The sequence below is a fragment of the Neovison vison genome, chromosome 9 (genome assembly GCF_020171115.1).
Source record: "Neovison vison isolate M4711 chromosome 9, ASM_NN_V1, whole genome shotgun sequence".
Taxonomy (NCBI): Eukaryota; Metazoa; Chordata; class Mammalia; order Carnivora; family Mustelidae; genus Neogale; species Neogale vison.
This window is the reverse complement of record NC_058099.1, coordinates 75,207,693-75,342,160: the sequence shown is the minus strand read 5'-3', so window position 1 is coordinate 75,342,160 and position 134,468 is coordinate 75,207,693. Positions and strand designations below refer to the sequence as shown.

Below are 134,468 nucleotides of genomic sequence, written 5' to 3'. Positions count from 1 at the left end.
ACTTGAACGATCGCAAGGGGTGGTCCTTGCTTTTGAGGATTTGGCTTGTAGTTTTCCTTTCTGCACCCTGTTCAGAGTGCCAGCCATTGGTGGACCAAAAAAGACCAGAGTCTTCTAGTAGGGGAGAGGCAGAAGGAACCCGTGAGAGGTGTCCGTGACCTGGCCATGGAGCTCCGTGGGGAGGCTACTTTATCCTCACAGAATCCTTTCTTCTACACCAGCAATTCTCGAAATATGGTCCCTGGAAGGCGCCCGCAGCAGGAATGGCCCCAGAGCCTGGTTAGAAGTGCAGAGCCTCAGGCCCTCCCCCCAGAACTACTGGATCAGGAACTCTGGGAGTGGGCCAGCAAATTGTGTTTTAACAAGCCCTCCAGGTGATGCTGATGCTGAAGTTTGAAAACAGATGCTTTCCATTTACCACTGGTTTGAATAAAAATAGCATTTCCTTGCATGTGGGGGGGGGAGGCAGTGGTCCTCTCTCCTCTGCCCTTATTTTATGTGGGCTCTTCTTCCCCCACAAATATAGGGTTTTTTTTCTTCCTCTAGTAGCAAAGCACTTGCTACCTAGATACAAGGCTAAATTCAAAACCTCAATGAACACAAATTTTTCCTTTTAGTTATTATTCAGTCAGAATTGACCTGCTGCTAATAAACTCATGAGTTTTGCTTTTTCACACATTTCCTGACTCCTTGTATGATTTAGTCATTCCAGGCACTTGTGAATTATGGGTTAGAGAAGTTACAAAATAACAGTGTGAAATTAATGATCATCACCAGATTGTATCAGTTATGGTAACAGATTCAGCAGTGAGTTTTGGAAGATTTTCCTTAAAGGTGTATTGGATTCTGTAGGGAAGGGGGAAAAAAAAACCTCTTTTCTTCTACACTCTTAGTTCAATGACTGGGCCCTGCAGATTAAACTGACAAAGCTAGATCAACAGGAGAAAAGATTTATTTCGGACGCACATGGGGAAGCCTGAGTGAAAACAAGTGAAAACCCTCAAAGGTGTGAGGCCTGGGGGATTTTATACCATTTTAACAAAGGTCAATAAATCATGCTGACCTGCCAAGATGAAGAAGATTTTGGCTTCTCAGAGAGGTCAATAGTGCCAGGCTAAATATATGGGGAAACTAATGGAAGAGAAAACTCTTTAGTAAGATTTGTTACTCAGGCTCAAGTCAGTGCTGTTTCCAGTGACAAGAGTCATCTCCTCTTGCTGGTACAGAAGAACAGAACAAGGGATACTGTTGCAAAGGGAAATTATATGTCCTGTTCTTGGGCAGAAAGGGAGAGGGCCAAGAGTTCAGAAGAGGATGCTTCCATGTAGTGCAAAATTCAAGGAGCATTTTTGGATTCATTTTAGTTCAAGGAAAGTTTAGTCTTCCTGAGATTCTCTCTCCCTCTTCCTGCCTCTCTCCCCACTCACGTGGGTGCTGTCTGTCTCTCTCAAATAAAACAGTAAAAATCTTTAAAAACTATCTACAACCAGGGGCACCTGGGTGGCTCAGTGGGTTAAGTCTCTGCCTTCAGTTCCGGTTATGATCTGAGGGTCCTGGGATCGAGCCCCACATCGGACTCTCTGCTCAGCAGGGAGTCTACTTCCCCTCTCTCTCTGTGCCTGCCTCTCTGCCTACTTGTGATCTCTGTCAGTCTAATAAATAAAACTGTAAAAACAACAACAACAACAAAAAAACTACACCCTGTGACTAAGTGTGTCTGCTTGTCTGTGTGGGAGTTGAGAAAGTGGTTCAGAGGAGGGAGTGTTAATGTGTGTGGATGGGCAGGAGGCCTAGAAGGGTTCACAGAGGCAACAATGTTGCATAACAACCCACCCCCAAACTCTAGGACTTATAACAACAAATATTTATTTATTTATTTATTTTGATGGCCAGCATGGGGCTTGAACTCATGACCCTGAGATGGAGAGTTACATACTCTACCGACTGAGCCAGCCAGGCGTCCGGGAATATAGTATTGTTAACCTTAGTCACCGTGGGGAACATTACATCCCCAGACTTACTTAGTTTGTCACTGGAAGTTGGGACCTTCTGACTCCCTGCATGTCGGGGACCGCCTCCAGCCGGGAAAGTCCCCACCATTACAAGATGGCGCTTGGCTCACTGCCAGCAAAATACACTGCAAGTAAACAAGGAACGTTCTGGTGAAGCCCGCCTAAAGGAGGACATAGTCATTGGCTGTTTCAAATTTAATCAGCATAGTAACAGGACTCTCATTGGCTCTCCCCATTGCTTGGCCCGTTATTGGTCACCCTGCCGCATATAAGCTAAGGAAGTTGACGAAATAAACGGATGAAGCATTGACACCATACCAGGTTGATTGTCCTTCTTGCCCGCGGAGGGCGACACTTGCACCCATTTCCCCTCCCCCCTCCCCACCACCTCTGGCAACCACCAAGCTGTCCTTTGAATCTGAGCTTGGTTTTTGTTGTTGTTTGTTCATTTCTCAGTTCCAGACATAAGTGAGATGGTAGTGTACTTGTCTTTCTGCTTCCTGACTGACTTCCCCTTCACCGTACTCCCCCCTCGGCCACCTCATGCCTGCCCTGGGCATTTCGAACCGGCCATTTGCTATACCCAAAATGCCCTCCCCTTGAGTTTTTGCAGAACTGGGTCCTTGTCATTAAGAGCTCAGTTTGAATGTGTCTTCCCAGGGCGAGCCTCCTTGGTCACCCAATGACAAGCACTGCCCAGTTCCCATCTCTTGTCTTCATGCCCTTAACTAACGCCCCTCACCATCCACAATCTTTGCGCATGTTTATACGTTCATTGCTATGTCCACACATCAGAATATAGAGACGTTGTCTATGTCCCTGCTTATGGGGCAGTGCCCATCCCATAGGAGCTGCTCAGTAAATAGCTTTTTAATAACCAACTATTTGAATGGGCTCCCATTTCAATAAAACTATATTTTCTTTTTTTTTTAAGATGTTATTTATTTTGAGGGAGAGAGAGAAAGTGAGAGCAGGGGGAGGGGCAAAGGGAAAGAGAGAGAGAGAGAGAGACTCTCAGACAGACTCTGTGCTGAGCATGGAGCCCAAAGTGGGACTCAATCTCACCACCCTGAGATCATGACCTGAGCTAAAACCAAGAGTCTGATGCTCAACCAACTGAGCCACCCAGGTACTCTCTTTTCTTATCTTTTTGAATTATGCTTCTAATTTGCTATTTCTTTTTTGGCTTCTTGCACAAAATTATTACGCACATAGAATCATTTGTGCCAGACTGTGAAGAATCATGTTCCATCCCCTCATCATTCATTCTTTACATACTATATATATATATAAATTTTTTTTTTCAGTTCTGAGCAAAATTCCAAGAGCATTTTTTAGGGAGCTTCAAAAACTGATTCAACATTTTATATGGAAGATACAGGAAGAGGAAGAATATTGTAGGAAGAGTTAAAAATAATTTTGAAAGAGAATAGTAACCAGAGATATACATAAAACAGTGTGTACCTGTATAGTCTTGGACACATTTTTTAAAAAGTATATTTTATTTATTTATTTGACACAGAGAGATCACAAGTAGACAGAGTGGCAGGCAGAGAGAGAGAGAGAGGGAAGCAGGCTCCCCACTGAGCAGAGAGCCCAATGCGGGACTCGATCCCAGAACCCTGAGATCATGACCTGAGCCAAAGGCAAAGGCTTAACTCACTGAGCCACCCAGGTGCCCCTTGGACACATCTTAAGAGGGATTGGGACTGCTTAAATAAATTATGAAACATGAATGCAATGAATTATCATGTGGTCATTAAGAAAAAATAAATAGCTGTATGCCAGTATGGAAAGATCTTGATGCCAATTGAATGAATGATACGTGAAGAATGAATCTGGGGCAGACTAAGCATTTGAGGCATCAGATGACATCATTGCCCTTCCCCACCTTTCTGCTGAGAACAGAGACACAGGGTCCTAAAGGCTTGACTCATGGTCTCTGCTCCCACTGGGGACGCAACGAGACAGACCACATCTTTATACCAAGAACAGCTGGAAGGCATTGAGTGATTTCTAGCAAATGTGAGAGCTGAACACGATTAGGTTTCCATTTTGCAAAGATTACTCTGGCTGCCATGTGGACAATAGATTAGAGAGGATTACAGAGGGATGAGCAACGATGCAAGGAGACCAGTTGGCTCATCCGCAGGACAGCTAGTGGAGGCTTACAACATGGAGGTGCTGATAAAGTTGGAGAGAAATGGATGGATTTGAAAAGCACGGATGGGGTAAAATGGATAGATATGGGGGATGTGTGAGGAGGAGAGTCGAGTGACTTCCAGGGACTGTCAGACCTCATTCCTGCCTTCAAGGAATTGGCAGTAGTTAAACCAATACAGTAATGGCTGAAATTAGTCTCCTTAGAGGCTTTCCTAGTGGCTGAGTGATGATATCTCCCTCATTCCCAGACCCCTTGTATCCCCCGTGCTCTCGTCTCTGGTTCTGCAGCAGCACCTAGCTGGGGGCCCAGCACGTGCTGATCGATGCCGCTTTGTGGAGTGAGGGGGAGTGCGGGTTACCATGGCGTGCACTAAGTATTTAAAACCCTGTAGCAGGGGATTCAACATAGGAGGAGCCAAATCAATGACTCTTTTTTGAAAGAGCCACAATAAAAAGCATGAGAAGTTACTAGAATGTGACATGTGGTACTGAAACTGATGAACTGATTAAGATTAAGAGTTTTTTTTTTTTTTTTTAAGTCTAAAGAGCATAGAGAACATCAACACAAGGACTAAAGTTTACCGTCTCTGTTCTGTCATACCTGCTGGGCCTCTGCTGGAGACAGCTTCCTTCCTGGGGCCCCAAATAACTTGAAAAGCTCCCATTTACTTTTTTGAGATGAGGCTTAACCTCTGCCTCTGGAAAGCTTCTCACAATCTATCCAAACGAAAAGAATTTCATTGATGGCATTTACACTGGGCTGTACCTGTCCGTGTCCAGCTATCCCGCACTAAGGGCAGGGATCCTGTCACATGTGCACTTTTTTTTTTTTTTTTTAAGTAGGCTCCACACCCAGCGTGGAGCCTGATGTGAGGCTTAAACTCACGACCCTGAGATCAAGACCTGAGCTGAGATCGAGTCAGATGCTTAACTGATAGAACCACGCAGGTGCCCTAATGCACTTTGCATCCCAGCTTCCATTAGCATACCTCTTTTTTTTTTTTAAGATTTTATTTATTTGAGAGAGAGACAATGTGAGAGAGGGAGAGAGCATGAGAGGGGGCAGGGTCAGAGGGAGAAATTGACTCCCTGCTGAACAGGGAGCCCAATGTGGGACTTGATTCCAGAACTCCAGGGTCATGACCTGAGCCAAAGGCAGACACTTAACCCACTGAGCCACTCAAGCACCCCTAGAATGCCTCTCTTATAGTAGTAGAATTTCAGTCAAAAATCCTTTTGGGTCAAAGTGACCATGAGGATGAAAGAAAAAAAGGAAGGAGGGGAAGTAAAAAAGAAGAACAAAAATGTTCCATCAGTTACTGATGAATAAAAGATTGAAAAATGTAATAAGCTGGGGCACCTGGGTGGCTCAGTCATTAAGCATCTGCTTTCAGCTTGGGTCATGGTCCTGGGGTCCTGGAATCAAGACCACATCGGGCTCTCTGCTCAGCGGGAAACCTGCTTCACCCTCTCCCTCTCCCTCTGCTTGTGTTCCCTCTCTCGCTGTGTCTCTTTCTGTCAAATAAATAAATAAATAAAATCTTTTAAAAAAGAAAAAAGCTATAACAAGTTAAAATGTATCAAGCTCCATGAAGCACATTTGGTTCAATTCAAGCTAGAGGCAACATGCTTTCAGGAAAAAAAACTCACGTCCAGACCTCGAAGGCAGCCGTGCCTGTGTTGCCCCTCCACGTCGCCACGTCACTCACCCTGCTGGGCTTTGGTTTCTCACCTGTTAAGTGAGGAGGGCTGGGCCACCTCCATACGGTCCTTTCCAGTCCTGAAGAGTCAGGACCACAGGCTGGATTTGGCAGGTGTAAGTTCAAATTCTAGTCGCCCATCAAACATCACAGTCAGAGGCTGTGCTCCGCGGGAGGTCAGATAAGGACTCAGAGCGGTTCGTCCTTTGTGCTCACATGGTTACTTACCTAATGTTTCCCAAAGTCAGAGTTGTATGCCCTTTTATACAGTAAGGTCACTCTCTTCCCTACCCCTCCCATCCTGCACCTCCTCCCTCTCGAAGGCAATCAATCTGCTTCACAGTTTCCGGGTTAATTCCTTACGAGCCCATCCGCATTGTTGCCTTATTTTCCTCCTTAAACAGAAGGTAGTGCACATACCACACGTGATCTTTTGCACTTTGCTCCTTTCGATTGACAGTATCTCCGAGAAATCACAGAGTATCAGTTCATGGAGATCTTCCATATTCTTCTTATTTTTTAAAGAGTTTACTCATTTATTTGAGAGAGAGAGAGAGAAAGAGAGCACGTGACCTCAGCCGAAGGCAGATGTTCAATGACTGAGCCACCCAGGCACCTCAGGATATATATATATATTTTTTTTTTTTTAAAGATTTTATTTATCTATTTGACAGAGAGAGATCACAAGTAGGCAGAGAGGCAGGCAGAGAGAGAGAGAGAGGAGGAAGCAGGCTCCCTGCTGAGCAGAGAGCCCAATGCGGGACTCGATCCCAGGACCCTGAGATCATGACCCGAGCCGAAGGCAGCAGCTTAACCCACTGAGCCACCCAGACGCCCCTATATATATTTTTTTTTAATGAAAAGGGACTTTTTTTACTTTCATGGAATATTTGATATTGTAAACTTATACATTCCTTTGTAATGTGAAACCATCAGATGCTTCTCTGCCTGTCGAAGTCAAAAATTGAACCTATGTAGATTTTTTCCCCCTCTGGGGAGAGTAATTTAGTGATGATGTTCTCTTAGTTACAGCGAGAGGAAAATATAAGTGAATAAAATATGTGTTCATCTCTTGAAGTACTTGTTTGAATAAATAACAAAGCTGTCTGAATACATCTTAAGTGAGATAAGAAATTGAGATTGTGCTTTATAAATGGTAAAACTCTGAACAAATAATCATCATCTCTACAGCTCAGAGACCACAAGAACACATCAAAAAGGGAATGATGGGGCACCTGGATGCCTCAGTTGGTTAAGCATCCAACTCTAGATTTTTGCTCAGGTCAAGATTTCAGGGTCGTAAGTTCAAGCCCTATGTTGGGTTGGGAGCACCTGTCTGGCTCAGTCAGTGGAGCCTGTGACTCTTTTTTTTTTTTTAAGATTTTATTTATTTATCTGACAGAGAGATCACAAATAGGCAGAGAAGCAGGCAGAGAGAGGAAGGGAAGCAGGCTCCCTGCTGAGCAGAGAGCCAGACTCAGGGCTCGGGGCTCGATCCCAGGACCCTGAGATCATGACCTGAGCCGAAGGCAGAGGCTTAACCCACTGAGCCATCCAGGCACCACAGAGCCTTTGACTCTTGGACTTGGGGTTGTGAGTTCGAGCCCCAAGTTGGGTGGAGAGATTACTTAAAAATAAAATCCATAAAACAATCAATCAGTAAGTGCATGCTTAGGTATTATTTGCAGTGGGAAGGGGACATCTAAATAAATATTATGTCCTAAATCTAAACCTCAAAGTACAAGGTAAGTTTTGTGTTTCAAAAGTCCAAGGCTTAGTTCAGTGCACTAGGTTTTGTTTGTTTTCCTTTCTTCCTTCTATTCATGTATATCCCAATGTCATCAAAAGATCTGGTTTATATCTCTCTATGCCTCTAATGATGTGAAAAATAATTCCCTTTCTCAAGATCACCATGTCTATTTCTATTTTCAGACTTGACAGTAATTGGATTATTGGTTTTGTTTCTGGACCTGGTAAGAGACCACAGCAGCTCCTTTTTAAGTGGCCCATTTCCCCCTTAATAATCATTTCTTAATAGAGAGCTATATTAATTCAGAATTATTGTGCTTATTTTCCTCATATGATTGTATCATTTAAACATTAATTTTCCCACAGAAATTTCGCAGATGATTATATTTTGTTGATTTCAGAATCCTGATTATGTTACCTACTCTTTTAATGAAACACTGTGTGTTTCTCTGCAGGCCCTAATCTTATTTTTTAATATATGATTTACGTTGATTTTATTACCATTCTAGAAACAGATACAAATTACAGGGAAATTAGAAACCAAATTGGCACAACAGGCTCTCGATTTTATGATGCATTAAATTTGGAGGCAATTTATTACAAATGGGAAAAGTTCAAGTGGCAGCAAGGACAATATAACTGAGAGCCTGGGGAGAGAGATGATTGTATCTTTAAGATCTAGAGCCAAGAAAACTCATCTATTCCCTGCCTGAATGGGATCGAGTTCATGGGCTTTATTTTCAATAGTGCAACCTACAGATTATTCAGAAATTGATTCTAAAATTTTTACTTTGGAAAATAATGTGGCATATGCGTCATGGTATCTGCCACTATGGGGTTGGCAGCCATATTTGGAACTGCCCGGAGCACTCCAAAAGCTGCAGAAATGCTATCTTCTCTGACGAATTTCTGGGGAAATGATTATGAGGTGAGACAATGAGTTGCATAGTGAAGAGAAGAGGTAGAGTTCCATAGAGATGTTCTCATTCAGTCAGTAGATAACTGGGATTATTTTATTCATTTATTCATTCACTCTACAAATAACCATGAATACTTATTAAATGTCAAGAAATGTTCTAGGCACTGGAAATACAACAAACAGAAGGACAGGGTTCCTAGTGGGAAAGATGGACCAATATTAGTGAATAAGGGAAAAAAATCCTATTTAATTTAAATAATGAGATAGTAAAAAGTCATATATAATTTAAATAATGATATAGTTGTAGGATTATACAATCATATAAATACTAAGCAGGGAATTAAAATGCCTGCATGGCTCAGTCAGTTGAGCGTCTACTTTTGGCTCAGGTCATGATCCCAGAGCTGTGGGATCGAGCCCCGCATCAGAATTCCTGCTAAGCTGAGAGTGTGCGTCTCCCTCTGCCCTTCATCCTGCTTGTGCTCTCTCTCTCTCTCTCTCAAATAAAAAAAAAATCATCTTAAAAAAAAAAAAAAGACTTAAACTAAGGTCGTGTGTGAGAGACGGATGGGATGGCCTGTTTGGACTCGCTGGCCAGGGAGTGCTCTCTGAGCCGAAGAGTTAGAATCTGTGCTATGACAGATGAGGAGGAAGCAGCCATGTGAGATCCAAGGGGACACAACCCTTGGAGAGAGCTCAACGCCAATGTCCCAAGGCAAGAACAAACTTAGTAGTTGAAAGAACGCAAAGAAGGCAGTGTGGCTGAACGATGGGGTTGAAGGGGCACTACACATAAGACGGGGTCACCGAGTGGGAAGGGGCCAGAAGACGAGGATTCTGTGGATGTTCACTTATACCCCCATTGTTGGCACTGCCCAGTCTCTACCCTGTTACCATCCATCCCCATTTCTTCCCTAACTACAATTTTGTTTGGGGTTGCTTTTTATCCAGTGAAAAGTCTTTCATTCCCCAGAGTCCCTTGCATCGAGGGGTGGTCATGTTACATGGTTCTCTTAATAGTGTGTATCTAGAATTCTGATGGAAAGAGCTTCCCCTCCAGAATAAAAACAGAGGCTTGTCAAAGATGGCTTTTCATTCTTCCCCATTCTTCCTGCTTGAAACATTAATGCAATGCCCCTGGGTGTAGTAGCTGTTTTGAAACTGTTTGGATGAAAACCACACATAAGAATTGAGATAAGAGAAAGGCAGGAGTCTGAGAGACTGAAGATGGTGTCATGGACCTACAGCACCTCCCAGTTCTGCAGATCTCTGCACAGCTTGTTGGATGCAATGAACAGAACTTGGTGAATTTCAGGGCCTGGCATCTGGGCATTCTCTTACTTGTAACCAAACACAATTCTAAATCATATGACACAGAATAGAAAAAACCCAATAGCCTAGGGAACTAGGAAAAGTATCGATGAAAAAAAAAATCCAGCAATAATGGTAACTCCAAAAGAAGGAAAACTAATCTGGCACAATGCCTATATGTCATCCTGAAATTTGGTCTCAAATATTACAGAAGCCAAAACCAAGAGGAAATCTCTCAGTATAACTACTACTAGTACTATTGTTAATACTAGTAATGGTAATGGAGTGAAGGTATACACTAAAGCAAAGCTCACATTTCTTGTGTTTACCATGAGTCAGATTCTAAGCATTTGATATACATTTATTATTTTTTAAAGATTTTATTTATTTGACAAGGAGAGAGAGATCACAAGTAGGCAGAGAGGCAGGCAGAGAGAGAGAGGGGGAAGCAGGCTCCCCGCTGAGCAGAGAGCCCGATGCAGGGCTCGATCCCAGAACCCTGAGATCATGACCTGAGCCGAAGGCAGAGGCTTAATCCACTGAGCCACCCAGGCGCCCCTCTAAGCATTTGATATACATTTAACCATTTAAGCCTCAGAAGAGCCTTGAATTACTTCACAGATGAAATATTGAGATACAGAGAACTTAAGTGGCTTGCTTTGGGTCAAAGAGTGAGGATTTCAGTCCAGGTTGTCTGACCACAAAGCCTGCAGTAGTAACCAAATTTTAGCAAATTCTCATAATGTCCGATGTATTTTCTTTTTTTATCTTTGGCAAAGAGTCTGCTCGACTCTTCGGCCTGTCTTACAAAATTGGGTGGGATGAGCCGAAGAATGACTGGAGCAAAAACCAGTGGCTGGTTCTCGCGGGTCATAATTTTCCAGCGCGGAAGGACTCTAAGTAGCCCTTGATAGCTTGATTTATAGCTTGATTTATAACCTACTCAGATATACTGTTATGAACCTCCATTTGTACTCCTTCTCTGAATAATAAAAATGTTAGGAAGTGGGTCTTTCTATACAGAATTTAAATACATGAAGACGATAGTACAAACATTGGAATGGGGATAAGTGTGATTGAAATGCAGTGAAACAACTAACACACATTGGTTTTTAAGAAGTTGAGGATTTTGCTATAATATTTAGGGTATCCATTACAAGTATAAGAAGATAATGTATAATTAAAAAGCAAATGGGGGGAATAATAAAAGTACTCTATCACCCAAAAGTAGACAAAAAAGTCAAGAAAGAGTAATGCAGTCCAGGTAGGAAAAATAGAGAGCAAATAGTAAAATGTTAGATATTGGTACACTAAATGTGAATGGAATAAATACTTCAGTGGAAAGCCAAAGATCGTCAGTCTGGATAAAATCATTCCAGTGATATGTCGCTTACAGGAGACCTAGGTATGAGAATAAAAAAGGTTAAGTAGGAAAAGATCTATCATCTAGACATTATTAGAAAGCTGGTCTATTGGGGCAGCTGGGTGGCTCAGTTAAGCATCTGCCTTTGATTCAGGTCATGATCACAGAGTCCTGGCATCAGGCTCCCTGATCAGTGGGGAGCCTGCTTCTCCCTCCCCCTCTGCTCCTCCCTGCTCCTTATGTTCACTCTCTCTCTCTCACTCTCTTTCAAATAAATAAATAAAATCTTAAAAAAAAATAAGCATCATTAGAAGGAAAGATGTCTCCCTCTTAATCATAAAAGTTTTGGTCAGCCAGAAGATACATTTTTTAATTACATGCCTTGAATACAGTCTTATAGAGGAAGCAAAAAATTAGTCAAACTGAAAATAAAGGCAAAGCCCCTTTGAATCACAGTGGCAGGTGTTAATACACGCTTTCTCTCAGTGCTGACAAACAAAAATCAGTAGATCTACTGAACATTTGAATGACATGACTAACAAATTTGACATAACTGATGTAAATAAAAATCTATGCCCAATTATTGGGGCATATAAATATAAATTAATATATAAATTGAATAAAAATTCTTTTCAAGTAAGCACAAAACATTTACCAAAATTAACTATGTGCTGGCCCCTAAGGCACATTTCATAGCACAGAAGTCACACAAAATATTTTCTCTGACTACAGTGGAATTAAGCTAGAAGTCAATAGTAAAAGGATAATGGAAAATATTAATATACTTAGCAACTAAGAAATGTACTTCTAGTTATTTAAACACAATGTACTTTCAAATAATCTCAAAGAATTCAAAGATGATATCACATTGGAAATTGGAAATCATTTTCTTTTTCTAAATTCTGAAGATGAATGCTAAATAATTGAGTTTTGGCTTTTCTTTTTTTCTAACATATGCATTGAGGTCTATAATTTCCCCTATAAGCACATCTTTGAGCTACATCCCACAAATGTTTTGAATACCCAAATGGGAAAACAATGAATCTTGCCTTCTTTCCTTACCTTGTAAGAAAATCAGTCCAGGTGGATTGTAGATCTACATATGAAATATAAACAATAAAGATCTGACAGCATAAGTAGAGAGCTTCACAATCTTGGGATAAGTAAAGAATTCCTAAACAGAACCCTCAAAGCTTTAGCCACAAAGAAAGAGATTGATAAACTAGATTTCATTAGAATTAGGAATTTGTCAGAAGACACTACTAAGGGGCGCCTGGGTGGCTCAGTGGGTTAAAGCCTCTGCCTTTGGCTCAGGTCATGATCCCAGGGTCCTGGGATCGAGCCCCGCATTGAGCTCTCTGCTTGGCAGGGAGCCTGCTTCCTCCTCTCTCCCTGCCTGCCTCTCTGCCTACTTGTGATCTCTATCAAATAAATAAATAAAATATATATTTTTTTAAAGACACTATTAAGAAAATTAAAAGGCAATGCAGGGAATTGGAGAAGGTATCTGAAATGCATCTACAAAAGAATTCATATCAGAATGAAGATTTCTGACACATCAGTTAGGAAAAAAAAAAGGGCAACATAGTCACAAAATCTGGTCAGTAAGCAAATGAAAAAGGTCTCACCTCACAAGTAAGCAGGAATAGTGTAATAAAAATATAATAAAATATCACTACACCTACACCTAGAACGACTCAAACTTAAAAGGTCAACAGTACAGTCTTAGAAAGCAGTGAGACTCCATATACTCCGCTGATAGTGTTGGAACTTGGTAGCACCAATTCTGGAAAAATGTTTTACATTGTTTGCTAACGCTGAATATCTTCAGACTCTAGAATCTAGCAATTCCACCGTAGAGGTGTGCGCACGTGTATCAGAAGACAGGAACATGACTTCATAGCAACAGGGCTGTGCGGTTTAACTCCAGTAGACCTACAATTAGCCCAAGCTCTATTGCTAAAGGTCCCACATCACAGTGACCTCCGGCCAAGGCATGAAACCTACTGATTTGTAGTGTGGCTTTGTAATCACAGGTCTAAGTCGTTTGGGGGTGGTTTGTACCACCTTTTCAACATGGCTTGTTGATAAGAGTGATATTAACGATTCTCACCTGTTTCCATGAGACTATCAGTTGCTGTTTACGGAGCAAGAATACGCCTACTTGACCAACAAAACATAAAAAACAAAGACTCCAATTCATACTCCCTAATTCTAAAGACTTCCATGCACACATTGGTTCCTGAATGGAGAAAATGAGTGTGTTCAGTATGGTCCTTACAAGGGAAGGACAATTCGGGCCTGGGTCTGGTCTCTCTGGACCCCTTGCTGTCATCTGTGATGCATATCCTTACTTTAATGTTTTGCCATAATAGATCCTTTTCCTGCAATAAATTGGAGACTTGTACATCCAGACCTTAAGTCCTGGGGGTCTTCTCTAGCAAACAAACCTTGCTTAATGGCCAGTGGCATTGCAAGGCCTCAGTTGTGATAACCCTAAACTGCAAATGACCCAAATGTTCATGCACAGCAGGCTGGATAAATAAATTGGGCTGTATTCATGCAATTGAATACTGAGCAGCAATGAAAATGACTGCAAACTGCACATAGATCAGACATGCCTCTTATAAACATGATGTTGAAAGCAGCTAGATACAAGAGAATCTGCACATTCTATACATGTGCACACACAATCTATACATGTTCAAATGTGTGCTTACATTTGTATAAAACAGTGCAAAAATAGATAAAATGAACCCAGGATACATGCTGGCCACCTCTGGAGGGCAGGGATGGAGTCATGATTAGGAGAGAGGCTGTAGGCGTGTTCTGTTTCATAACCTGGGCTGCTTCCAGGGGTATGTTCAGTGTGCTGTAATTATCAAACTTGCATTTTCTGTGTGATCTCATTTTTTAAAAAGCTTATTAAAGGGGCAGCTGGGTGGCTCAGTCAGTTAATCGGCCGCCTGCCGATTGGCCGTCATGATCTCCGACTCCTGGGATCAAAGCCCCATGTTGGGCTCCCTGATCCATGGAGAGTCTCCTTCTCCCTCTCCCTCTCCGTGCTTCTCCTCCTGCTTATTCTCTCTCTCCCTGTCAGATAAATAAGTAAGTAAATAAATAAAATCTTTTAAATTAAAAATAAATAAATAAAAAGCTCATTAAAGACAAAACAAACATCAGTAAGTCCACAGTGTTATTTAAAAAGAGAGAAAGAGAGAAACACTTTTTTGGTGACCCTTGAAAGTAACTAGAACATCGACACCTTAATCTGAAAATTGGAAACTATAGAAGGAAACCTCCTTGTTTGTACAGACAAATGTTTGTATATATACAAATAATACATAATATACAAAAATTTTTATATATTTCAGTGTTGTTCAACAGCCCTACTTGATGAAGAAAATCATTTACAAATGATTCCTGATTAATAAATGTGAAATTAACAACGGAATTAGAAAATCATCAATGAATACAATGAAAATAATTAATCCAAGCAAAGATCTCTGTGTTCGTTAGTTATGGCTGAATAACAGAGCAGCCCAACATGTAGCAGCCTAAAACAAACATTATTTCACAATTTCTGGGGGTCAGGGATCCCTGTCTGGCTTAATTGGGTGCCCCTGGCTCTGAGTCCCCCACTAGGTTGCAGGTGGTCAGCTGGGCCACAGGCATCTCTAGTCATGACAGGCGAAGGGTCTGTTCCCAGGCTCACTCATATGGCTATGGGCGGCGGGTCCCCTACGCTCAGCTGGCTGTTGGCCAGAGATACACGGGTGACTTGCCCATGGACCTCTCCACAGGGCAGATCAGAAGATGGTAGCTGGCTTCCCTAAGAGCTAGCAAGGGAGGGCAAGTGAGGGAATCCAAGATACAACCCACATTTTTGTGACTTACAAGACAGAATCCAGTTGTTTTGTAACTTAATCTAGAAGTGACATCCCAGCATCTCTGCTACATTCTATTCATAGAAGCAAGTCATGAGTCCTGCCTAGACTCAAGGGAAGGCAGTACACAGGGTGTGACTACCAGGAGGTGGAGATCACTGGGAACCTTGAGGAGAATACCGACCATCATCCTCAGTGCTGGAAGCCATTAAATGAGATGTTGATGGGTCACCACCTGAATCCACGACTCAATCCCATAATCACTAAAAAAGCAACAACCAGATTACTACTCACTTCTGTTGTGATGCCATCTGAAGGACACAGCATCACCTAACAAAGTGTTCTATGAAAGATAATCAAGCTTTTAGAAAGCATCCAATTTGCAAGAAATATGGATAATGGAAGAAGTTAAATGACACCATGAGGATACAATCTAGTTTGTGTGAACATCTACAGGCCAGTAGACCTAGGTCCTTGGTGAGTCAACTGCATGGAAAAAAAAACAGAAAAACCAAAAACCAAAATGAAACAAAGGAAGAATTGCTCTAGCTTAAAAGAACTTTATGAGACCGAATAACTAAATGCAGTCTTTAGACTTTGCTTGGATCCTGATAGACAAAGGTAGGTTTTGAGACAATAAGGGGATTTAGAATATGGAAAAAAAAATGGTACTGAGGAATAGCTGTTGACTTTTCCTGATATAATGATGACTTCATGGTTATGAAAGAAAATGTCCATATTTTTTCTGAGAAGCACACGAAAGCATGTAAGGATGGTATCTTAGATAGGAAGCCTAAGAAATTGCTTTAGAATACTTCAGCAAGGGGGCGCCTGGGTGGTTCAGTCAGTAAAGTAGCCGACTCTTGATTTTGGCTCAGGTCAGGATCCCATGGTCACGATCTAGCCCTGCATCAGGCTCGGCACTCAGCAGGGAGTCTGCTTCAGGATTCTCTCTCCCTCTGCCCCTCTTTACCCGCCCCGCCCCCCATAAGTAAATAAATCTCTTTAAGAAATAAAATACTTCAGCAGGGGTGTCTGGCTGGCTCAGTTGGTAGAGGCTGAGACTCTTGATCTCAGGGCTGTAAGTCCAAGCCCCACATTGGGTATAGAGATGACTTAAAAAAAAAACCAAAACTTTAAAATACTGCAGCCAGGGTGCCTGGGTGGCTCAGTGGGTTAAAGCCTCTGCCTTCAGCTCAGGTCATGATCCCAGGGTCCTGGGATCCAGCCCCGCATTGGTCTCTCTGCTCAGCAGGGAGCCTGCTTCTCTGTCTCTCTCTGCCTGCTTGTGATCTCTGTCTGTCAAATAAATAAATAAAATCTTAAAAAAAAAAAAAAAAGTAAAATACTGCAGCTGACACAGCAGACCCAATAACAAAAGGAATAGATGAACTAAGCGTGGGAAAATCTTAGTAAGTATTGAATTAAGTGATGAGTATATGTAGGTTCATTACACAATTTTATTTATTTTTATGATGGTTTAAATATTTTCATAGTAAAAATGGGAAGAAAGAGGTCAGGACTAAATGGTTTTATAGCTGAGTTCTAGCTAGATTTTAAATAATAAATATTTCCAATATGTAAGTAGCTATAGTTTCCCACATAAGATGAAACCCCCCATTCATTTTATGAATGTCACACAACTTTAAAACTTAAAAAAAAAACCTATAAGATGCATGAAGAAAACTTTATAGTTGTGAGAACATAGCTGGGGGAATTTCTGCATGCTTAGCACACTTGGGCACACACATAAAAAAACAGAATACAAGGGAAAAGAAAGGAAAAAAAAAAGAAAAAACAGAATACTATGAGCACCCTAGAAACTCCCCTCGTGCTCATTTCTAGAGAGTTTCACCTGCTGAAGATATCCACTATGCTGAAGGCAAAACTTGATTTTTTTTTTGAAAATTTTAGTTATTTGAGAGAGAGAATGAGAGAGACAGAAAGAGAGAGAGCATGAGTGGGGGAGGGTAAAAGGGAAAACAGCCTCCCTGCTGAGCAGGGAGCCCGATGTGGGACTTAGTCCCAGGATTCCAGGATCATGACCTGAGTTGAAGGCAGTCGCTTAATCAACTGAGCCACCCAGGCACACAGGCAAAATCTGATTTTAAAAAATAGTGCCAAAGAAAGAAACTATAGATTAATGACTTAAATGTAGGCCAATTTTCTTTATTTAGAAATTTTTTATTGTTTTATTTTATTTTAGGATTTTATTTATTTCTTTGAGAGACACAGAGAGCATGAACAAGAGGAGAAGGGAAGCAGGCTCCCCGCTGAGCAGGGAGCCCAACACCGGGCTCCATCCCAGGACCCTGAGATCATGACCTGAGCCAAAGGCAGATGCTTAACTGACTGAGCCACCTAAGCACCCCTCTTTTTAAAAAATTTTTTAAAAGATTTAATTTTTAGGTAATCTCTATATCCACTGTGGGGCTCAAACATACAACCCCAAAGTCAAGGGTTGCTTACTTCTCTGAATAAACCAGCCAGGTGCCCCAAATGGAAGCAAGTTTTCTAAATAAAATATTGGGGACACGATTCCAGAAATATATTTTAGTATCTACACAATCATACACATATATTATTATTTTTTATACACATATATTATTGATCATTCACTTGCTCAGCATTATATCTTGGACTCCCCCTGGGTTCTTGTTAGAGTACATACTTTCCTAGTGGTTTTTCCAGTAAGAGATTGTGGGTGGTAAACAAGTTGGCTTTTACATTTAAAAAAAAAAAAAGTATTTAATTTAACCCTGCTCTTTGAAGAGCATCTGGCTGACTGGTGAATTTCCGGCTGCCCAGTGCTTTCCTTCAGCATTTTGAGTGTATTGTTAACGGAATCTGTCACTTCTGTCCACGCAATCCCTCAACCTCTCTTTCGTAAGCTGTTTTTTCCTTCCTTCCTTACTGTGGTGCAGTTACGCGATGGGGTTTCTGGATAGAAAGTTATTTTTATTTTCTTGCCAATCATTCAGTGAGGTTTTTCCATTCCAGTTTTCATTCATTTCATTTCTGGAAAATTATCGGTCCTTTCATTTTCAAACATCGCCGTTCACACCCTGGTTTCTTTTGCAACTTCCACTGAATATACTTCTAAACTTCTCATTCTACTCGCCATGATCCTTCCTTCAGAATTAATCCTCTCTCTTAAGATACATCCAGTACCCATTCAGATAATTTATTGATGGTTATTATGATTAGTTTTTACTTCCAATAATTATGTTTCACTTCCAAGATTTCCATTTTTTTTTTCAAATCTTCCTGTTCTTGTTCTGTAAATGTTACTTCCTTCCTCATGTCTTTCAGCAGTTAGCATATTATTTTTGAGTTCTCAGACTGATCTCTACATCCTCAGGGATTCATTCTTTGATTTGTCAAATTTATCAACCTTTTAAAAAGATAATACACTTCTTCACGTGTGTAGAACATTTTAAAGAGCTGTTCTTGCCTGGTTCTCCTTCAGAGGTGTCCTTAACTTTTCACATGATCTAGATTTGCCTCAGCTCTGGTCCCAACAGGCTTCACGGGTCCAAACCTGGTTGGTCTTATAGAAGCAGATCAATCTGAATCTTATTCCCCATAATAATGGTTTAATTTTGGATTTTACATCAATATTGTATAGACTTGGTTCCTATGTCCCATCTGCTTCTTTACTTTTCACATATAAGTTCAAAAACAAAACCCATGTCCAAAGTATTTTAATAAACAACATATTTCATTTAAGAAGAAGCCGCATTTTGGGGGGGTAATCAACCTGAGGGTAAATGAATAAAGACCTACAAACTACAGGGGGGCAAATGACACCAGGCATCTGCTGGCTGTCCACAAATCTCTTCTCACTGTCGTATTTTATGTCTATGAATGGATCTTTAGTACCGTGCTTCCATGACGTGAGCCCCTTGTAGTATCTCCATTCCAGATCCCTTAGATCCATGAATTGTTTCTCTGCAAAGAATCACATTTTCAAAGAATTACATGAAGGTGTTATTTAACCTTCAGTTATTCAGAGATGCTTCTTGGACAGAATGAAACTTTGATGAACTTGAATCTCTCCCTTTTGGTAGAAAGCTGTTTCTAGAGCTTTACAAATGAAGCAGGCACCTATGGTGTTCATCTGTCTAAAACCCTCCTCCAAATGGGGAGCTGGGTGGGCCTGGCTAACTGGGCTGGAGCAGACACTAGCAGGTGGAGGAGTTTCATTCAGTGCCTGGATAATAATGGACAAATGGAGAGATCTACAGAGCACTGAGATCAAGAGATCGAGAGAGAGGAGAAAAGGATCCTGATGAGTGTTTAAAACAAGGACAAAGATTCATCAGAAGTCCATAGGTTGTTAGTGTCATTTCTTCCAAGATGCTGGTTTAAGCCCTGGGTATAAAGGGCCGTGGCTAGCTACTCTTTCAGGACCCACCAACTTGGGGCATCGCTAGTAATTATAATCCCTTCAAGAAGCCAATGAACCATGGAAAGTCAGGCCAAGATACACTGCATATTCTCTTACTCAGCTGTCATTTCTCTTTCCCTTCCTTTCAGTTTCTTTAATGACTAAACAAAATGTAAACCATCTCCCTCCCCAAAAAAGAACAGCAACAAAAAAAGAGCAAGGCGTGAGGTAGAGACTTGAGTGTAAAACCAGAGGCCCAAGAGTCAAGGAGTTTGAGGAACAGAAGGTGAATAATGGATACAGCAAACAAGCAGGAGGGCTGGTTTAATTCTCTCTTATCATTCTCCCTGTATGGTGATACTTGAGCAGATCCGCTATGGTCCAGAGATGTTCCCTGCACCAATCAGACTTCCAACCCTGTCCTGGAAGGGCCCAAGTTTCAGTATACATTCTGTAAGTGCTTCAAGTAGGAGACTGGGGCCAGGGACTGTCCCCTGAGTTCCTACCTTCCCTAGGGGAACAGATACTGCAGCAAGCTTTTGGTGTCGAACACTGGTGGTCAACAATGTCTCCCTAAGGGCAATTACCAAGTGTCAGGAATTTGACAAGATTTTAGCAGACTTGGCATTGAGAGATCTAGTTACAGAAGGAACAGAAGGATGAATTTAACAAGAGATGCCCACAAAACTGATGACTTTGATTACTACAGAGCTTTATGCTGTGATCTGTGGTAAACACTATAGATAGTTGGCTCACTGCATACCCACTGCAGTCCTCTTCTGTCTTCCTCTACCATAGAGGATGAAAAGCTAAGATCTCTATTCGCCACCCAGCAGTAAGGGGCGGCTCTTGGACACAGTTCTGACCAATGAGGTGTAGGGAGAAGTCACTGGAGGAGTGTTCTGAGGAAGTTTGGCTTCCCTATTAAAAGAGGACACAAAGAGCCAATGTGGCCCTTCTTCTTAGCCCCCTTTTGCTGCCTGGAATGTGGCCATAGTAACTGGAGGTGAAGGAAGTATCTTTTGACCATGAAGACAAAAGCCGTACACAAAAAGCCGGTGGAGCCTGGGTCCTTGACAAGAGCAAAAGCATTTCTCCAACATTTGTCTGTCTGCCTCCAGACTTCTAAGTACATAAGAAAAATTATCTTTATTTGGTTTCTCTGTCATTTTTGGTCAAACACATTCCTAACCTACATAGTCCCACAGTATTCAGCCTGAGCAAGAGGAGCTGATATGATAGAAGGACAAAATGGTAGCACCCATTCTCTTTTCCTTCCCCAGTGCTTGATGCTCGTAAGGATATGTTCTATAATATTCTTTGGTATACCAATATCCCTAAAGTCCATGTGGCTGAGAATACTTTAGGGACTGGCTGGCTGATAAAATGATAGTAAAGCGGATAATATAGGAGAGTAAAAGATGAATTGTTGCAATACCAATTAAACCTAAGAGATTACTGGATGGTCTCCATATGGATGCCTACACCTGGCTTCCTGCATATTCCTTGAATAGACAGGATGTGTACTTGAAATTCTGCCTATAGGATCTGAGGAAATGAGGTCATGAAGACAGAGAAGAAACCCCAACAGAGTCTGGAAGGCCACAAGAGAGACCTCTAGAAGTTATGTAGCAAGAAGACAAGCCATACATTGGTAATAAAGGGCAATTTGGCTCCGTCGATGGCAAAACCATAAACATCCCTATCAGATATCCAAAGCCCTCAGCACTTTTTCAATAGGCTCTTTGGCAGGACTAATTAATTCCTAATATTTTCCATACTTTTTCCTTTCTGGTTCCAGACTTTACCTCATGCACTTCTGTGGATTAGCGAGGCCATTCCTACAATTGCCCTGATTTCTACTCCTGCTTGAGCTCCAGAACACACAAAGTATGACTCTATCAAAGGATCTGAAACCTGCATTAGACTCTGTCAAGACATCAGTGTGGGGAGTTATAGCAAAGACTGTTCTGACATCTTGGACCAAATAGGAGCAGAGTAATCAATCTATGCCTTTGAATTTGTTCCTCTGACTCTCCCACTACTTTTAGTATAAAAATGGTGCTGTCAAAATATTTGCTGTGCAAATGGTTTTATCTTGAGTCAAGAACCTACTTCAGGAAGGTTCAAATATTTCATATAATTGACTTAATCTATTTTTTACAGCTACCTAGAATGACAAATTATTACCTCCCTCAAGTTAAGGAAAATGAAGACCTTATAAGACACCCCCTTCTCATTGAAACTCACCATCATATATTTTATATATTTTCAACTTTTTCTAAATAGTTTTTTTTTTTTTTAAAGAACATCTTCCTATTAAAGTGTCAGAAATGAAGGGAGGAGTTTCCTCTCGTTGTTTGTAGAGATGTCTCAATAATGAAAGGGTAGGAGTTCCCGAAAAAATATCTAAAAATACCCCCTCTCAATTGCACTAAAGCCAAGATACTTTAGAAAAATAAGCCATTATTCAGTAAACAATTGGCTAAGTTCATAATAGTTATGGGTGACTTAGAGTCCAGGTTTAACTAGCTAATATTAGAAAAGTGACTTTAAGTATCACACCCAAAATACACCTTTGTGAGACTGGAATGTTCCAGTCTCTTTTCTCTACTTCCCATTGGCACTGTAGGCAGCAGGCACATCAGCCACGAGTCCCAGAACTGCAAGATTCCCATAGGTCACCATTTGACTATTCCAGCTCTCATAACCTAAGTAAATGTTGCAATAAGATTTCCACGAATTTCCCCCCACATAGCCTCATCTGTTTAGATTACCTGGATTAACTAAGAAGTACTTAGCAATTCTGTCTGCAAAGACAAAATTTTCTGGCCTGATCCTGGAAATGCCCAGCATGCCTAATGTGTTGGCACCCTGAGTCTTCTCCTTTACGGGGACAGGGACTGGTGATGAGGATTTGGAGTGTTCGATGAGAATCTCATAGGGAAAAGTGTGTGCGGGAGGAGGAATCCCATGCCGGAAGAGCCTCTGCTGGGATTTGGTGAGTCTCTCTACCGGAGACAGCGAGGGTGTCAACAAGCTTCGGTACAGGATTTCGGTCATAGAGTCTGGTTTCTCCTCCTCTCTTCTCACCACCTTGCACACGAAAAGAGGCTGGGCGTCTCCTTCCCTCACGTCGTCGGTTCCACTAACTGACATGGCATTCAGGTTTTGACTAAGCATTTTCTGTGCTTTGTTCGGTGAAATACTGTGAGTTTTGGGGAGATTTGATTTCTTGCTCTCCTTAATAAAGTCCTCGACAGAAGCATACAATTCTGGCAGCTGCGGGAGGGAAAAAGGCGGGAAGTCAGGAGACTGGATGAAAATGTAACCGGTAGACTCACAAACACTGGAACAAAAGGATACCAAGGAACCATGAAAACAGAAGCATTTGTCTTTGGAAGGTATCTCTGCCTAATGAACCTGAGTTAAGAGTGGCAATGTCAAATCTCATAGTCATTCCCAGAAAGGGGTATTATTAGACGCATCACTTAAACCATGAAACGGCCCGTTAGACTTGGATGGGAAAGTCTGTAAGATCTTCCCAACGTAAAGTATGATGGGCTGCCATGGAGAGAGAGAGCAAGAGAGCGAGCTGTGGAGGCTTACGGCCTTTGTTTGGAGTAAGGCTTTGTTTCTTTCTTTTTCTTTTTCTTTCTTCCTTTCTTTTTCTTTTTTTATTAAGGCTACATTTCTTCTGAGGAAAAAAGAGAGCCAGATAATACAGATATCAAAGCTTCATCCCAGTGTCCAAAGGGCTCAGAATGTTCCGGAATGCAATGCAAAGGAAGCTCTAACAGTCCCTATTCATTGGGATAGTTTACCAAAGCAAAGAGTTAACTTGGCGGAGTGTTTAGGAATAGTTGTTGGCAGAGAAAACAATAAAGAATTCCTTAGAATACCTTCCTTATCCAAAATCCTATACTGAAGGAATAAAATCTCATTTTCTCCGGCACCTTGCCTACCAACTCCGATATTCCTAAGGAAGTTCTTGGGCCATTCAACTGGAAGACCAGAAAGGCCAAAGTGAGAGCCCAAATTTGGGTCATCAGCCCAGGGCACTTTCCCTTCACTCCTAGGCCGTTCTGTGCCAGAGCAACAAATACCAAGTGGGCCCAGGTGGGAGAATGGCCTTTCAAAGGACGGCCCTTATCGTGGAGCTTAGCTCTCACACGCACCTGCCCTGGAAACGCTGCATTTCACTGTAACCAAAGAGCATCAGTCTGTCGATGAAGGGGAATGTCTGTATTCCCTGCCCCCCCCCCACCGGAACATCACCAGGGATTGCGGTAGCTCAAACTGTTACAATTTTTTTTTTCCCAAACTGTCACAATTTTTGAATATCGTTTGCCCTGTGGAGTCCTGCAGAATTATAAGCACCTACCGAACACCCGGGAGACTCCGCCGCCGCCCCGCCTTCCTCCGGACTGGTGTCATTACTAAGAAACATCGTGAGGGGACTTTGTCCTCTGATTCCTGAGAAAGCAGTAGAAGAGGGGACAGAGTGAAAGATGAACGATCCAGCCAAGTACAGGGCAGGAGGGTGGGGCATGGATAACGCTTTTTACGTGCCCAGAACTTTGTAAGTGGGACACTTGTTAAAATTTTATACCATTTTAAGTTTTCTTTTGATCTCTTCTTACCATAGGTCTATCAAATGACTACATGCCAACCAAATATTTTCTCTGAAACAAATTCGTATATGACCTATATGCTCTGGCATTTAATACTAATTAAAAGAATCCGGGGCTCCTGGGTGGCTCAGTGGGTTAAGCCTCTGCCTTTGGCTCAGGTCATGATCTCAGGGTCCTGGGATCGAGTCCCGCATCGGGCTCTCCGCTCAGCTCTCTGCTCTCTCTCTCTCTGCCTGCCTCTCTGCCTGCTTGTGATCTGTCTGTCAAATAAATAAATAAAATCTTTAAAAATAAATAAATAAAACAAAATGAATGCTATTCATGGATGACAAGTAATGAAGTTCTGATATATGCTATAGCATGATAAACCTTGAAAAATTAGGCTAAGTGAAATAAGCAATTCACCAAAGGCCACATGTTGTATGATTGCATTGACATAAAATTTATAAAATAGGCAAATCCATAGAGACAGGAAGTACATTAACAGGAACTAGCTTAAGGCTGGGGGGCATGCAGGAATGGGGAACTGCTAATCAATCTGGGTTTTTTTGGGGGGTTGATAAAAATTCTAAAATTGATTGGGTGATGGTTGCACAACTCTCTGAATATACTTAAAATTATTGAACTGTGCTCTTTGAAAGAATTTAATGGTGTGTGAATTGTTTGTTAATAAGACTGTTAAAAATGATTTGGAGAGAAAATGATAGTTATGAAAGATAGACTAAGGAGATGCAAAATATTGAACTGGTTACCCCATAAGAAAAAACCCTAAATCATAGAATAGAAAAATATTTAAAATTAAAATTCAGGAAGATTTTCCTGGAATTAAGGATTTGAATCTGTCTATTAAAATATCAGAATGGATGGGGCGCCTGGGTGGCTAAGTGGGTTAAGCCTCTGCCTTCAGCTCAGGTCATGATCTCAGGGTCCTGGGATCGATCCCCACATCCAGGTCTCAGTACAGCAGGGAGCCTGCTTCCCCCTCTCTCTCTGCCTGCCTCTGCCTACTTGTGACCTCTCTCTGTCAAATAAATAAATGAAATCTTTAAAAAAAATAAAAACAAAAAAATATATTAGAATGGCTAGCACTAAAACATATTCTAGTAAAGTAATTGAGTTTCAGGAAAAAAAGAAAAGAAGCCTTAGTTTTATCTATAGCAACAGTCAGACAAAAACACACACACACAAAAACAACGTTTGAGCCAAGGATTTTTTTCTATTTATCCAAGCTATGTTTGAAAGAATAAAAGCCTGGGGCTCCTGGGTGGCTCAGCGGGTTAAAGCCTCTGCCTTCAGCTCAGGTCATGATCTCAGGGTCCTGGGATCGAGCCTCACACTGGGCTCTCTGCTCAGGGGGGAGCCTGTTCCCCCCTCCTCTGCCTGCCTCTGCCTACTTGTGATCTCTCTCTCTGTCACATAAATAAATAAAATCTTTAAAGAAAAAGAAAAAGAAAAAGAAAAGAAAGAATAAAAGCTCAAGAAAAAATGTTGATCTTGCAAGAACTCAGGAAATATTGTTCCCATGAGTCCTTCTTGAGAGAACTATCAGTTGACTGATGGACTTCAAGCAGCCAAGAGAAGAATGGACTTCAGAAGTAAAGAATCTTCTAGCAGTAGGGCAAGGTTGCTTGTGAGGGAAAACTACAAATGCATATAGTCTCTGAACCTAGGATTCCTACTCCTAAATATCTATTCTTACATTTGAAAAACCTTTCCATAGATGCCAATGAAACATAACTGAGGTTATTCACGGCAACAACTTTGTTTGTAACAGCAACAGACTGAAAACAACTTCAGCATCCTAAATGAATGAGAGGTCAAACAAACCCAATGCCCAACCACAGTATTAAGGATAAGTTGTGCTTTTTCATTTTACAGTGGACTACTCTTCAGCATAGGATTCTGTACTTTATGTTACAATGTATGTAACACTCAAATATAAGCAAACAATCTATAAGGTTAGGAGTCAGGATAGCGTTTACCTTGGGAGGGGTCCGTACTGGAACATGAGAGTTCCACAGCTCTGGTAATATTTTGTTTACTTGATCTGAATGCTACTTGTGTGTAACTGATAGAAATCCACTGAGCTTTGCCTTTATAATCCGTGAACATTTTCATATGTGTCTCAGACATCCGGGCACCTGGCTGGCTCAGTCAGAATACCGTGTGACTCTTGATCTCAGGATCATGTGTTCAAGCCCCAGTTTGCACACACAGATTATTTAAATAAATAAAAAATTTAAAAAAATATATTAACAGAAAATTTACCTAAGATGGAGAAAAACAATTTCCAGGGAAATACTGAATGATACTGAACGATTAATGATAGTGGAAAGTGTAAGGGCCTATTTAGCCAGAGCGACTCCACCTTGGTTAAAAGCCATTTTGTTGTTTGTGCAGTAAAACTTAAACTGACCCTGCCCCCTTCCCCCCAGAGGAACTTACTGAGAAGCAAGTCTGGGAAACCAGTAAAATATGGTCAGCTAGTTCCTAATAACAGAGCCCAGAATACAAGGCCAGGTCAGCCAGTTCCTGATAACAGAGCCCAGAATACAAGGACGAGTCGGGCCAGGTGGAGACATCCAATCAGTAAGAAACACACATACTTTTCCCTAACCACCAAAGAATGTAGCGCCAACCTTGAGCACTAATTGTGACCAGAGAAATAGGTTGGGTCAAACAGCTACTATAGGGTAAATTGTAATTCAATTGGCCACCTGCGTGTGACCTAACATGACTACAATCTCATTGGCCACCTATGTGTGGCCAGACTTTTGCTCTATAAAAGGTAGTCTGTAAGATGGGGAGGGGTCGCCCTCTTCGGAGGCGGCCCTGACCGGTCAGTTCTTGAGCCTGTAAGCTGGGGGTGGTCGCTCTCTTCAGAGATGGCCCTGACTGGTCAGTCTGACTTCTAATGCTTAGCGTAGAATAGAGCTTTGTATAACTTTGACCTCGTTTCAGTCTTGTTCCCCTGATCAATCAGTCTAACTTCTTTTTTTTTTTTTTAAGATTTTATTTATTTATTTGACAGACAGAGATCACAAGTAGGCAGAGAGGCAGGCAGAGAGAGAGGAGGAAGCAGACTCCCCGCGGAGCAGAGAGCCCGATGCGGGACTCCATCCCAGGACCCTGGGATCATGACCTGAGCCAAAGGCAGAGGCCCTAACCCACTGAGCCACCCAGGTGCCCCAATCAGTCTAACGTCTAATGCTTAGCATAGAATAGAGCTTTGCATAACTGACTTTGTTTCAGTCTCATTCCCCTGCCAGATCAGTCTAACTTCTAATACTTATCATAAAATAAAGCTTTAAATAACTTTCACTTTGTCTCAGTCTCGTTTCGTTTAATAACGGACCTAACAGAAAGGATCCAGTATGCTAAATAGATGTCACAACATAGGACAAAAACACACTGGAGGAGAAGTATAAAACAAGTAAAATCTAGGTTAAGGATATTCTAAGACAAAGCATGGAACCACGGTTGACAATCGTGTAACTGTTTCATTGGAATTTATGATATTTTTCTACTTTTCCTTCAATTTTTAAATTAAGTTCTTATCTCCACATTTTTTGCAATTCTACTTTTGTTTGCAATTTGTCATAATAATTTTGAAATGCTTAGTTTATGGATAAATTACTCAAAAAAACAAGACAATTTTATAATCAAAATTCTCCATGCTCTCAGTAATTGTTGAATCACTATATTGTACACTCTACATTAACAATATGGGAATTAAAATAAAAAGCTTAATAAAAAAAATCTTTAAAAAAATTCTCCATGCGCTGAGAGAAAATAAAATATGGGTTCTATGAAAAAGAAGGGATAAGACAATAGAATATATTGGGGGGAAAAAAAGAACAAAGGCTTTAGGGCTGCATAGAAGATGATAATTATAAAAAAAATAGTAAAGAACCAACATACATATACTTGCTCCTACTAAAGAAGAAAACAGAACAAAATATTAAAAGGTATAATTTTTTAACTTTGCTAAATGAAAGGCCCATGATAATTATCGTAACTGAAAAAGTAGTAAGAATGACAGACATGGAACCACATAATGTCAAGGAAAATAATAACTGCAAATAGATACAGTGTTTACAATGTGTCAGATACCGCTCTGAGTTCTTTAATGTATTAACTAACTTGATATTCATGAAAATGACTAGATGCTATTATCAGCCCCACCTTACAAACTGGGGATGGAGGTATAGGTAAGTTAAGAATACAGTTAAGACTCCAAAATGGCAAAGATAAAAACATTAAAATTATTTCATGTTGATGAGCTGTTTGGAAAAGAGGCAAGCTTATAGAACACCTGGAAGAATACAGCCTTCTTGGCAATATGGCAATATCTATTAACATTCAAAAAAAAATGTTTTTTTATGACTCTACAGTTGAGTTTCTTGAAATTTTTCCTGCAAAAATTGTTGGCCAAGTTTATAAATTATGAACCAAGCTCTTCATGCTACATTGTTTATAATAACAAGAAATAAAAAGAATTAAGATAATGGGCAGAAGAAAATCAGAGGTAAGGCAGACAAATGCAGAGAAAGTGGGGCCCATCTCTCCTTTAAACTATCACAATGATGTACCTCCTGCATTATAGTTATGTTTGCCCAAAATTTCCCCTTTGCTTATGATCATTTATATTTGGGTTTCTGTCCTCCCCAGCCCAATTCTGGTAAATATATTTGATGTATAAAGAGATTTTTAAACCATTAAGAAAAAGATAAACAACTCATTAGGAAAAAAAAATAGAAAAATAGTCGAAGGGCTTGGAAGAGGAAATTCTCATTCCGCTCTGGATCCACAAAAAATTCCTGAAGCCATGCATAACCCCCTGATCTCTCCCTTTGTTAGTTGCTTTTGGCCTAGAAAAGCTCTTTGAGAGACCCATGATAAAGTGGAACAGAAGGCTATAGCCATAAACGGATCACCAGCAAAAGGAGTAATGCATAGCTCTGATAAAAAGAAAGACAAGGGATGGTTCCAAAGAATTTCAGTGTTTTTAAAATGGACCTGAATAGAGGCACCTGGGCGGCTCAGTCCTTAAGTCTGCCTTCCTGTCAGGTCTGGATCCCAGGGTCCTGGGATGAAGACCCTTAGCAGGCTCCCTGCTCAGCAGGAGTCTGCTTGTCCCTCTGCCCTTCAACCAGCTTGTGCTCTCTCTCTTTCTCTCTCCCTCTCAAATAAAAAAATAAAAATAAAAATAAACAAGCAAACAAACAAACAAATAAATAAAATCTTTCTAAATAAATAAATAAATAAGTAAATCCAACGAGAAGCCCTAAAATCAGACTCCAGGGATGGTTGAACCACTCTGTAAATGTATTAAAAGTCAGTTGACTTGTGTGCTAAAAGGAGTAAATCTTATTGTAAGTAAATTATACCCCAATAAAACTGTCTTAAAAAAGGAAACAAATGAAAAGACAGAGCTCCCCAAATGGGTCAATTATACTGTGATCTGCTTGGAGAGAAACTGTTTAACAGAGGGGCAGTGGTCCGTGGGCTGCATATTAAAGGCAACCTGGGTGGTTAGAAATTTACGGCAGTATTTGGGCTCAGCATCTGTGATGATGGAGCAGTTCAGTGCCCTGAGCTGTGTGCTAGAGGGAGCAGAGGTTCCGGGGCATGCAGACTGGGGGTACTGACTGTTGGTAATGACTGTGAACGCTAGCCAGAGTGTTTGGTGAACACTCACTATGCGTGCCAGACATGGTTCTAAGAGCATAAATGAATTTTTCCATATAATCCTCTCAACAGCTGTCGGACATAAGCACAATTATGATCTCCATTTTACAGATCTGGAAATCGAGGTATAGAGGGGAGGAGCACTTTGCCCGACATAACAGGGCTAAGTAGTAGTAAATCTGGGTTAAACCGCAGCCCTACTTCAGAACTTAGGAATATTTAAAAGAAATTTTTTTTTTTTTTTTTTTTTTAAGTATATTCTATCTCCCAATGTGGGGCTCAAACTCATGACTCGGAGATCAAGAGTTGCCTGCTCTACCCACTAAGCCAGCCAGGAGCCCCCAAGAACTCAGATTTTTTTTTTTTTTATGCTACTTATATTATGCTATCGTGCATACATATGATCTTGTCACACATGCAGTTTTCAGTGTGTTTTTTTAAAGGATTTTTATTTATTTATTTGACAGAGGGAGAGAGAGGGGGAAGCAGGCTCCCTGCTGAGCAGAGCCCGATGCGGGGCTAGACACAGGACCCTGAGATCATGACCTGAGCTGAAGGCAGAGGCTTAACCTACTGAGCCACCCAGGCTTCCCTTTCAGTGTGTTTTTATTTGCATTTCCTTTTGCTCCTTCCCCCTTCCCTACCTTCTTTCATTAACTCCTTCATCAGGGAAACTTATAATTAAATTTATTTTCTCTGTATTTCTATATCATATATTGCCATATATGCATAGTCATAAGTATCAAAGATCCACAGAACTGAGATCACATTTTGCATCTTGTTCTTTCACTAATGATTTCTCATGAAAAGTCCACCAACTCATCTAGTAAGCTTTTGGCCATTATGGTTGTTCCCTTACATACTGCTACAAGAACATGTTCTCATTTCTGCTTCAACCCTAGAATTCAATGTGCGGCCCCCCAGCCTGCCCCCGGCCCTGACAAGCATACCCCCAGGGCCTCCTGCTAGGGAATGGGAAAGATGCCATGAGAAAATTGAGACTCCTTGCTCCAGGTCTGGCGTGGAGCTGACCTGCCTGGGGGGCATCTATCCCTTTTTCTCCAAGTGGGGGAGCCGCATTGAATTCAGGGCAGCTGGTACAGCTTTGTAGGAGGAAGACAACAAGGGACAGAATCTAAGGAGTCAGGACTCCTCTCTTCCTTGTGCCATCCCTGCGGGCTGATTCATAAATACAGTTGACCCTTGAACAACATAAGGATTAGGGGTGCTGACACACCCCAAGATAGAAATCCGTGTGTAATTTGTGAGTCTTGAAAAATTTAACTATTAAGAGCCTACTGTTGATCAAAAGCTTTGTTGAAAACAGTCGATTAACACAGACTTTATATATGTATTATAGACAATATTCTTACAATAAAATAAGCTAGAGAAAAGAAAATCATAAGGAAGAGGAAATATATTTACAGCACTGTATTGTATTTATCAAAAAAACCCTCATTTGCAATGATAAGGATGGAACTGGAGGATATTATGCTAAGCGAAAAAAGTCAGTCAGAGAAAGACAAACACCATAGGATTTTGCTCACAGGTGGAATTTAAGAAGCAAAACAGATGAATACAGGAGAAGGAAAGAAAAATAAAACAAGATGAAAATTGAGAGGAAGGCAAACCATAAGAGACGCTGAACTGTAGGAGACAAACAGGGTTGCTGGAGGGGAGGTGGGCGGGGGGATGGGGTAACTGGGTGATGGACACGAAGGAAGGCCCTCGATGTCATGAGCACTGGGTGTTACCTGCCACTGAGGAATCACTAAATTCTATCCCTGAAACTACTAATATACTCTATGTTATCTAAATTGAATTTAAATAAGAAAATTTGAAAAAAATCCGCATGTAAGGGATCCCACACAATTCAAACCCATGGTGTTGAAGGGTCAACTGCGTAGTGTATTACTAGAAAAGCTGAGGCTAAGGCCAACAGACCAGGGGACAACTGCCACTGAAAAGACAGTTACTCACAGTTCCCAAGAGGGAGCTTGCCTGGGGGACCAGATGGAAAAGCACCAGGGCCCGTCAGGAGGCAGGTCGGGCTAGGAAATGTGAGCCAGAACCCCCGCTGGTTTCTGCAGGAAGGAACTGGTGGGACAGGACCGGGAGGTTTAGAAACCAGTTTGGATTATTTCAGCAGACTCTGGGCCATGGGGGCTGTCCTCTGGTGTCTGACTCCTGGCCCTGGGGAATAGGGCAAGTGGGTAGTGGCTCAGAGGGTGAGAGCCTGATGGAGGAGGTGGTTGGCGTTGGGATTGGTTGGTTTGCATCGGAAAGGCACACTTACAGACAGGCGGTTTACTGTCTCAAGGAATCAGCTCACCCTGGGAGGGTCAGTCCCTGCAGGGCCAGCAAGGCCTGGGATGAGAAAGTGTCAGAAGCCAAGGTTGATACAGGGCTTCACTACAGTAGCATCTTTTGTCCTCTGCAACCTCTCCAACCCAGGGGAGCTGTCTTGTCCTGGAGACATGATTTGTTTCCCTCCTTAGTGTGAACAGAGGGACAAAATCAGGAACAACAATACCCACTTAATAACTTGTAAGGATTATTCTATTATTTGTTTTCATTATCGGCTTCAGTAGTGAGGGTTGAGGAACTTGGATTTCCTTGAAAAACAGTTTTTTAAAAAAATTGTCTAAATAGGCATTTCAATGCTTGTCACTATCAAATACTTGGAGCCAGTCTCCAAGGATGTACTTTCTTTCCATCCCTGTCCTCAAGGACACACTCTCCAGAGCCTACCCAAAGAGTACATGTGTGCACCCTCTCTCTAATTAAAAAGTAAACAAATAAAATCTTAAAAAATAAAAAATAGAAGTCTTAAAGTAAGAAATACTACTTTATCTTAGTCCCACAAGTCTGTTTTTTTTTGCCCAGAGAAGCTGATGACGCCATCCCGCCACTAGGTGGCGCTCACTGGAAGTTTGCGTCCATTCCTTCTTCCTTTCTCTGTCTCAATCCTCTCTCCATCCCTCCTTCCTTCTTGACTGGGTGTTTGGCTGTAAGATAGCACCAGTCCAACACTTAGAGTTCCTATGGTCTGCTGGACTAGGCTTTAGGAATACAAAGGTAAAAGGAATGCAAATAATGAGGAAAAATTTCTAAAACATTTACAAATAACTCATTGAACACCTACCTGGTTCTCAAGCAGGCACAGCTTTGGCCCTGGGGACAGAGACACGGACAAGCAAAAGAAACAATTCTGCTCTTGCGGAGCTCACATTGCCAGCAAGGGGTGGCACACAGAAAATCATCTAGCTAATAAATGAGTTAGTAAGTTTGAAAGTCAGAGGGCTCTTAGAGGAAGTAAAATATAAAAGGGCCAAAAGGGGAATGGGAGTGCTGGGGGCCGGATGTAACTTTAAATAGGGTGGTCAGGATAGACCTCAATGGAAAGGTGACATCTGAGAGAGACTTGTAGGAGGTGTGAGCCCTGAGCATATCTGGAGGGGAGAAGCTTCCAGGAGGAGACCAGCCAGGGCTAGGGCCATGTGCTTGGCTCACTGGAGGAAGAGCAGGCTTCAAGGGGAGTGGAACACAGGGAGTGGGGGGACAAGGGCACCTGTCACCTGGGGGGCCTTGCAGGCAGACATGGACTTTGGCTTTGCTCAGAGGGCACTGGGGAGCCACTGCAGGCTCTGTGACAGGCTCTGACTTATATTTGTAAAGGAACGCTCTGGCTGCCGTGTGGGGAACCACATTGTTAAAATACGTTCCCTGTATATAAAGCGGATATGTGAGCACAGTTGTCAATTCGTAGCAAATCATCTGGAAGGACATGTACCAATTTCAACAGAAGAGAGGTAATAGGAAGGGGACAGACGGGGAGATTTGCCCTCTACTCTTTATCAATAGTGTGCATTTTGCTTAAAGTTTTTTTTTTTTTAAGTTTTTATTTATTTATTTGACAGACAGAGATCAGACAGAGTAGGCAGAGAGGTAGGCAACGAGAGAGGAGGAAGCAGGCTCCCCGCTGAGCAGAGGGGCCAGGACCCTGGGATTATGACCTGAGCCAAAGGCAGAGGCTTTAACCCACTGAGTCACCCAGGCGCCCCTTGCTTAAAGTTTTTATATGGTAAGCATATATTCCTTTCATAATGTCAAAACAATTCTGTTAGGACATGGCTGACTTCCTGTTTTGAAGAGAAAGAGGCACATATGTGGAAGAGAGATAACCTTATGTCTTCTTGTATCTATATGTGCTCAGTCATGGGATAGGCCCTTCTGAGGATACTGAAACAATATTTGAAAGTTCTTAATTCTCAATTTTTTTTCTTTAATAGAGTGAGAGAGAAAGAGAGAGAAAGGGTGAATGAATCGGGGGAGGGGTAGAAGGGAGAGGGGCAGGGAGAATCTGAAGCAGGCTCCACACCCAGCACGGAGCCTGATGTAGGACTCCATCTCATAACCCTGAGATCATGACCTGAACCAAAACCAAGAGTTGGACGCCTGACTGACTGAGCCACCCAGGCACCCCAAGAATATTTTTTAATATAAAACTGGACATGGAGCGTTTTCTCTCTCCCTCTTGAACCCAATATGACAATAAAGGAGTTAGCTGTTAGAACTGTAAGCTTACTACTACAACAAAACAGCAAAGAAGTGGGCACCTGGGTGGCTCAGTGGGTTAAGCCTCTGCCTTCAGCTCAGGTCATGATCTCAGGGTCCTGGGATCGAGCCCCACATCGGGCTCTCTGCTCAGTGGGAAGCCTGCTTCCCTACCCCACCCCACCCCCCGCTCTCTGCCTGCCTCTCTGCTTACCTGTGATCTCCCTCTGTTAAATAAATAAATAAAATTAAAAAAAAAAAAACAGCAAAGAAAGCACTTAAGAGGGGAGCCACGAAGTGGTCTTATAGAAGGAAGATTTGGTTTTGCGAACACCAGCTGCCCATCACAGGCACCTCAAGGGGAAACGTGCACAGGGCACATCAGGGTGGCAGCAGAAGTTAGGTGTTTGGAGTTCCCTGAGTGCACAGGTCTCCTCGTGGGGAGTGCTGTCCAGGCTCCCCAAGCCTCTATGGCCTTTCACTATACTCCAGCAGAATGACAAGGTCACAGAAACCACCTTCAGCAAGGCTCTTTCCCTGAATTGAACACCTAAGTTCCAGGTTCACTTTCTGGAATGCATCCAGCCCTCAACTCCCTACAACATCCTTAGGTCTTCATACTAATAACCAGTCCTTACACCACATGCCTTGCTTGATAACTACTGTATAGTATCAACTTTACACCTTAACAGCTCTGAAAAGCAGGATGTAAGCTGCAGTCAGTGGTGGTCTCAGAGTTGATGGTGGCCCAGTGGCTGTTGAGACCAAGCCTGGTCAGATGCAGGCTCCAGTGGAAAACAGCCCCATGCACGCCCAGGGCCTCATCTGACCTCTGCTTCTCTGAGTTTCAAGGGTCTCTTTCGGGGGAGTCAGAGACACCGCTGTGACTGCGTCCTGGGTCGCACAGGGTCCACCCCTGCTGGGGCATCAGCTGGGATACGGGGTGGGCCGGAGCAGAGCAGAAGGCCGGAAAAGGTAAGGCACTGCTTCCTATGTGTACGGGCAGTCCTCACGTGTCTGCTGAGCTGTGCTTGTTGCTCACAAGTATGAATGGGGCACTGAAAAGCTAGCAGGAAACTCTACACACACTGATGGGGCTTTAGGCTTTGGGTGGACCATTTTTGGGCAGGATTCTGGAAAGTGAGCATCTTCAGGCCTTTCCTGGGCTGGTAAGCTTCCCCATCCCCTGGTCTGGAGGGTGCTAAGTATCCCATGGTGACAGGGTAAAAGCAGAGCAGGCATAGGGCTAGGGGCCCCTGTATCAGGCATCTACTATACACACATTCGCAGAATCCCTTGTTTTGTTTGGGTCACTGCTGGTTGTATTCCGGTAGGATATGAACACCCGCTACTGGGCCTGGCTCTCCCAGTCTGCAGACCTTGTGTTAACCTCTCCCTGGAGAAATTCTCTGGGTTACAGGCAGAGGCCTGAAGTGGCGGACGGCTTCTGGGGGTCCACCTTCTCATATCGTGCTCAATAACCACCCTCTCCCCCACCGTTCCCATTGCTCTTAGTTCCGGCATGGGTAGTTCAGTGGTAGAATTCTCGCCTGCCCATTGCTCTTAGTTCCAGAAAGAGCTGGTATCTTCTGCAGTGGAGACTTTTGAGCATTCGAGGGCATAAGGGGGCCATCTGGTTCTCAGTTTCCTCCCGTTTGCCAAGCCTTTAGTAACCCCGTGTACCTTCCAACTTCCAAAATGTTACTGATGTTAACACCTCTCCAGATCTTTTGTGCTGTCTTTTTAACAGACATCCTTGTGTTGCAATTTTATTCTAAAGTTGAGGTTTGAACTTACGTGTTTTCTTTTCTTTTCCCTTTTTTGTTTTTTAGATTTTATTTATTTGAGAGAGAGCATGAGCGTGAGAGGGAACACATGAGTGGGGCAGAGGGAGAGGGAGAAGCAGGCTCCCCGCTGAGCAGGGAGCCTGTCGTGGGGCTCAATCCCAGGACCCTAAGATCATGAGTTGAAGGCAGACAATTTACCGACTGAACTACCCAGGTACCCCTGGTGATTTCAGTCCATCATCTTAACATACATCAACGGTCTCCCGCTATCCCCATTTCTTTACAGGGCAGGATGGACATGTGGTGACCACAACTTGTGTGCTGTGTCCACAGTATCTGTCCAAACAGCATCATATCCAAGAATAGCTCCTTGGGAGTGAGACAGTATGTGGGCGGGCAGAGACAGGTTCTTCATTTCTGGAGCAATAGCCCTCTTCCACGGCTCCCTCCACGGCTGCTGCGGTAGGACACCTGGGCATCTATTTCTGTCTATAGCCCACTCATCCCATGGCTTTTCACTGCAAGTTCAGTGAAACAGAACAAAGCACCACTGTGCCTTCCTGTCTTGCGTCTACATACAGCACGTACAAGAGCTGTAGACCAGCTCCCGTCTGCAACCGGAAATGCTTTTGTGGGAGAGTAGATTATTAATCGTTGTGCAGTAAAATCTCCAACGGGGCATCTAGCTGGTTCAGTCAGCAGTCAGCTCTTGAGGTTGTGAGTTCGAACCCCATGCTGGGTATGGAGATTACCTAAATAAATAAACTGACAAAATGAAATTTTTAAAAATCTCTAAAGTGGTGCCTGAGTAGCTTAGTTGGTTAAGCATCTGATTTTTGGTATTGGCCCAGGTCGATTTCAGGGTCTTGAGATCCAGCCCTGCGTCGGGCTCTGTGCTCAGCTGAGTCTGCTTGAGATTTTTTTCTGCCTTTCCTTTGGCCCCTGCCCTCACTCTCATACACATACATTCTCTCTCTCAAATAAATTAATTTTAAAAATCTCTATAAAAGGGGCACCTGGGTGGCTCAGTGGGTTAAGCCTCTGCCTTTGGCTCAGGTCATGATCCCAGGTCCTGGGATCGAGCCCCGCATTGGGCTCTCTGCTTCTCAGGGAGCCTGCTTCCTCCTCTCTCTCTGCCTGCCTCTCTGCCTACTTGTGATCTCTGTCTGTCAAATAAATAAATAAAAATCTTAAAAAAAACTCTATAAAATAAGATCTTTAATGAAACTGTTTGACCACCAGCTCATTTTGTTTCTCATGGAACATAATGTATGTGAGTAACTTTGTGGATTGGTTTATAACGGAATGGTAACATGTACCTATCTGCTTAAGTAAGTAAAGCTTTTGAATAACAGGTTGGCCATTTTTGTCTTTACTCTGTGTTCCGCAATGAATCATTTTGTCCTGGAAAGCAATTTTTTTGTACTTCTTCTGAAAAAGTGCCTTATCGTCACTATCTTTTACTGTTGAAGAACTCAAAAGCTTTGCTGGTACCCTCTGACCAGGTTTTGTGACTTTACTGGGGAAGACCGGGCAAGCAGAAGCTCCAATCTCATTAAATTCAGTTTCCAGATTTTCACTGTGGCATCTCCTATTAAGTTTCTAAGTAAGCTCTACACCCACTGTGGGGCTCAAACCCATGACCAGATGTATGTTTTATTAAGTTTTAATGTTCAACGGCTTTGTGTAAAATCACACCTGCAGACTCACTTGACCCAATAAATCCCGACATTCTAAATCAATCTGGATTCACAGTTTCCTGGGATATTTGAAAGATTTTTCTGATCTCAAGGATATAAAATACTGTTTCCATCACTATTTTATGCTTCAGAGAACACTTCTGAGCCACTAATCCCTTTTTTTAAAAAAGTGAAATGGAATAAAATATAACCCAATAGCAATAATAAAGATTGCAAATTTGAGGGGCACCTGGGTGGCTTAGTCGGTTAATCACCTGCCTTCAGCTCAGGTCACGATCTCTGGTCTTGGGATCAAGCCCTGTATGGGGCTCCCTGCTCTGTGGGCAGCCTGCTTCTCCCTCTCCCACTCCCCCTGCTTGTGTTCTCTCTCTCTCTAATAAATAAATAAAATCTTAAAAAAATAAGATTGCAAATTTGATGCCAGCCAATGGTGTGAAAAATACATTAACCAGGATGAATCTTGTCAAATGAATGTTACTTAAGGCAATCTGATTAACACTGTCCTTACGGAAAATGTTCAACATTTAAATATGGAATTGTCATGGAGCACAAAATAGGGTCTTTGTGAAGTCACTACAAGCTCACATCTCCAATTCAAGATACACATGTGACTACTACTGTGTCATTGCATTTTCCTCTGAAAACTCCAGATGCCTGTGGCCCACCGGAGAGATTATGGGGTTCCACACTTTGGAAATGCTGGTGTAAGTGAGAAGAGGCCCACTTGGGAAGCAGGTGAAAGGCCACAGGGACCCAAGGATCCATCTGGACTTTACTAACTCTCGCATGATTTTCTCACCAAAATGTCCACTGGGCTTTCCTGGTGGATTTCCCTGGATTCCTCAGCCTGGGGATCTGACTGCCCCTGCGAGTCTTGCACAGCATGGTGGCTGGCACAGAGCAGGGACTCAGTTATCACAGGCCTTCTGCTGGGCCTGTCAGAGGAAATGCATAAAACACAAGTGATTACAGAATACAGTGTGCTATTACTGACCATAACTACACAGAACTGGAACTCTGGCTCCATCAGGTTCAGCACCTCAGAGACAGAAAAAGTCTGTGGCCCTGGCCAAGAGCAGAGCAGTAGAGTGGCCTTGTTTACCAACATGTGGCAGGGGAGTAAGGTGAGGACGATGGCTCAGGGAGTACACTGGGGAAGGTGCCAGGCACCATCCCACTGCGGCCCCTGTGCCAAGAGAGCCTATCAGTCTTGGGCAGATACCAGACGCAAAGACCAGAGTGCTTTCTGACATGTGGATTTTATGGCTGTACACAGCCAACTATTAAAAATGACCTTTGGGGCACCTGGGTGGCTCAGTGGGTTAAAGCCTCTGCCTTCGGCTCAGGTCATGATCCCAGGGTCCTGGGATCAAGCCCTGCATCGGGCTTTCTGCTCAGCGGGGAGCCTGCTTCCTCCTCTCTCTCTGCCTGCCTCTTGGCCTACTTGTGATCTCTGTCTGTCAAATAAATAAATAAAATCTTAAAAAAAAAAAAATGACCTTTACTGGGGCTGGCTCAGTTGGAAGAGCGTGTGACTCTTGATCTCAGGGTTGTGAGTTCAAGCCCCACATTGGGTGTAAAGACTACTTAAGTCAACTTAAAAAAATGACTTTATTATTTAAATTTTGGCAAGGAAGGGCGCCTGGGTGGCTCAGTGGGTTAAGCCTCTGCCTTCGACTCAGGTCATGATCCCAGGGGCCTGGGATCAAGTCCCGCACCGGGCTCTCTGCTCAGCAGGGAGCCTGCTTCTCCTCATCTCTCTCTGTCTCTCTGCCTACTTGTGATCTCTCTCTCTGTCAAATAAATAAATAAAATCTTTTAAAAAAATAAATAAATTTTGGCAGGGAAAAATGAATGAAACTCTCAATCCTTGCTTTGAAATGATTGCTTTCAAAATGCAATTTTCAAAAAACTGAGTTTCTTAGTAATGCAATCTGATTATTTTGCTAAAAAAGATATCTTTTCTATTGCATCATTGTGTTGTCATCTGAAACTACTATAACACTTCTGAGGGGCATCTGGGCGGCTCAGTGGGTTTCGGCTCAGGTCATGATCTCAGCATCATGAGATCAAGTCCCACGTCAGGCTTGGCCTTCAGCACAGAGTCTGCTTGTCCCTCTCCCTGTGCTTCTCCTACCACCCCCCCCTTCGTAAATAAATAAAATCTTAAAAAAATAAAAGGCTTCTGAATAATTCTTTGTTTTTTTAAAGAGCAGTTTCGGGTTTACAGAAAATTGTTTGAAAAGTATTCACTTTCTCCCCATCATAAACACAGCTTCCCCTACTAACATCTTGTATTAGTGTGATGCATTTATGAGAACTGATGGACCAGTATTATTATTATTTTTCAAATATTTACTTATTTGAGAGAGTGAGCACAAGCAGGGGGAGAGAGGAGAGAGAGAGAATCTCTAGCAGATTCCTTGCTGAGTGTGGAGCGCGATGTGGGGTCTCATCTCATAACCCTGAGGTCATGACCTGAGCTGAAATCAAGTCCGAAGCCTGCCTGACCAAGCCAGACCAATATTATTAAGTCCTTAGTTTACCTTGGGGTTGACTTCGTGTTGTACATCTGTGGGTGTGGACAAACGTATCCACCGTTACACCTCACGGAACAGTTTCAGTGCCCGAGAAATCCTGTGCTCCAATGTCTTATCTTTTATAAGCCACTCTGGGTCAACCCTTCCTAAAAGAATTCTGATCCAGACTTGCTCTCGCTCAAAAGCCTCAGTGGCCCACGGTGTGCAAGTGCATTCGCCTAGTGCTCAGGGCTTCTCAGCCCAGCCAGAAGCCGTGAGTGTCCCCAACGCTTCCCTATCGGGGGGCTCTACTTCTGAGTGTCCGTGCCTGGTTATCTGCTCCGCCTGGACAGAAGCCCCGATGCCCTTCCCCTCACAGTGGCAGCCCACCTCTCTTCCCTCACGGAGTCCTCCCCTGCTTCTCTGAGCCTCCTCGACACGGTCCCTGAGTCTCCTCAACGGCATCTATTGTTCTCCGTCTTGTTTATGGTTGTACTGGCTTTATCTTCCTCAGCTGAGCACAGTGGCTGAGAGAATCAAGGTCCGTTTCGCTAGCCTTGAGCGCAGGACCCAGGACGCCCACGTGTGAAACGGGCCTGGAGAGTACGGTGTCAGCTCCCAGGAGCTGCGTGAGCTTTCAGCGCGCTGAGTCCTGCAGACGGCCTGGAAGGCGGCCTGGCTCCCAGGACCTGTTCTCCCAAGTGCTAGTGGCTTTATCACCGCTGCTGCCGCCACCAGCTGCTGCCACTATGCTCTTCCTCCTCCTCCTCCCTCTCCTCCTCCTGTGGGGTCGCCTCTGGGTGGGGGTGGGGGGACATGGCTGTGGACAGCCCAACACAAGGGCTCCCATGAATACGTGCTGATGAAGCAGGGGGGCCACGTGGTCCCACGGAGAAAGCCAGCCTAAACGCACAAAAAGCAAGCCCAAACCAGACAACAGATCTGCGTGGGGACAGTGGCATTCCTCGGAGCCCTCTTCGAATGAGCCAGCCCCCAGCCTCCCCAAGCCGGGGACAAAGAAAGTGGTAATGAACATCTTGTGGCGATGTCAGCCGTTTGCTGTGTCACAGACTCTCAGTACAGGGGATGTGGGGGCAGCTCGGGAGCCTCAGGAGAGGACAATTTTTTAAAAAATGGAAATCAGTACCTGGTGTAGGCTCCAGGGAAGATCTCTGCTTGATTCTGGTTTGCTTGGTGGAGGCAGCAGCACTTGACCTATAGGATAGAACCCCAAAGAGGAGGAGCTGGACTTCCAAAGAGAAACCAGAGAAGAGGGTGCACTGTTCTGCTCAGCATCCTACAGAAGGAACAGATGTCCTTGGGGTTTCCTGTGGGCAATGCCAACCGTGCCCAACCATCTCCACACCTACAACCATTTCCACTTCACTTCCTTTGATACCAAAGACAGCTGCGCAGCCGAAGTGGGGCTTACTTCCCACCTCTTCTCCAGGGAACTGGCTAAGATACTGAGCAGGTTCCTAGGCCAGTCTGGAGGCACTGCCTGGGTGATCGGCCTTAGCTTTGTCTGCCGTCCACACCACCGTGGTGTGTTTACGGGCGCCCCTAGCGCCTGAAACACAAGGTAGCATGTATGGAAGGGGAGAAGGAAGACAAGACCCTAGGTGGATCGCAGTTGGAGTAGGAAGTGGTGAGATGTATTGGAACCGTGTGATTCCATCCAAGGGATTGCCACGGACCGATGCTGACTGTCCTCTGAGCTCGGTGAGTGGTCCCCAGGGAATGATACCTGCTCAGTGACACTGGCTGGGCTGACAGGCCTGCTTGGGCAGGGGGAGGAGGTAACACCTGGCAGCTTTGGATGGAAGCCAGTTTGATGAGCTCGTTTATTTCCACCATGCAGTTTGGCCCAAGGGAAGCCGGGAGAGGGAGCTCTCTACTCTCTTCTGATCTCCTCCTCTTTCAAACTGTTGCCTCTACCGTACACTCCCAGGGCTGGGTGTGAGGAAAGGCAGAGTGAGAGGAGAGCCAAGTCAGGGCTCAGAGTCAGTGGGAACATGGTGGCTGGGGAAGAAGGGCAGGAAGAGGGCATGGCCCCAAGGGAAGAGGGGGGCTGGGGAGTTCAGTCATGGCCAGCTGGGCCCAGCTTCCTGCTGACCTGCTGGAAGGAGGTCCGTTTCCCAGCCCTGACTGGTAGGTGAAGCCAGCCACCACCTCATCCCTCAGCACCAGCCTCTCGGGTCTCTCTCCACGTCCCACCTCCCCTCCTCTCCTAGCCACGCCCAAGCTGGCTGAAATTCCCGTTTTCTCTTCTCTCATTATGCCCTTAGGGGTGGCACTTACCACTTGCTTTTTAATTGTTTATGTGGCCATCTTGTTCAGGAACCGGCATGTCTGGGAGCAGGGCTGGGTCTCATTCATCTGATACCCCTTGGGCTGGCCTGGATCTGGCAATCCTGATGCTTAGTGTTGGTAAATACGCATTGTGACATATGGACCTCCTCAAGGTCACATAAACAGCTGCATGATGCGAAGGGTCATGGGACTATCTTCCTGTAGGAGGGTAATGGGTGGCATGTGGAGGCTGGACATTTTAAAAAGTAGCTGATTAAGTAGTAAGTTAACTGAAAAAAGTAGTAAATTAAGTAGCTGAATTGTCAAGTTTTCCCTTCTACACATACGGACAAGATGCAGAAGAGAAATCGAGGCAGTTACTGGGAGACAGGCGGCTTTCTGCCTCTGCCCACAAGGTCTGCTAGAAGCGGACTGGGGCTTCCCTGGGAGGAAAAGGAGGGGAAAGATCTGTTGTAGCACCAAATTATGTCGCTGCACTTTGTTCCCTGACAAAAGTGAGGGTTACGCTATATATTTAACTTCGTTTTACCTGTTTCTCCCAAGTCCTCAGAAGGAATTTTCTCTGGGTCTGTTGAGTGCAGTCTTTTGATGCTTTTTCTCCTGTCTGATGCTTTTCTTAAACTGCCCTCCATTGTTCATTAACAACCATCAGCAGACACATCGTCGGTGGCCAGACTCCACCAGCATGGGTTAAAGCGCAACAGTAGTAACTATGTAGGCCATGCCTCCTGCGGAGGATTAAAACTGAATGCCTTGACCAGACACACGAGGACACATGCTGTGTGACTGCGGGGCTGAGGTGCCTAGACTGGACAAGCCCAGAGACAGGAGACGGGCGGTGGGTTGGAACAAACGGTTAGTGTTTAATGGGTACGGACTTTCAGTTTGGGAAGATGAGAAAGTTCTATAGACGGATGGTGACGGCTGTGAAGGTACTTGGGGCCACTGAACTGCACCGTCTAAACTGGCTTAAATGGTAAATTCTGTTCTGTGCAGTTTACCACAAAACATTTCCTGAGGAAAGGCAAGGCCCTGTGCCACCTTCTGTGACTGCTCAGAGAAGGGCCGTGCAAGAATTCCCCTCCCTGAGATGTCAAATCGGGTCTGAGAAGATTCTGGCTCCAGAGTATTAGGGTCAAAACGACTTATGGGTTGTGCTGGGTAATACAGTGGGGACTGAGCTGGGCACCCAGCCACCAAGGAAGCTAAGCAGAAATGGGGCTGGACATCCTTGAGACATTAAGTATTTCACAATACTGAAAGGTATCAGTGCTTAGAGTTAAAACTGGCAGGTAAGCAGCCTGAGCGGTCCCGTCATCTCAAGGGTGGCAACACAGCCACATCTCGGGCCGATGAGAAGCCCTGAACACCGTGGTGGGTAGTCGGTAAAAACAAACACAAGTGCGAATTATCACTTACTACAAGCAGGTACTCTCTGGAGATAGTTTAAAACCTTCCTACTCACACGTGGTCTGCAAAGCACGAGCATGGGCTTTACTTAGACCTTGGCTCAACGTGCAGAACGCCAGGGTCCCCTAGACCTTTGGGTTCAGGTCTGCACTATTAACAAGATCCTCAGATTCATTTATACTTTGAAGTCCGAGGATTGCTTGAAGGTGTGGACTCTATGGAGAACAATAAACACGTCAAGTTATTATTTTAGTAATCCCTACACCCAGCGTGGGGCTTGAACTCACGACCCTGAGATCGAGCGCTGCATGCTCTTCTGAGCCAGTAAGGCACCCCTAAATGTGTACTTGACAGTAAACAGGTGGGAATTACCCGTTCGTGGAAGTAAACCTATGATGCAATCCACTGGGGCTATCAAAGACCTAGGGGAATTTTATGTTGCGGTGCTATCACTGGTACAGAGCCCTTGCCGTGGGGAAGATTATGTTCTGTCATTCATGAGAACCCCAGCCTTTACTGAAGGTTTTGGTGGAGAGCAAGGGAGGCAGTGCTAGCGCATATCCTACTGTGGCTCACCCCAACTACAGCTCCGCATCACAAAGGGACAGGGTAGGTGGATCTCTAATCCTCTAACCCGAGGAGGAGGTTCAGCTACTTGGTTAAGACACATCTCTCCAAATGGGCTTTTCTTTCATTTCTAAGATTTTATTTAAGGGGGTGGGAGAGCATGCACAAGCAGAGGGAGCTGCAGAGGCAGAGTGAGAAGCCGGCTTCCTGCCGAGCAGGGAGCCTGACATGGGGCTCAGTCCCAGGATCCCATGATCACGACCTGAGCTGAAGGCAGACGCTTAACTGACTGAGCCTCTCAGGCCCCCTGACATGGGAATTCTCTTAATGGCTAATTAGCTACAAAGAGAAAAAAATTTCTCTGTATGATTATATTTGTGGTCACATAGGGAAATAAGGAAATCTCCCCCCAATTTTAATATGGCGCAGTAACTCCCTAATTGAATGGAAATACTCCTTTCCCTAAACTCTGGCTTTGACTAAAACCCACAGGTATAAAGGACTAAAACTACAAATTCTTTAACTCTAACGTGCATGCTGTTTATGTGTAATTAGCTCATCAAATTCCCCCCAATCCTGAGACTGTTCCACAGAAAGGGTAACAGGCTCAGAGAAATCACCTAACCCATGCCAGGTTAAAAGGCTACAAAACGACAGAGTCCATGTGTAACAGGGCTCTGTCGTTTTGTAGCCTTTTAACCTGGCATGGGTTAGGTGATTTAAATCCAGGTGTTTCTCTCCCCAGACCTATAGGTTTGCAAGCCGGCATCTCATGAACCGCTGAACTGAGCCCCCGCATCAGGCTGGTTACATGTGTTCACCCTTGTGATGTGATCTCGTGGCCCGCGGCACGTCTGCACTGAGGCACGAACCGGACGCCTGTAACTCTGCAGGCTCCACGGGCCTCACCGCTGCCGGCATGAAAATGACCAGGCGGCTTAACATCACAGACTTTTCGCATTTCCTGGTCTCAGACATCAAAACACGACAAGAAAGGCTGTTTTTTAGAGGTATTTCCTGATGAATGAAACCTAGGAAGTACTGGAAATCTTAGGACGTCTGATCTAGTAGGGATTTTTCCAAACGCCACCCACCTCTTCCTCTTTGCCAAAGAGAAGATCATTCTCATGGGGCAGAGGACAGAGAGACAGCAGGCAGCAGAGTGCTGGAGCCTCTGCCTCCTGAAATCCTTCCTGCGATAGTTCAGCCGCTGGAGTGGGCTTCTAGTTCGCTCTTCTAACTAAAAAACCATCGGCCCTGTCTCTGCGTGACGCTCCCACCACAGCAGCTGATGTCCTCCATGTCACACGGGGGCACTATGAAGTGACCTCTCAGAGGGCCCACCCACGGTCTGAAGAGGAGCTTGGCTGAAATGGGAAAGAACAGGATGTGGCTGTTGCAGTCTTTTTGTCAAAAATAATGACATGACTGGTGTTAAATGAACACCAAAGAAATGATTAAGCTCCGTATTCAAAAACCTTTTGATATTGTGCGAGCCTAAAACAACAAAAATCCCCCGTAAAGTGTTGCTAGTGCGATCAGCCAAGGGCCACACCACCACAGCCCTGCTGAGCTTGGTCTGGTCGATGGAGTCTTGCCGACGGCACATCCGAAGCCTCACGGGTCTCCCCCTCAGGCCCTACTCGGGCTTCTGCAGTACCTCCTCCTGTCTTCCTCGCTGGCAAGCTTTCTCCATGCTCCACAGGCAGCCAGCTAGCCAGCCACTTCTGAATGCAGATGCTTTCATGGCCCCCTTGTAATGACTGAGTGGCTCCCCGCCTGTACAGAAAGTGAAAGCCCCAATGATCTCTGTCCCGTTGCCCTTCTGCTTCACATTCTTCGGAGAGCTTAGCTTCCTACATGCTTTCAATCCTCTTTAGTTTTGTCTGTTCTCTTCCCTCTTCCCCTAATCTCTCAGGGTTTTTAACACTTGACCTAAGTAAGTGTCACGACCTCGAAGACAACTTCTTAGAAAGCGCAGCCATCTTGGTGCTAGAACACGCAGCACGGCCCGACTGCTAGGAGCACAGGCTGGTGCCTGCCCGATGAGGTGGGCGGTCACTCTGACCTGGCCGCTGACCGTGTTACTTAGGTCCACTATTTTGTTCACGTCCTGCTTCGATTTCTCATCTATGAAATGACAGGAGTCAGACGTACCTCACTGGCTTACTGTGAAGGTTGCATTCAAACAGCTCCTGGCATGGAGCAAGCAGGCAATACATTTTACCTATTGCAACACTTAGAGTGTTCTCTTCGTTGGTGTCTCATTTGCCAACCCTAAGATCTCTTGGGGTTGGGGAGTAGCTCCAGTCATCTGTGAAACCTCAGAGCAGGCGGAGATCAGGTGCTTATGAACATGCCAGAGGTGAACATAAAGCCTGTAAGACAGATCTGGAAAGAGCATTCCAGGGAGAGATTATGACACGAGAACATAAGAAGGAATCTGTGTGAGAGGACGGAGGAAGCAAAACAGGGAGAAGACAGGCTGCAGAAGAAAGGGAAGGCTGGCATGTCTGGGGCCAAGAGAAATCCCAAATGGCTCTGTCAAAGGGCTGCACGGAGAACACAGCAGCAAGATGATGATGATGCAACAGAATCTGGCGCAGAAAATGCCTGTTGGTGATGAGACTGGTCAGAGAAAACAGCCATTATTCATGAGTCGCTACTATTCCCAAACCCTCCTTCATTATAAAGAAAAGGCAATTTTATGATCACAAAGAGGCCATGTTCTTTTTTTATTGACAATTCAATCTCTACATACGTACAGTATTGCACAGATAGTAGGGGGCTGACAAGCATTAACAACATGGACTCAGGAGCACGTCATACAGCTACTGCTCGGGGCGGTGGTGTACTCTGTGCCAGGTACTTCAGTAAACACAACGGACATAAATAGGACGGCGACTTCAATACAAAGTCAGCTTTCAAAAAAAAGCGTATGTGTCTTCTCATAGAACACTTAATATGTCAAACCCAGGAAAACCAGTAACTAAATGGCAAAAAGAATGCCATCAAAGGAAAGTTGGTGACGAAATGTTAGGTTAAGAATTTCAGTCATTGAACTTGAGATCCAGAAAGTGTACATGTATTGGGAATTTTAAGAAAAGACCCTCATGTGCTGCTTCAAACTGATGACTATATTTAAAAGGATATTTCGGGGTTGCTACAAATGTCTTCTCTGTTAGCATAAACCACTGTTTCAAAGTTCTAAAGAAACAAGATGGTAATTCACATAAGTGGGTTTTAAAATAAGATTCTTCTCACTCAAAATAAAATAACCAAAGTATGAGCTTTAACAAATTACAAAGAAACCTTATCAAAATGCCAATCAGATGAAGAAGCCAGACCACACACTGATCTTCACTGACTGCAGAGCTAATGTCCCCTACACGGGCGGGAGGAGAGAGTCGTCCCAGCTCTGCGGCTACACAGCCCCCGGAGTGAGGGTGGACGAACTGGGGGCTGCTTCCCCAGGTACGGAATCGAGGGGGTGTGCTGGATGGCTTTTAAGACACCTGCCTGAGATTCCACCTTTGAGGGGACGTTTTGGGTGGCAAAAGAAATGGATTAAAAACAGTGGGTCAAGTATTTCTTACCTTTTGATGCCATCGCTCAGAACTGTTCTGTATTGCAGTTCAAGGAAATCTCTGTTCGATACTTTCATCTACTGGCTGGTGTTGCTAAAGGGTAAAGCAAATGAGGCATCTGACAAAGACATTCTGGATACAAATGTAGAAATGCCGTGTCAAGTTTGGGGAGAAAACCAGTGCAGTTCCACGTCACGCCCGCTCTCAGGATCTTCTGCCTCTGAATTTTATGAGCCATCAATCTGGTTGGGAAATGCACGTTCACGCCACTCTCAACAGCGAGCTATGGCGCGCACACGTATTAAAAATACATTTCCTGAAATCCTCCCAGGTAGATAGCGTTCATGAAGCTGGTTCTAATAGAAAGGATGCAAGACAATTAAGTGCAGGGTAGGGTTTTTTTTCTTTACAAATCAGGAAAATGACCCAAAGAGAGGAATGGCTTCTCGTTTTCTGCCTCTAAAAAGAATACAAGTATCGCTTCTTCTGGAATCTAACACACTGGCTTCACTTTCAAAATGCATCATTTTATTTTCCTTGTAAGGCAGTCATACATTATAAACTTTAAGCACGTGACAGTCACATGATTTCTTCAGTAAGCCCTAGGACTTCCATGAGTGTTCTTGGAGCTTACAGCCAGAGTAGTCAAATATTAAAGCTTTCTCCACAGCCACACGTTCCTTTGATGTTTGGATTATTGAAAACAAACTCACTGGATAATTTATCTTCAACATAGTCCATTTCTGTTCCTAAAAGTGTTAGCTGTGCTTTCTTTTCGATGAACACTCTGACTCCTTGGGGAGAAGAAAACACGTGTCACATAAAGCCTGCAGGTCTATGGAACCTGCTGATTCAAAGCACAAGTGAACTTTTAAAATAGTACCACTGACAAAAGTCTAACAGGAAGCTTCTGAATCTATCTCATTATTTCCTTTAAGAGCTTTAGTGCTCAGTTTCCTGTCTGTCCCTTTTCCACCCAATGATCTAAGTCAAACACAGTCTTAGGCCTGACAGGTGCAGAGAAGCATACTCCATGACAGTTCCACGCAAAACTAGAATTTGCTTTTCACTGTACTTCACCCATTTTTCCAATTTGCAATATGAAGGAAAGGCGTATATTCTAACTTCTGTAAAAACAGAGTCAATAAATGTGTAAAAGCCTGCACGGACATGTGTACGCATGACACACTGGAAAGCTGCCACACATACACAGGACTGTGACACACGGGGCGGGTGTCATGAGGCCCACCAGTGCAACGTGGCCATTTTCTTCTGCTGCTCATGGGCCGGAAAACTGGCAGTAACGTAACTCCCTGGAATTACGCTGGTAGAGGCTGGTATCTTCATAAATATTACTGGTCTAAGAAAGCTTTCTTCCTTATAGGAAACTGAGTAATTACTCAAATATAAACTGTATAAAGTTATTAGAAATCATCTTCAGAAAGATTTAATATTTAAAACTTAAAAATTTAATATTTAAGGTATTTTATGTAGTGATCTAAAAAACAACACAAAATGTCATCATTGGTCAGTAACTTCACTTTAAAACAACTTGTTAAAAACAACAACAACAAAAATGTCATCATTGGTCAGTAACTTCACTTTAATGAGATGAATTAGCTAGGTAACAGCACAGCTCTACCACTACCACGCAGAGCTACCACTGAAATACCCGTGCTAGTGCTCCTTGAAGTTCCCCCGAGGCCGTGACATTATTTTGTTCTAAATAGGTTTTATCAGATTATTGGGTAGGGCCAGGGGGCAAGAGAGAATTAGAGCACTGGCATTTTTAATAAAAATTAAAACACAGATTCTTCAAAAGCACGAGATGACATTACTTATTTGGTATAGACGTCAAATTGCTGCTTCCCAAAAGATGGATGGTTCGGTCTGAAGTTTCAGCATTTAAAATCTTTCTGCAATGATTATCTTTTGTAATTGAAATAAAACAAATGATAAGAACATACCCTCTGGAGCCAACCTGAGTAGGTTCACCTTTTCCTGGGGCCACTGAACTAGCCTCAGTGACCCTCAGACAAGCTACTTCACCTCCCCGTGTCTCAGTCTCTTAATCAGCAAAATGGGGGACAATACGGTACATTCTCACTCAGCTGCGTGTATCAATCGTCTGATACATGAAAGTCCATCAAACCACCCTACCTCACAGCAAGCACTATGTATGCTTGGAACTCACCATCTTGAACAACTTCTTCATCAGAATCTCCTTTTGTCTTTGTATATTCTAGAGTATAAGAAAGGCCATTACAACCCCTGGTTCGGACACCAACTTTCAGACCTACCTGAAAAAGCAGTGTAAATATAAACTTAGTTTTAAAGTAGTGCATATTAAACATTCATAAAAACCCTGGCTATTTGACATTTGTTTCTTCATAAGCTTAAAGAGATATTAGATTTCTGGCTATGAAATGTCCCACCAAGAAGTATAAGTGGAAAGGGAAACAAGCATTTAAAAAATTTAGCTATTTAACAAACAGCACTGCAATACTAGTGGGGATCCTAAAATAAAACCAATTAAATGCAAAAAACCCAAAACCAGTCACTACCACTCTACGGAAAACATTTTTTTTTCTTTTTTAGTTCCAGTCCTTGTCATAGATACATATAATCTAAACACAGGCTTTATTATAACAGGAATAAGTCTTAATTCTCTGATTTGTTTTTGCCACTTAAGGCATCATCCTTCCAGGTGATGAACTGTCACAATTATCATCTGCATATAATGCCTTGGCAGTCCACTATACCAATGCATGTTAACTACTTAACCCTTGCTTTTGGCAGATTAGGCTGGGAATAACATTTTTAAAGGAAGAGGGCTTTTTTTGGCTTCTGTTTTTTAAAGTAAGTTCTGCCCAATGTGAGGCCTGAATTCACAACCCCCTGATCAAGAGTTACCTGCTCTACCAACTGAGCCCGCCAGGTGCCCCTTAAAGGAAGAATTTTAATTCTAAACATGAATAATCCCTTTTTTTTAAAGGAAAAAGAAAAGTACCTGATGGCATAGATGACTACCTAATAAAAAAATTCTTTTTAATTTTTTTAGAATTAAAAAAATAAAAAAAAAACATTTAAAAAAAGATTTTATTTGTTTATTTGACAGAGATCACAAGTAGGCAGAAAGGCAGGCAGAGAGAGAGAGGGGAAAGCAGGCTCCCTGCTGAGCAGAGAGCCCGATGCGGGGCTCTATGCCAGGAGCTGGCATCATGACCTGAGCCGAAGGAACCGAGCCACCCAGGAGCCTATACCTAACAAATTCTCAATTCCTCATTTCAAGAGATGTTCTCAGGAAGCTTCCCTATGTTTAGGTTCAGTGAGGTCCCTAGGCCGTCCCCTGGAAACCATCCTGCTTTTACACAGGACCTTAATTCTAATGCAGAACTATGCAAACATTCTCAAGTACCAGAAATCAAAAGACTGCAGCCCACAGAGATGTTAAGAAGTTAAAATGGGACCAAACTGCACTTTTAAAATACCAGCCTTAATCTAATGTCTATCTTAATGTTATTTCCTAACAATATCTACCGAACTTCTAATCTTGGATCCTATCTGCTTTTTTGAAGTATACAGTAAAAGTATTATCACGAAAAGTAGGATTTCGCCAAGAAGATCCTGGTTCTCTTAAAAGCAGCATGTATATTTGCTTCAGGAAAGCAATCGGGAAAGGGCAGACACTTGGTGATACGGGAGCTAGAATGCTAAGCCGCCTGGGAGTTCTGCATGAAGCAGTCCGACTGTAGTCTCTTCTGTCCTTAACAAGGAGACAGAACTGTGGTCTTATTCACTCCCAGAGTGAGAGAAGAGAACGTGCGGGGCGATTCACACATTCAGTGTGACCAATAAGAAACCATCTAGCTGGAATTCTGGAGCACATGTCCTGAGTATTAACTTGACTTAGCTTTTATCTTTATAAACAGGAAGACTCAAGCAAAGCAGGAGGTCCAACAACTAGGAATGAATACGGACACTTACAGAAGACAGAAAAGTAGGATTTCGCCAAGCAGAAAAGGTACCTGGAGTTTGGAAAAGGGACTGCTCACGCCAGCAGTGACACCCCATGAGGCGTGTGTGCTCCATCCTCTTCATGTCACTGTCATCCCTCAAACCTACACGCAGCTACACCAGGGTTTCATCTGGCCTGTGTATATATACTCTTTCCATCAGTCTATCCTAACGGGGTTGCCACGTGGATACATTTTCGCATTTAGTAATTCTGAGGAGGAATGTGCCAGAACTTCATTACACTGTAATGTAGGTTGTACAACAGAACCTAGACACCTCTCCAAAGTCTAATTACTAAATATCAGTAGTTTAGTACTTGGATGTAATTTACAGTATTCCACAGGCAACAATGCCCTAAGGTGAGGGGGATGCACACTCCCCTTACTCAACAGTTTTGTGTCTAGGAGGACAGCCGACAGGGGTACACTAAGCCAGGCTCACAGGCTTAGTCCTCTAGAACAATGGGCTTGACACGCCACAGACACTAAATATTTGCTGAATGATACTGGTGGCAGCACTAGATGTAAACAACCCCAAAGACCTTAATATGGGGCACTGGCTAAATAAATAGAACCTGTTCAATAAAATACACTAATATATCCAGTCATAAGAATGATAAAAAAGGTGGGTCTTTCTGTAATGCTCTGGAAAGAACTTCAAGCTATATTATTAGGGGCAAAAAGCAAAGCGTAACCACAGCATGTACGGAATGCTTTCTCTAAGTAGGGAAGGAGATGGACACACAAACGTTCATCTCAGGAAGGACACTTAAGAGGTGGCCCCTTAGAAGGCTGAAAGACAGCCAAGAGTTTGGGTCACAAAACGACGTCCTTTTCCCTCAATACCCCCCTGTTATATTTTATTTGAGCCTCTAAAAATCATGAGCGTATTTTACTTTTTAAATAAAAATCCCTAACCAATGAAAACATACTGTGTATCACAAGATAATTCATTGTGAAAATACAACTTCAATTTTTTTACTGAATATTCATCTGATTGGTTTTACTTACGTGTTCGGGCTTATCTTTAAGAAGCTGTTTTATCTTGTTTACTGCTGAAGGTGTCTGAAAAAAGAACAAGTTATTAAGTTTTTAGCTACAAAACCTGATTTCTTTAAAGCCTTATAGTTCCCTAGTCTTTTAAGATTATTCAAGTCTATTAGCACATTTGTCTGACAAATTTATATTCCATTCTTGTCTGAGTACCTTGTGGCTTTTGTACACAAACACATGAACTCTCCTCAACTCAAAACATTCTATTTTTATTTTTAACATACCTTCTAGCAATATCCTTTGAATCTTGTTCCCCCCAGTCAAGATCCGCTCCCTGTCATCAGTTCTCTGGTTTTGCTTACATCACAAACCTACCTTTGCTGGGCAGCCTCTATTCTGTGCTCCTGCTGCATGCTCGGCAACAAGACAATCCCTGACACAGAGAAGGTGGCACAGTAGCCAAGAATCAACAAAGGAATTGCTGGGGAAGCAAACCTTCAGGCAGTTTTCCTTTTGATTACTATTAACTCTACTTTTTTTGTTTTGTTTTGTTTGTTTACCCCAAATCTATTTCAAGCCCATTAAAATGCAGAGAGGAAATAAGGCAGCAGCATCAACCCAGAGGGTGCCTCTCATACCAGTCCCATCACGTGTTCGCACAGCTACTAAATGTGGCTTAAAACATCATCTCAGGATATCCGGATGAACAGAATGAAGCTAGTCAACTACAGAAACAAGCAGCGGGAAGCATTTTTCAGGAGCAATGCTGTTTAATTACCTGGCCCATTTGTCTTCAAAATGAGGAAAGCACCACAATGTATTAGGTGTATGGGTCAGCATCACCACGCCCCCCTTCCTGGGAAGAGCAATTTTCCCACATCTACTCTATTTCTATCTTGGTCCTGTCTGCTTTTTCACGGTGTTGTCAGGGACAAAGTCTGTTCCAGGGCATTTCTGCCCTACTTTCTAGCTGTGTCCAAGCCTGTTACTTGGCTTAAATGGGGAGAACAGACCCTCCTCCTCAGGATTCTTGGGAGGATTAAATAAATGAGTTCACGAAGTACATTTAGAACAGTGCCAGGCACAAAGAGCTCAATATAAACCTGCTACTTTACAATGATGAGAGTATATTAACAAAGAGATCATGTCCTTCCTACTTTATTAGCGCCTTAGCTGGCAATGCTGTGCTGGTCCTCCAGTTTTTTTATTGGCATTTTATTGGTTTGTGGAATCCCAGAGTGGACATTATGACCTATGACTTGGAAGTAACTGTAGCCAAATCCCAAGCCTGTGCTAAGGGAGCAGACCAAGAGGATGGCCTCCAAGTGTGCTCTTCGGGCCTGTCCAGTGGGGGTGCTGGCCAGATGAAGATGTGGAAGCAGAGTCTGGACCCAATTTAGAAAAGCCATGAAACCAATTGAGAAGGCTGACACTAGTATCTTTTAAAAACACAAACAAGAAGAGACAAGAAAACAATGTATTACCCTAAATAAAGATGAATGTTCAGTGAAACTATGACTTCAGTTATTAATATACAGTAGGTATACACATATATACTTATTGTGCGTAACTATAAAAGAAAAAAAAAGGTTAAAAAAAAATCACCATCAGTAGTGATTTATAAAGGCCTTTTCCCACAATTCTACCAGAACAGGAGGACAATAGTGAAAATAGGGAGCAGTATGCCAGAGAAAGAAGGAAATGAAGAATAGAATTACGTTTCGTTTTTTTTTTTTTTTCTTTTGAGATCACAGCATGCCAACCTCAAATAGTTAAAGGAATATTCCTGAAGAAGAATGTTAAAAAATGCTCATTTACCCTTCTAAACAAATGCCAGTAAAAACTAGCTTCTGCTGGTCTCATGGTCTTATTTCCCACATTGAGTACTGAAGAAATTAATCTAATTACTGTCAAAGAGCAAAGGATTTCCGAAAAGTACAACCGTGGGAAAATATTTATTGCAAGTACAACTTGCCCTGTAATGCTGGGGAGTCAAAGGTGAGGAGTGTTCACTGCTACAAGACCAAAACAAAAGTCAGGGAGTACACACCACTCTGTCAACAGCCCCACGTGTTTCTATCTCCACATGATTATTAAATTACCAAATTTGATTTTACAAAATAATGTTTTTCTTCTTTTCCCAAATCTTAGTAGAAAACACACAGTAAACAAAAACAATTCATGGAGTGGTCCACCTATCCCAAAGTGGTTGACTTCACACCCCTATACTGTCCAGGGAAAAGTAACCTGTGTGCCTGGGAACTGTCATCATAAGAACCAAAATGAGTCTTAGTTTTCCTCTGTCAGGCCAAAACCAAGCATACTCCACTGGCAGAGTGTTACTGATGGAAACCCAGCAGAGTACGTACTTAAGGGGAAAGATACAGATCTTGTCACTTTCTAAGTGAGGGATTGGATTTTTAGAACAAGTCAGAAGGACTAAAAGGGAACATGTGGCACTTGGAAAAAAAAAAAAGCTAGCTATAAAAAAATACTTTCTGTATCCTCCTGGGCTCTACAGTCATTGCAGGCTCTGGCAACTCTGCAGTAAGTACACTCAATCTGGCCAACAGTCCAAAAACTTCACAACATGCTGCAGGCCTGGGAGCCTCCCGTTTCCATGCACTCCCCCAAACGACTAAGACACCTACACTTTTCTAAGAAATGTATATATAATTAATGACTTATTCACATGCAATTTGGCCAATGAATTAAAGTTTAAGATTCCTGAAACTCAATGAAACAGAATGATCGTTTTTAATCTACTCATAGGTAGATCATAGAACAAGACAAAAGGCCCTTAAAAAAGATCTTTAGTTTGTTTTGGTATCAGAAACTTCTCATCCTTAACACTGTATTTCCTTAAGTAATTCCCCAGGCAATTTTAATATTTTGCTGCTCAAGAAAACAAAACTAAAACCAAAGCTAACTCCATGATTATGTATACAAAACATGTGCCAACAACTACAACCTATTTTTTTTTTTAAAGATTTTATTTATTTATTTGACAGAGAGATCACAGTAGGCAGAGAGGCAGGCAGAGAGAGGAGAAGGGAAGCAGACCCCCTGCTGAGCAGAGAGCCCGATGCGGGACTTGATCCCAGGACCCTGAGATCATGACCTGAGCCAAAGGCAGTGGCTTAACCCACTGAGCCACCCAGGCGCCCACTACAACCTATTTTAATTTCATTATAAATGTGGCATTTTAATGTTTAAAAGATGGCAGATAAATAGCAGCTAATGAACAAATTACAGTATCTTTCAACTCATTCTTTAATAGCTACAGATGGCATTATGATGTTTTCCCTTTTGTCTTTTCCTAGTCATCTCTGTGTGTGTATATTTTGTGGCCTTTCTCATGTTTCTCATAATACACAATAATAAACATATTAACCATTTACTGAGTACCTTCCAGGTGTTTAATGGTTTATATGCATCATCTCATTCTTACAATTCTGTGATTTAAGTATTAAAGATTAAATAACTGATAAAGGGACAGTAAGTTAAGGAATGCAGACTTAGGACTCCCAAACTTAAAAAAAAAAATACAGTGACTACATAATAGGTCACCAACTGGATCTACTCTAATTTATTTAACTATCCTCTTATGATTACACATTTAGGCGACCTGCAATTGTTTCCTGGAGAATGCCCTGTAAATTGCCTAAATATACAAATACTGCTTGGTCATTGCTCCAAAACACTTCTGGTACTTGTCCTTCAATTAATTAACTGGGGCTCAAGTAACATTGTTTCCTCTTCCTTCTCAATCAGGTACCACTAGAAAGTTAAGTCTTAAAGCACTCAATGCACATAATGAATTAATTTGTCTGGGCATGAAGAATGATGCTGGCTGTGTACCATCATTCTCTTACAACTTTGGTTGCACTTTATGGACAGGTGTCCATAATCCTAAATTATGATTGCACTAACTCTGATCTGTAGAATGATGGAAATAAAAGCCTCTGCCAGCAGGGTAGTGTTAATCTTCAGGCTTTCATCATATTTTACTCTGGTTCCTAAAAATTCAATTTCTTTTGTCAATTCTTCTGCAGGTGTCTAAAAGTACTCACTTTGAAGTGGTGGGGTGGAGACTTAAAACATTCAATCAAGAAACCATCTATGGTTGCAGAGAAGTGTTAAGCGCAGCTAGCTGGTCACCAAAGTAAGCCTTCTGTTCCAGCAAACCATGAGTCCTCTCCTGGACTAACATCAGTTAACGCGGACACCTGGGCCCTGACAGCATGGAACCATGTTTTCATTTCATCAACTCCTTTTTCTTTTCCTAGCCGTTTGATGACCTCTGCTGGCCACGTAGGTACAGCACTTAGACAAGTTTGCACCATGTCAAATTACAGATGTCAAGTTTATGTATCCAGGTAACACTGATCTCTTCCTACCCATTTTATTGAATCATTTCTGGTTTCATTTGCTTTTATCTGTATTCACTCATTAGTCCTTTGATCACCTACCTGCTTCTGCACTCCACAGAACATGCTAGGATTTATGAGGTTCATGCCAGGGTCTTGGGAGCTGGGAGCATATGCTGATTAAAATGACTGCAAGCCTGCTATGCGGGCTATGGGTGGAAAACAATCAGGACTTGCTTTTTCTCTGGCACCAGCTAAGACTATAGGGAAAGGAACTTTTAAAGTTAGCTAGACAGTTAAACAGGCTAAGTTCACACTTAGCCTCTGGTAAGTTAATCAAACACTTGATCAAAGGCAACAGAGCCCTTGTGAACTAAGAACTGACAAGATGAAGAACTGACACAATTCTGTTAGCAGAATAAGCCCGGTGACAGGTCATGAAGCAGGAGCAAGTGCAGACAGCGCAGGTCTGAGAATGTAAGCTGTTATTATTCCTGGCAATTCCAGGGGTGGCAATGGCCTGGCCCACAACTATGTCCCTGGAGGGTGGGAATTGGGTAACCCAATTTATTTTTTGTCCTGAAACACAGGAGGTCTTAAATGTCAGCTGAATGACAATGAATGGGGAGGAAGGGAATGACTCAGAGATTCTGAACAAGCAGGTAATATGTTAAATGATGGACAAAGAAAAGGCAAAAAAGCATCTCCTCTTTCTGCTCTACCATTATCAGTAGCAGAATTCTTTTCAGTTCTCAGTATTTTTTAACTCAGACTGAAAGACACAAAGTATGACCCAGGCCCTTCAGTTCTTGTGATTTCAAGACAGTGGGAGAATTCTCAGATCTGATGAGGTTATCTTCTGGACATGAAAACAGGGTTGGAGGCACAGAAAACAGGAATATAGAATAATCAGGATAACCTGTACCGGCTGAAAAACACTTATCCATTATAAATATGAATCCTCCCACCTGATCACAACTTCCTTCTACTTTGTTTCAACTCATTTTCTGACAACAGGCTTTTTTATAGCATTAGCTTGAATGGAATCTGTGATCCAATTCGACTTCCCACTCTCTAGATGCGGAATGCTTGCACAAAGGCTTCTCCTTAACCAAGACTGGGGTGAGAAGAAGGCCGAACTGATTCATAAGCTCTCTTATGGAATCCAACTCTTTCGGAACGGCAAACACAAGTGACCGTCTAACTGATAGAGTTTTCTTGGGGTGAAATGTTTTGTAACGACAGAGGTGATGGTTGCACAACATTATGAATGTACTAAATGCCACCGAATGGTACATTTTTTAAAGGCGTAAATTTTTTTGGTATGTGAGTTTTCCCTGTTAAAACAAACAAACAAACAAACTGCATAGAGCACCAGGGATCGCGTCTGCGTGGTAAATCCTGCGGTGACCGTGCGCGGTATGGACTCCGGTGCCCTCCCAGGGTGTTCAACCTTTCACCCAGAAAACGCCCAACGCTCACTCAGGGTAGAAATTTTTATCCTTCTTTGTCCTTTGTGAGAGCCGACCACGGCCGAGGCCCGCTGGAGGGACGGAGGGTGTTTCAAAAAACCTCCCCGACGCCAGGAAGGGACCCTTTGTGCACTACAGCCTTGATCTCAGTGAGGGGTGGGCTTTGTTGACGCGGTAGCTCTCACGTCGCTCGCCGCGCTCGCCCCGTCGTCCCCCGGCGAGCTTCCGCCCTCCCCGCGCCCCTCGAGGGCAGAAGTCCGGGTTCCCTCCCCCAGCCTCCCGCTCCTCAAGCTCCTAAGGGCCCGCGACCCGAGCACAGTCGCGGCCCCGGCTCGCACCGGGCCTCCCCGGGGGCCCGGGGCTCCGCGCACACGCGGCGCCCCCCACCGCCCCGCAGACAGCGGCGCACGGCCTGCTGGGAAACGTAGTTCCCGGGGCGCTCGGCTCCCCGGGCTTGTTTATCTCCCCAGCCAGGGCACGGAGGGCAGGGCGGCGACGCGGCGGCCGCACAGCGGGCCGGGCGCCGTGCCGCCGTGACCTCCTCGCGGGGGCGGAGGTGAACCAATGTCACCCGTCCGACCGCGCGCCCCGGCCACTCACCAGGGTGAGGGCGGCCCGGGTGGGCTGCAGCTTCCTCTTGCTCACAGCCCGGACAGTGGCCCGGACTAAAGAAGCCGACATCCTCGCCGTCCCGGAGCCCCGGTGCCTCGGGCCGAAGCTCGGCCACTTCACCCTCTCTCCATGGACACGGCGGCCGCATTGACGCCACAGGCTCCGGCGCACGGCGCCCCACGCCCCACCCCGCCGGGGCCCGCCCCGCCGCTGTCATTGGGCGGCCGCATGAGTGACAGGCGGAGGGCGGGGCGCGGCGCTCGGGCTGTGGGCACGTGACGCGGGGGCACTAGCGCGAGGCTGGGGTGCGTGGGGGTGTAACGTCGTCTTCCGTGGGCTGCTTAGGCGCATCGTGGGGAGTGGGGTTTGGGCACGCGGAGTGGCTGCTGGCTTGACTCTGGAGGCTTGTCGCTTCCCCGACCTGTCCCTGGGAAAGGTGCGGCGTCACCGCTTAGGAACGCTGAACGCGAGAGCTGGTGTTCTCCAGAGCAGAAGGGTTCCGAGGCCTAGGCGCACGTCCTTGTCTTCCTTCCTGGTCGAGCTAGACGCTTCTTCAGGGCATACACTTACCGCAGGGTGCTGAAATAACCACCCAAACACACCCCTACTCGTCCGCCCCTCACCGCGTGCTGACTTGAAGGGCTGTTGGAGGTTGGTGCTAATACAGCTTTCGCTTTCAGGGGCTGACTTTGGAACCCAGCGCACTCCGGGGATGTGACTGGGCAGCTCCGTCAGCCCTCAGCGAGAACCACCGAATAGACTTGAATGAACACCTGTTGTCCGCCAGACCTTGCCGTGGCTGCTCAGGGGCCTCTGCCTTATAATTCTGCTTGTTAATTGAAATACACCTAAGCCTGGTAAATGGAGAGTCCAGGAAAGAATGAGCGATCCTGGGAGGACAGAAGTGCAGCAGGGTTAGCGCTCGGGAGGGCAGCCTCCCCCATAGGTGGCTTTTCTCATAGGCGGCGTTCCTCGCAGAGGTCAAGGAAAAAGGAAGGTCGGTGGGGCGGTCCTGGGGAGGATGGACTCGGCTCAGTGTTTCCGTGTGCAAAGAACTAATCAGCGAAGTGTGTTTTAGAGCCCAGTTTCTTTCATCTGCTACAGGATTGGAGAGTTCAAAATTCCCCTAAGTGATGACAGTAAGAGAATGGTTGTTTTTGCCTCCAAACCCGGCTTAACACAAAAGACACGGTGAGATTAGATGATGCAAGTATGGTGGGTTTGTCTTGGCTTCATGGGACTAGCTGGGTGATTTGGTACAAGGTGTCTTACTTCTGATGCCCTTCCTCCTACAGACACTGTGAAGATTAAATGAAAGGCCCTTGGAGGAGTGTATGGCACATAGCTAAGTACCAGCAACTCAATAAACTGTTGCTAGTTGTTCAGAACACCAAGAAGGAATCCTAATGTAAACAATGGACTTTGGGGATAATGTTCTGTCCACATAGGTTCATCAGTTGAAAAAAATAAATACCCCACGCTGGTGCAGGATGTGGATAGTGGAGGATTTGGACTTGTGTTGGGACAAGAGTATACAGAAACTCTGCACATTCCATTCAGTTCTGTTGTGAACCTGGACTGTTCTAATAGTGTTAATAAAATGTAAAAAAAAAAAAAAGGTTGCCATGTATGATTCATTGTTGAAATATTGCTATGTAATTGTGTAGCACTTTATAGATTTCAAGAGCACCCTTGGGCACACTTTCTCATAGCCTCACAATTTTAGAATAGGTAAGGCAGGAACATTGGGACGACTAGTTTAAAAGTGATGCATAAACTCTGGCCTTTTAGTATAGTGAATTAGAAAAGAAGTAAAAAATCTAATCCTAAATTTTCTGGTTCAGGATCCCCCCACGTATGCTTAATTCTTTCATCTATTTCATACACACTCCTCAGTTTTTAACTTGGTTGGCTGTTTTGCGTGTGAGTGGCAAGTCACATAATCTACTTAGTGGTGGGTCAGGCATACCTAATGTTATTTGAAACTGGTGCAGGCCCCTGAGATAAACTGGCCTTAGGGGGTTTTTGAGACTATATAAGAAATATGTGGGCTCCCTTATCTCAGGGTAGCAGCTGTCCTAGGGCGTCATGAGGTGGGTGTGGTAACTGTTGAGGGAGTTGACAAGCTGTGACCACATGTAGATTTCCACCAATAGGTTAAAAACTTAAAATAGGGAAATGTTCAACATTGCACTTGGGCCTTAGTTTCAGACATTTAAAAGTGTTTTTCCTAGTCAAGACCTCACTTGATCCTCGCTCCTCTATGAAAGGGCAGGTGTGACTTCCATTTTATAGGCACGGAAACTGAACTGCCATGAGGTTAGGAGGATTGCCACACTCTCAGCTGGAGAACTGGCAGAGCCAGAGACCCTAAGTAAGCCTAGAATTCCACCCAGGGAAGCATGCTAAATTCTTGACTGCTGTTGTTTAAACATGCCTACTTTCAAAGAAAAGAGTACTAAGTACATCTTTACAATTTTATGGGAGTTTGTTGAATTCTGTGAACATCTGAATCTGAACTTTTTTTCTTTCTTTTTTTGCCTGTAACACCATAGACCCTATTTACCCAGATTTTCCCACTCAGTAAAGATTTTTTTTAAGTAGAATCATTTGTGAAACACATTTGAAAATGAAAAGTAAACTGAAGTTATGTCAGAACATTTTAGTGACATCTCTAATTGTACACTCTGCTGATTACTGTACACACTGAGCAAGGGATTAGAGTAGACGGAGCTGTAAGAATAGATTTCATTTTATGTGTTCCTGGGAGAAAGAGGAAATTGTGCTAGTGGAGCATTTGTGGAGCTTGCGGAGGGACAGGCCAGCTGCATCTGAACGATAACAAGGAGCTGGCCTCAGCATGGAGCAGATGCACCTGTCCCGGCTGGGGTGCTGAGAAGGGGCTGTGACCAGCGCCCAAGTCAAGGGTCATCCATTCTTCAGGTCTGGCAAACACGGGTCACTGTCCCATTGATCAGTGTGAGGGACTGAAATTTACCCAGGAACTAGAATAAAATGTAGGAAGCTTTTTAACATTCTTAAAAGCATATAAAGAAACATGGTTTCCATGAAAAGGAAAATAATAAGAATAAACTTGAATGAGAGGAAAAGGGAAGGTGGCTGAGGTACGTTGAGGACGATTATAAGTGAAATGATGAAATTCATGTGAGACAGAAAACAGCAAAATGACATAAAAAATCCAGCCAGTCATGTGGAGATTAAGTTTGAGTTCTCCTAGGATGAAGGAAAAAGATGATGGAGAAATAATGAAAAAAGACAAAAGTATTTTTGAGGTAAAAAAAAATTAAGATACTTTTCCAAGTTGAAAAAAACCAACCAAAAAACCAAACTGGGCTAGGGAGATGCATGGGATTTGCTTCTGTTTTAGGGAAAAGTCAGAGACAGAAAACTTACAGGGAAACCTCTGCTGAGGTATCCAAGCAGAAAAATAAAATCTACAAGGGAACAAAAATTAGGCTGGCCTCCGATTTCTGCTATCATGCCAGAAGACAGCATTAATAGCTTTTCAAAGAAAGTGTGACAAGAATTGTGTGCCCAGTCAAGCTCATTTTCATGCTGAAGGCAAGAGAAATCAGAAGAGCAGCTTCTGCCCTGGGTACCTAATTCATGCGGTTAATTCAGGTGTTTGGGTTTGTCCAAACTGAGTAAGGAACAATCACTAAACCCTTCTACCACAACTTCCCAAATTCTGTAGGTAATTTTGATAGGATTCTTCTTCAACTGGAGTAGGTCTTCAAGTAGGTGAAAAGAAGGGCTCACAGGTGCTATTTTCTGAGCCCTCTCCTAGCGGGCAACGCTCGCCCGACAAACACTCTCCCCGTCCTCCTCTGTCTTCATCCCACCAAGCCTGTGCCTCTCCTGTGGGCACAGTGCTTGGCACACAGCGGGGTCAATGAACAGCAGATTGCTCGAGCACGAGATCAAGTAGAGGGAGCACGAGATAAAGAGGAGCAGATTTATACTGCCCTCACTCCTTCCTCTGGTTTCCTCATGAAATTTAGGACTCTCGCTAGAAAGTAATGTGGATAAAATTACAGGTTGAAATTCTGGTTTTATTTCAAAATGATAAATAAACCGAGGCATTGTTCTGACCACATTCTACTTCTGGAGGGCTTGTGCAGTTAGAGAAACAGTTCCGGGGGGGGGCTCCAGTCAGACCCAGAATGACACCAACCAAACTTGTGATTGGCAGGGATGGCCTCTTTAATCCTCAGGGATTTTTTAAAGTTCTCCACCCTAATTTCCGAGTATCATAAAAAGTAAAAAGCATTTCTGTTTTGTCATTTTTCCTTTGAAAATGTTTTTTAGCAGCAAACAGGACTCCTTCTTTTCCTTATTTCATTTTTTTTTTATGAGCACAGTAATTCCATGTCAACTTACTTAAAATTAGGGAAAAAACCCCAGAGCCCCTCAGTGGCGCTGCTTGACCCACAGAAGGCTCGCATGAATAGGTGCTCATGTTCACGTTGTCATTTCTACAAATATCAATAAAATATGGTTTGTAAATTGTAAATACAGTAGTAGCAGTTCATACATATTTGATATGCTTTCACACAAGGATTCAATAAACAATAAATATAATTTCCCTTCTTCAAAACAAAAAAGGGATTTGTAGGTGAAAAAAAGGGTTAATTTACTCTGGGTGTATCAGCACACCACTTTCAGTGTGCTTTGAAAGAATTAAAAACCATGAAATTGTATTCACTGAATACTGGCCCACAGTTATACTTCCTTTTTTTTTTTTTTTTTTTTTTTTAAAAACCTGGCCTAAAAAAACAAAACAAAACAAAAAAAAAAACAAACCTGGTTTAAATACGTACATCATGGCTTTCTTTTAAAATCCTTACATCTATGGGGATTCATGGTACGTGGGACTGTACTAAATTTTTTTTCCTCATTAACAATTTCATTAAGTTAAAAAAAATCTGACATTTCCCTTAAATGTTAAGTTGAAGCCTGATCTATGCTGCTATGTCCTGTGAAATGAACCTAATTTCAAAGTGAATGGGAACGCCTGAGTGGCCATTTAGAGTGCTGCATTTTTTCCTTCCCTCATGATTCCTGCTGGGTCCTCTTCGCTGAGGCTTTTCCCTGAGTCATATATTTACTGGAAAGGCTACCTAGAGGGGGGGAAAAAACAAAACCCAACATAAATAAAACAAGCCTCACTTTATCACAAAAGCCATAAAATTACTTCTTATTATTACTTATTTACAGAAACTTTTCACACTGGTACTGGTCACTTATTTTGAATTGAGTAAGCAAGGCTAGATATAAAAAAGGTATGTAAGGAACATGATCTATTAAAGACAAACCTAGTCAAAATTCTTTCTAAATGCAGGCAGGTTGCTAGAGTGACATCATTCTCATCACTGTTTCCATGTTGGTGCAGAGGGCCAGGTGGACTTTTTGAAACCTCTGCTTTACATACATCAGTGTCTTCACTTACAACCACACAGGACAGATTGCAACAAATTCTTTGGCTAAAAATAAATATCTTGCATCATTACTTTGCAGATATGAACCTGTGAATGGTGACATTCTAGCAATACCTTATTGATACCAAATAAAAAAAGAAATTTATTATATTTACAGGTAAAGGACAGAAATGTGGATTACTAATTAAAGCCATACTACAGAAGACTTAATAAGTTTTGTTCTGGAGTATAAACAAATAGATCAATGAAAAGAAAACTGATAAATTCTTATGTTTCAGAAAGTAGTATATGACAAAGGTTGCATTTCTAACCAATGAGGTAAAGTGGATTGTTAAATAGCTGGTACTGTGTCAAATAAGTCATTTTGGGAGGGAGAGGAGCGTTAGTTTTCTTTCTTCCCTTTCAACATACCCTTCCTCTCCATTCAATTCCAAATTAATTACAGAATTAAACATAAAAGCACCAGAGTATAAGAAATAATGATTAGTTATATAATCTTGGGGTGGGGAAATTTCCTAAGCACACCACGTTGCCCTATGAGAAAGACTAACTGGGCTTAGTGCTAAAGCAAGTCAATAGGGAAAAGATGCACACCGACATGCAGCTGGGCAAAGAAAAACTGACATACAAAAGGGGAAAAAAAAGCATATGAGTATATATAAAAAACATTTAGTATTAATGAGTAATCAAAGAAATGCAACTTAAAACAATTTTTGATCATCAAGTTGAAGGAAGGTCAGAAGGGCAGAGAGGTGGGTTGGAATTTTGCTAAATGAATAGTCGTAGAAATCTTACCATAACTGAGGTATGCAAATAACCTAAATGTTCAAAATTTGTGATATGAATGACTAAGTATATAATAGACACAACAGAATACTAGATTTGCATAGAAGAATAATTACTAATACAAAAAGTAGGTTATAAAACCACATGAATAGTATTTTCATAGAAACTAAAAATTAAAGGGGCGCCTGAGTGGCTCAGTTGGTTAAGCGTCTGACTCGATTTCAGCTTAGGCCTTGACCTCAGGTTTGTGAGTTCAAGCCCTGTGTTGACAAACAGTTTTTTTAAAAAACCCACTAAAAATTAAAAACAAATGAAAAATCCTATCAATCCAATGTTTGGTACCTCATTGTCCTTATCTGAAAAAACATGGACTATTACACCTACCCCCTTGGAATTATTCTAAAGATTAAATAAACTGATACAGGTAAAGCAACTGAACAGTAGCTGGTACATAGAAAAGTACTCAATACATGTTAGCCATTATTAGTACATTGATGTGAAAAGATGGGAAGACTTTATTTCCCAAACCTAAGTTGTAGTTATACTCTAGAATGAAGTATAAATGGCTTTTATTTTATTCATTTTTGCTTAACTATCTACATTTACTAAAGCAAACATATTAAGTATGCAAATAGAAACTTATGCCCCCCCCAGAAGCAAACTTCTCAAAGCAGAGCATCCAGATAGTCAATGTACAGTGAAAAATGAGTGATACCAGGAAGGAGCACAGCACTCTCCCATGGTATTTATACTCTAGAGCCTCGAATGGTCTATAGGCAACAAATCTTTGATATTCTGAACTGCCCGAAGTATTGAGGATAGATTTATCATTCCAGGGACAAAAGTTTAGATCACTACACCTCGTATTTCACACACAATTCATAGAGGTTCAAGATCTAACCAGAAAAAAATAAAAGTTTTAAAGATGTTAGAAGAAACTATAGATGGATATCTTTATGAACTCAGGGAAGAATTTCTTAATGATGACCCTAAAATCACTGAGTGACATGACCATGAAAACTAACCATGGAAAATCCATCACCGATTACCTCAAAATTTAGAACTTCAGAGTGGCAACAGACACAAGTTGAAAGACAAGATATGCTGGAGGAAGATATCTGGAATGTATATAATAAAGGAATAGTATTCAGAATAAATGAAGAATACTTACAAATTAATAAGGAAATGATAATGCAACAGAAAAATAGGCAAACGATAGGTATAGGGATTTTACAGAATTCCACCTGGTAACAAGCACAAAATGGGCAAATGATATGAACAGGGAATTCACGGAAGAGCAACTCCAATTGGCTAATAAACATATAACAGTATCACCAGAGTCAAGAAAATATACATTAGAATAACACCAGGGTATTTTTCACCCATCAAATTTGCAAAAATAAACACTGCTGTTGGGAGTGGCAATTATTTCAACGAATCACTTGATAACCTAAGTTGAAAATGCACATACACTATGACTCAACAGAGTTTGACTTCAAGATACACAAATGACAAAACCTCTCATACATGCTCAAGGAGCTTCAGATGTTCAGTACAGCACCGTTTATAAGAGCAAAAAACCAAATGCAATCTAAATGCTCATGCGCTACATAATGGATAGTATGCTCTGTATTCATAGACAGAATACTGGAAAGAAACACAACTAAGTCTATCTATAGTGATCTATATAAATTTCAAAATCACTTCATTAAATAAATACGAAAAAGCAGGGTGTAAAACATTCTTATTATACAGTATGATGCATCATTTAAATTAAAAAATTCACCAATGATATGTATGTTAAAGGGTTCATATGTAAGTTTAAAAAAAAGAACTAGAAGAACATCTGAACTCCTAATAACAGATGCCTCTGGGGTGGAGGGGCCACAAAGGATGGAATGGGTCTGGGATGGTGGTCAAAGCGGACTTTGACCATCTTAATGATCTTTTATTGAAAAAAAGATTGAGAAGAAAATAGGGAAAAAAATAAGTTCAGTTCTCTAGTAGATGAGTTGTATTTGTATCTTCGTATTTTTCCCAACACGTTAGGAAACCACTCTTTTCTAAGAATAGTGCTAATAGTCTGATTACTACAGAGCCTGTATAAAAAAAAATCATACCTGAAGAAATTTCATATAAAAATGTGCATGTAAAAAAGTAAACCTACTAGAAATAAAACATGAACTTTTATGTACTCTGAGGGAAGAACAAGAAATTTATAAACCTCTGGAAGCATGACTTGAAATCACCTAAAAATTGGCTAGATGAAACGACTAAAACAAGCAAGTGACGAACTATATGGCAAAACAAATCGTAAACAAGACTGAAAGGTTAATAAATTGGCGTGGTGGGGACGCCTGGGTGGCTCAGTTGGTTGGACGACTGCCTTCGGCTCAGGGCGTGATCCTGGAGTCCCGGGATCGAGTCCCACATCAGGCTCCCAGCTCCATGGGGAGTCTGCTTCGCTCTCTGACCTTCTCCTCGCTCATGCTCTCTCTCACTGTCTGTCTCTCTCTCAAATAAATAAATAAAATCTTTAAAAATAAATAAATAAACAAATTGGCGTGGTGGCGGGGAAGGACAGAACACGTTTGTTAAAGGACAAATGGATTTCTATGTGGAAACTAAAGCTAAAAACAGAGATGACTGCCCTAGTTAAAAAATACAAAGACAGAAACATGAAGAAACACAGATGAAAACATGTGAAAAGCAGGAGACTTCAACGGAGAATACAAGCCGATGGGCAAAAGACTACTCCCGTAAAGTGAGGGTCTGGGAAACAGGCAGTCAGAGACTCTGGTGGCCGACAATCCCCTTTTGGCATTGCTGGCCTCACTGTGAGAAGGTGTGCCCTTTTTTAACCTATCATTCTACTGACTAGGAATTTATCCTGAGGGTATAACTAGGCAAATATGGCCTGATGGTGTTTGATGCAAGCAGTGGTCTTCAAACTTGGATACATGTAATCCCTGAGCCAACTGAACAGGATGAGTGGGCAGGGGGCTTTACGGGACTTGACTGGGGTGCCTCATGTCTACTGGATTCTTTCTGAGAACGCCTCTATGGCCAAGGTTTTGGGCTGGTTCTCAGGAGGCACACCAGTCTTCCTTTCACAGTCCTCCTACTTTATAGAAGAGAGGCATGTCTCCTCCTCATCCAAATCTTAATGTGGTACATGGCCTTGGGAAAAAACCCAAGGAGGCAGGAAGGAAAAGAAACGCTGGTTATCTGTGGTAAGTGTGAAGGCCTCTAACAAAAATTCCAAATTTTTAGCTTTTGTGAAATTACACTGATAGGTGATGTTCATTGCAAATAATTCTTAATGATACATTACTATGAGATTTTTGGACATTTCGTTTAAAAAGGAATAGCAGTAACTGAATGACACTGCTGTAATACATCTTCTATTCCCAAATAAAGCATATCTATTACTTTTAATACCCTATCATAAAGACTACTGGGGTTTCTTGATGTTTACCAACTATAAAAACAAAAAAGATTTGGGATAGAAATGATGAGGAACACTGTTTCATTCCTGTAGTACTGATCCAAAAATACTTGATTGTATGGAGAAAAATCCCATCTATCTCATTAAATGGTAGTCACTTTCGGTATGTAAACATAAATAGAAAAATCTTTTCTCACTAATTTTTAATAAAAAATTGTAACATTTGTTTTGATCAATTATAAATTCTAATGCAAAAACTCAATTTAGAAGAAATTTTTACATTTTGATAAAAGGCTTAAAAAATCCAATTTCTATAAATATTATTATTGCAGATAAGGAGGATAGGCTGATCAATAATATGCTTGAATTTGAAACTTCTTTTTCTTTAAGATTTTGTTTTTAAGTAATCTCTACACCCAAAGTGGGTCTTGAACTTACAACCTTGATATCAAGAGTTGCACACTCTACCCACTGAGCCACCCAGGTGTCCCTAAAATGCTTGAAATATATATGCTAAAAAATATACTACCTTAAGATAGAAGTAAAACAAAGAATTCAAGGAGGAAAGTAAAATTTTTGCCTATTAAGGAGCTGTAAATGAATGGTAGCACGTATGAAAAAGCAGTGATATATTAATTTCATTTGATACATTTAAGGCTAATTGATAAGGTTTATTTTAAAATTTCAACATTTATTTTTTAAAAAACCTCAGGAATTATATGCTTTGCAATTTTGATGAAAATTTTAGATATCAACTTAAAATATTTGAGATATAGGGGCTTTCTACATTTTGAGGGAAGAATATGAGAGCAAAAAAAGTTTTGGAGGACACTGATGTACCAAATATTTGAAAGCAGCTAGTCCATTAATAAGGAATAATTAAATAAATAATGGCATGTTCATATACTAGAATATCGAGAAGGGTATCAACAAGAATGATCTCTACTCACTGATAACAAGGTGTCCCTATATTTTTTACAAAGGTACTTCTGTTATTTTATTTTACTCAAGATTTTAAGTAATCTCTACACTCAACACGAGGCTTGAACTCACAACCCTGAGATCAAGAGCTGCATGTTCTACCATCTGAGCCAACCAGGCATCCCTGTTTCTGTTATTTTAAATTTACTATCATAAAGATCACTTTTTTAAAAAATTAGGCTTTTATCTGGTCGAGGAAAAAAACTGTAATAGTATATACACATCATCATGAGGGAGTAAGGATACCATCAATCTCTTCCAACATCTTCAGTTTTTAGGATTTCAAACTGTGAGGTTAAAATGGAATAAATGAAGAGTCAGACGTTAGTTCTTTTGGAAATATAACCTTCTTTGCAAAAAGGGGAAGTTGTAAGGAATAGAGAAATGTTAGTTTTTTTGAGATTCTCATTCTGAATAAATTGTTATTATGTAAACCAGAGTAATTCACTTATGCAGGAAAACCAGCTGACTATGGTTCTAATGTCCATGATATATGTGTCCTATTAGAAGAGGGAAGTAACAGCGAGGCAGGAAACTGTTTACACCCGTAACAAGGCAGTGATAACTTGCTGAGGGATAATATTTGCCAGATGCTGTGAAAAGAGCTTTATGTATAGAAAATTAATCCTTACAACTGTCCTGTGAGATGTCAGCCCCAATTTAGTGATAAGAAAACTAAGGTACAAAGATGTCCGGTAACTTGACAGAGGCTGAAAAGCCAGCAGATAGTTGGGCTGTATTTCAAACTCACCTATGTCTGACTTGAAAGCTCTTATTTCTTGGCCCTTCTACTGCTCAGTCTCTTTATTCTTTCAAAATGAATATATCTCTATCAGTAAAACTCACTGAACATCTAAGGCACTGTGTTAGCAGTGTGTATAAGGGGTAGGGGAGTCACAATGGAAAACAAGGAAATTCATGGAATCTTCTATTCATTACTCTCCCATTTGGCAGTTAAGGACTATATGCAGCCCAGGAGAAAGGAATGGAGCAAGAAGTATCAGGGAAGAGAACTTGGCTTTTTAGGGGCTCAGTGCTTTAACCTCAGGATCTGGTAAGATAAATGGGGTTACAGCCCTTCTCTAGATGAGACATCTGGAGCTCAGAGCAAGCAGATCTCTTGCCTGAGGTCAATATGGCTACTGGAGAGAAGAGGGGCCGTCCTATCAACAGGAAACCACCTGTGTGTCTCATATATAGTACCGTGGGGAAAAAAGAACTCTGGGAAATTTAACACTACTGACAGTTGAGACGTATTTCAGATTTATAATATAGACAATGGGTTGAGTTTATTGTGGATAAATCTGACAAGTCTTAACAGTTGTTGACTGAGGAGTTTAATTAAGATAGATTTTAACCACCCATAAATGTTTTTTTTTTTTTCTGGTATAAAGTAGGTATGTTTATTGTAGTAATTTTTCTTCTGTAGTCAATTCAACCTTTAAGTTTTACAGTTGCTGAAAATATTTATAAATATGTAAGTCTCTGATGTGGAAGACAATTACAGAAATCTTTATAGCCAATTGGTCATGCCATGCCCAGGTATTATGTCCAGATGTCCAACATCTGTATTCTTCTCCCACTGACAAATACATTCAGAAAATTATAATAAATTTATACTTTCAAGACGTGTAAGGCCTTTAGCAGGAGCCAGGCCGACGGTCACTGTGCGGGAGCATCACTGTGTCACACTCCTACAAACCTCTGTGCCGCGGCTACACGCAGGTGCTGTTCTAAGTGCTTTTACATGGATTTCTCAACATCCCTGTAAGCCAGCTATTATCATCCCTTTGTAACAGATGAGGAAACTGAGTCAAGCGGAGTGTAAGCAGGTTTTTCAAGATCACAAAGCTAGAAATCATATCCTGCAATCTGAGGGCAAAGGCCATGTTCTTCCACACCCTACCCTCGGCAAAAGCAACATCTCGAGCAAGAAAGGATCCCTATTTTCCCTGTGTAATGCTCTGGAAATATCTGTTCAAGGCTGAGGCTTGTAAAAACAAGACTCTTTTGGCTTGTTTACATATGGTAACTCTGTGACCCTGAAACTCTCAGGATCTGTGGGAAGCAAACGCACACACTGCCATGGAGAGTCCGTTTCCCGCACTTGGCTTTCAGAGGCAGAGGGTGTCAGCCTCCTCCTCTCGTCTCACAACAGGGCCCCAGGCCCACTTCACTTCTATTTGATTTGGGGTGTTTTCCCACTAGAACATTTCTTGTTTTTACATCCGTCCATGCATTCTACTGAAAACAATGGCAAAATCTTCCCAGGAAACAGCTGCTCCTGCATTTTCTCACAGAGCCTCCTTTGTCTTTACCTTTATATCCACTGTTCCCTATTTAGGTAAGGGCGGTACTTTTCTGAAGATTTCTGGCTCTTTCTCCTTGAACCATCTGACCTCACTCTATACCAACCCAGTGCCCATGCTTCACAAATTGGAATTGTTAGGCGATCTGATGCCACTTTAAATGTTTTCTCCAATCATTTAAAAAAAAAAAAATCTCTGGAATTCACATAGCTTAAAAATAAGTGCCTATTCCTGCTTAGATTACTGTATATACTTGAGATACTTCATCCCCAGACAGGCAGAAACAGAAGTAGCTACATAATTTAACAAGTCCATTTATTTTTCTCTTGTGAACGACATTCAGAGTAGAGACAACCAAACATCCCTTGCTGGGAGCTCTCAAGAGCTTTCCCAGGGTGAGACCACTGCGCTCCGGCTTCTCTCAGACTGTGCTGGTGAAAGCAGGGAAGCCTCTCTCTCCCTCGGGGTTTACAAGGCTGCCCAGGGGCGGGGAGTGCTAGCTCCCAGTAACTGATGGCAGAGACAGCTTCGTCTCTTCACATTCTAACGAACACAGCATCTTTCCAAGCTAAAAACAAATGGTGTTTGCATATCAGCAATAACATACAATAGGTAAAAGCTGATCATAAAATATGTGGGCTGTTTTACACTACATACAAAAATGTCAAGTTCTGTCAATGGAGTTTTAAAATTTCAGGTACTTTTCTCATAAACTGTACAATCAAGTTAAAAAGACTACACACGCTCTATTTGCTTATGTAATTTCCTTTCTTTAACCCTACTTTATTGAATAAGATAAGAGAGACAGAGAGACAGAGATAGAGAGAGAGAGAAACTAAACAAAGTTACTAAGGGTGTTTACAGGCCAGAACTCAGAATATTTGTTATAGAGTTTATAGTTTCATCCTTTCTTACTAAAAAAAGCTGAAAAAGTTGCTCAGTTACTTTGTTTTTCCTCTTCCCTCTCAAGTTTCCCTTCCCCTTCCCGACTCACATTCTTGAAACACCGGAGAAAGGGAGAGCCTCCCGGTTTTGCCTCCCTCTGGGCATCTGTCCACAGGCCTGTGGGCCAGGCAGGGACGGTGTGAGGCTCGGTTGCCCACAGTTCCTCTTCTGGCACTTCTCACCAGAAACCCCTGCAGTCAGGTTTCTGTCCTCTCCACACCACAGGGATGGCTCTTTCCAGAGTCACTCAGGCCGTGAGCACTGCCCAATGCAATCCTTACAGCGCCATCCACACAGCACCCGAATTTGCAGCGGCGAGGCCCAAGAATGGGCAAGCCCTCTCTGAGGCCCCCTGTCCTCCGAGCCAGCTCCTACTCCAGGAGCCAGCTCTCTTGCTGCTCGGTTCCCTCACTGACCATCTTCTGTCTGTCTTCTTTATTTTGAGCCTTTAAATGTTCTCTTTTCTTTCTGCACTATTTTCTGGGTGATCTCATTCCTACCCAGGCCTTCAAACGCTATCTCTGCACTGAAAATACTCAAGTCTCGGTCTTCAGCCCGGCCCTCTGCTCTGAACACCTTGCTCGTCCATCCCACTGGCGACCTGGCATCTGTACTCAGACACCTAGCAGTCTCTTAAATTGACATGGCTACAACTGGACTCTCTTTCTTCCCGAAATCTGCTCTTCCTGAGTCCTTCTCAGCACAGGAAACTCCACTTCCATTCCTCCAGTTGCCCAGGCCTAAACTTGTAGTGTCATCTCAGGTCCACTTTTTGTCCTATGTCACCATCTAATCCAGTGACAACCCATGTTGGTGCCAAGTATCCAGAACACGACCAGTCCTCACATTGCCTTCTGCTTCCACCCGAGAATAAGCTGGCACCATTTCTCCCCCGAGCTCTAGCAGAAGCCTCCTCGTGGGCCGGCTGTCACCCTCCCCTCCTCACAGCAGCCATAAGGAACCTTCCGCAACAGAATTCAGATTAAACTTCCTTTGTTCCAAGCCCTCCAACCGCTGTCCATCTCAGACAGAAAGAAATCCAATCTGGCCAGGGCTCAAGGCGCCTCATGATCCACACCCATCTACCCTGACCTGGCCTCCTACCACCCCCCTCCCTGCACTTGCCACTCAGCGACACCGAGGGACAACGGTGGTTTTCAGTTCTAATGGAACGGTCTACCTCCAACTTCCCCTGCCTGGCCCCTTCCTTCATTTGATTCTTTGCATAGATGTTACTTAACATAATGGCTACCTCCCTATCCAGCATTCCCTTTTCCTGCTTTGTATTTCTCAGCACCTGTTGCCATAAGAAATACTTACGTATCTCTTCTGACAAGAATACAGAGTGAACGAGAGCAAGGACTTTGCTGGTTCCCTGCTGTATCGCCCGTGTTAAGGCTCGTACCCTGCACTTGGGGCCGGGCAGGGGAAGGGGGAGAGGGAAAATGGCTTAGTAAGTACTTGAAGGAAGTACTGAAGGAAGGATTCAAGACATAGTGAGAGAGCAAGAGAGTGGAGTTCAGGCCAACAATTACTTTCTTCCCTTCCTCTGGTGCACAGCACATAGCCTCACGAGGAGAGTACACTGCTGACAAGGCAGGGGCAAAAAAGTGTGAAAGAGGGACAAAGAATTAAAAACTATGGTTCCTGCTCAGGGGCAGTATAGGAATCACCTTAGAACACTTAAAAGCTATGCAGGTCTAAGCCTACCCACTCAGAATCGGATTTAGGAGGTAAAGGTGGGGACAGGGCAACCGTATTTTTAAGAGTTCCCTGAGTGATTCTGATGTCCAGTCCCTGTTAAAACCACTTACTCAAAGGAAGCATCTCAAAAGGCATGTGGTAAGCTATGCAGTAAATAAAAGAACACACATTTGTTTTTTTAAAACCCACATACCTGACTGGGGACTCAAAAATATAGTTGTTTTTTGTTTCTTTTTGTCTTCATGTAAAAGCACTGCCTAAAAAATGAAATAGACTGGTTTACAAAGTCGAAAGGAAGAGCATCTGAAAACAGCCTTAAAACCGTAACCATTTCCAAGGAGGGCCGAAATTAGGCACATGGAAGGCACAACTTTGCAAGTTAATTGAAAAGCAAGACAGACTCGGGAATCCTCAAAGCACGCCCCGCCATCCGGAGCCATCCGGAGCCATCCGGAGCTCAGCAAGCTGCACCCCACGCTGCACCAGGGCCAGAGACAGGAGCCAGGAGGGTTAGCCAGCGGAATGAGGGCAAGGCCAGCGGCTGCCCGGCACCTCGCTGAGGGCCTGGCACAGAGCTGCTCGCCCTCAGTTAAGTGTTCGCTCAACGGACCGGAGACCCAGGGGCTTCCTGCTCAGGCGTGAGCTAGGTTTACCTGAGCAAATGTGCCAGTTGGTCTCAAGGGGCTAGATGAAGATGGGGATCCGAATACACAATCTGATTTAGACACACCTGAGAAAAAAGTCAGCATTTTGTTCTCACTTTAAAATGAAAGCAGCATCCCTGTTTTCAAACTTCCACAGAACGATTTTCTGTGGACAGAAGGTCCACTCAGCATCTTGTGTGAACAATAACATATTTGAAGACATGAGAGGGGGCAGCATAATTTTCCAATAGGAAGAAGCAACTGAGTACTTGGAGTAGCTACAGGAGGAAACGCCCCATACCCTAGCCCCACTCCTCCTTTCCTATTTTACTTTTAAAAAATACAGTGACTACCTGATTTAGTGTGTAAATACTGCATTCTGAGGAATCCAAGATTCTGGTGCTTTTCCTTCGGATTGATAATAACTAGCCTCCCACCCCACGATACCCTTGACTCTCCTTGATTTGCTGCTGCCCCTGCAGGCTTTCAGAAATACTGCTCTGTTTTGATAGCTTCACTAGACAACTTAAACCTTGCTACCAGCTAGGAGGAAGAAATCCATCAAAGCTGGGGGAATGCTGGGGCTTCCGTTTACCGCTGTGCTGTAGCCAAGAGGAACGCGATGGTAACGTGCTTTGTGCTACTCAGTAAACACAGAGCACCAGTTTCAGAAAGGTCTACAAAAATAACTTCGGTAGAACTTCATTATATCTGATCTAGACTATTTCCAGTTTCCTCATCTGTCAACTGGGATTATTGATACCACCATCTCATGGGGTTGGGGAGAAAATGAGATGAGACTGCCCACATAAAGTACTTAAAATAGTGCCTGACTCATAGGAAGCACTCCGTGAATGTTAGCTCTATTATTTTAATTTCTCTTAAATAGATATTCCTCTTATAATCATTAAAGATCTGGTCTATGTCCCATGTCAGGGTAAAAAAAAGTTGAAGTTTACATTTGTCCGAGCTCCTTAGAAGTAGGACAAGCTGTATCTTCCATAAACACCAAAGTCCTATTTTAAAACCAATAATTAAATAATTTAAAAATATACTTCATTCCATATAAAGCTCCATTTAAAAAAAAATAAGTGCTCTAAAAATTTTGTCTTTAAAAAAAGAGACACATTATATTGCTGTTATGATATAATAAAATGGAAGAGAGGTATTAGTGTTCCAGGAACGACGAACAGTAGAGACTTTTAAGGGAACTGTCATCAGGGCTGACTCTCTTACACCACCCATACACACAGAACAACTGAGGACAGGACAGGAGAGGATACTACTTTAATCTAAAAAATGACTTCCCCAGGTTTCTTCTTTATGCTTCTCTATGCTCTCTTCTCTAGCAAATTCCACCCACTCTCACAGGTTTATTCTGAGAAAGAAAGTGGAGTGGATAAACTGCTTTGTAAATTCTGACTTATACACACAGAAGGTACCTTCATGCTTAACAGTCTGTTAAAAAGGTGCCCGCAGTGGACACTTCACCCATTTAACAGAAAGGGTCAATGCAGATCCAAGAACTCAAAGGGACGGGATGTACAGATGACATTCAACTATGGACTAAGAGTGTGTTTTTCCTTATTGTAAGAATAATCACGTTCACTGCGGGAAACTAATAATGTCCTATGTATGTATTCCGTAATTCTCTTCTGCAGTTGGAACCACCATAACAGCTGTGTCATGGAGTTCCTTCTGGTCCCTCTTCTAGGCATGTGCATGTACATATTTAAACGAAAGCACAAGTGGCTCACTATACACAGCCTGGTGTCCTGAGATTAACTTAGCTATGCCTCCCCCGTGGCCAGTCAGTGCTTTAGTTTCCAAAGTGCACGTCCTGAGAAGCGAAGCTTAAGTGGCAGCTTGTTTTCTGGTCACACAGGCTACATTGTATAGGCACTGGGGATGACCGGATTTTCCATTCATGGATAATCTTAGAAAAGTCAAACAAATGACTTCTATAAGCCTCTCAATGAAATTGCCATATAAGAGGGTCTGAATTTAAATGGGGTGGGTTCACTTTCTTAAAAATCTTTTTCAGTAAGTTGATTTGTTAAAGAAATAAATAAAACTAAAATAATAAAGAATTCTAAACTCTAAAAAAGAGATTTCCCTTGAGATGTGAGTGCAAACATTGAGGCATGACCGGGATCCATACCTGGAGAGCCTTTAAATTGTGGGCATTCCTTTTTAATGTGCCCTTCTCTTCCACAAATAAAACAACGTTTTTCTCTTAAGTCTTTGTCATCCTGTCTCTTCCATTTTTCCACTGGAGGCCTGAGTATTTTCTCTCTGCCCAGGTCGACAGCCGCCCTCACTGGCTTGGCTTTCTGAGGTGTGCACTGCATGGGCTTATCTTCTTTTGTCGACACCTCCCTCTCTGTGTACTTGTTCTGAATTTCTTTGTCCTCTTTGCTTCTCTTCTCTTTGTTCTCAGGGTATCTTTGGTTCAGGGTATCTTCCTGATCACGCCGTCGTCTCACTCTAGAAGATGATATAACACCGGTAGGAAAAATCTAAACAGAAACCTGACAAGATATTAAGGGTGCCCCAGGTTTGGGAGATAACCAGAGACAGAAGGTATCAGGGGGAAAAACAAGAATGTAACACATTTCAGTCCGTCTCCTCTTTCAGGAAGCAACCTCAGGGCGATGGTATAGTTTTTCTTTTTGATTTTCACAACTACTCTAGTGCCGTAAAAACAGTGTTTGCAGTTAGCAGAACTCCTTGGTCCAGTAACTGCTAAGATATGGATGTAAAGAAACTCCAGTGATCTTTGGGGTGATTTCTTGTGACTCTGAGGCCCACTCTTTTAGTAGGCACTAGAAATTCGAAATGTGGAACTTTCAGTTCGCAAGGGAACAAGGGTTATAAGGTGATTTATGTTCTTAAAATGTTAAAAATGTTTCTTTCTTGCTCTACATGAGCAGTGACTATTATTTGAATATAAAACCAAAGTACTAAATAAGAGCCTCGAATTCCAGATGGTGCCTTAAGAGCATGTCTTTAAATGAGAGTATTATGGTCCAATTAAGACCAACACACCATCCAAAACAACAGTATGGCCCATGCAAGCAATCAACACTACCCCACCTCCTGCAAACGTCACCAGAAGTATCCTGACCCACGTGAGTGGGTTAGCACAGCAATCATTAAGGGTTGAACCACGTACACGTGAAGGGTCCTAAATGGCAAAAAGCTGTACATGAGTCTGGTACAGCCCTGTTACTGTACACTGGAAGTGTAACTGATGTCCCGAAGAGCCCATTTTACTTTCCTCGTTTCTTCTGCCATCCCTGTTAGAGAGGCTGCTGACCAAATGGCTGAGTAGCGACTGGGGCAGTGACCAAAATGAGGGAAGGGGAGCAGGCCTGGAAGACTGGTATCTACACCCAAGGGACATCTGGTCATCTGTGCTTAAATGCAAGTTTTAAATCAGTTCATTTTCACTGTGAAAAATCATTTATCTGAGAACTGCTGGATTTAATACAAGTTTATTTTCTATTACAATAGAACCTCATTTAAAAACTGGTACAATAGGAAAGTAAAAATAAAACCACCCCTTTTGAATACTGACTTACTTTCTCCTCATTGGACAGTCCTTCATGAAGTGTCCAATTTTCCCACAAATTCGGCAACATCTATCATTTGGGGCCAGCTCTCCTTCAGTTAGCACTTCTGGATCAAAAAAGTACTCCTAACAGAACGTAAGTATAGAAAAGTATGAACTATTAAAGTGAGATCAAAACATGAAAACTAAACAGATATCAATCAGAGACCCTCTTTTTAATGATTATTATACTGTTTAATTCCAAAATTGAAGACCATTAAGAGGTTTACTTCAGGATAATTTTACCTAAATTCATTTTGGTTTATTCCTTTTCATCATGCAGACCATGGTTTAACCCTAACCACAAAGGCAGCCTGTTTTTCCAGGACATTTCTACACAAGAGCACATACCCATGAGTCAGCTTCGCCAGGACTTGGGGGAGGCTGAGGTCAGGTACAAAGGTTTCGCTTAATCATAAAATGAAAAGGCTAAAATCCAATAAACTGAGGAATACGATTTGCATTACACATACAGAGAAAAAGAAAGAAGCTATGTGCTGTTCTTTGTTTGTTGTGGCTTCTGGAGAAAAATATCAGAAGAAAGGAAAGAGAATGTCTGGACTGAAGCCTCCTTGCCAGTGAAATTTAGGTGAGGACCAGAAGTATCAGGATCACCTAGGAGTCTGTAAGAAATGCAAATTTTGGTCCCCACTCCGATATCCTGAATCAGAATCTGCATTTTAACAAAATCCCCAAGGTGCTCTGTAGGAATAAGTTTCAGAAGCCTTGGTGTAGAAGACAACCATAGCAGATCCAGCAAAAAGAAGACGCACAGATGGGATCCAGTGCTGAATATACACAAATGCACTTAAGGTTAATTTAAAAAGTCTTTATTAAAAAAAAAAAAAAATTAGGGTGCCTGGGTGGCTCAGTCTGTTGGGGGTCTGCCTTCGGCTCAGGTCATGATCCCAGGGTCTTGGGATCGAGTCCCACATCAGGCTCCCCATTCAGCAGGGAGTCTGCTTCTCCCTCTACCCCTTCCCCCAGCTTGTGCTTGCTCTCCCTCTCTCTCCTTTGCAAATTAAAAAAAAAAAAAAAAATTAATGTTGGAAAAAAAGAACTTGAACAGAAAATCCTCTAGTTCCTAACTCCCTTTTCTCTCACTGAAGGGAATTTCTACAGTGCGACTGTGCTTTGTTTTTAATGAGTCCAGTTCCATACAAATCTTGAGTTATTAGGTTACAGGATACCAGTAAGCTTGCTAGCACAGAGAGCTTGGTCTCTTTCTTAGGCCCATTAAGAGACGTATTATTCTGCATTCCAAGTGAAAAATCCAGACTTCCTATGAGGTAAGTGGAGGACCCCTAGCCACATGGAGGCTGGCCTTGGCAGAAGCTGGCATGGAGCCAAATGCCCACGGAACAACGATGCCATCTACACGTGTTACCAAGGCAAAGCAACAGCACCACAATGACTAATCTTCCCACCCAAACTCCACTTCTGGCTGTTTCTCCCTTTTCTCCTGATAAAAATGGCCTCAGAACCGAGATGTTTAAAAAAACGTTTTTGGAATTGCTTTGTATTGCAATTGTTTATCTTTGCTAGATTCACCAGACTTTTAGAGTATTTATTGCTGGTGTAATATGTAAAAATTAATAAAGCACCTTTTTTGGTTTTTAGGTATTTCTTTTCTTTCCTTTTTTTTTTTAAAGATTTTAATTGTTTTTTTGTCAGAGAGAGAGAGAGGGAAAGCACAAGCAGGGGAAGTAGCAGGCTACCCACTGAGCTAGAAGCCCGATGTGGGACTCGATCCTAGGACTCTGGGATCATGACCTGAGCCGACTGAGCCACCCAGGCATTCCAGTATTTTTGGTATTTCTAACAGACACTTACCATTTTTGAGGGGCAGTCCTTCGGAAATCCTTTGACTGGAATACCAAATACTCTTCTACCATTAATGAATGCTTTCATGATAAAATTTGTCACTAAGAAGAAAGAGTAAGTGCTCAATTAGATGGAGTAAAAGGAAAAGGGATCACAATAACATTTATAAACAAAGCAACTTACTTTTCCTTGATAATCCAGCTCCAAGATTATGATTCAAATCAAAGGGATCTAAGCAAAGAAAATTAATGAGAACAAAAATATAATGAAATAGGAAATGCCATCGTTCATACATTAAGTGACTATATAAGAAGGAAGTGTTACATACTTTATTATTTGTAAAAGTACAGTTGTCCTTTGAAAAATGTAGGGGATAGAGGCAACAATCCCCCACATAGTAAAAAATCCACGCATATCTTTTGAGTCCCCTGAAACTTAACTACTAACAGCCTACTATTGACCAGAAGCCTTACCTATAACATAGGTGACTAATACATATTTGTTTTTTTTTATAATAAAGTAGGCTAATGAAAATGTTCAGAAAATTTTTACAATAAAGTAGGCTAATGAAAATGTTAAGAAAATCACAAGAGAAAGTACATTTACTGTACCATATTTATCGAAAAAAATTCACATGTAAGTGAACCTGTGCAGTTCGACCTCTTGCTATTCAAGGGTTAACTTTATTGAATGATTGCCTTTTTAATGAGTTTCCAATATGCAATACAGCTAAGTAATATCAATTCCTAAATATAAGTCAAGTGTTTTCTCCAAAGTGTCCATCAGAAGAGAGGGTGTTGCTTTATATTTGAATCTGTATAGACTCCTTCCTATTATGAGGAACTGTTTCATTTTGAACAACAAAATATTGTTTGGAGGGACGCCTGGGTGGCTCAGTTGGTTAAGCAGCTGCCTTCAGCTCGGGTCATGATCCCAGGGTCCTGGGATCGAGTCCCACATCGGGCTCCTTGCTTGGCGGGGAGCCTGCTTCTCCCTCCGCCTCTGCCTGCCACTCTGCCTGCCTGTGCTCACTCTCGCTCCTCTCTCTCTGACAAATAAATAAAATCTTTTAAAAAAAAAAATACTGTTTGGAGACCTATTAGTTGCGTATGATCTAATGGTGCTAGTCTGGGAAGCATAAAGAGGTCACAAATTTATTTAGAACATTTTAGTGCTGAATGTTCCTGCTAACTAACAAGTGTTTTAAGGATCATGTTAGTCATCTTGAGGATCATAAAACACAGTTAAGACAAATTAAGACATATGCACCTATCCCAACGGCATAACAATGGCTACCTGGACCTCAGTTTTTAGTGAAATCTTCAAAAAGGACTCCTCTATGATGTTAAAGGTCTGTATCACAAAATCTTAAGATAGGTATGTATATGTTGTGCTATGGAATATTATCTATTAGATGACCCAGAGAGTGGTAGGAATGATGAAAAAAAAAACGCTGATGTAAGATTTATTCAAGATCTGAATAAAACTTATTCATGAAATAAATGGAGATAAAGTACTTTCTAAATTAAAATATTTTATATATAATATACATATGTAATAATTCATACTTTGAATATTATGTGTAGATATTTATTTCCAATAAATGCCTAAGAACACTGAAGAAAAGCAAAGGAAAAAAACCCTCAAAACCCTTCTTAGGGATCAAGAATCGAAGACCACTTGTATATAGTAGATACAAAAAGAATACAGAAGTGAAAAGGGGCATCCTAAAGCTGTCTGTTATGCTTCTAATGAACAATAACTGGGGTACACCATTCTGGATTCAGACTCACTAACAGGTTCCTGGAGTAGAGGAGCTTTCTCTCAATTTGATCCTACACTAATAACCGCTATTAGAACGTTACTTCCTAGTAGGGATTTTTTTTTTTTGGAAGATTTTATTTATTTATTTGACAGACGGAGATCTCAAGTAGGAGGAGAGAGAAAGGAGGAATCAGGCTCCCCACTGAATGGAGAGTCCAATGCGGGGCTCAATCCCAGGACCCCAGGACCCCAGGACCATGACCTAAGCCAAAGGCAGAGGCTTTAACCCACTGAGCCACCCAGCTGCCCCTTCCTTCCAAGTAGGTTTGATCATGTTTCCTTCTGGTGACTTTCACATGTGTGTATGTGGAAGTATTTTTGGTTGTTTGCTTAATGCAGCAGGGACACTATGATATTAAGCTACGGGAGAGTTATAATCACTGCTGCTGTCGCCACCCCTAAAATTCCTCCATTCTAGAACAGCTGGTTAAAAGGATTCTTTCTCACTTAGCCTATTATTAATGGTTCATCTGAAAGTAATGTAAAAATGAGAAGTAAAAGATTAAGAGACTTCAAAAATTAAAAACAAAATATGAACAACTGGAGACCATAAGAATCCACTGTGATAATGGAAAGGTTTAAGACAAAGTTCTATGTTTTTGACACATGAAATCCTAAAACGTTAAAACCCTATCTAAAGTCACAGTGATCTGAATTTAACTTTATAAATGTTCACAGTATTATCATACTGCCAACAGGCAGAAGTAATGATGGAAACAGAACGTAGAGTACCATGTTATTTAGCTAATCTGTACATTTAAAAAAATTAAAAAGATTAAAATCAATAAAATATTTCTTAGCCATTTCTCAATTCAGTTTTAAGCATTTAAACTTCATTTTGTCCCTAAATTTAAAATCACACAAACTGCAAATAAATAACCAACTACAAACATATATGGCCCAGGGATCCTTGCATTCAGTGGGGAAGAAAAGGCTTCAGCGTGGGCAAAAGAAATGTTAAAATTTATATATAATTACTTATACATAAACTCCTTAATGAATAAAGAGCAAGTGAGGATCCTGAAAATTCATTCTTAGTGCCCCGTCTTCAATTCGGAAGGTGTTAAAAGTCCTACTCTTTTGGAAGCTGTCTTATCTCTATTGCAAACTTATTCTCCAGAAGATGTTCAACAAAAATCAAAGATGTGTCCTGGTCAAAAGACTTCTGAATTGGTGAGAGGGCCCACAGGAGGACTTGGGTCACTTAAAAATAAATCTTTATACTGGAAAGAGTCAAGTGTGCTGATGTGGACAGTAATAGGAAGGCTGTGCTGCCCATCCCAACCAGTGGCTCCTGGCCGTTCTGGAAGAGCTCTGCAGGGATGAAAAATAATGCCCTCACAGTTCCAACTCTATATTCTAAACCATTTTAAGTTTCATTTTATTTGTACCTTCAATAACAATGTATTTTGAGGTCCACTGTTTCTTAAAAGTTGTAAGCAGACTTTTTCTCCTGATGCTAATAACATGTTCTTTAAAATCAAATTCCTCTGTGTAGAATCGAAGAAGTCCCAACCATAGTTGCCCAACAGATTCTGTATTTTTCCCATATTCTGGCCAATAGGTGGGCTAGAAATAGAAGGGAACAAGAGATATCATGCTTTATAGTAAAGTTTAAATATCTATCTTCATTTGTATCTTAGGGAGTAAGTTTGGATTTACTTTAATTAACTGGAATTTAAATACATAAAAATATAATTACATAACTTTCTTTCACATTTTTAAATGTAATTTATGAGTTTATTAATCTCTACCCTGTGACTCAGAGACAGGAAGAGCTCAGGGTTTTAAATGTCAAACCCCAGAATGCATGTTTGTGGAAGCATCTGGAAATAAATTTTAAGAGCCTTGATGATGCCTGGGTTATTAGACCTTCGAACTCAAAGAAAGTCTTTTCAAACTCCTTGGCAAATATTCACTTGGAATAAAGTTACATAACCATTTGGAATTGACAGGCATTAAAGGAATCTGAAACACAGTCCCTTGAAACTCACCTGGCTTAATGTTTTCAACTTCAAAGCAAACAACTGTATATGCTAGTTTTTCACTATCATAATATAGATAAATATAACAAGTGATAATATAGTTGTTGACCACAACACCACAGCACAGTATAGCTAACTTTTAGTCAAGGATGTAAAAAAATCTTTACTCTTAAAATACGTACCAGTTCATCTATTTGATCAAAAAAATAAATATTCCAGCCATCAACAAATATTTCAGGTTTCTTTTCACCTTTGTATATCTGAAATTAATTTTTAAACTATTAGTATGGATTACAAATTTAATGCATTGATACAAAAACTTGTAGGAAAATAGTTAAATATTTAACTACAGAACCACAGAATACTAGAGAAGGAAGAGGGCTCAAAGACAACCCAGCTTTAGGTGAGAAACACAATTTCTTTTACTAATACCTCTTGAAGGACAGGAATGACTGGTGGATTCCTCTGCTGGAGAAAATATAGCACCATAAGCGTGTATGCATATGACGATAAGCTGCCTCTAGATGCGTCACCAATATCACACATCTGGAGGGAAGGAAAGTGAGGGACAAAGAAAACATCACCAATGTTTTCTGCTAAATTTGCAGCTATCCTGTTTATCACTAAAAGTAAGGTGCTTCTACAGGGCTGTAATATGAAAATTAAATCTCCAAATGCTAAAATATGTCACCAAAACCAAACAAGACCAACGAAAAGGATGTCAAAAACAAACAAAAGAAAAACCCCAACCAACAGCCACAAGCAAGATCAGATTATCATATATGAAATTTAAGATGATAAAACTATAGCTTGCTATGGCAGGCTTCCCAAAGTAGTTAAAGGAAACATTTAATACAGCCATGGGTCCTTAAAAAATACAGACTTATGTTTTCACCTAGGTTTGAAGATGCAGTGAAATTTCCTGATGAATCCCAACAGGAAGGATACTCACCTTTGTAAAGACTTTCATGGTGTAGCATAAATATTTAACTCTGGGATCAATGGCTGAATAAGCAGATAAGAGCCTTGTGTTATGAAGGGCCTGTTAAAAGGAAAATTACACCATAAGGGATTAATTAGAAGAAAAAATTTTAGGTTGGAATATTCTGAGAAGGTTTACACTATAATTCACTTCAGACTGAAGACCTTTAGACTGAAACCAATATATTTTCCCCCAAAACAGAGCTTCATTAACTTACTAATAATAAGAATTATAAATGATATATGAACTCACGACTTCCATTATGTTAATATGTCCTTATTCTGAACATTCCTAGAAATAAGGGCTATTAAGGTAATTCTAAGTAGATGTTAGGAGTCCCCCACCTCACCCTGGCATTATTTAAACTGAATGCCCCTAGGATCCAGAGAAGGTCCATAAAGCTCCAAAGCAAAGCAACTATGGGACCAAAGACAGACATACACTATAAAATAAAACAAACTTCAAGCCAAACTAAAAGCACCTGCCACTCTGACCTCACTTTAAATAAACACAAGCAACTCTCTGTTACATCCCGTCTCTAGAACACTGCTAGGCACACAGCAAGCACTCCTAAATAATGATTAAAAGAATGAGGGGCGCCTGGGTGGCTCAGTGGGTTAAAGCCTCTGCCTTCGGCTTAGGTCATGATCCCAGGATCTTGGGATTGAGCCCCGCATCCGCATCGGGCTCTCTGCTCAGCAGGGAGCCTGCTTCCTCCTCTCTCTCTGTCTCCCTCTCTGCCTACTTGTGATCTGTCAAATAAATAAATAAAATCTTTAAAAAAAATGAATAAGATAAAAAAAATGGCTTAATTTTACTTGAGATTTTGTAAATTAAGAGAGATTTGTTCCCCTTGATCTCCCTAAAGAAAAAGCTTAGAGAAAATCTTACCAGTGTGTTATACAAACTGATGTCCACTTCTAGACCACTTCTCAAATGGAAGAACTTTACAATTGGCACCTTTGCTGTTGTAATAGGCAAGATGTTTCTCAGACCTAGGTTGGGAATAAGATAGTACTGTGAAATACAGCAGCTGGGCCATAAGCTACTCTTGTTAATGTTCGAACATAAAATGATGTAAACCTAACTGGTCTGTTTCACTGCAGTCACTGGAACTACTCAATTCCGTTATTCAACAGCTGGGAAGACTTTTCTGGCAAAGTCTATTAGTGAAACATATCTATATCTGAAGTACAAGGATGAACAAGGCAGCCAGTGCCCTCCAGGAACTCACTGGGTCATGAGCATGCGTATAGGGCAGTCAGTCTCATAAAGACAGAACAGAAGAGGCTACTACAGAGGCTTGGCTACTTGGACCCTCCCTATTCTTCTCACCTGACTACATCTAATATAGAGAAAAGCCTTTGGGGCAATTATCTGAATCCTCAAAACAAAAATTACTCATCACAGAGCTAGAAGTTAAGACGATAAAAGAAAGGAATCAACTTCAATAGGAGAGGAAATTGCCTGAACTAGGCTTTGAAAAAGGAGAGGGACAGGTAAAGATAGAGGCAACTGAGGGATTTACAAGGAAATATACACAGGCACAAGGCAGACGCCTAAAGCAGAAGGGCATGTTCCTTCCATGGAATTGTGAAGGCTATAGAGTAGACTTTAGGGAAAGGAACAATGAGTGATAGGAGGTGGGGCAGAAACCAGGAAGAGCCTATAGAGAACATACATATCCTGGCAAGGAGACACCAATGAACTGTGTAAGTTGGGGAGAAACACTGACCTCATCTATCTGCACAACACCCTGGCAATGGAGACTGGAGACACCAACCAGACACCAACCAGAGGGGCACGGTGACCATTATGAAAAATGATCTATCTGGGGCTCAACTATCTTGGTGGCATGTGGTGCGGAGAAGCAGCAAGACATGCTTTGGAGAATATACACCTGGACTAGCTAGGGAAGTAGAGATAAGGGGAGCGGACATGGAAGTAGGGGGGATAAGGGAGAAGAAGGAGGGCTGTAGGACAAAGCCCTAGGAATATTAATTTGCTTAGGAACATGGAGCTAGTAAATTGCAGAGCTGAAATTTGCATGTAGGTGTGACCAACTCCAAAGGTTTCTCCTGAAGAAACCTCCATAGGTTTCTACTGAACCTATTCTAGGATGAATTAGTCATTGCTTCACCCATTTTGGTGATTCCAAGAATGTCAGTGTCAACGATGGAGAAAGTAGATTCAGAGGAAAGGGCAGGCAGTGGAAGCTGCAGCAGCAGGAAGGCAGTAAAGAGAAAGAGGAGTTCATTCTGAGATGGAGTTGGAGTTTTTTCTCAAACAGGTAAGTGGTGGTATCCGAAGGGCAGATACATAGTGATCCGAAGTTCAGGAGGAAAGTATGTAGATGATAGAAATTACAACACAAAAAGTCTGTGAGGGAGACAGAGGAGGTCTAACTTTTCCTGATGGGGAGGTGGGGCAAGGTAGGTCATATTTACTGAATCCCTGGCATATGCTAGACCCTGTACTTTAACCTACCACCTTTCTTAACCTTGAACGCTATTATTGTTATTCTACTTTGTAGATGAGGAACCAAGTAGTTAAAATGAGGTTGAGAGTCTTTCTGGGAACACACAACCAGACTATATCCAATATAGAGATTACAGATATCTCCACACAAGAAGAGAGACAAAATTTAAAAACAGAGAGTCTGACTAAAGAGCCCCCACTAACTACTCTGCTATACCGCAACTAAATTAGAGAGCTCTACACTCCATCTTCTTCCCATTCTAGAATTTGACATGGTTGCCCATTACCAGCCTGTCCGCTATGATCTATTCCCAGCACATCATTCCGGTTCTTGTCGTTCCAATGGTGCCCTTTTCAGTGTCCTTTCTTAACTTCTACTCACAGGAATTGTCCTTAACTTCTCTCAAAGAATCCCTAAGAATTGTTTTATTCTTGGTCTCTCTCTCTTTCTCTTCAAGGATTTCAATGAAAAATTGTTTTCTTTTGTTCTTTAATCCTGACCAACAACTCTATATTTCTAATTGCTTGCTGGACTTTTAACTCCTGGAGATTATACCTTCATGGCAAACTATACACCTCCACGTGGTGTCCTCTTACAAACACTCGTTTCTCAAGTACCTCACATCAGTCCGAACCCTTCTTTCTTTCTTGCAGGTACCACGTCCCCTTGGGAATCTCTCCTGTCCTTTTCCCTTTTAGGATCATTAGCACCTGGTTAAGGTCCTTTGGCCCTGAATTCACTTAGAGGATACCTTCTCTGAGAGACTCTACCAGCTGACGAAAAAGCTTAAGTTTTATTTTTATCGAGTTGCTCCTCTCTTGGAAGAAACTTCACTGGTTTCCAAGCATCTGCAGACTTTACCTCAATGAGTAATAAGAACCGCCTGAAACTCCTCTCTCGATGCCCTGATCTTCCCACGGTCCTCCCAGACAGACCGCAGTCAGCTCCTGCTCACACGTGTGCCCTCTCAGGAATGACTTCTCTTCTGGGAGAAGATCCTTCTCAAATCATATTCAGCGTCACCTGCGAGCAGCATAAACCCATCTCTTCCATGAACCTCCCCTACGTAACTCCTTCCCAGAACCTCTCTCTCCTCAGAACTTACTGAATACTTACAGTAGCGTCTGACCTGTTCTGAAAAATGAACGCTGCCTTCCATCATTACATGGTCTATGAGGTTACCTTCCCTTGTTTTAAATCTGAAAGTTGCCCAAGGAAAAGGCTTGTATAGACTTTTTATTTTTCCACCATCCCCAAGTGCCCAATACAGTGCTAAGCACATAGTAGGCACCCAATAAGATAGAAGGGGACCGTTTTAACGATATTAGGTTTCAATCATAGCCCTTTAGCTATTATTTACAATTCTTGTTCCATGTAATCTGTGATCCATTACCATCTGTGTGTATAAGACGTTTCAGTCTAAAAATGACCTGTTTTTAACACAGTTCATGCTTAAGATACATACGCTGCTGTATTTAGGGGAAAGGAACATGTCTGCAGTTTAACCTCACATGATACAGAAAAAATTGTGATCAAGCAAGAAGATGATGATAAATTGAAGGCAGTAAAATGTTAACAGCTGGTGGCTCTGAATGAAGGACACACACAGTTCGTTATACAATGTTTGCTACCTTCCTCAAAAGAAAGCATCTCATGGACAGACCATGGAGTTTTACTTTTGTGGGGTCACAGACCATATTGTGTTCACCTTCATTCCCAGCTCCCAGCACAGAAATTTGCTGAACCGCATTTAAAAAGAAAATACCCACTGTTAACAGCATCCATAGCTGTCCCTGACAGCAAAAGAATACGTTAACGGCATGGCAGCAGTGGGCACGATTTACAGCAGCTGTACATTTTATAGCTATAAAAATTTAGTAGTGACCCAGTTCAGTTCTCAGTTTATTGGTGAGAGAAAGAGAGAACATAAAGTTAAATGACTTGTTCAGGGTCGCATGTAATTGTCAAGCAGCACAAAGACAGTCCAGAACCCCCCAGTGCTTTCCACTACGCTTCACACCACTGCCAGCAACACTTGGACTTACACAATGTCAATACGGCGAAATGGATTTCCAAAATTTCTTGCCTGTATGGTATATGCTTTGTTCTGAAATAAAACTCAGCTAGGCAACAAAATGCACACAAATGATTACCGATTCTTTCCTACTTCATCACACAAAATTGTTGAAAGACACTAACTCTCCAAATGTACTCTATGTGCGCCACTTTACTTGTTGCATTGGCATGAATAAATTTTAAGTATGCAAAACACTGATAAAAAAGACAAAAATATTTTTAGACAAAGTTTGCTGAGGTACCTGAATGCTTTTTGAGGACTCTTGCCAGTTCTTCAATAGTTCTTACACAGTCCAATCCCTGCAACAAAAAGTGCATGTGCTGAATCACAAAGGGAAGACAGGTTCCTAACCTGGTTACAGAGAGCTTCCATTACCTTCAGAAATAATGATATTAACTTCAACTCATTCTATATACATTTTTCCCTCCTAGGCAAGCCTTGGTCAGTATTCATAGGAAAAAGCCTAAGGATACAAAAACTCCCATAGACCCTATTTACTAAAATTGTTTTTGGAGGTATAAGAGAGACTGAAATCAGATGTCCCAGAAAAGTCTGAATCATTGTCCAAATGAGGACCTTCATTTGCCCCCTCTATGTAACTCTGCTACTCAGAAGTGCCCTCTGTGCCAGAATAAAGAAGATGGAGCTTCTGTGCCCTGTTTTGTTCATTCTGGGTGGACTTTCATTATATTTCAGTTAAGAGCTGATGAACAGCTGTGTAAGGTGATTAAGCTCAGAGAATCCCTCCACAGGACTGTGTATAATGCACAAATGAAAGTCATACAGTAAATCCAAATGTTTCAAATAAATCATACTTAAAAACATTGGGCTCACCTTTTACAACATAAACCCTTTTAATGGCTACACACATCCCAGATGTACTGGAAATTTTCCTTCAGAAATGCCCATAAAGCTTGTTTCTAAGCTATGTAAAAATTCAATATTGATGATGTACAAGGAGGTAATTCCATCTATTGGACCCAATCCTGCTTATCCTCTTTACTCACCAAACTCAGGGTAGCTAACTTTTGCCTATTCTCCCAAAACACATACATCCTCAAAAGACAAAGACTGGAAAGTAAGCAAAGACATAAAAAGGCCTTGAGTGACAGCAACATCACTCATTTTTGGCTATACAGTGTTTGGGCTGTGGTTAAAAATAAAAAAAGGGACTTCGCACTTCTCAGACTTTCTGTCTTTATGCAGTATTTTATATTTTATAAAGGCCTTAAATTTGTTAGGGGCTAGCAAACCTTTTCTCCTCTGTAGGCCGTATGACCCTGTTGTAACTACTCAACTCTGTCGTTATCGAATGAACGCAGAGGCTGTCAACACTTCACAAATGGAGGCATGTGACTGTGCTCTGTTTCTGACAGAACAGGCAGTAGGCTGGCTTTAGCCTGTGGGCTGTAGTCCGCTGACTCCTGACATACATGATCCAAGCTGAGGTGCAGAGCAAATCTCCTGAGGCACGAGGAGCAGAGGGCACGCTTTCCTTTTACAGATTACCAACCAAAGACCAGACCACGTAGTAAGGAACATATGAAGCAAGCCTGTCTTGAATCTGGGTCTCTGAACTGTAAGTTTAGCGTTCTTACCATGGTACATTTGCCTGCCTGCTAAACAAGTCTCAGAAGACCACACTGCCTGCTTCCTAAAACATTTTTCAAAAAGGCTCCTGTGGGTGTGTGCATCAACATCTGCCCACTGGCCATGTCAATGGGACACCGGAGGGGCTGGTTTGGCCTGGTAGTGTTCCCATAAGCTGCTTTCAAATCCTCTCTGTACTATATGTTGAAAATACACACCCTGGTACCTCCTCACGGTTACCTCTAAGCTCTGTAAGTATCTGAGCAGAGAGACTGTGTCAAATGGCGTACTTCATATGGTATTGCTGATAAATTTGGAAAATACCAAGTTGTACTGCCAGTCAAGATTATCAAATCACACCGCCAGAGCAAATTCAAGTTTTAAGTGGTCACTGTACCTCTGCAGTTTCAAGTCCATTAATCGTCATACAGACGTCAAGGTCACTCTGTTTGAACCCAAATCCATTTTTGGAGGAGCCAAACAAGCTCAGTTTAGTTCCTGTTAGGGATATACGAAAAGTAATAACTAATTACCTGAATACATTTAATCAACTGATCAAAATGGCCCTCTCATGAATCAAAAATACCCAGTTGTTAACTATCCTATATGAATCTCATTATAATTATGTTCTTTTATTAACCAGTTCACTTATTACAAACTTTTTCCTCTCAAAATTTTTTTTTCAAAATTTACTTTAAATAAATATAATCTACATATAGTGTGAAAGATTACCAAGTGCCAAACTTTATTCTTAAATGAAAGGATAGTTCAAGGAAAATGTGGATCACATCAGTATTTTTAATAATGTAATTTTACTGCTTTCTAAATATTCATTTTTTAGCGATGTGAACTTTGACTTTAAAAAGAACACGAAAAATGGGGCCCCTGGGTGGCTCAGTGGGTTAAGCCTCTGCCTTCAGCTCAGGTCGCGATCTCAGGGTCCTAGGATCGAGCCCCGCATCTGGCTCTCTGCTCAGCAGGGAGCCTGCCTCCCCCCTCCCCACCCTTTCTCTGCCTGCCTCTCTGCCTACTTGTGATCTCTCTGTCAAATAAATCAATAAAATCTTTAAAAATAAGTAAGAACACAAAATGAAATTTCAGTTGTGGGGTCTGTTAACAGAAATCCCATACTGCTACTGTCTTCACTGTTGGTAAAGTAGGATCGGGCAGACCAAATACTATCCTCAGCGGATCATAAAGTAACTGAAGCCCTGTCCCCACCACCACCATTCTTTCTCATTCTCCAAGTTAATGTGCTTGTAACACATGTACTCAGTCTGAAGGAAGGTCATGCTACTTTTCTTTTCTTAAATGTAAAAAGTTATTTACCTGGAAACTCCTGTCTTATGAAACTTTCTAGGTTTTGCCGAATATGTTCACGAGCTTGATCTTCTGAAATAGTTGGAGAAAAATCCTCTGTTTAAAATAAAAATAAATTTTAGAAACAAAGATTGTTCATGTGCTCTGGAGAAAAAAAAATCATTTTATAAAACAAATCTAACAACTTAAAAAGAAAACTAAATTCCATGTGTCTTCTTGGTAGATAGCATTAGTAATATAAAATAGAGAACGTCTTTCTTTGAAAATAGTCTGCCCCCACCATTTACACTGTTGGTGAGAACGCAGAGGTGCAGCCACTCTGGAAAACAGTATAGAGGGTCCTCAAAACACGGAAAATAGAGCTACCGTATGACCCAGTAATCGCACTACTGGGTATTTACCCCAAAGATACAAATGTAGTGATCCAAACGGGCATGTGCACCTGAATGTTTATAGCAGCAATGTCCACAATAGCCAAACTATGGAAAGAACCCAGATGTCCATCAACAGATGAATGGATCAAGAAGCTGTGGTACATATACATAATGGAATACTATGCAGTTTCAAAAAATGAAATTTTGGGCGCCTGGGTGGCTCAGTGGGTTAAGCTGCTGCCTTCGGCTCAGGTCATGATCTCGGGGTCCTGGGATCAAGTCCCGCATCGGGCTCTCTGCTCGGCAGGGAGCCTGCTTCCCTCTCTCTCTCTCTGCCTATCTCTCTGTCTACTTGTGATCTCTGTCAAATAAACAAATAAAATCTTAAAAAAAAAAAAAAAAGAAATTTTGCCATGTGCAATGACGTGGATGGAACTAGAGGCTATTAAGCTAAGTGAAGTAAGTCAATCAGAGAAAGATAATTATCATATGATCTCACTCATATGTGAAATTTAAGAAACAAAACAGATCAGGAAGGAAAAAAATCAAACAAAGACAAAATCAGAGAGGGAGACAAACCATCGGAGACTCTAAATTATAGGAAACAAACTGAGGCCTGCTGGAGGGGAAAGGTATGGGAGGGATGGGGTTAACTCGGTGATGGACATTAGGGAGGGCACATGATGTAATGAGCACTGAGTACATATGCAACTATTAATCACTGATTTCTACCTCTGAAACTAATAATACATTATATGTTAACTGACTTTTTAAAATTAAAAGGAAAAAATTAAAAAATTAATAATGTATTATACCCCCCAAAATAAAAAATAATTGAAAGAAAGAAAGAAAGAATGAATCTGTTCCCAGGAATCTGAACAGTGGTTCTGCTACGAGGTTTCAGAAACCCAAGGTTCTATAAAGGTGGCCCTCAGGGCACAGAAGTTTGTGAGCATGGCATATATATATATATATATATATATATATATATATATATATATATATGTATATATATAGTTTTCTAAGGGGACTCTAGTTTCCTTTCATAGCTTATAAACTCCACAAAGGTTTAAAAACGACTCAGTCACTGGTTAGTAAGTTAGTAAGTAAGTGCCTTCCAGCACAGCTCCCTCAGGAGGTGATGCATCAAGTTCATCTGAAGAGAGGCCTGCTTCTTCCTTTCAGTGTTTTTCCACTTCCCCAAACTGGTATTCCTCAAAGGGCTGTTAGGGGGTCATTAATAAGTGTTAATTAAAGTATTTTATGCTCAGATTTTGGAAATGCTGGGATGAAGAGTTAAGTAAGTTCTTCACAGGGAACATTTCTCAGAAGCCATTATTATGCTAATTTAACCCACAACTCTCCCCCACAGGGAGCAGCGAGCACACTCCTTCCCTACTTGGCCTGTGCAGTACTCCTTGCCAAAAGATACTATTAACTGCACTTAGGAAAACAGTTTCTAAGGAAAACCAGCTGGGAATGCTAGTATTCCAACAGTTAGAATGAAAAGATCCTCCCTCCCTCGCTGTCTTTCCTTCAACAATTGTTTCCTGTGAGTCTCAACTGGCACAGAGAGCTCCATGGACACAGCGCAGAATGGAACAGACCTGGTCTCGGTGACTGAGCTAACAGGTCAGTGATTCTGCGGACTCTTGAGCCAATGTCAATGCAATATTTTGACAAATGAAAAGGAATATTAATAACTTACTATAACATTGGATGCAAACTTGATCTAAGATATTTGAAAATTTGGGTGTCAGTGGTGGCAAAGGTTCCAGCTGAATTCTTTTGAAGTCTTCGGGACAGTCCTTCTTGAGATGACCTTCTCGTTTGCATAAGCTGCACACGACCATAGGAGACTGCAGGAAGGTGGCAAAGCAAAACAAGACGTAAGACACAACTCTGCCAAATAAAGGGGCCCTGAATCATTTTTTGAGAAGTCCACAGTCTACTCTCACTTGCCAAAGGAATAAAAATAATGTGCAGCCAAACGGGGATATCTTATGGGATACACAGGAGAAAAAGGTAGTAATTTCCACTACCAAGAGCATTCCCTTTCTCCAATGCAGATTCGCACGGGTCTAAGGAGGGAAGGCGATCGAGTGGTTGTACTGGACTGCGCCAACTCCTCGCTACCACGAGACATGGGAAAGCTCTGTTCTAGTACACGAAAATTAAAATTACATGCATTAAAACTGTTCAATGTCTCGGGGCACCTGGGTGGCTCAGTGGGTTAAAGCCTCTGCCTTCGGCTCAGGTCATGATCCCAGGTTCCTGGGATGGAGCCCCGTCGGGCTCTCTGCTCAGCAGGGAGCCTGCTTCCTCCTCTCTCTCTGCCTACTTGTGATCTCTGTCAAATATATAAATAAAATACTTAAAAAAAAACAACTGTTTAATGTCTCTTAGTTCTGTGGCACTAGGTGGCGCTGAGTGGCACTGATTACCTTGCCTTTAGTGAAGGTGAGTTTACTAAATTCATAGAAGAAATCAGACACAGTTGAGCCTTCCTCACATGTATTTTCTTCTTTAAGACAGATCTTACTGAATTCTGTTAGTAGAGCCCCAGCTGCAAGTTTTCCACCTTCTTTCGAGTCTTTACACTTAGCAGACTCCCCTAATTCATCCTCCTCCTCAGACAGGGCATCCTCGTCCCCTGATCCTGTGTATGTATTTTCTAACTCATCTTCATTAGCCAAGTCATCCTCATCTTCCCTTTGGGTAATGGACAGCCTGGGCTCTTCATCGTCATCCTCTTCCTCTTCTTCCTCCTCCTCTTCGTCGGAATGAATGATTCCTGATGTATGGCCCTGTCTTGAGGGGGCGAAGTGGCTTAGAGCATCTTCGAGATCATCCGTACCTTCTATGCCTTCTTCATCAACATCAGCCTTGTCTTCCGAAGTAGTGAATCCATCACACGCTTTGGCTGCGGGATTTTGGAAGCCTTCTAAAGGCAAAGTGCTCTCTGTCTCATTATTCTGTGTGCCATGACAGGTGACAAACTCTCCACGTCTGCTACACCTTAGACCTTGATCATCGGCAGTCAAAGGATGCTTGCCCTCTCTCCCAGTTTCACTTCCTGTTTCTTGATGGTGTCCTTTAATATCCTCATGCTCATCACAACTGGCCCCTGCCTTGATACGGTCTCGGTTTTCCAGGCGGACACTGACATGCCCATTTCCAAGTTCCTCCGATGGGGGGCTTCCAAAGCTTTCAACGGTCTCTTTAACAAGAGTCAGTGGCTGCACCATGCAGGTGTCTGTAGTTGAAATGGCAGCACCTGGCTCTTGAGCCAAAACTGAGTTTTTCAGTTTATCCTCTTTTGCTTGTGTACCTGGGTCATGCTCGGCTACTTCTTTAGAATGTTCGGAAAGACATGTGACAGTACTCAGAGGCTTTGGAAGGCTGGATTTTGTAATTTTGTTTGGAAGGGCAAAATACTTATATGTTGTCCTTAAACAATGAAGTATATATTCAAACACTGGTTGATTGTTTAGAGTTCTTGCCACATTTCTTTTAACAGAATAGGGATCTGTAACGAAAAAAAAAGAAAGAAAAATCCACCACTTCATACATTTCTATCTCATGTTTTAAAAATTAGCCTGCTGTAGATAAAAACAGACAACAAATGATACTAAAGTTTAGCATGAATCTTGTATGCTTTTTTAAAAATTGGGGATGGGGAATAAAAAAGAGGTAGTTTAAGAACAAAAAGAAATGTTTCCTTAAACGTCTGTTCTATGAAGAGTACCCGTTCTGTTCCGAACCAATATCCCTTCCCTATTTTGTTCTGTGACTGTGGAGGTAAAAAAGGTGTCATCTGTGTGGCTCTTGTGCCTTGGGGAAGAGAGGGCTTCCCGCCAGGCTCTGCTGAGTGCTCTGCCTCCCCACTCAGCCAGGCCCTGTGGTGTGTAGAGCTTACCTCCACTCTTCTGCCCTGGGAAGCCCCATCACTGAACTGGCTGGACTGAATTCAGGGGCGAGAGGGAGGCACCAGGAGGAGACACCACTTCTCTCAATCTTTTCTCCTCCCCTAGAACTCCAGCAGGTTAGGCAATTGGCCAGAAGAGCTGAGCCAGAGAAACTGCAGGGGAGGGTTTAAAAATGTGAGATCCCCATGACTGCACACAGAATTTATGCAAAATGCAAAATGCAAAAAAAAAAAAAAAAAAAAAAAAACCACACCAAAAAACCAAAAACCCTCTTATGCAATATAAAGCTTGAAAAAAATCAAGCAAAAATACGAGAATTCCATTTAGGAGGTTCTTTAAGTTGTCTGAAGGAGGAGAATTAAGATTTCTAGAGGGGTTTCAACCTCCTGACCCTGCAAAGCTGAGAAGAGCTAGTCCATTTAATGTAGTCTACAGGGCACATCAGCGAGTCTTTGATACAATGGTTTTAGTTAAATGAACCTTTGCTAGAAAAAATGTTTTCATGAATCAGTTCCAAATGCTACTGTAGATATTCCAAAAATAACAAGCCCCTCTCTCTATGAAAAGGAATCCAATGAACAGTTATTTTTCATGAGAAAAAGTATTTTCTCACCTTCATAAAACTAAATGAACACAACAATCCAGGAAAGTACTGAATCAAAAAAAATCCAACAATGAGAACAGTAAAGAGGAAAGGGGGATTCACACATCAGGGTGGGCGGCGGGGAGAAAGCAGTTAAGTTGTTAAGCAATTTACAAAGAAAGCGAGGACTCGGCCAGCCACTGTTTTAGCTGTTTTTTAACTAAGACATTTTACTGCAGTGCTTAAAAACCTCAGGATGAACAAACAGCTTGATCCCTTAAAATGACCACAGTAACACATGCAAGATTCTAACTGTTTCACTTTTGGGATCAGGCCTACATTACACGTGGAGGCTGAAAGGAGAATGAAGTAAAAAGCATGCGGTTAGACTGGTACCTTAAAAAGACAAGGAATTAAAAATAAATGTTCTGAGATACCTTCAATGGCAATGCGCTTTTTGGGCCAATCCTTTGACTCCCGAGATACAGATTCTTTAACACGAATGCTGATCACTAAGTCAGCCAAATTGAATTCTAAAGCATAGAATCGAAGCATTTCCACCCAGAGCTGTCCAACTGGTACTGACGGCAGGTGCTTGAAATCAAACATTAATGACACCTATTAATAGCAAAGAGAAAACACACAGGTGAGTTCAGGTGTCAGCACAATCTGAAAAACTAGAGATCATTCAAGCAAATTACAAAAAACCTGAAAAACCTTAGCAAAGATAGGAATTTGACAATCCATCTAGGTAAATCACATCTAGGTTATATTCTGTTTGTGGGAAAACGGCATTTCTACCCTGCACTCCTGGGATGAGAGCATGTTAAAATCTAACCATCATCATAGGAGCAGAGGGGCAATTTTAGGCAACCAGGGGGCACTCCTTATTTTGAAGCCTTAATGACAGGTGGAGAGAAACGTGCCCGGATTGCTACTCAGCACAGAGCTCTCCCTGGACCTGCCGCTGGAGGGCACCGCTACGCTCATGCACTCAAAAATAGGCGGCTTCTATAGGCAGAGAGCAAAAGGCAAAACACTCCTTTCATTTGCTCTGAGAAGTTTCATAAGCTCACTGAATCTGCCAGGGACAACTGATTTTAAAGTCAACTTTTTTTTTTTTAAGAGGTTTATTTATTTAAGTAATAATCTCTATGCCCAACATGGGGCTTGAGCTCATAACCCCGAGATCAAGAGTCTCATGCTGTTAAAACTGAGCCAGCCAGGTGCTCCAAAGTCAAGTAACTCTTCATATCAGAAATTGATGCCAGTTTTACATTCACTGACTCTCAACACACTGGAACATACAGTGACAGAATATACTGGAAGGTGCATAGGACGTAGAATAGAAACAAAAAAAGTCCAAATACTGACTCTGCCACTTCATAGCTCTTAACTGCTCTTGGCCTTAGCCTCTTCACTCTCAGTCAGCATGAAAGCATAGTGGCTAATGGAACTGGCTTTGCAATGGGACACTTGAGGCTTGAAATCCAACTCTGCCATGTACTAGCCATGTATGATCCTGGCCAAGCTCTATGCTGTCTACGGCTCAGTTTCCTCATCTGAACAATGGGGATTACAGTACCCACCTCAGAGGGTTGTTGGGAGGACTGAGTGAGAGAATGTCTGTAAAGAGCTTAGCACAGTGCCTGGCACACATGTTCAAAAAATGGTCGCTATCATTATCTGCAGAGTAGGGACGGTACCACCTATAACACAGGATAGTTATGAGGATTAAATGAGAAACAAGGGAAAGCATCTGGCAGATTTGGTTGCTCTCTGTATTCTTTAATTTATAGTCTTTAAGTACAAGAAATCCATTTATCATTGAAACATAATGTCACAACTGTAAGATGGCTCTTGTGAGGTAATCCAGTTCAACTCCCATTAAGTTACAAGAGAAAACTAAAGCCCATGACCTTTGATGTGACTCGTCAAAGGTCCCACTGATTGTCAGCGGCAGAACGAGAACAATCGGTCTCGATCCTGGTACAGTGCTCTCTCACCAGACAATGCAATCACTCTCGACCCTGCCTAGGTCTTCATTTCTGATGCAGTAGCAGGACTAATAATCTCTCCAAATAACACAAAAATGTAAATATCAAGTATCTGCTTGGGCTTACAGCAACAGCTTTTCCTTCTCAGGGATACAAATCTGTTGCCCATCACACTTTATTATACTGAACTTCAAAACAAGTGGTGGTATAGTATTTTATTAACCACTAAATCCTGACCACAAATATTCTTTTCAAGTATGATAATGCCATTAGGTAGATTTACAAAGCACAACTGCCTGAAATCCGAAGTTATCTAGGTCCCAAACACTGTAGTTGAGAACACAAAGTAAACCCCCAGAAGTTGAAAGCCTCATTAAATTTCACCTCTTTATCCATAACCCTTATCGCTAAGGGCTCGTAAGCATTTCACCGAGATGACTTGATAATACCACCACGTGGAACTTACAAAAACGTGGACTTATCTACACTAGTGGTACTTAAGCTGTTTCTCGTTATTGTTTTTCTTCTTTCTTTTCCAAAAGACAAAAACAAACCCCCACCCCAAAACGACAAGTAACATTTACTGAGTGCTTACCACTTGCTTGGCACTGAGTTAAGCATTCTAGAAGTCAATGACTCTATCAGAGGGTACCAGTATCATCTCCATTTTTAGATGAGGAAACTTGGGCCCAGGAAGATTAAGTCACTTGCCCAAGGACACACAGCCAGGAAGTGGGAGAGCTGGGATATAAATTCAAAGATTCTGGATCCACAGCCTGTACTCTTCTCCACTACTGGAACCCCAAGAAGAAAACAGAAAAAAGTGGTGGTGTTCTGGTGGCAACGGGTTGAGTGGCACCACCTCCCTTCTCTCTCCAGCGCTCAAGGATTCAAGAAAACACAACTGGAGAATCTACGACTCGCCGCCACTTCCCCATTTTAGGCACGGACCAGAGGAGCGACAGGACTTGAGTAGAGCGAGGACTAGGATCCTGGTCTCAGAAGTCCTTTGTGGCTACTGCTGCCACTGCAAACCAGAGAGTTACGGGGAAGGTCGTGGGGTCAGGGCCCATATACCAATTTGGGGCAGATTCCTATTCTTATTTCTAGTACAATGACATTGCTCAGATTTGTTTAAAATTTCAACAGCAATTCTTTCCTTGTGCATAAATTTCCCTGCCTACTCCTAATGGTACGGATGAGGACACCGAAATGCATTATACCGAGTACTTCTTCGCTGTGGATTCGGTGATCTGAATTTTACCTTTTCTCATTATTTATCTATTGCAAGGACTGAACAGACTAGGAAATGAAAACATCCATGGAAGAGTTAAGAGAGCTGACAGATGAGAGGAGGACTGATAACTCACAGACTCCACAACTAACAGTGAAATCAAATGTAAATGGCAAAATTAAAAATGAGAGCGAACAGACCTGTCCCCTTTTAACAGGCATTTCTTCTGGGGCCCCTTCTTTTGCTGTGTCTGCATCGCCGGCGACCCTCTCAGTGTATTCCCAGAACACGGCGTCATTTTGCACATCTTTAAGGTTGAAGTTCCCTAGTTTGTTCAATGAGAATCCTTCAATCTAGGAAAAATTAGACATATCCTATTACAATGAGATAGAAAGGATTTTATATCAACCACAGTTTATTTATTTGGAAGAAATGAAAACATAACTCACTGAAAATAGAAAAGGTTATCGTATCAGTTTATGAAGTGAGACGTGTGTTCATTTAAAAATATTCTTTGAAGTAAAAAACAAGTTTTCACTTGCAAAAGAAATGGTGATTTTGTGAAATACTTCTTTAGTAAACAGTCTATGAGAAGGTAACACAGCCTGGGCGCAAGGCCACGGGCTCTGGAGTCAAACTGCACAGGTCCCAACCTCGGCTCCCTGGAGGAACTGTGAGGTCTCAGGTTTCTGTAGAAACGGGCTACACTAGAACCTCCTCCGTGATACTTGTGACATGAAATAATGGACAGAATCCACCAACACAGCAAAAGGCACACAGTGAATGCTCAATGTAAGAAACTGTTTTCTACTGATGTTCCTGAGATGTCAATTGCTAAAGAACACAGCCTGGGCTCAAAAGGTCTAAGAAATGTGGAACAAAGTTGAACAGGTTTGTTTTGTTTTTACTGTGCGGTGGGATTGATCACAGGCTTTAAACTGGTTAAGGTACACGAGTCATGGTACGGATGTGGTCCCTGTTTCTCAAATATATTTCTACAACAAGTGGGACTATGTTTTTGGTTTAGTACACAGAGTAATCCCAAAACATAAGCCGTCCTGTCATTTCTCCTGCTCACAGTGGTTTCCTTAGAACTCAGGATAAAATTCAGGGCTTAGAAAGAATTTAGGTAATCTGTCCCTTTGCCACTGCTCAGTCCCATCTTCCCCATGTGCTTTTAGGGCTCTAGCTAAGAAATTCTTGCCCACCCTCAGGCTGCAAAGATTTTTTTCCTGTTTTCTTCTAGGTATTTGATTATTTCAGAGCAAGTGAGCGAGAGCCTGAGTTGAGGGAGAGGCAGACGGAAGAGCTTTAGACTCTCCTCCGGTGCGGGGCCCCATCCCAGGAGCCTGGGATCATGACCTGAGCTGAACGCACAGGCTTAACGGACTGAGTCATCCAGGTGCCCAAGGAATTTGATCATTTTAACTTCCACCTTTAAGTCTTTGATCTATGTTGAGTTAATCTGGGGGTAATTTGGGAGGTAAAGGGTTGATGTTTATATTTTTTTCCCTTATTGTCTAGTTTTTCCATGATCAACTGCTTTAAAGACTTTCCCCCAATGAAATGCGTAGGCACTTTTGTTGAAAACAGTATCAATGCTTCCAGTCCACAGACTTGGTGTGTCTCTACATTTATTTATGTTCTTATTTAACTGTCACAGTAATATTCTAGTTTTCGAGTTGTAAGTCTTATGGATCTTTTGTTAAATTCATTCTTCATTATTGTGTTATCAAGAAGCATTGGTAATGGAATTGTTCAAAACCTTTTTAAATGTTGCTAATATATAAAAGTACAATTTTTTTTTGTATATCATCTTTGTATTCTATGTTCAAACTAAATATACTAGTAAGCTCTAGAGGTGGTTTTGTAGTTTTCTAGGATTTTCTATGTAAACCATCATGTTACCTGAAATAGAGAAACTTCTACTTCTTCCTTTCAGGTTTTTGATTTTCTTTCCTTATTGTAATGACGAGAACTTCCTTTAAGTATTTAGATAGAAATAGTGTGTGGGGGGTGGTGGGATGGGGAAGGACACATCCTTTTTTGTTCACAGTGGTACAGGTAAAATATCCGGATTCCAATATTAGGTAGGATGTTACTGACAGGTGTTTTTCATAAATGCCCATTTTCAGGCTGAGAAAGTTCCCTTCTGTTCCCAGTTTGAAGAGAGGTTTTGTTTTTGTTTTCTTTTAATCATAAATGAATGTTGAATTTTATTTTTTTTTCTGCATCTCTTGAGGATCACATGACTTTTTCTCCTTTATTATTTTTGTATATTTCTCAGTTGATTTGTTAATATTTTGCTCAGGGTTTGTCAGTGTCCATGCTCATGAGGGATACTGGTATATAACAGCTTTCTTTTGTGTGTCTGGTTTTGATATCAGGGTAATGCTGGCCTCTTTCTCCTATCTTCTGAAAGAGCTTATGTAGATGATATTATTTCTTCCTTAAATGTGTGGCAGAATTCACAAGTAAAGCCATTTGAGCCTGGAGTTTTCTTCATGGGAAGGTCTTTAATTACAAATTCATTTTCTTCAGTGAATAAAGGGGGTAAATAAAAATAAAGGGAGTAAATAAAAAAATAATAAAATAAAGTCAAAGACATGCTGAGTTTACACAGGCTATTTTTTTTTCTTGAATGCTCTTTTTGTGAGTCTTACTAGGACAGGTCTCCTTGATCTAAGTTTTCTAATTTTTTGGTATAAAATTGTTTATAGGCGCGCCTGGGTGTCTCAGTGGGTTGGGCCTCTGCCTTTGGCTCAGGTCATGGTTTCAGGGTCCTGGGATCGAGCCCCTCCTCGGGCTCTCCACTCAGCGGGGAGCCTGGTTCCCCTTCCCTCTCTCTGCCTGCTTCTCTGCCTACTTGTGATCTCCTGTCTGTCAAATAAATAAATAAAGTCTTTTAAAATTGTTTATAATATTCTTTTATCCATTTATGTCTGTAAGATCTGGAGAGATAACCTCCCCTTCATTCCTGATACTGTGTTCTCTTCCTTTCTCATGAATCTATGGGGGGCTTATCAGTATTACTGATTGAACAGTTGGCTTTGTTTTCTCTACCATTACTCTATTTTCTCTTTGTTGATTTTGTCCGTATCTTTATTTATTATTTCCTTTCTTTTAAGAACTTATTATGGGTTGCAACACCTGGATGGCTCAGTCAGTTGAGCATCCCACTCTTGATTTCAGCTCAGGTCATACATATCTCAGGGTTGTAAGATGTGAGCCCTGCCTCAGGCTCCCCCTAGGTCCCATTTTCCTTGAGCTTTGTATATTGAGTAATTTTAGACTGCATTCTGGATACTATAATGCTATACTGTATTGTGAAAATTTTGGATTCTTTATGTTGCTCCAGAACATGTGGCTACTTTTATAGGTAATTAACTTGGCTACACCAACTGCAGACTGTCTCTTCTCTGGTGGACAGCAATTCTGATCCCAGTTCATTTTTTTAAGGAACTGAGGCAGAAAGGCTTTTAGTGTAAAGTTTAATTTTGCTAGGAGTTAGGCTATGTTTACTGATTGTTTTAGCTGTAGATGTCAAGAGGCTCAAAGTTTCTCTGGTGTCCTTGTTTTTGTCTTCCCTGTTGTTTTTGGGTTTCTCAAAAGATTTCTTCTGAATTGAGGTCTTGCCATTATAATCCCATTTTATGCAGAAGCCCTAACAATGTGGTAAGGTCTGTGGGAGGGGAAGCATTCTATAGTCCTATGATCAGGTGTCAGTCTTTTAGCAGAGCCTGTGCTCCTGGACTGTGACCTTGACAAAGTGCTTTTCAATCCTCCCCACCTGAAGTAAGACAGGAAGGCACAGGAAAGGGGCTGGAATTGGGTATTTCTCGTTTCCCTAGGCCGGTTAGGCCCTGGTAAAAAAAAAAGTTTCACTTGAAGGCAGGCTTTTGTTTAGGAGAATAGCGTGCTCTGGGCATACTTCAAAATAGTGACTTCTTTTTTCATCCTGCCAAAAGCACAAGGGGATTTTTCTTGGATCTCCACCCTGAGAATCTGGTGGGGGTTCTTGGAGTAGAACCTGTGAAATCTCTGGGAGGTTCCCTAAGACTGGGGCCCCTGCTATTTTTCACTCTCAGGCTTGTGCAGACTGAGCCTCCAGAACCACAGTTTAAGCCCTCTTACTCCGGTATTGGCTCTGCTCCTGGGCTTCTGCTCTAACAAGTTATAATTTGTCTGTCTCTCCAGTTCTAGGGGCATTGGCTTTCCTTGACTTCAAATCTCTAATAGATCTAAGAGCTGTTGATTTTGAGTTTATTCAGTTTTTTTTTTTTTTTTTCCTTTTTGTGAAGACAGAGTGATGACTTCCAAGCTCCTTACAGGACAGATTAGATTGGTTCAGGAGTTGGTCAGAGACACGCTGAGTTTACACAGGGAATTAAGGGTTCCATTTTCAGTATCTTTCCTTCCGTATTTTTCCCCTCTATCTGGTGGCCCTAGCTCCTCTGGCCAGAGAGTGGGCTGGTTTTGCTGTCAGAGTGCGTGCCTTCAGGGTAAAGCCACAAAAGAAGAACAGAAACTCACTATGTGTTGGCCACTTGCTCCAAAGTTTGACTCTAACCGAAGTCTGCTAATGCTTGTTCAGTCTCTAGAGCCTTCACGTTGTTGTTTTTTGTGTTTTGCTGAGAATTTATAGCAGTTATTTATAACTGACATTTGGTCAGGAGGTTGTGCCCCACTATCATAAGTAAAACTTGACTTTCTGTTGAGGGGGAAAAGAACTACATTTGTTCTCCTGCCTTGGTTCAGGAGCTTTACATTCATGATCTCATTTCAGAATTTCTCAGGTGAGGACTCCGAGGCTCCAAGAAAATAAATAACTTGCTGAAGGTCCTAAGGACATGTGTAAGTGACAAGATCTGGAGGAATCGAAGGGCTAGCAAACTTTAGACTACTCTTTTTTCTATTATATTACCTGCCATCTTTCATGGGAAAATAACTGCTAAAAGCTAAATCTATACAGATTTAGGTAGATTCCAAAGAACAACTACTAGAAGACTAGTTGTTGGGGATAAAAGATGCTGAGAAGACAGGGTTAAACCTGCTCATCAGTCACAACTCACTATGATTAATTTTAGTCAAATCAAAGTCTAATAACGATACATGGGAGTAAAAGGTCTGTAAGGACAGCCTCCGACATGGAAGAGGTCGGCGTAGGTTGGGAGGGAACGGTTCAACAGTCTCTGAAGAGACAGATGAGGGCACAGAGGCACGATACCTGAACTTCTTGACTGGGAATTTCATCTTAGTTATCCGTATATTCCCTTTGGGGCCAACTAAAATGACAAGCGTACATAGAGCTTTAAAGATTTTAAGGAATTAACAGTTTAGAAACTTTTATAAACGTAACTGAAATCTTCAAAGCATTTTGTACAGGAATAACAATGTAAAATTTCTGGCACCAATAAGGAGCTGAATTTAATTTCTCTCCTGTACTTGCTTTATATTTCTATGACCCTAGCAGAAGCTTCTAGTATTGGTTAAGACTTTAGCATTGATGCCTGATGAGTTTAAAATACTCATTTCAGTTTAGGCAGTAGAGTGTGCCTTATTTGATCACAGAATTCAATCCATTTTTGGCCACCACATACCTGTTTCTGTGATTAAATCTTAAATAAACAAATGGTATAATCAAAAGCAAATTCAATGTCACTTTAGAGGATGTCCAGTACCACTGCCTAGAATACACTAGCCATTGAACAAGGTACTCATACTACTGTATTCTTAAGCAAATCCTGAGGAGAATCATATCACCAGAACAGACACATCCCTTTTCTTGCATCCTCACATCAGTGACAGATGACTACTAAGAGGTGACCAAGACACCAGAAAAAGTAGGCATGGGAACACATACGATGTGTTCTAAAGGCCCTCTCAGGCACAGGAATCTAATTGGTTTGGTTTCATTCTAAACTCCTGTCTCTATGGATTAAAGTGAAAGAAAAACCTTAAAGACCTTCACAGGCCCTTTTGGGTCTCATAGAAATAGTTACTTATCAGCTAAGGGTTGACTGTTCTCTCTTCTTTCCGCCAGCACAGCTATCTGGCAGACACCCACTGGTCCCATGCATTCTCTAGTTTCAGTACCACAAGCACAAAGAAAGTACTCTTCAGGCCAGTGGGACACACAGTGGTCTGTGATCCCTTCTCCATGACAGAGTTTACGAGGGGCTCCTTCTGCTTTGGTCTTTGTTCCTAGGACCCAGAAGATAATGGTCCTTGCTCAATACTCACTATATAAGTACAAAGAAAAAGCTCTTCCCTATAATCATATATTTTTCATATGTATTCATAGTTAAGCTACTCTTGCAGAACAAATCCTCCTTAAATGATGAGAATCCTGTGTACTTTAAGAAGAAAGGTGGTTACGGTACCATATGTGCCGAAATAAGCTTTTTACCAAGTTAGACTTTTTATATAGTAAGTATACATCTAAGATTTTATCAAGATAAGCACCTAGGATTTAAAAGAAAAGTTCCCAAAATGATGAGAAGAGTATTATTTTGACTTTGAGATGGAAACTTCTTCGATCCTACTTGAATAAATCAACTTTAATTTATGTAGAAAGAGTGGTCACATTACTGAATTCTAACTCATCTTGAACAACAAAATACTATTCAAGAGGTGACGACAACATTCTGCATCTTGCAGTCTCCATACTTCTATTTTCTTTCGTTTCCCAGAGAATGGGGAATGCAGAGAGCTATTTAGACTAGAACAGAAAGTAAGTTACAGCAACTGAATGCTTCGTACAGTTTATCTGGAGGTGACTTGTAAATTTAAGCATCTAGTTATACCCAAAGGAAATATGTACCAAAGGATAAATTTAATTCGGGTTCACAATGTCTTGTTTAAAGTCCTCAGGACCCTACGTGTTTCGCAAATTAAAATACCAGCATCTTATAGTCAAATACACTAAGATTTCAGCAGTGAGAGGCATGAATATTCATACTAGCATGATAAATAAATTCATGTCCGCTCTGGTTAAGTTTAGATTTTGAAATTACATGTAAGCAATTCTGGCCCTGTAATAAAATCAGTATCAGATATATAAGCAAAAACAGTTTTATACCCATGATCCTAGATAAACAGGCAGAAGAGGTTCTTTCCTCTGTTGAAGAAAGAAAATGGCCATCAGGGCAAACACATAAGGTGGCAAGCCTCCTTCTTCAGGGCGATCTATACTGCAAAGCTACAAATAAGAGAAAAAAAGATAAGCACTCTTTTGTACCAGTCTATGATTTATATAATTTGGTCTAAAACCCCAAACACCACAGTGACAAAAAATACAACTTCCTGAAACTTTTGAAGCAACCACCTGTTGTGATGTTGAGGGGCAACTTCCATTTCAAATTTTTAATCTAATTTTTTGTTTTTGACACCCACAGCAAATCCACTTGACTTTGTTAACACACTTGTTAGTGAAATCAAAATGATGGTTCAATCCTAAGTGCAAGCCAACTGGCTCTGCTCAGTTTAATGGTCCCCTCATCTGAACCTAATGCCTTGAAAATTCATGCTTTGCTCAGAAAGGTGACTGGGGAGAGAATGTAGGCAAACTCATTAGCACCAACAGGAATAACCATTTAAAAAGCATAGACTACTGTTACTGCTATATCTTTTTTTTTTTTTTCTTTAAGATTTTATTCATTTGTCAGAGAGAAAGAGAGAGAGAACGCATTCAAGTGCTCAGGCAGGGGGAGTGGCAGGCAGAGAGAGAGAAGCAGGTTCCCCACTGAGCAAGGATTCCAACTCAGGCTTGATCCCAGAATCCTGTGCCACCTAGGTGTCCCTGTTACTGCCAAATCTTAATCAGTAAAGCTCTAGCTTTTCTTTATAAAGTACCTACACAGAATCTCAATTTTATAATCATCACGGGGCCTTCAATTTTAAGGAAATACTAAAAGCCCTAATAAATATTGAGATATCACACTTAAACATTATAGAAATGAGCAGAGAATGACCTCAGTTTTTTGAAGTTTCTGCGTACACGATTATAAATGGTATCACTCAAACCTTCCTGTGCCTAAGAATCGTGTTGGGAAACTAGATAGAATGCAAATTCTTGGGTCATATTCTGTATTTGACCCATAAATCTGATTTTTAATAAGCACTATAAGTCATTTTGATCTTTTCAGCAATATGTTACGGTGACATAGACACAATAAATTTTCCTTTCTGCAGACATTAAAATTTGTTCCAATGCTCAGATGCTTACTCTCTTCATGTCTATAAATATGCATCCAAACGTAAGATTAACCAGGCAAAAATCAAAGCAGATTGTTTATGCATACATAGAAAGTGCTCACACATTTAAAGAACTCAAACCTACCTTTGCCCAGTGCCTAAAGGCAATCACCAAAGGAACCAGCTTCGATTCAAGTTTTCCAAGGGCAGTTAAATGGTTTGTTGTCAAACAAGCGTTTTCATTTCCTGCACTCACTTTACAAAGAAGACCACTGAGGGTAGGGGGAAAGAAAAAGAAAGATAAAAAGCATCACACAGGTATCAGGTATTATTTACACCGACAATAACTAATTTGACTGATAATAAATATCTTCAAAATGAAAATAAAAAACTCACAAAATCTTTACGGGTCATTTAGGTCACTGCATTAAGAAGAAGACAGGGCAGCTATCCTCTGAGTGAACTTTATTTCTCAGAACGAAAACTCTGTATTTTCATACATTAAAACTATTTCTGGGGGGAAATAAAAATCAGGAAAATACGGTAAAATGGTTCAAATGGGAGGAGGAATTCATCTTTGTAAAAGAGTGTTTTCCCAAGAGCTGGGGGAATCTGCCTAATGAAGAATCATTACAGCCTACAAACCACCCATGTACTGTGGTGATGGTAATGCTTCCAGATGGAGGAAGACACACATGGGGGATGTCACGCTAATTGTTATTCAGCACTGCTAAAAATGCTGCTAAAAAGGATGACAAAGTAAGGTGGCTACAGAAAGTAGCCCTTCGATAAAGTTGTTTTTTACTGAAATGAAATAGGTCAAAATACTTCCTTCCTCTGCTGTTGCCTTTCAAATAATTTTATTCTTTTTAAAATAAAACACCTTCTCCTCTTGTATCAAATGCCAAAATATAGAAAGAATGCTAATAGTGAGCCTGTGAAATTAACTACATAAGGAGCTTGGTATTCTAGAAATTGGACATTAAGATATAATAAAGTACACGTGCTCCTGGCAAGTTTCTATTTAATATATAAACAGCTTAAAGAAATGGAGACCTTTGCTTTTCTCTGCACACCACCACTGGCACCCTAGCGTGGAAGTCTGCATCAACATCAATAAAAGAGTCTGAGGAAAGAAGAAAAAATATTAAGTAGGTTAATTAAACCTCTGTTTAAAAGCAGAACTAGATGAAGTACAAGTTGTGACTTAATCCGTTTGGCCTTCTGAAAGATTACGAAATAAAGCTCTGAGATGCCTTGAAAAGGGAAACAGTATTATGTACAGCAGTCAAGTAACCACGTTAATTTAAAACCCTTATTTTGTAAGACTCACATTTGATTAGAGCTGACTCACTACTGAATCAGAATATTTAAGTGTTGTTATGTGGATAAGGTTAATTAGAAATGTGGATAGGATATATGCAAAAACAAAACTGCTGCAAAAGCTACTGTAAAATATCTGGGCTCAAAATACATATTGACTGAAGTAAGGAGAATGTTTCCATGTTTCATCCAACCCAAACAAGAAGGATGGAAAAGACTAATTCACGGGATGAGACAGGTAAATGAGTCCTCAAGTCCTAAGCCAGACATTACTTTGGACACTGATAACCCTGACCAGGAGCAAGTATTTGATGACTTATTAATCAGGGTTGGGTCACACCTATTTATCAGCTGTGAGGTATTAATTTAAATCACAGAATAGTTTTGTTTGGATATTACCCACAGAAATAATTAAAAGATGCATGACTTCCTTCCTATTTTCAACGTTTGACAAACAAGATATATTCAAATTATGACAAAAGAAAGAAAATTTAGAGCAAAACGTGGAAAGAATTTGGCCTTACCACTGTTCTTTAAACATTCTTGAACAAGTAAGAGAACATCTGGCTGAGACATCTAGGAAACAAATCAATGAAAACATTACTAATCCACACGAAGGAAACAAATCAATGAATACAACAATCCATAAGTACTGTTGTTTCACTGAGATAATACACAGTCATTGGAAGTTATCCAAACTCCTTTCCAAATTAGAAAGCACGCTGCTACCCCAGGAAATAAATTAATCATTATGCTCCGTGTACACATCAGTCAGAGACAGAGACGAACGCCAAATGAGGGCAAGTGATCTATTGCACGCACAGTCACCTCCTGCATAACGAATTTCTGACATAATCAGCCTCTCCGCAAACATCCAAGACGTCAAGCTGTTCATGTCGCTGATCACTGTAAGATCACGTCAACAGATTGCTTGCTGGTCTCCACTTCAGCCTTGCCCTCTCCAGTCCTTGCTCCACGTAGGAACCACAACCACTTAACGTCATAAATCAGACCTAGTCCTGCCCCTCCTTAAAACTCCCCAAAGCTTCCTACTGCCCTTAGGTCATAGTGAAACTCTTTACCAAGGCCCACAGATCTGCATGTTGGGCCCTCTGTCCTAATATTACGGATGCTTCTTTCTCTTGGTCCTTCCACCATGGCTTCCATTCCACCTTCCGTTCAGCTCCCTGACTAGGCTAAGCTCTGTAGGGATTTAGGGTGCTTTCAAACACTGCTCTCTCTGCCTGAAACACTCACCCTTTGACTTCTTTATTCCTTTTCATTGTTTAGAGCCTAGAGTCAAAGCCATTGCTTCGAAGGGGACTTCATGATGGCTGGATCTACACATCTCCTGTTCTTTTCTGTCACAGAACCTTGTTTCCCAACATAGCTCTCATTTTAATTAATCATATATATGTAATTACTTATTTCCTCCACTAGGCATGAGTTCCATGAGGGAGGAATCCTAACTGTTTTGTTCTCTGGGATCTAGGACAGTGCCTGGCATACAACACGGACTCAGTGAGGATTTGCTAAATGAATGATGACACCAAAATAACTGCTATGCTGGTAAATTACTAACTTTGATTGAATTTTAATTCAAGTTTAAATTTAATTCAATTTTGACTGAAGGCTAAAAGAAGAGTAAAATCTATTGGTCAGCTGACCACGTAGCTAGAGCCATCAGGGATGGCAATGAATGAGAAGCTGTATGACAGAACATCTGAGGATGGTGCCCAGGAATCTTCTTCATTATTTTTAACTAGCAAACCAGGTAAATGGCATAAACCATCTGCAAACTGGCCTGGGGAACCAGCAGTGGATGAACAGATGATCTATTAGAGTGCCTTCCAGATTCAAAATTCTGACTCATATCTTTTTCTATCACATTTGAACCAGAAATCCAGGTTAGGTGTGAGTCTTCAAACGCCAAATTATTTTAACAAAGTAGGTGTATAGAAGTAGCAACTTAGGAGTGAATGGAGTTTTCAGGTCACAAATGTTGCCACATCCACACTGTTTAAAATCTGAAATTCTGGGCTCCTGGGTGGCTCAGTGAGTTAAGCCGCTGCCTTCGGCTCAGGTCATGATCTCAGGGTCCTGGGATCGAGTCCCGCATCGGGCTCTCTGCTCGGCGGGGAGCCTGCTTCCCTCTCTCTCTCTCTGCCTGCCTCTCCGTCTACTTGTGATCTCTCTCTGTCAAATAAATAAATAAAATCTTTAAAAAAAAAAAAAAAAAAATCTGAAATTCTTCTCTGACATTGGAAAGTTGACTTTACCAAGATAATTTAATCTTCTCAAGTTAACAGAACCTAAAAAGCCTCATTAGAGTTACATAGTTATAAAACCAGCATTTGAAGTATACAAGAAAGATCTATAAAGAAGTACAGAAATCTGTACAGTATTAAAAGAAATGCGCTAAAATTGAAGGTTGGCAGAAGAGCATGGAACTGGAAGTTTTAGGGGGGAAAGCTGCCACTTATATTATCTTCAGGTATCTAAATATATACTCTTATATAGCTCACATTTGAAAAAAAAGAATTTCCAGACCACTCTGTGAAAATTTCAACATTTTATTTCGTACTTACAATGGCTGGAAATTGAATGTCGATATTTACATCTGAATTTTTGAAACCCAATCTGCTACAGGATGACCCATATAATCTCAGAGAACAATCTGAAAAAAAAAAAGTCATATATAAGGTGAAATTTCTCAGAAGTCATAACAAAACACTGCTGTTTAAGACATGGAACCATCAATTAAGACTATGCATGAATGTAAGTATTCAAATCTAGTATAAATAAACAAAAAGGAACAGCTGGCTCTTTGCTTGTATTCATTTTGTTTTATGTAACGGGGGAAGGCTGTTTTGACTGCAGTTTAGGTTAACAGCTACTCTTTTATGCCAATTGTAAAACATGTTTAAAAAATTCTAACTTATTTTATATTTTGTGCAGAAAATATTATTTGCCAGGATTTTTACAATCTGAAAGTTAAAAACGATGCTTAACTTTGTCTTATATTTATAAACCTGATAGTATACTCAAGAGTTAGTACAAACATTTAATCTTTTAGAAAATACACACACAGGTATAATTTATTGTAAAGATCATGTTTCAATAGAATACTCATAAAAATCAGCATAAAGTTACTTTTCAGTATAATTATGAACAAAAAGACGCTTAATACAATATGCTCTCTTAGGGAAAACTTTTGAAAAATAATTATAAAATCACTGATATAACTTAAAATGTTAGGCAACAAGCAATTCACTCTTAAAAGGAAGACAGGTGTGTGTATTTGCTGCCTATATTTATTTATGGCATTTTCCCCCAATGTTTAACATTACTGCGCCAAAAAATCATCTCCTTTCCACCAGGGGTTTTTGTGGGGTTTTCTAGGTTTGTTAAGTCAAGTGGTTTCTTTGAGTTTTAACAGTTTTCCATGACAAAGTACATTACATTTTATAATGGAAATCTACAGCACAAATCTTTGACATTACAAATCCCTTTCTTGGAACCTGTCTATAACACAAAGGATGAGATACAGATATAATGAAATGAACAGATCCTTGCCCTTTATTTTTATGAAGGTATACACAAGAATGAATGATAGGCCATATGAATGCTTTTTCAGTAGAACAAATGGTTCTATGGGGGATATGGTGATAACTTCTGAATAGTGATTCCAATCCTAACTGTGGGTTAGAATCACTTGTGGAGCTTTCTAAAAAATAGTTTTCTGTGGCTCCACAGACATAGCCTGGAAAATTTAATCAACAGTACACAAAATCTATTACAAAATAGGTTCAGAGCTCATTTTAGATGTTGCAATTCTTTTTAAAAGTGGTTAAACAGAACCTTTTTGGGACACAGATAACCTGAGAATGAATCAAATATACTTTTATTTTAACTCAAAATGTTGCGTCAATTTGAATAGGTAGGAAGGTAAACAGGTAGATACACAAGAGTCCCACAGTGCCCCCATAATCGGGAGCATTTAACTTAAAGTACATGTGTACAAGGAAATTCATAATGAAGATAGGTTTAATGACAGTGCACATAAAAGTCTTTGTTACCTTGGGGGAAAGCCAGAAGAAACAAAAACAAACAAAAATTAAGAGCTTCAGGACATGGTAACTCAATTTCTATTAAATGAAAATTACTATGGGTTGGAAAAATGCATGAGGCACTTTTAGGTAGCTAAATAGAAAAACAAATCTAGAAAATACCTGGTAACTTGTGTTGGAACACATTTCCCATGATACGTTTAATTTCTAGTCTCTGTTCCAAGTTCTCATTGTGTAAGCCAAACTCCTGTACCACTTTGTCAATGGCAATACCAATTGCATTTATCTGGGAGGGTGTAGGCGGGGGTAACGTAGTGAGCAACTCTTCCTCTTGTTTCTCCTTTTAAGATCAATATTGAGATTAAAAATGACTCACACAGTTTTTACCTTCTACCATTCACTGAGATAACACCCTGTAGAATATTCTGGAATATTTTTCTTAGCTCTCCCTCTCACCTTAGCTGTGTTAGTCTTCAGTTCATCAAACACATATACTTCTTTATGCACATAAAGTGATAATAGAAGGCAGGCAAAAATAAGGAAAAAGTGCAGGGAAAAAACATTAAAAGCAGCAATGACAAATTATTTGCTTTATTATTACGGGTACAAGGGCATATACCAAGGTCCTATCAATGACTTCACCCATCCTGATACTGTTCTTAATGAAATTCACAAGACTGCCCAGCAAAACATATCTGACCAATGTATTTTGTCTAAAATAAATTCAGTAATATAAGTAGTGAAGTTATTAATATCATACCCTTAAAGACAGAAAAGTCACAAAGATGACAAGTAAAAACAACTAACAAATAAACATTTGTTTGGGTTACATTAAACTTACCTTAATGTTTTTCTTGTGCCTCTTCTCTTTGATGTGCTTATGGGCAAATGCAATGGATTCAATTAAAACATCACAAAGTTTGCAGGTGTACTTAGCTGTAGGGTAGTTTCTTGGTCGCTATAATTTGGAGAGATTTAGAGATATATATATACAGTATCTTCCAAAACAGAGGCAAACAAAAGTTAGCCAGAAATGATTTCCCCATCACTTTAAAAACTGTTAATATATTATTGTCACTCTTAACCACTATCCTAATGGCCATTTTTTGGAAGTGATTCTATTAAATCAAATTGAGTACCACTTTTAACTTACAGCGCTTAAATGCTAATAACTGTAGTAGGATGCCTAAGCATCCTACAACTCATCAAAGCATACGTTCCAATTACTAGCACAGCTTAAACCAAGACAAGGACTTTAAGTAACAAATAAAAGACATTACCCTTTTTAGCCTGTCAATGAAGTCTCTTTTTAATCGCTCCTCTGCCTGCTGTAAGCCCAGGAGCTCCTTCGTTGAAAGCACAGACTCGTCAATCACAGGGCCTTCCAAGTCTCCGTCCTGCTCATTTTCCTCATTTCTAGTCCTACGTGGCTTCCGAGGTCTGGACCTCTGCTTCTTGTTTTCTTAAGTTAGGGGGAAAATATTATTGGTAATCTTGAGTAATACCGCTCTGACAAAAAAGCAGACCGTACATATTTATTCATACATATTTATTAACTAAATAATGTGGTTATCTGAACGACATCTGAACACAGCAAAAGGAAAGCTCTTCCATGGATAAAATGCGTGAATACTCATTGGCCACCTCATCTAGATACACCAACCCACAGAAATCCTCTTTCAAAAACACTGGAAAAGAATTCGCTTCAACCATACAATGTGATTTTATCATTTCTTCCAAGTATACTCCTGAACATATTCAGCAATAGTAAAAATTGTCCTCTGAAGGTAAGTATACTTGTAATTCTAATACACCTAATACGTTATGATATACAATATAAATGTATGAAATATATTCTGGTATACCTGTTATTCTACTGAAAACTATCCACATTTGCTTTCATTTTTTTTTTTTTTTGTAAACAACCTCAACAGAGCAAAGACTGACAATATGATCTCCAAAGAACTCAGAAATTAATTACATTATCACGTGCAATGAAAATCCATCATTTAGTTGTAAATTCAGCTTTCATGTAATTGGGCCCTCTCCCTACACGGATATAAGCAGTTCAAGCCAAAATTTTATTTACAGAGGACAACTAGTTCCCATCTTATCTTTACTTTCATTTTAGCTTCTTTGGACAGCCTGTACAATAAGCACATTTCAAAGAAAAAAAGGCCGTTAGTTGAAATAAGCTTTCTACAAGTATAGACTAATTCATTTAAACTCTGCTGTTACTTCTACAATCTTTGTAACTAATAAGTCAATTTGTTGCCTTTTAAAAAAATTCACAACTTTTCTACCTGTGGAACTGAAGATGACTGTGGGATTAATCTATTAAAAAATTGTTTTAAATAGCCCAAGCTCTGAAAATAAATCAGTATTACATACGATTAAAATAAAATTCATTTCTCCAATTAAAATTGTGATGTTTTGAATAATGTTTAAATGGCTGATCAAAAGTTACTCTTTCAAATATAAACCTACTGAAAAGCCCTGCATGAGGCAATTCCTATGTCAAGTTTTCAGTGGAATGCATTTCTTGTACAGCAGTTACAATAAACCAGTTGTCTGAAAAAACTTCTGAGTCAGAAAAGGGAAATATAGGTTCTCTAATTTTCAACAAAAAGCTGTTGCCAATAACTCTAAAGGAAAAGTAGCAAGCACTGTGCTCAAAGTACCATAAGATGAATATACAATGAAATTCCATAAATAGCTTCTTTAAGTGGCAATTGAAAGAAATTAAAGTATTAGGACAAATAGTTTCTTTTTTTTTTTTAAAGCCATCAAAACAGGCCAAACAAATAATACACAAGGTCAGTAGTTGTTTGCAGAGAAAAACCAGTCTACTTTTAATACCTGCTTTTTAATGCTCCTCTACTCCCAATTAAATAAATTATCACCGTCTTTTAAGGACTATGCTCTCCAACTGCATCAACTTCTGAGATAAGCACTTCTTTTAACTTAGAGGTGTGTCTGTTCTCATTTAATTTGTGTATCTTCCAAGCTCTACTCTAAATAATTTTATCTGATTTCAGTGTTCATAAGTTTCCTACTTTGGCAAACACTCATTAGAGATTTACACAAATATGTGCAATACCATTAGAAAAGTCCATATTAGAGGCACCTGGGTGGCTCAATCAGTTAAATGTCTGCCATTGGCTCAGGTCGTGATCCCAGGGTTGTGGGATCAAGTCCCTCATCAGGCTCCCTGCTCAGTGGGGAGCCTGCTTCTCCCTCTCCTTCTGCCATTCCCTGTTTGTGCACCTGCTCTATCTCCTGTCAAATAAATAAAATCTTAAAAAAAAATACAGATGAATCCCTACTTAAAAAAAGAAAGAAAGAAAGAAAGAAAAAAGTCCATATTAGTTATACTACAGTAATTGATATGGAACCAAATTCCATTTTTAACTCCTCCTCTCTCGAATCACAAAGGCTTTTTATGTAACTATATTTGCTATCATCTTCTGGGATGACAATTTCCCTTCAAAGAGCACGATTAACTCCTTTTTTCCTTTTAAAGATTTTATTTTTAGGTAATCTCTACATCCATTGTGGGGTTCAAAGTCACAACCCCAATATCAAGGGTTGCATTCTCCAACTGAGCCAGCCAGGTGCCCCACTCCTTATTGTCTTTATACAGAGAAGGGATGGCTGCAGAAATTCTGTCTGATGACGATGACGATGGCAGCTGTCATTATGGAGTATTTTTTATGCGACAGATGCAATGTAAGTACTTGATGTGCACTGCCTTGTTACATCCCCGTAGTGATCCTGTCATAGATGCTGATACTGCCCCCATCATCCAGATGGGGAAAATGCTGGCCCAAGAAAATAACTTACTCAGGGACTAATGACTAAGTGAAAGTAATGGGATTTAAAATAAAAATTAAAGCCTGGATGGAATTCTGAAATTCAGCCTTTTATCTAACAATTTAAGAACTGGAAAGAACTTACTGAAATCCCCCCTTATATCCATTCACATCTAGAGTAGACCATAACTGACAAGACAGTATCACCTTCCGAACGGAGATTCACAGGACTGCATGGTAAAAATGGTCAAATAAAGTTTCATTGAAGGGAATCTTGAAAGACAAAACTGGATGTTGCTAAGAAGTTCCCACAGTTACAAAGAGGAAGACTACCTGGCTCTTGCAGGTGTCTTATAACATGAATGCTCTGTATACAGTATTCCGAGTCTCCCATATTTTATTTGCTTATGGCCCATGATACCATTCACAAAGGACATGTGTATATGAGTGGATATTTTCCAGCTAAGATCACTAATGGAATTGTCCCAAATACATTAAATTGGCAATCTAGGATATTTGAGGGATGAAGTACAGGGCGGTAACACAGAACTGGAAAATAGAAAATAAGTATTAAAAAACAAAGCAACTCTAAGATAATTTTCACTGGCTTCTCACATCATTTAATGAGACCCTTCCTTAAGAGAGAATTCTGATTCAAGGAAAATTTCAGTCCCTTTAATGAGATCCTTTTTGGGATCCTGAGTGCAGTGCAAAGTTTATACTTCAAATTGAATTTCTCTCTACAGTAAGTTATTTTATACCAAAGCTTAGTATTTCCCTTATGAAGATGTTCAAGGGCTAGAAGCTGAACAGTTCTTCATCTCGCAGTTGGGAAAGCACATACGTATTTTTCATTTACAGAGAACATGGGCGTTTGGGCACTGTCTTCAATTAAAAGGACAGTAAAAATGTATGTACTTCCTGTTCAAAACCACTTAAAAGTAACTTTCTTAGCTGCTTTTCAGACTAAACAAGAATACATATACAAGAAGTTTTTAGTCTGTTAACAGTCCCTATTAATGTCTATCTGGTTGCAAACTTTTATTCTATACATCTTTGTTTTTATAATGCTACTCAAGACCAACTTTTTCTTGTAAAAGACTATTGGTAACTGCGTTAAGATATCCATGTCCTACTGGACACAATAATATAGAAATACTTAAATATATGAAGACTTTTTAAAAAAGATAAACACCAATCAAAGGCCAAGAAATTATCAGTGTGTTCGTCTTCCCTCTGTCAGATTCAAGGTCCAGTGAGGCTGAGTTAACGGCCAAAGCAGCACAGCACTCAATTTCAGTTCCACTTCCTCAGCCACTACCCCAGTAAATACATTTAACCTCGCCAGACCACAGCAGCCTGCTTTTTTGAAAAGTTGTGACTGTACCCTGATTTATCACAACAGAGCACTAGATCAGACAATTCTTTCAATTTCTTTCTAGCTTAAAGATTCATGCAGCCAAGCTTTTTCTCTCCTGGGATTCCTTTATAACACCTCATTCTATTTCTACTATACAAGACATATTCTCTTGCTTTTCCTACCTTAAGAAACCTAAAATGGCAACTCTTCTCTCATTTAAGACTATCATAAGATTCCCTAAAGATAAAAAATGATGTTTTCTGTTAAGTATTCTAAATGTCCAGATGACAAATTCAAATGCCTTACCAGTAACATGCATAAATGTAACTGGCCACTGTGAGATAACACCTAAGAAAAGGACTTCTGGATACCGAGGAGAGAGTGCCAACATTGCCTAGATTCATTTAAATTAAAAAAAAACAAAACAAAACAAAAAACTTTAAAATGCCGGCCAATTTGCCACCCATTCCATATGGTCACTAAAAAAAGGCTTACAGCCCGGCAGCTGGGGGGCTCTGTTAGGAGTCTGCCTTTGGCTCAGGTCATGATCCCAGGACACTGGGATCAAGTCTTGCGCAGCAGGAAGCCTACTTCTGTCTCTCCCTCCCTGTCTTTGTGTGCTCAGGCATGCTCTCTCTTTCTCACTCTCACTCTCCCAATAAATAAAATCTTTAAAAAAAAAGGCCTACAGCCAATATATTTAAAAGCCCATTTTCCCAAGCATAATTTATATTTTCAGACTAAATACTGTTTTACTTTTTCCTTCAGATTTATTAGTTTCTTTCATTTCAGTAACTACTGTCCATTAGCTAATTTTCCTGTTTATAAAAATCACTGCTACATGGACAAATCTATTCACCTTTTAGAAAAACTTATACTCACTTTGAGGCAATTATTATCAAACACAGAGGGCACTCAGAAATGGGTTTTGGTGCTACAGAAACTAAAAGGCAAAACTTTCATCTGTATTTCCTAACTTTCAAAACTTAATGTGTCCCAGCCTGTTTGCCATGGTCACTTTTGAGGAAAAAAAAAAATCGTGGACTACTCTCCTGTGGAGATCGATACTCCATCCAAAAGACAAATAACCTTCTGTGATAGGAAATACATACAGTCTATATTGTGTACTTACATTGAATACGATTTTTTTTAGCTTTATATTCTGTCATTTATATTATGGACGCATTCGCTATTCAAATACAAAATTACAATACATAATTTTAGAAAATACATTATACACCACTCAGAAAATATGATATAGTACCCAGGGCGAAAGAGTAAAAGGCACCAATGGGAAATATGTTTACTGAAGTAAAATGGGCCTCATAGCCAAGTGAACTTTTGAAGTGATCGGTACATGCAATGTTTTTAAGTTGCCCAAATACCATGATTACAATTTTTAAAGTATTCACATTAAATAAGCAGGAACTATGAAAAATCAGAACTACATTGCTGAAAATAATAAACCTCATTTGGATGAAAACGACATTGCGACTTTGGAGTTGTAACTTGACAAGTTGGAACACATTACCAGGGCTTCCCGCTTCCATTTCTGACATGGTTTCTAGGCTTGTCAAGTCTTTATGAAGTAGTCGTCTTACAGTTCTGCAGCCTCTTGTGTCTTGCCACCTATATCCATCCTCACTTTCTTGAAAGGAGTCTTTTCTTGGTCGGTTTATAACAGGAATTCTAGGTCCAGGTTTATATTCCCTCCGACTGTCTGAATTACCAGCAAGTTCATCAGAGAGCCACCTCTTACTCTGATCTTTGTGGTTGTCATTTATCCAAGCAGGTTGACTGTAAATTGGGTTTTTAAATGCATAGGGATTGCTGGAAACAGCATATGGTCCTTTTCTGGGGGTACTCCCATAGTTCCCTGGTGTTATTTTTTTTTTTGGAAGGCCTTTTTCCATTTTACTGCTATGGCCTTTAGCATAATCATCCATTATCAAATAATCTTGCTGGGGGTGACCCCTTCTGAAATCCTCATCATCTATAGTCCCTCGATCCTTAGCACGTTTCACAAAATACGGTTTTGCTGCATCTCCCATGGTCTTTGACTTCAATTTTCTTACTCTGCACCTGAAATTAGGCATTTTGGGAAATCATCAAACTATAACAAGATATTGAAATACAACACGTTTATTGCACAGATGCTCAAAAGCCTATACAAACTCTTGTTTTCCTAATTTCCACCTCATTCTAATAATCAGCGCATTACACTGAAAGTCGGGAGGCTTGAATCCTGTAATATTCTTCACGAAAATTAGTACTTACTATTTAACATGAAGATTATATATGTGACTAGGGGAACTCCCTACAGTCTCGAAAACTGGAGTATTAAAAAAATGTTACTCATATCAAGTTGGGTGGCTTTACCAATAAAACAAAAGTTCTCCACAAACCCAAACAAAACCCTCACTCCCAAACCTCTGTTGTTAGAAAACTCCGGAAACGGACTTCAAAAAAAAAAAAGTTGGCAATTACTTTTAAGTATTATACAAAGTAACCGAAACTTTCTGTGAACGTAGCTCATCTCCACTTTCCTGTCCCTTCTCCGTCCTTTAGGGAAGGGCCTCCGCTCCCCCTCACCACCACTATCCAGAACCGGGGGCTTCGATCGCTTGGCCTGGGGAGGGCCTCGCTCCCCACCAAGGCTTCCCTCGTCAAGGGGGCTGGATTTCAGATTAAGAGACAACTCCAGCTAACCTCCCCAGTCTTCATTCTCTAACCCCAACAAGTTTGGTTTTGTCACGGACAGCAGTTCTCCCTCTTCGACCCCGTTTGATCGCCCCACCCCGATCTGCCTCAGTTTACACCCTTCGGGGCAGAAGGCAGAGAAAGAGGAGGCGTCCCCGCACTCCCGGCCACGAAGCCACCTCGGGGACCAGGAAGCAGGAAGTGACCTGCCTCCTCAATGGGGTTCCGGGGTCCCCCCGGCCGGCCAGGGGGCCGGGGCCGAGTGCCTCCACCCAAGTCCCTGCTTCTCCGGCGCCGGCAGGGTCTGACACAAAGTGAAGATGCGGACTCGAATCCGAGGAGCTCAGTCCCCGCCGGCCTGAGGGCTCCCAGGTCCTCTCAACTGGGGCGAGGAGGCCGGCGGGGGATAGAGCCAACGTTCCTCTCCGGCCGGGCCCGCCCTCTACTCCGGAGACCAAGGAACCCACCGGAGACCCACCCGGCGGCTGGTCTGGGAGGGACGCGGGGAGAAGGCTCCCCGAAGCACTCACCACCTCCGCCGTGGTCCCCCGCCTCTTCCTGTCCCGGCCGGGCTCCCTCTCCGTGTTTTCCTTCGGCCCCACTTCCGGCGCTCAGCGCTGTCTCATTGTGCGCTGTTCGGAGCAGGCGGTGCCCCCGCCCGAGCGCTCCGCCGCTCACGCCGGAAACGCGCGCCGCGCCCGGAGGCGCCCGCCGCCCAGCCCCGCCCCGCCCCGCCCCCGCCCCGCCCCCTCCCGCCTGCTTCCGCCGCCGCCGTACGGCGCGGGCTCCTGGGCTCCGGACCCGGGCCAGGCAGCCGTGTTCCGGTTCCGTCCCTCCTCTCCTCGCCGGGGCCGGCTTCACCCGGGCCGCAGGTCTCTAACAGGCCTTGAAAGCACCGCGGAAGCGCGGGGAGCAGGCCTCTGGTTCTCCGCGGGAGGCGCGGGGCTCGCTCGGCTCGGACGCCCGACGGCTCGGCTTTGCCCCTGGATGCTCTCGTTGGCGTCCCGGGCAAGTGCAGCCTGACGCTGAGGCCTCGTGGCGCTCCTGCTGTTTTTCTGACAAGTCCGAGTGAAAGAAGGGCTCAGCGAGGTCTTAATTGCCGACCGTTTAGAAATGTCAGTGTCTAATAATCCGTCGTTCACCCTGATCTCAGTGTGGTCGGGAGAGATGCTCCGCTTTTCTCTTAGGCTGTCTACGGATTGGTTTTACTTAACGAAACAGAACCGTGTATTCAAGAATGTGTGTAATCACAAAGATGATCTGGGAGTCACGGGCGAGTTTTTGAACGAAGAAGACACGCCTGGAACTCGCGAACAAACAACTCGGTTTCCCTATCTTTTCTTCTTTTGACCTTCTTTGCAGTCCGTCATGTTCTAAATGCTTTGAAACGAATAAAATCAGAGAGCGTTGAAAAAGTGTGTCAGTTTTGGTTTCTCTGCTTTTTAAGAGCATTAAATTTAAATCCGTGAGATGCCGGGGAGCATTGGTCCTTAATAATGGACACATACACACAGGGTATTGCCAGGCACTGTGCAGAGGGCTTTACAAATATTAACTCTAATCCTCACAACAAATCCTCTAAAAATATCATTATGCCCGTTTTAAAGGTGGGGAAGTAGCATTTATGGTAAAGTAAATGGCACTGCTGGAAACCAAACTTCAGTGGGGCAGAGTCCATTATTAACTACTATCTCTACTTAGGTGATTTAAAACACATTGGTACAACTTTTGTATAATGCCTCATCTAGATGCTTTGGTTCTGAACAGACATGAGAATCAAGCCAATAAGCTGTCCGACAGGCAGAGATTGGCTTTTAAACAGGCTCCAAAGGGAGTGTGGTGATACATGAATACATTTATTATGAGACAGGAGCGTCACCACACCCAGCTGACTAATTCTTACACAGAAGAACTGGTTGAGGAAAAGTCTGCCTCAAATATCCGGAGTTCTACAGGATCGGTGGAGGATACACCTTTTTGAGTTTAAAATATTTTTTATTTGCATTTTCTTCAATGTATTTGTTCCCCAATGTCTATTCCATTCTAAATTTGCCTTTAAGATTCATGTTGAGGGTAGATGACGCTCTCTCAAACGAGATGCAATACTAATCAAAAGATACTGACAGATAGTACAGCTCTTTTTGTCTATATAATACTATGGGAATTAAAATTGATCCTTATAATCTGGTTGTAAAAGTTTTTTTTTGTTTTGTTTTGTTTTGTTTTGTTTTGGTTGTCACTGGAGGGAATGCTGAGTTTCTCAGAACCTTTGAGATGATTGTTTCATGGTCTAGACATATTTCTTTCTTTCTTTCTTTCTTTTTTAAGATTTTATTTATTTATTCGACAGACAGATCATAAGTAGGCAGAGAGGCAGGCAGGCAGAGAGAGACTGTGGAGGAAGCAGGCTCCCTGCTGAGCAGAGAGCCCGATATGGGACTCAATCCCAGGACCCTGAGATCATGACCTGAGCTGAAGGCAGAGGCTTAATCCACTGAGCCACCCAGGTGCCCCTAGACATATTTCTTAACAACAGGAAGCAGAAATTTGGCCAGCTGTCTGCTTCCGGAACATAAACCCTGCTCCATGTGTTACACTGTATCTTCTATCTTCAACCACACTTTGACACTGTGATACATCTTGACAAGTCAACCTTTCACAAACCCAGTGCCACTGTTCTTGTTCTTTGTAGGGCCATGGAGTCAGAAGCTGAAGAGTTGTATTCACAGCTTTGTCAGCACATGTTTTTTCCTCATGTGTTTTATCTACTTGGTTAAGGGAATTGTGTTGGGTCCTTCAAATACATCTGGAATCCAAGGTTATCTCACCATTTCCACTACTTCCAACTTGTGGTTACCACCACTGCTTCACCGTATTGCTGTGATCATCAGCTTTCATTTATGTTCTCCTTTATCTGTATATGATAGCCAGGAAAGTCATGGTAAAATCTGAGCCAGATTATGATTCCCCCCTCAAGATCCCTCAGTGACTCCCCATTCCTGTGGAAGTAAAAGCCAAAGTCCATAAAATGACTACAAAGCCCTTCCCTTTACTTCTGATCTCACTCCTAATTCCTCTTACCCTTTCATTCATTCCACCCTAGCCACACTACCTTCTTGCCGTTCCTGCATCATACCAGGAAAGCTCTTGCCTCAGGACTTTGCACTGGCTGTTCCCTCCGTCTAGAATGCTTTTTCTCTTTGGTGTCTGTATTGCTAACACCCTCTAATATCTTCTCTCAAAGATCATTTCTCAATGAGGCCTACTCGGACTGCCTATTTAAGTTGCTATTCACCACCCTCTCCTCTGCCTTCCCAACTCCCCTCACCTCATCTATTACTTTTTTTAAAATTTTAAATTTATTTTTTATTTTTAGGTAGGCTCCATGCCCAGTGTGGGGCCTGAGCTCACCACCCTGAGATCAAGACCTGAGCTGAGATCAAGAGTCAGATGCCTTAAAAAAAAGAAAGGAAGGGAGGGAGGAAGGAAAGAAGGAAGGAAGGAAGGAAGAAAGAAAGAGGGACACACGGGTGGCTCCAACGGTTAAGCATCAGCCCTCCACTCAGGTCAGGATCCCAGGGTCTCCCAGGGCCTCCCAGGGCCTTGGGATCAAGTTCTGGATCAGGCTCCTTGCTCAGCGGGAAGCTTGCTTATCCCTCTACCTGCAGCTCACCCTTCTTGTGCTCTCTTCTCTCCCCAAACAAATAAATAAAATCTAAAAAAAAAAAAAAGTGTCCGATGCTTAACCAGGGAGCCACCCAGGGGCTTCTCTATTGTTTTTTCTTGTAACACTACATACACCTTGTCACCTGCCTTGTCATTTAGTTATTTATCATGGTTATTTGTTTCTTGTCTGTCTCCCTCTGCTAGACTGTAAGTTCGACAAAGGCAAGGACCTGACTGCTCCCGACTGTGCTGTCTACCAGTATGTCCTCTAGAGCTTAGACCATTGCCTGACTCACAGCGGACTCTCCAAAACTATCTGTGGAATGAACGAAAGGTACAGGACCAGCCAGGCTCTACAACAATGCTTCTTCATGAACATTCGATTCCCCTCTCTTCTTGAGGTTTATCAATTCTCTTACAAAGGTCTCATATTACAGTGGGATTGACAATGAACTCAGAAACTTTAAAATATTCTATCCCTCCCTCACTGTCTGTCTGAAGTCTTTAATATCCTCATTATGGCTTTTTTTCTTTTCCTTTTCTTTCTTTTTTCCCCCAGATTTCTCAGAAAATTGTTAGAATACTTCTTGAATTAGTTAGGATGCAGGCAGCTTTGAGTTTGGTGTAAGATGGAATTTAAACTATAACTGGGACACAGAAGAGTGAGAGCACTTGGCTCCAGGGTCCCAAGCAGACCAGGTTTGGCCACTGGCCACTGACCAAATCTGAAGGCAGAGAGATAAGTCTTGGTGAAACAGGAAAGGAATTTATTTCAGTGAGGCCAGCACTGGGTAGAAGGCAGGCTAGTGTCTCAAAGACTGTCTCCAAAGTGCTGAAAATACTTCTAGGTTTATATAAGGAGAATGTGGGACAAAGGTGAGTGGGTACGTGCAGGTAGGCAGTAAAGGTCAGGTAGATCATTGTCTTGGGGTCAATCACACAAGCCTTGGTGGCTCAGGGCACTAGTTACTGCTTGAGAGGGTAGTTTTGGTTCGTCATGGAATGCTTTGTCCTGTACGGTCTTTTGTGTGAGTTAAGAGATAAAACAGAAAGAATTTAATTGGGAGGTACAGAGAGAGGTCAAAATGGAGGTAGGCAATGTCTTTTCTGAAAACTGGATTACACATGGGCTACTGGGTGGCTCAGTGGGTTAATTCTCTGCTTTTGGCCCAGATCGTGATCTCAGAGTCCTGGGATCGAGCCCTGCATCAGGAGCGGGGAAACTGCTTCCCCCTCTCTCTGCCTGCCTTTTTGCCTACTTGTGATCTCTGTCTGTCAAATAAAGAAATAAAATCTTAAAAAACAAACAAACAAACCTGGCTTACACAATGAAGATACTTATTGGCTCACAAAACTGGGAGTTCAGAGGGGCAGCGTAAACTTCAATGTTAGCCTTAATGAAGCAGTTGTGTCCTCCTGTGTGTTTGGACCTGTAACAATGGCGTTGGCAGATCCTAACATCACATCTGTCCACCACCGTATCCAGCAGGAGAGAAGGCAGCCTCCGGAAACCAGGACCAACCTACCAAGAAATTTGCCAAGTTAAATCAATTGCTGGTAAGGAGGATGCCATGACCCTTAGACCAAGGTTTCTCTACCAGTGGACTATTGGCATTTTGGGTTGAACAGTTCTCTGTTGTGGAAGGCTATCCTGGGTGTGGCAGGCTGTTTTGCAATGTTCTTGACCTCTACCTAGTAGATGACTTCCCCCTTTTTGTGACAAGCCAAAATTATCCCCAAGCATTGCCAGACATCCTTGGGGTGCAATATTACCTTCAGTTAAGAAGCTCATTATAGAGCTTCCGGCTCCACCTTAGAGTGAGGGGGAGGGGCCAACTTGCTTTGGGGGAGGCTGGGATAATGGATAAAATCTGAGTCCTGTTAGGAAGGAGAGAGAGCGCTGAATCCTAACCACTAGACCACCAGGGAACATCTGTTAGGAAGGAGAAAAATGAGAATGGATGGCAGCCAACAATGTTTATATCACCTCTATTAAAGATTCACCTCCAGACTTTGCAACAAACTTTGGCTTTCCGGAAAATTTCAGTATGAAGGGGGAAATTTTAAAAATGTGTTTAGAATTTTGATGTTTGATCAGAGAAGAGCTTCCAGTCCGATATAGACCTTTTTGGCATTTCAGAGGAGACAGATACTCCTTCCACTGCTCCATGGAAGACAGAGGACAGAGGAGAATTACAGGGGACACATTCAGGGGGTCTCCGGGGGGCTGTGGGTCTTTTCGAAGACCTTCCTCTAAGTCTGGCTTAGACTGGACATTTCTAATTTCTGTGGCTTGAGGAATTGCCAAGGGCTAACAGAATCTCCTGCTTCTGCCTGTCTAAGAGTCTTAGTTGAAATTACTCCAGGACCTTATATTTACAACCTAAGATGTGTTGTGTAACATAAAAGAAGTTTATTTCCAGTGCATGTTTTCAAATCTCAGGAAAATCAGGAAGCCAGTGAACTCTAATTAAAATCTAGACCCTGGGGCACCTGGGTGGCTCAGTGGGTTAAAGCCTCTGCCTTCAGCTCAGGTCATGATCCCAGGGTCCTGGGATCGAGCCCCACATTGGCCTCTCTGCTCAGCAGGGAGCCTGCTTCCTCTTCTCTCTCTGCCTGCCTCTCTGCCTCTCTGTAATCTCTGTCTGTCAAATAAATAAATAAAATCTTAAATAAAATAAAATAAAATAAAACCTAGACCTTGTTGTTCCAGAATTAGCCATATATTTATGGTCCTTCCTTCATTACATTTTTTTAAGAAATGTCGAGTACCTGATATGTGTCTGATAAGTGAGGGAAAACAAACATAGTCCCCGATCTTGTTGTGTTAAAATATATGGTAATGGTGACAAATGTCCTGAAATGGAAAAGTTAAGGCTTGACTTTGAAAGTACTCCTCACCCGCCCCAGATTGGTCTAATCTTATTCTGGGCCTCTACTCTTCTAGGAATGATGGAGGAAAAAAGTTAAACTTGCCAGTAAATGCATCTCAGTCTTTGGATTTAAATAGTATCTTTGATGGTTTGGCCTCTTGGATATGTCCCCCATTGTTCAGATTTCCTTCTCCACTTTCCTTGGATGTCGTCTGGGGAAGTGATGCTCTGTAATCATAGAACTGGAAAGAAGTGCCCTCTGGATACACAACCACAGGCTCTATAAGCAGACCTGTTGCTTCTCTGGTATCTTTACGGTCTCTCTTCTTTGCCTTGTTGCTGGACATCTAATGCTGAGTCTCAAGCTCAGGGACTCACTGGCTCTGAGGCCAGTCCGTTCCAGTGGTTTGCCATTGCTGACTTGGACTTGCCCTGTATTTGACGGTGTCGCGTGTCACTTTGACTTCCAGCTACAACTCCCAGGTGATTTTCAGCATGGCTACTCCGCTGACACACACCCCCCCTCCCCTTTTCCCCCAGTTCTAGCAATCTCTAGACTACTTTGCCATCTGTCTTCCTTGGCACCAAGAATCCAGAAACACCTGGATCCTTTCAAAGGACACATAGAATCTCAAGGATGCCTGAAGTGCCAATTTCAGCTTCCTCTGCTTGGCTGTGCCCTGCTGTTAAGTTTCATACTTCTGAAATCATCCCATGTTTCTCCTGGGTGGGGTGGTCTACTTCCCTCTGGTTCCAAGCTGGGGATGGGTCACGTGCTTGAAACTTTTCCCTCAAGTAATCTCACCCTCTGATTGATGGAAAGTTCTGCTTCCCCTTCCTGTTGCCATGGAGACCAGCCACCTTATCTTTCCCTCCTCTCCCCACTTCCAAGTCACAGCTGTCTCTTTTTCCCATGGAAACTGAATTTCCAACTCGGGGCTGTTTCTTAGATCCCACTGCATGCCTCTCCAGCTGTCTCATCTCTATACACATCAAATGCTTTACTCTAGACTTCTCTAGGCTCCCACAGGCCTTCCATGCCCAGGCCTTTCCTGGGGTCAGACTTCCCAATAGGTTTCTGAACATTCACTGGATCTGGAGCCTGAGAATATTTCTGGGCTCACAGGCTCTACCCCAGAGACTGCAGCCCTCCTTTAGCTCCCCAGAGATGGGACTATCTGAGCCCATCAGAACTCATCACGAGGCCATCTTTGGCTTTCAAGACCCAGCCCCCCTGGACATTGCTGCCTCTCTCCTCACCAATCCACTCTGCCCAGAAGGCATCCCTTTTCCTGGCTCCGGACACAGGGCAGTGATGGAGAGAAATCAGGGCTGGATTACTCAGAAAAAAAAAAAAAAAAACCCAAACAAAACTTCCTTTCAAGAGGAGACATAGCTGGTGGTGGCTGGGTCTGTGGCAGAAGGAAGGAAAAGTCTCCTGATGGAATGAGCACTGAGCTGAGTATTCGGGACATGGGTCTGATTGTCCTCTTGGAATTTTACAATTCAAAGTGTTATGGTATAAAACAGAGGCTCGGGGGCGCCTGGGTGGCTCAGTCGGTTAAGTGACCAACTCTTGCCTCACATCATGATTTCTCAGGGTCTTGAGATGAAGCCCCCAGTCGGGCTGCGTGCTGGGTGTGGAGACTGCTTACGATTCTCTCTGTCCCTCTACCTCTCCCCGCTCACACGTGTGTGCTCTCTCTCTCATTCTCTCAAAGAAACAAAAAACAAACCCAAAAAACCCCCAGAGGCTCAGAGTGAAATAATGTGGGTGGGTGGGTGGGGAAGAAATGACAACATAGTTTGAGTGGCCTAGTCTAGTCAAGACCTGACCAGAATCTTTCTGACTCCATTGTTTTTGTTATTCTTACTCTATCACGCACCAAGCTCCTGTCCTCTGATGAAGACTTCACACCCCAGAGAAGCACTGTTCCTTTCTGAATGCTCCCATTCTGAGATCACACTCTGAAGCTAGGACTCACCAGACTCTGGCTATCAATTCAGCTCTCTCTTTTTTGCTTCGATCTTGGGCAACTAACTTATTTTCCTTCCTGAGCCTCAGTTTCCCTAACTGTAAGCCAGAGACAAGCAACATGAAGCCAAATCACCACCATTCCTGTCTGACCACAATTCATTCAATTCTTCTCTGGAACTTATTTTGGGGTGTGCATTTTATAAGTTTATAAATTCCTAAAGACTTGCCTTTATTGGTTATTTTAAACCCAAGTTAAAAATTAAATTTTATGTAGTTGGGGTTTTAAAATTTTTAGATTTATCTTCTGACATACTAAATTTCCATTTAGAGTTGTGAAATAAAATTTTCTTTGAAACATCTAAATTAAAATGATCAAATCCATTTGAAGAAAAAATAATGATAATTATGCAGAGGTGTCCAAAATCATAAAGATGATCTATTCATGACTGAACTTTGGTAAGCACTAGACCTAAGGGAGAGAAAAGAATATATCCAGGATTAAAAACTGAGGCTGACTAACCTTTAGAACTAAGAAAAATAAGAGAAGCTGATATAGAAGACCAAAAAAAAAAGGGGCTTCACTGAATTTAAGAAAGTATAGTATATAAATATTTTGTCTTAGTTACCCTGGCCTCATGGAGGCCAAATGTACCAAAAATGCAGGAAAAGACATCCAGGGATTACTTTGGGAGGGGCGAGTCCCCTAACTGGCTTAGGAGGCATTTAACTAATGGCATTGGGTGGGGTTACGCTGTGACTCAAATTCCCGGAAGCAGTTCTTGCGAGCTGTATCTTTGGCTTTGGCGCTATTCATGCCTGGGCCAAAGAGATGGAAGTTGAGATGGGAAAACGGTAGACTAAGGGGTGGGAAAAGTGAAGTATTTAGAAATCAAAGCTGGGTGTTGCTGGGAGAAAACTTGGAAAGGCAGTGAGAGAAAATTGAGTCTACGTGAGGGTTATACCAATAATATGTAAGGAGAAAATATGACTTGAGGAGTTCTTCATTAAAGAAGAGCTGAGTTTGATTAAAGAAAAGTAGTAATAACAAAATCATAAGTTCCTAACCTTGAACTGTCCTGGTCTTTCTGAAACTGGCAAGCTTTATCCCCTGGGCACAGAAGAGGTCAAAGTGCCTCTCAGGGCGGGGCTGCCAGATAAAATAAAGTGTGACCCAGGCAATATTTGGGGAATACTTATACTCAAAAATTGTTGATTGTTTATCTGAAATTTAAATATAATAGGGCATCCTGAATTTAATGATTTGATTAAATAATTTTGTTGTTGCTAAATTCATCTTCATCTCAATGTCCCCATGGCTTTTTACTGGGGCTTGCATTCTCTCTCTCTCTTTTTTTTTTTAAGATTTGATTTGTTTATTTGACAGACAGAGATCACAAGTAGGCAGAGAGGGAGGAGGGAAGCAGGCTCTCCGCTGAGCAGAGAGCCAGATGCGGGACTCGATTCTAGGACCTGAGATCATGACCTGAGTTGAAGGCAGAGACTTAACCCACTGAGCCACCCAGGCATGGGGCTTGCATTTTTTTTTTTTTTAATTTATTTGACAGACAGAGATCACAGGTAGGCAGAGATGTGGGACCAAGAGAGAGGAGGGAAAGCAGGCTCCCTGCTGAGCAGAGAGCCCAATGTGGGTCTGGATCCCAGGACCCTGGGACCATGACCTGAGCTGAAGGCAGAGGCTTTAAGCCACTGAGCAATCCAGGCACCCCAAGGGGCTTGCATTCTTTTTTTTTTTTTTTTTAAGATTTTATTTATTTATTTGACAGAGAGAAATCACAAGTAGATGGAGAGGCAGGCAGAGAGAGAGAGAGGGAAGCAGGCTCCCTGCCGAGCAGAGAGCCTCATGAGGGACTCGATCTCAGGACCCTGAGATCATGACCTGAGCCGAAGGCAGCGGCTTAACCCACTGAGCCACCCAGGTGCCCCGGGGCTTGATAAGGATTCATTCAGCTGGTGAATTGTTGACTCCTCAAATTTTCCCATTCTGCTGTCTTCTCATAGTGCCCATATAAAAAGTCCCCACCCCATGTTGTATTTTGAAAAATGTCAAACCTATAGAAAATTTGCCAGAAATGTACAATGAACATCCGTTTGCTATGTATGTAACTCACCAATTTTAGCAGTTTATCTCATTCTTTCTCTCCCTTCCTCTTCTCTTCCCTTTGTGCACATATGTGTATTCAGCTGAACCATTCGAGGGTTAGATGCAGACATCTGGACACCTAAGCTCCCAGAACCTCAGTACGGATCTTCCAAAAATGAGGGTATTTTCCATTATAACCACGATGCAATTCTCACACTCAGGACATTAATATTGACATGACACTATTTTCTAACATGAAGTTCATATCTCAATTCTGCAACTGTCCCAATAATGGGACATTTGTCATTTAAAGCTGTTTTACTTTTCTTTTTCTTAAAGATTTTATTTATTTATTTGACAGACAGAGATCACAAGGAGGCAGAGAGGCAGGCAGAGAGAAACAGGAGAAAGCAGGCTCCCCGCTGAGCAGAGAGCCCGATACGGGGCTTGATCCCAGCACCCTGGGATCATGACCTGAACCGAAGGCAGAGGCTTTAACCCACTGAGCTTCCAGGTGCCCCAAAGCTGTTTTACTTTTTTCTTTTCCCTATCTGAGCAAGAATCACATACTGCATTTATT

General features: G+C 41.8%; 3 protein-coding genes and 1 long non-coding RNA gene across 8 annotated transcripts; 1 reads left to right on the top strand and 3 right to left on the bottom strand.

The window, feature by feature from the left end:
• Positions 1-18,790: 18,790 nt before the first annotated feature.
• On the bottom strand, positions 18,791-48,281 carry C9H9orf153 (chromosome 9 C9orf153 homolog). Its single transcript, XM_044264158.1, has 5 exons — positions 48,269-48,281; positions 46,608-46,802; positions 23,879-23,970; positions 22,272-22,776; positions 18,791-19,055 (listed from the first exon to the last, which is right to left on the bottom strand). The coding sequence occupies exons 1-5, from the start codon at positions 48,279-48,281 to the stop codon at positions 18,826-18,828; spliced, it is 1,035 nt and encodes a 344-aa protein (XP_044120093.1). The 3' UTR covers positions 18,791-18,825.
• Positions 47,395-59,935, bottom strand: ISCA1 (iron-sulfur cluster assembly 1; the record flags this gene model as incomplete). Its single annotated transcript, XM_044264157.1, has 4 exons — positions 47,395-49,053; positions 50,454-50,559; positions 53,287-53,340; positions 59,711-59,935. Coding segments are annotated over 4 exons (534 nt in total), but the record flags the coding sequence as incomplete, so codon positions are not given.
• A 98-nt stretch (positions 59,936-60,033) lies between these two features.
• LOC122916960 lies at positions 60,034-61,340 on the top strand. Its single transcript, XR_006386331.1, has 2 exons — positions 60,034-60,913; positions 61,018-61,340. It is a non-coding gene; the product is annotated as an uncharacterized LOC122916960 (long non-coding RNA).
• Positions 61,341-64,064: 2,724 nt separating this feature from the next.
• Positions 64,065-123,938, bottom strand: TUT7 (terminal uridylyl transferase 7). 5 transcript variants are annotated; one of them, XM_044265775.1, is made up of 29 exons: positions 123,749-123,938; positions 122,102-122,652; positions 116,679-116,860; positions 116,240-116,356; positions 115,561-115,738; positions 113,917-114,005; positions 111,853-111,904; positions 111,062-111,131; positions 110,151-110,277; positions 108,891-109,010; positions 102,010-102,162; positions 99,016-99,196; positions 96,511-97,595; positions 95,775-95,925; positions 93,702-93,788; positions 92,770-92,870; positions 91,024-91,081; positions 87,118-87,221; positions 86,197-86,286; positions 85,677-85,790; positions 85,427-85,504; positions 84,651-84,828; positions 81,619-81,666; positions 81,445-81,536; positions 79,583-79,698; positions 78,160-78,485; positions 76,008-76,084; positions 75,548-75,611; positions 64,065-64,863 (listed from the first exon to the last, which is right to left on the bottom strand). In XM_044265775.1, exons 2-29 carry the CDS (start codon positions 122,619-122,621, stop codon positions 64,796-64,798), a joined length of 4,626 nt encoding a protein of 1,541 aa, XP_044121710.1. In that variant the 5' UTR covers positions 122,622-122,652; positions 123,749-123,938; the 3' UTR covers positions 64,065-64,795. The 5 variants fall into 5 exon arrangements, with proteins under 5 accessions (XP_044121710.1, XP_044121709.1, XP_044121711.1 ...); XM_044265774.1 differs by having other exon boundaries at positions 123,801-123,938; XM_044265776.1 differs by having other exon boundaries at positions 123,738-123,818.
• Between the last annotated feature and the right edge of the window lie 10,530 nt (positions 123,939-134,468).

What these genes read in the sequence shown, in the direction of transcription:
- C9H9orf153 (XM_044264158.1), bottom strand. An exon ending in CGGAGTCTCCCGGGTGTTCG is followed by an intron (nt 22,777 to 23,878) that starts GTAGGTGCTTAT and finishes TCCCTCCCGCAG; the next exon opens with CTGCCAGAATTGTATGCTTC. An exon ending in GTACTTCTTAGTTAATCCAG is followed by an intron (nt 19,056 to 22,271) that starts GTAATCTAAACA and finishes GATTCTTTGCAG; the next exon opens with AGAAACAATTCATGGATCTA.
- TUT7 (XM_044265775.1), bottom strand. Translation starts at nt 122,621, where the DNA reads ATGGGAGATGCAGCAAAACCGTATTTTGTGAAACGTGCTAAGGATCGA. An exon ending in ACATTCAATTTCCAGCCATT is followed by an intron (nt 111,905 to 113,916) that starts GTAAGTACGAAA and finishes TTTGTTTCCTAG; the next exon opens with ATGTCTCAGCCAGATGTTCT. An exon ending in AGTTTGCATCCAATGTTATA is followed by an intron (nt 93,789 to 95,774) that starts GTAAGTTATTAA and finishes TATTTTAAACAG; the next exon opens with AGGATTTTTCTCCAACTATT.